At 49.6% G+C, this 136,103-nt stretch overlaps 8 protein-coding genes and 1 long non-coding RNA gene across 27 annotated transcripts in view; 6 read left to right on the top strand and 3 right to left on the bottom strand.

Annotated features, from left to right (window-relative positions):
* Positions 1-12,400, top strand: part of Nmt1 (N-myristoyltransferase 1) — a 32,476-nt gene extending 20,076 nt beyond the window's left edge. The window contains exons 5-11 of the mRNA XM_078040991.1: positions 1,076-1,224; positions 1,944-2,114; positions 3,323-3,431; positions 5,926-6,096; positions 6,614-6,781; positions 8,311-8,448; positions 9,148-12,400. Of these exons, the coding sequence (XP_077897117.1) occupies positions 1,076-1,224; positions 1,944-2,114; positions 3,323-3,431; positions 5,926-6,096; positions 6,614-6,781; positions 8,311-8,448; positions 9,148-9,168 (927 nt within the window). The 3' untranslated portion in view covers positions 9,169-12,400. The remainder of the gene's footprint in view (positions 1-1,075; positions 1,225-1,943; positions 2,115-3,322; positions 3,432-5,925; positions 6,097-6,613; positions 6,782-8,310; positions 8,449-9,147) is intronic.
* Positions 12,401-14,746: 2,346 nt separating this feature from the next.
* On the bottom strand, positions 14,747-34,265 carry Plcd3 (phospholipase C delta 3). 5 transcript variants are annotated; one of them, XM_078041956.1, is made up of 15 exons: positions 33,968-34,265; positions 23,320-23,481; positions 23,015-23,243; positions 22,471-22,600; positions 21,328-21,556; positions 20,847-21,048; positions 20,537-20,681; positions 19,445-19,597; positions 18,306-18,443; positions 18,044-18,221; positions 17,148-17,264; positions 16,379-16,545; positions 16,002-16,137; positions 15,738-15,887; positions 14,747-15,590 (listed from the first exon to the last, which is right to left on the bottom strand). In XM_078041956.1, the coding sequence occupies exons 1-15, from the start codon at positions 34,116-34,118 to the stop codon at positions 15,502-15,504; spliced, it is 2,376 nt and encodes a 791-aa protein (XP_077898082.1). In that variant the 5' UTR covers positions 34,119-34,265; the 3' UTR covers positions 14,747-15,501. The 5 variants fall into 5 exon arrangements, with proteins under 5 accessions (XP_077898082.1, XP_013215365.2, XP_005328195.2 ...); XM_013359911.4 differs by having other exon boundaries at positions 18,044-18,206; XM_005328138.5 differs by having other exon boundaries at positions 18,044-18,194.
* A 3-nt stretch (positions 34,266-34,268) lies between these two features.
* Positions 34,269-42,957, top strand: Acbd4 (acyl-CoA binding domain containing 4). Of its 4 annotated transcripts, XM_078041959.1 has the most exons (14): positions 34,269-34,394; positions 34,766-34,988; positions 35,733-35,808; positions 35,895-36,018; positions 36,163-36,287; positions 36,547-36,667; positions 36,752-36,836; positions 37,099-37,219; positions 37,467-37,553; positions 37,879-37,949; positions 38,039-38,114; positions 38,837-38,976; positions 39,130-39,226; positions 42,287-42,957. In XM_078041959.1, the coding sequence occupies exons 5-14, from the start codon at positions 36,200-36,202 to the stop codon at positions 42,430-42,432; spliced, it is 1,032 nt and encodes a 343-aa protein (XP_077898085.1). In that variant the 5' UTR covers positions 34,269-34,394; positions 34,766-34,988; positions 35,733-35,808; positions 35,895-36,018; positions 36,163-36,199; the 3' UTR covers positions 42,433-42,957. The 4 variants fall into 4 exon arrangements, with proteins under 4 accessions (XP_077898085.1, XP_077898087.1, XP_021584021.2 ...); XM_078041961.1 differs by lacking the exon at positions 39,130-39,226 and having other exon boundaries at positions 34,270-34,394; positions 42,290-42,643; XM_021728346.3 differs by lacking the exons at positions 34,269-34,394; positions 34,766-34,988; positions 35,733-35,808; positions 35,895-36,018 and having other exon boundaries at positions 36,196-36,330.
* Positions 42,958-47,195: 4,238 nt separating this feature from the next.
* On the top strand, positions 47,196-51,119 carry Hexim1 (HEXIM P-TEFb complex subunit 1). Its single transcript, XM_005328139.5, has one exon. The coding sequence runs from the start codon at positions 47,884-47,886 to the stop codon at positions 48,949-48,951; it is 1,068 nt and encodes a 355-aa protein (XP_005328196.1). The 5' UTR covers positions 47,196-47,883; the 3' UTR covers positions 48,952-51,119.
* An 8,949-nt stretch (positions 51,120-60,068) lies between these two features.
* Hexim2 (HEXIM P-TEFb complex subunit 2) lies at positions 60,069-65,040 on the top strand. 2 transcript variants are annotated; one of them, XM_013359903.4, is made up of 3 exons: positions 60,069-60,175; positions 60,972-61,081; positions 64,024-65,040. In XM_013359903.4, exons 2-3 carry the CDS (start codon positions 61,019-61,021, stop codon positions 64,819-64,821), a joined length of 861 nt encoding a protein of 286 aa, XP_013215357.2. In that variant the 5' UTR covers positions 60,069-60,175; positions 60,972-61,018; the 3' UTR covers positions 64,822-65,040. The 2 variants fall into 2 exon arrangements, with proteins under 2 accessions (XP_013215357.2, XP_005328197.2); XM_005328140.5 differs by having other exon boundaries at positions 60,111-60,267.
* Positions 65,041-66,934: 1,894 nt separating this feature from the next.
* LOC144376022 (uncharacterized) lies at positions 66,935-77,184 on the top strand. The gene is made up of 2 exons (XR_013436016.1): positions 66,935-67,446; positions 77,016-77,184. It is a non-coding gene; the product is annotated as an uncharacterized LOC144376022 (long non-coding RNA).
* A 14,583-nt stretch (positions 77,185-91,767) lies between these two features.
* Fmnl1 (formin like 1) lies at positions 91,768-116,017 on the top strand. 11 transcript variants are annotated; one of them, XM_078041946.1, is made up of 28 exons: positions 91,770-92,422; positions 100,675-100,758; positions 102,523-102,636; positions 103,176-103,249; positions 103,562-103,645; positions 103,880-104,107; positions 104,375-104,392; positions 105,874-105,982; positions 106,553-106,629; positions 106,837-106,930; positions 107,771-107,845; positions 108,118-108,228; positions 109,305-109,454; positions 109,996-110,097; positions 110,257-110,509; positions 110,739-111,035; positions 111,215-111,339; positions 111,940-112,142; positions 112,569-112,803; positions 112,940-113,008; positions 113,564-113,644; positions 113,718-113,847; positions 113,987-114,150; positions 114,413-114,514; positions 114,654-114,749; positions 114,987-115,107; positions 115,258-115,356; positions 115,574-116,017. In XM_078041946.1, exons 1-27 carry the CDS (start codon positions 92,294-92,296, stop codon positions 115,347-115,349), a joined length of 3,417 nt encoding a protein of 1,138 aa, XP_077898072.1. In that variant the 5' UTR covers positions 91,770-92,293; the 3' UTR covers positions 115,350-115,356; positions 115,574-116,017. The 11 variants fall into 11 exon arrangements, with proteins under 11 accessions (XP_077898073.1, XP_077898075.1, XP_077898070.1 ...); XM_078041955.1 differs by having other exon boundaries at positions 91,771-92,422; positions 103,979-104,107; XM_078041947.1 differs by lacking the exon at positions 115,258-115,356 and having other exon boundaries at positions 91,768-92,422; positions 114,999-115,107.
* On the bottom strand, positions 116,013-119,697 carry LOC101965544 (uncharacterized; the record flags this gene model as incomplete). Its single annotated transcript, XM_078040990.1, has 9 exons — positions 116,013-116,231; positions 116,615-116,776; positions 116,945-117,123; positions 117,315-117,435; positions 117,517-117,588; positions 118,044-118,187; positions 119,038-119,084; positions 119,198-119,422; positions 119,648-119,697. Coding segments are annotated over 9 exons (1,158 nt in total), but the record flags the coding sequence as incomplete, so codon positions are not given.
* Positions 119,698-125,034: 5,337 nt separating this feature from the next.
* Positions 125,035-129,255, bottom strand: Spata32 (spermatogenesis associated 32). The gene is made up of 5 exons (XM_078040989.1): positions 128,991-129,255; positions 128,097-128,151; positions 127,239-127,299; positions 126,053-126,972; positions 125,035-125,483 (listed from the first exon to the last, which is right to left on the bottom strand). The coding sequence occupies exons 1-5, from the start codon at positions 129,253-129,255 to the stop codon at positions 125,399-125,401; spliced, it is 1,386 nt and encodes a 461-aa protein (XP_077897115.1). The 3' UTR covers positions 125,035-125,398.
* Between the last annotated feature and the right edge of the window lie 6,848 nt (positions 129,256-136,103).

The following is a 136,103-nucleotide window of genomic DNA, read 5'->3' as shown; positions in this document are numbered from 1 at the left end:
TAAGGGCTTTCTTATGATTTTTTTTTCTTTTTTTAATTTATAAGCAATAGTAATTTATTTCTTGTGGTTCTAGAGGCCGAGAAGTCCAAGATCAAGGCATCAACATGTTTGATGTCTAGTGAAGGTCTGGTCTCTGTTCCAGAATCTCTTACAGTTCTCAAAGGCAAAGCAGAGAACAGAACAATCACAGTGCACCAGAGTTTTTATCCCTGCCAAGAACTAACTTTTGAGTGGCAAATTACTGTGTTCTTCTTAAGTTCCTGATTTCAAAGGAGACTTGCTTTCAGTGGAGCTTAGAATTGAAACCTAATTTAAGATTGAGGGCTGGGGTTGTAGCTCAGTGGTCAAGGCTTACCTCACACGTGTGAGGCATTGGGTTCAATCCTCAGCACCACATAAAAATAAAAATAAAGATATTGTGTCCATCTACAACTAAAAAAAAAAAATTGACTGGGTGAGGTAGATTTTTGTAGATGAAAAGATAATCTGCTGTATGATTACTTTAGGCAACAAGAGAAGGATGAATGAGACCTACTAAGATTTTTTTTTTTTTAAAGGAAGATCATTTTCTATCCAGTTTCTGAGCATGCTCAATTGTATAAAAATGGCTTTGCCTGGCTGAGCTGTCTACCTGGCTGACCATGTTCAATATCCAGGAAGATAAATGCATGAGGCTGAACTAGAGAGGGATTGCCTACAAGGGGAGACAAAGGAAAAATGAACAAGCCGAAAGAGGAGCAGAGCCCAGAGGGAAAGTGAGAGTTCTAGGGGTACCACAGTCAGCTCCCAACCATGACACTCACTGCCCTCTAAACTGAAGAGGCCAGTCCTCTGATTCAGGCTGTCATAATGAACACAAATCAGGCATGAAATCCTCAGTATGACAGCCCTGGATTGGATGACTTAAGGCCAAGTGGTTTGAGAGTGAGAAGTGGCTATGCCTTGATTCCGTTTGTGCCTTGGAAAGCTTGACCCTAAAAAGAATTGAGCTACTCATCTCTAGGGAGAAAGTAGCACCAGGGTAGAACCAAACATGCTGTGGAGCCCACATAGCCATCCAGCTTGCCACAGGTAGCACCACAGCCCTAGCTCTTCTCTCTTTTCCAGGGCTCTACGGCCACCTGGCTGGCTCCCCCAGTGGCACTGTGGGGTTCGAGTGGTCTCAAGTCGGAAACTGGTTGGGTTCATTAGCGCCATCCCAGCAAACATCCACATCTATGACACGTAAGCACCAGCACCCATCCCCACCCGACCCCACCCCTACCATCTTGGTCTGAGTAGGAGGAGGAGAGGGCTACAGTTCTCCCATAAGGGGGAGAATCTAGACACCTGGCATGGAAACTCATTATAGAAACCATGTGTTTTGCTCTGAGTTGTGGCTGGGTCCCTTATCTATGATTTGGGCTGGAAAGAGCCCACCTGCTCCTGCACTCCAGCAGTCAACATGGTGATTTACCTGAACTGCTTCAGAAGTAAACCAAAGCCAGCATGACCCACATTGAAGTGGTCTTTGGAGCCTTCCAACTCTACTTTTTCTGGCACTATCACAACCAGTCTTCTGACTCACAGAGTTGGAGGATTCTTGTGGGAATCAGAACCCTTGAGGTCCTAGAATAGCCTTGACTTCTCTGTGGGGTTCCCTGTGCTGCTTACCTGTGTGGTACAGGTGGAATTTTCAAGGCTGCTTTTGGGGATTCCAAGGAAAATGCTGGTGATGTCTTCTGATAGGGTGTTTGCTTGGCTCCCACTTTCCTTTGGAAGTGGAGTTTGTATAGAAACTGATGGAGTTGCGGGAGGGACCCCAGTACTAACCAAGTGAGGGTGGCCGCAGAATACACACCTGTGCTGAAGCTCCCTTCAGGTGTGGTTCCACATGCTTGAAAGAGTTGCCATGACTTTCCCCATTAAAAGCTTTGCTACCTACACTTCCCCTCCTCCTTCAGAGAGAAGAAGATGGTGGAGATCAACTTCCTGTGTGTCCATAAGAAGCTGCGCTCCAAGAGGGTGGCTCCAGTCCTGATCCGAGAGATAACCCGGCGGGTTCACCTTGAAGGCATTTTCCAAGCTGTTTATACTGCCGGGGTAGTGTTGCCAAAGCCTGTTGGCACCTGCAGGTAAAATTCTCTTCTTGCAAGATCCTAGAAATGTGGGTGCCCCAGCTCTAGTTGAGCTTTGTCAGATTCATTTCTGCTCCTTATGTGTTCCAGGAGTGTCTTGGAGCCCTAGTGTCTGATGTGATGGGGGTTGGGGAATACAGAGGAGTGAGAAGGGAGGTATAGGGATAGCAGACTGGAATGAAGAGTTAGCTATTCAGCTCCTGCTGGTTACTGCATTTAGAGATAAGGGGAGTCAGTCTGCTGGGAGTTTTTGTTCTTGTTTTGCAGTACTAGGATTGAGCCCAGGTGTGCTCTACCATTGAGCTATGTACCTCAGCACTTTTTCTCTTTTTATTTTGAGAGAGGTCTTGCTAAGTTGTTGAGGCTGGCCTTGAGCTTGGAATCTTCCTGCCTCAGCTTTCCAGGTCTCTGGAATTATAGGTGTGTCCCCTTTTCCTGGCCATATTTTTGTTTTTGTTTTGTTTTGTACCAAGAGTTGAACCTAGGGACACTTTACCGCTGAGCTACATCACCAGCCCTTTTTCTTTCTTTATTTTAAGATAGAGCCTTGCTAAATTTCTGAGGCTAACCTTGAACTTGTGATCCCTTTGTCTCAGCCTCTTGAGTCACTGGGATTACAGGTGTGTGCCCCCATGCCCAGCTTTCTTTTTGTTTTTAAGGAACAGGCCAAACCTGGATTTTTAAGGAAAATGTCCTAAAATTTTTTATTAGTTGGCTTAGTTTTGTTTTGAGTATTGTGTTAGCCAAAGAGAGCTTGTCTGATACCTTGCGATCCAAGGAGAACTCCGCCATAGAAAGTTCTTTGAAGTTAACAATGTCTGCCTAAAGAGCTAGAGAAGTGAAAATACCAGGTAAAGGTAGATGAGGAAAAAGGAAAAGGGCAAGCATGTGCCAATTTTCTGGGCATGACTATGAATCTTTCCCATTGACTTGATTCCAGGAATGAGGATTGCTCTCCCCAGACAACTGCTGTTACAAAGGAATGACTTTTTAAATTGAGAAAGAAAAATAGGGAGAAAGAAAAGCTAGGAGGAGCTATGGCCTTTCTGCATCCTCTTGGAGAGGCTGGAACCTGTGCTAGCCCAGCCCAAGAGGGGCCTGACTTGTCTCTCACGCCATCTGCTGGCCATCTGGAGGTCACCCTGCCACAGTTTTAATTGCACTGGCCAGAATCCCCTGAGGACAGGACATTTGTGTCCCCACAGGTACTGGCATCGGTCCCTAAACCCACGGAAGCTGATTGAAGTGAAGTTTTCCCACCTGAGCAGAAATATGACCATGCAGCGCACCATGAAGCTCTACCGACTGCCAGAGGCCAGTGGTACCCTGGGGTGGGCAGGGGCAGGAGAGCCTGGCCTTGGCAGGAAAGGAGCTGAGCTGGGGGGCAGCGGGGAGGGCTCTTCTTATCATAAAAGTGAGCCAGCCCATAGTCTTCAGATTTCCATTATTTCTGGGGTTTATCTTTTTGGTTTTTGTTTTTGCTGCTGGGGATTGAACCCAGGGGTGCTTTACCACTAATCCACATCCACAGATCTTTTTATTTTTTATTTTGAGATACGGTCTCACTAAGTTGCTTAGGGCCCACTAAGTTGCCCAGGCTGGCCTTGAACTTGTGATTTTCCTACCTCTGCCTTCTGAGTAGCTGGACTTAACAGGCATGTGCCTCTATGCCCAGCCTTAGCAAAGTTTTGTTTTAGTTTGATTTTCTCAGTCCTCCTGAGTCTGTGCCTGGATTGGCTTCTGTGCCATGTGCTGAAAGGCTTAGAGAACACCTATCCTGTATAATTTTAGCCTAAATGAAGCATAAATTGATCAGTCTACTTACCGATCCTTCATATTCATTGCACACATTCCAGATCCCAGCTCTTGAGTGTCCTTCCCTCTGCCAAATCAAGTAAAGGAGGGGTGATCTAAGCTTGAGGGAAACCCAGGATTTTTAATCCCAACACCCCGCCCATATTTGCCACTGAAGGACTGGGCAGCCTATTGCAAGTGAGTTTTCTATCCTGGGTCTGAATAGACCTGGTTTCCCAAAGAAACAAATGTTCCTGCCCTTCATTTGTGCCTGGCTTCAGGATCCTGAATTCTTGAAACGCCTTCTCAGAATGCTTCCAATCAGCTGTTAGTCTGCAAAAATTATTGAAAGCCTGTTTCTCAGAGTGCTGCCTACCTGAATTCATCAGCCACCAAATAGTATTGATCATCCTTTCATGGGATTAGTCCACCACTGGATTGGGGTCATTAGTGTCCCCTCTTGAGAGACCACAGTGGTGTAGTTAGACACTGCCAAAAACAGATTTGAGGGCCATGGTAGGTGTCTTCTCCCCCCATTATGGCCAGTGTGCCCTGTGTTCCTGGCAGGCAGAGAGCAGCCAGGAGAATGTCTGGATCTCCCCACTTCACTGCAAGAACCTAGTGTGCCTGTAATTTCGGCTCAGTGTGTGAGGTGTCACTGTGGGAGCTGCCATGTAGAATGAGGTCGTTAAGTGTTCCCTAGAGAGATCAGGGCTACAAGCAGTTTTGGAGAGCAGAGGCCCAGAACTGAACTTTTAAAAGCAACTCCTGTCCTGGGAAGCAGTTGTACTACACAGCAATAGGCATATCAACCATAATTCCACCAGTTTTCACTTTGGCTAGATCACATCTTTGTGTATCGAACCTCTGGGGATGGTCTGTCAGCTCCAATATTTGCTCCATAGGATAATGTGGTTTCCTTCCACTGAAGCATTTTTCAAGAAAAAGCATCTGTACAGTTGGGTGTGGTGGTGCATGCCTGTAATTCCAGTGACTCAGGAGGCTAAGGCAGGAGTATTGCAAGTTTGAGGTCAGCAGCTTAGCAAGGCCTTAAACAACTTAATGAGACCCTCTTTAAAAATAAAAATATGAAGGGCTGGGGATGTAGCTCAGTGGTAAAGCACCTCTGGGTTTAATCCCCAGTATCAAAACATTTTAAAAAACGATTTTTAAAGAAAAAGCATCTATAGGGTAGAATGATAGTTTGAGTTGAAAATCCTGGAGTTGGGTATTTTTTCTTCTGAGTTCATCTTGCAGCAGTGTCCTGCTTATATACTGCTGATGCTGTGGCCTCTGAGTGGCCAGACCAGGCTGGGCCCTAGGGTCTGTATGTGATGAGCTTTGTGTCTATAGAAGAGGGACAGTGAGGGTAGTAGGAAGATGGCAGCTGTGGTTCAGTGTGAGGAGGTATGGATGCTCAGAGGAGGGCTTCTTTGAGGCCCTGGAGCAGTACTGTCTTGTTCTAAGGGAGATAATGGAAGAGCCAGCCCCCAGCACATCCAGGGAGCCAACAGAGTTTCTCTCAATCATGTCAATTGTGGACATTTTGGGCTGCGTAGTTCCTTGTCATGAGGATTGTCTTGTTCAGTGTAGGATATTTAATGGCATCTCTGACTTCTAGCCCCTAGATGTCAGTAGCATCTCAGTCATGACAACCAGAAATGTCACCAGATATTGGGGGCAACATTGCCTCCTCTGAGAACTGCTGGGCTAGATGGACGGAAGGTCTAGCCAGAGGGGCCAGCTGGCCTGGAAGGTGGAAGACTTTATGGGAAGTTTGTCATATTAGGAGGACAGCCTGAGGCCATGTGGATGACATACTGATGCAACAGCCTCAGCCTGGATGGCAGCCAGGACAAGATGGGAAAGGGCCAGAAGATCCTAAAAGGGCAGGACTTGGACCTGAATAGAAAGACCCAGGGTGTAAGAGGAGTTGCTGAGAATGACCAAGGAGTCTCTCTTGAGGGGCTGGGAGACAGACACATCTGATACTATCTCTTCATCTTCCTTCCAGACTCCCAAGACAGCTGGGCTTCGACCAATGGAAAAAAAGGACATTCCAGTAGTGCACCAGCTCCTCACAAGGTACTTGAAGCAGTTTCACCTCACGCCAGTCATGAGTCAGGAGGAGGTGGAGCACTGGTTCTACCCCCAGGAGAATATCATTGACACTTTCGTGGTGGAGGTGAGTTGGAAGCGGTTCCTAGAGAGGCAGTCCCTTGAAGTAGCCAGGTAGGTTCCCAGGGCCCAGGTTTTGGCACCTGAGGCTTCTTGAACCTTCCATGTTTGGTTCCCTTGAAATACAGGGAATTGTAGGTTGTTGTTCCTACAACCACATCCACCCTGATGACAGAATAGCGCACCAAGCCCCTCTCGGTCAGTTAGAAGAGCCTCTGATTCCTTGCTTGTCCTGCTTAAAGTAGTGCAGTCTTGGGAATGTAGGCCACAAGAAGAGATCCCTGATGATGCCCAGCAGGCAAGGAGAGCCAGTAGTTTAGCCCACAGTCCAGCCTGGTTCTGTCCTCACGATCCCTCAGCCAAATGCTTCCTCTCAGGCATATCCTGTTCCATTTTCCACTCATTCAGCTAGAGGGGCAGGGCTGCCTGAAGGTAGTGTGCGTGTAATGGAGAACGTATTGTTTCTGGGCCACGGTGTCACTGTGCATGTATGACACTGCCTCTTTTTATTGTCTTCCCTTCAGAATGCAAATGGTGAGGTGACAGATTTCCTGAGTTTTTATACACTTCCCTCCACCATCATGAACCATCCAACCCACAAGAGTCTAAAAGCTGCGTATTCCTTCTACAACGTCCACACCCAGACCCCTCTTCTAGACCTCATGAGTGATGCCCTTGTTCTAGCCAAAATGGTGAGGAACAGACCAGAGGGTCTTTGGAGATCCTGGGGGGAGGGCAGTGAAACAGTGGTGAGCATAGCTCCCTGGAGCTTGCTACATCTGGGTTGGGAGGCTTTGAGCCCCTTCACCTTCCTCTTAAGTGGGGTGCTAGCAGTTTTCAAGCTCAAAATTCAAAATTAGGAGGGAATCAGATGTGTCTGAAATGGGGGCACTGAACTCCTGTGAGTTTCATTTTTGTAGCTGGTGCCAATAGCCAGCCTGCTTTGGGATAGTGGGATTCTTCTAGCTTTCCCAGTGTGGGAAGGGCAGAATAGGCTCCTCCTGAGCAGGTGATTGGAATAGCTGACTGGCGAGCATGAGTAATAGGTAGTCATTAGCTCTCAGTCTTGTGGTACCAGTGCCCTCCTGCACTGAGCCCAGCCCCTACACCAAGGGAGCTTCCAATCAGTGAAATTGGGGAATTGAGTCCTCACCAGCTTAAAGGAGCACTGAGGTATCATACGATCACTGTGTGTACCTGAGCCTAAGAGTCTGATAGCCAGAGAGTAAGGAAGCTGATACAAGCCAACTTCCCAGAGGAAGGGGCTCTGAGCTTGGTTTCCAGAGAGGACTGTGGAAATTACTGGAGTGTTTTCGGGGAGGCATAGCAGGAGAAGTGGCCTGGACACTGAGTATGCTGTGAATACTCAGAGGGACAACTGAATAGAGGCCATATTGAGGGTGCCATTAAGACTGTCTTGGAAAGCACACCTGGAGAGCCAGGCGCTAGCTACAGTTTGGATCTAACCCAAAAAACAGCCAGAGATTCTGACAGAATCCTATTCTGTGGCTATTTCTAGAACTTTTTTGGAGGTGAGGGGTGGGGAGGTACTGGGGATTAAACCCAGGGTGCTAAACCACTCAGCCATATCCCCAGCCCTTTTTATTTTTATTTTTATTTTGAGACAGGGCCTCACTAAGTTTCTGAGGCCGGCCTTGAACTTGGGATCCTCCTGCCTCAGCCTCCTGAGTGGCTGGCATTACAGGCAGGCTGTAATTTGCCTAGCTCTAGAACAGTTTTGTTTTTGTTTTTTAATATTTTTAGTTGTAGATGGATACAATACCTTTATTTTATTTATTTATTTATTTATTTATTTTTTAAAGAGAGAGTGAGAGAGGAGAGAGAGAGGGAGAGGGAGGGAGAGAGAGAATTTTTAATATTTATTTTTTTTTTAGTTCTTGGCGGATACAACATCTTTGTTGGTATGTGGTGCTGAGGATCGAACCCGGGCCGCACGCATGCTAGGCGAGCGCGCTACCGCTTGAGCCACATTCCCAGCCCTTTATTTTGTTTATTTAGTTGTTTTTTTGTTTGTTTGTTTGTTTTTTTAATGTGGTGCTGGGGGTTGAACCCAGTGCCTCATGCACACTAGGCAAGTGCTCTATCACTGAGTCACAACCCCAGCCCTCTAAAACAGTTTTGAGGCGACAGCAGAGTGGGTAGGAAAGTAGGCAGCCTTGCTCTGTCCTCACCTGTTCTCATTTCTCCTGTCACCCTGAAGAAAGGGTTCGATGTGTTCAATGCACTGGATCTCATGGAGAATAAAACGTTCCTGGAGAAACTCAAGTTTGGCATAGGGGATGGCAACCTGCAGTATTATCTCTACAATTGGAAGTGCCCCAGCATGGGGGCCGAGAAGGTATGTGTGGTGTAGCCACATGTGGATTGCCAATTAGGTAGCTAGTGCGTCCAGCAGGAACAGGCCCATAAATCTGAGATGTGGCATCGGTCAGGGTCCTTGTCAGCTAGATTTTGGGCCCTTGAAACATCTGTTCCTTCTGATAGCCATACCAGCAGGTCAGTGTTCCCCTCTCAGTGATTGGTGAGAATGGCAGGGGCCCAGGCCCCAGAGCCTCATTGGATCAGGAGGGTCATCTGTGGTGTCTCTCCCAGCCAGCTGGACCATCTGGCTGGCTGGGGCAGGGTGTTCTGCACAATCCAAGAAAACCATGAAAGTGGAGTTTCCCATGGAGGTTAGGGTCTGTTGATCGGCTGTCCTGTTCTGGGCTGCCACCCTTGCCCTTCCTTAGCCCTTTGTCCTCCAGTTCCTCTGGGAAGCTCAGGGGCATGGGTATGGTCAGCATTTACAAAAAACTGTCCTGTGAGCTAGAGGGAGCCTTTGGCCCAGTGTTCCTAAGGAAACCACATCACTGGAAGGATCTGATAGAAATGGAAGCCTGGTGCTGAGGCTGGGTGAGAGTCCTCGGCTTCGTGTGAGCACTCAAATGGCACAGGCCATGCTCTGTGGCCTCAATGGGCCAGAACTTTAGGACAGTGGGGAGGCAGGAGAGTCCTGGGCACTGTCAACTCAATTCTGCCTCTCCCTGTTGACTCCTAGGTCGGGCTGGTGTTACAGTAACCAGTCGCCAGTGAGATTCTGGACAAAGCCACTGAGAATTCAAACCAGGAAATGGAACCCTACCACTTGTTGGTCTAATTTTCACAAACGTGAGAATCCCTGGCAAAGGGAACAGAACTGAACCGGCTTTACCAAACCGCCAGTGAACTTGACAATTGTATTGCAATGGCATAGGCTGCGTGAAGTCACTTCTGGCCGTGTCTCTGGTCTCCCTGTTTTCCACTTAATCACATCCTCATGCAGCCGTGATCAAGGGAATGTAACTGCTGAAAACTAGCTTGCGATTGGCATATTATGGAGTTAACGGGTGAATAATAAAAGTATATATATATTATATATATATAAATATTTTAAATATCTTTCATGTTCCAAATGTGCGAGGATGTTTGGTCTCTAATGAAAAACTGAATCCAGTCATTCCTTAAAATTAGAACCCAGGGACAGTGGCAGACAGACATGTTGGCACAGTTTCTTCCTTCAGAGGCTTTTTTTGGGGGAGCAGGAAAAAGAGGATCTGGGGAACTTTATTCCATTTCCCTTTGGAATCAGCTACAGTGACTGACTGGCTTGAGCAGGGAGGGAAGGTGAAGGGACTCTGCCAGCTCTAGAGGACTCGTATGTCACAGGCTGGCAGGTGCAGCTGGGTGAAGCTGTGTTCTAATACTGAGCAGTGGGGACAATCATGAAAGCAGGTTTCATTCATTGAGTCCCTTCTTCCCTCCCCTTGACCTGCTCCCTGTAGGAGATCATCCTGTCAAGTATTTAAAAGAGCTCTTGTTGCCAGCCTTGCAGGGATGCATCCCCTGTGAGACTTTGCCTTTCTATGACTGGGGTGACTGGCAGTTTGAAGGGGACCTTAAACCTCCTTGTAGTGTCTGGGACTTGGTAGAGACCATATCAGTGCAAACCGTGCTTAGCTCATCTCAGAGAGCCAACAGTAAGCACCCTCCTGTCCCCAGGGTGGCTGGGCAGGGATGGCATGGGGCCAATACCCAGACTCCTTCAGCCACCAGCCCCTGGTCTGTGCCTTCTTCAGCCCACTAGCCATTTCTTGCTGTGTCTTTTTTAGGACACACAACCTACAGTGGCAGCAAGAGGTGGTGATTAGAGACAGATATTGGCCACAGAAATGGTTTCCATGTAGCCATTGTTTGAGTCTAATTTTCACTGATGCTATTTTGTGGATTTTTGTGGTGGTTGTGATAGATGCTGCCAGTTTCTCCAAAAGTGATCAAGCCCCTGGTCACATGGCTGTCCACGTAGACATTCTTCAGTGGTGTTGAGCCAAGTGGCCTGTGGAAGATTGGGCTCTGGAACCGTCAGCAGCCCACATCTAGTTTCCACATAAATTGCTCTAGGAAAAAGTCCTGAGTAGATAGCATAATGTGTGGCGGGGGGATTTCTTGCTGCTTTCACCTCTTGGCCTCTTGTAGGGAGCCTTAGCCAGGAGCCAGACTTAGCGTCAGTGCACAAACTGAAGCCATTCTGTAGGATAACAGGTTTGCTTCAAGCCATGGGTTTTTGTGTGGAACCTAATTCTGCAGAGTCTCCAAAACTGGAGGGAATTGTTTGCTGGGGATGGGAGCTGTACCACCGTGGGAGTGCCGTCTGCTCTCTGCAGACTACTGCTGCAGTTCCACTGTGGTGGATTTTTATCAGGTTTCTAGGGGCTCCCTTCTTCCCACTATCCTGTGCTGCAAACTGCAGGCACCAGCGAAAGTGGCTGACCTTTGACTCCTTGACTCCAAGATACCCAGACCAAAGAAGCTGCCATTCTTGGCGTGAAGCATACTGAATCTCACAGACAGGAGGAGTCAGAGAGGTGGAGGCTTGCCTTCCAGACTTGCAGACAGTAGACACAGTGCCCCAAGTACCAGAGCAGTTAACCCTGATCAGACCCCTCAGAAGTCAAAGAACAAAGTATTCAGGTCTTTCCTACCTAGAGGAGACTTAGAATGTTGGAAAGATGCCCTGTCTTAATCTTGATCAGTTCTGAGCCAAGTCACAGCTCAAGTTGCCCCTAAGATTTGGAGTACACAAATCTTGAGTGAGCTTTGCTTTTGTTGACCTGGTCATGGAAAGGGAATATTGAGTCCCCAGTGGCTGCTCTGGAAGAAACAGATCTCTTGGCAAAGACTCTAGCTTCTCCTTCCCCAAAACCAGGTCACTTGCTCCTGGGACTCGGCTGTTTTCCCCTGGTGGGGACCTGTCCAGGTCTGCAGGAGACAGCTCAGGGCTACTGTTGAGTTTCATTTCTGATTAAACTTAGACCCTGGGTTCTTCACTCAACCCCTTCTGGAATTTGAGGCCAGGGAGCATCATCATCAGAAGAGAGGGTTCAGGACCTCCTATAGGAGCCTTGGTGGCACCATGACTGACTTGAACCAAACAAGGGAAGAACAGCGCCTCCAAGCTGACCTGCTCAGGCAGCCATGTTGGAAAACCTCTCTGGGCCTGGCCACCACCTTCTGCCACCTAGTCCTCCTGGCTGCCATATTCTGAAGATGACCTTTATCTCCTGTCTCTGGATTGACTCTATTTGACCTTGGACTCCGACTCTGTAGGGAGAGAGCCGGATAGAAAGGAGGCCTTAACTCTGGATTGGGGCCTACATAAGGCTCATTTTCCCCACATGTGCCTGTTTCTGAAGATGCTGATGTCTGAAGGCTGGCCTACACCAAGCTACTCCAACACCCTTTTTTAATGGAAAATTTCAGGCCTTGCCTACAACTGACTGCCTACAACTTACTGGGTCTCTGAAGTCCAAAGGCAGATATCTCATGGTCTAGAATTCTTTCCCCAAAGATGACGAGCATTTAACTAACCTGAGGCCTTGGACAGTTTCATAGAACTGTGATCTAGGACTGTCAGGTCAGGGAAGGAGGCAGGAGTGTCTCTTGGAGGCAGCCTTCTTGAGGCCTGGCCTCCCTGCCCCAGAATCAGGGAGACTCAAGGCCTCACTTTTGCCTAGCAGTAAAGCAAAGGCAGGCCTACAAATAGACTATACCAGGGTGAGGCTATTTAGGACAGTTTCATTTAATTAAACTCAAAAACATTGGCTGGCAGGCAGGGCTGCATCTGGGAACAGAGAGGGCAAGCTTCACCTTTTTGTCTTGGTTTTTCTTGGGCTGTAGGGGGCATCCATTTCTGGGGTGGAGAGGAAATACCAAATGCATTGTTGTTCTGCTCAGTACATCTCACTTGTTTCTAATAAAGGAAGCAGCTGAATAAATCGATCTGCCCTCCTGGTATTCCTCTGGTCAGCAGGTGGCAGTAAAACAGATGAATCATGGGGCTGGGCTAGAGCAAGGGTGATAATAAAGGCCCCCAGGAACCATGATACTAGGCCAGGTTTGGAAGACCTTCTTCCAGCACATACTTGGCTCTTCTCACCACTAGAGAGGAACCAGGACAGAGCCAGGTTCTCCAGAGGAGTAACGGCATAAGAGCATCAAGCAGTTTGATAGTCAGAGTGGCTTCTCACAGGAGGATACAGGCACTACACCCTGCCAGAATGTCAGGATACCACATCCCCTCATGGGACACAAGCTGAGTGGCTCTATTGAGCTATGAGGGGCATGCCTCCCCAACTCTGGTGTTGCTAGGGATGAAACCCAGGACCTTACTCATGCTGGATAGGAGCTCTACCACTGAGCCCACCAGGGATGCTTTTTATTTTTATTTTTAAAATTTTTTTAAATCTTATTTTTTAGTTATCAGACACAGCATCATTGTTTGTATATGGTGCTGAGGATCAAACCCGGGTCGCACGCATGCCAGGCGAGCACGCTACCACTTGAGCCACATCCCCAGCCCCAGGGATGCTTTTTAAATGTGACATTGCTAGGACCCAAGAACTGCATTTAGAATTCCCCATCCCATCCCCCAGTTCTTTTCCTTTGGAGCTTTTCCATTCCCTCATCCCATGATCTTCTCCAGCTCCCCATGGCTGTTATCTCCAAGTTCTTTCCAGGGAACTGACATAAGAGCTGCCTAACCCTCGTTCCTATGCCCTTACCTTGTATCCCAGGCCTTGCCCATGACCAGGTCACTCTGTTTCTCCAATGCTCATCCCTTATTCCTGCCCTGAGCTTTGGCTAGAATACAGCCCTATGGATGGTCTCCAGGGACTTCCAAGAATAAAGTTGATTTCAGCCAGGCACGGTGGTGCATGCCTATAATCCCAGTGGCTCAGGAGGCTAAGTCAGGAGGATCATGAGTTCAAAGCCAGCCTCAGCAATGGTGATGCATTTAGCAACTCAGTGAGACCCTGTCTCTAAATAAGACACAAAATAGGCTGGGGATTTAGCCCAATGGTTGAATACCCCTGCCACCCAAAAAAAGAATAAAGCTGATTTCTTCTTTGTTTCCACCATTCATATTTGTTCAGTTCCTGTCACCTTCCTAGTCTTAGGGACTGGCCCTTTCAATGCGGTTTCCCAGCTCTGGGCTCTTGTCCTAGCTGTCAACCCTTCCTTTTGCAACACCAAACCAGAAACAAGAAGCAGGATGGGGGCTCAGCCCTGGGCCTGTGCATGCCAGGCCCTGAACAGAACTGTCCCTATAGACCAAACTAGATTTGGCGCCCTGGGTTGTAAGTTGGCCATCTGGTCTTCCTGACAGCTGTGTGCACCAGTCCCTGGGCTGCCTGGCCCATCCATTCTGGGCACCTTCAGATTCTGGTCATCCTCTTTCAGATACTCCAATTTATCAGAACCAAACTCCTCTCCTATTAAGAACCAGGAGCAGGCTGGGCATGGTGGCATACACCTGTAATCCCAGTGACTTGGAAGCTGAGGCAGGAAGATCACAAGTTCTAGGCCAGCCTCAGCAGTTAGGGAGGGCCTAAGCAACTTAGTGAAATCCTGTCTCAAAATGAAAAATAAAAAGGGCTGGGGATGTGGCCCAGTGGTAAAGTATGGAGGCACTCCCAGGGTTGAAGGGAGGTAGAGATTGGCCTAGCCTTGGGTTTTGGTTCCTATAGGCCTTGGGGCCAATTCAAGGCCTAGCCCAGCCCACCCTGTGGAAACCACCTTCCTGACTGCCCTTGTCCCGTACTGGTGATGTTGCCTGGTGGAAACTAAAATACCACAGCTCCATGGTCCCATAAACTCCTTCTTTTGACAGGCGTGAGCCCCAGGTTTTCTCTGGATCCTGACCTCCGGTATATTGCTTCCTCTCCCCGCATTGTTACAGAGGTGGCCTAGAGCGCTGCCACTTTCCACGCTTTCATTTGTGAGGCCGTTTGCCTGTTCTTGGGGTGTGCTCAACTGAGCGGATGGGTCCTGAACCCAGCTGAGCCTGGAAAGTGGGGTTCCCTCAGAGTACTGCCCTGTGCCCCATTTAAGGTCACTGGTATGTGGTAGGGGAGTGGGTGACCTTATGAATTAGTGTCTTCAGACAGATTTGTGATACTCGAAGCAGCTTTTAAGTCAAGCGCAGCGGTCAGAGCTATTTTGAGCCATGGCATCTCCCACAGCCACTCCAGGCTATCTTAGACAGTCCAAGCCCTGCTGGGGCTCGCTGCAGCCATCCCTCGGGGCCAGTGTTGTGGTTCAGAGGTGCTATGGCATGGGGGTGGTAAGGGAAACTTGCTTCTTTATTTTTCAAAACAGACACTCTCCCTGCCCTCTCCAAGGCTTTTTGTTTGTTTGTTTTTTAATAGTTTTTTAGTGGTCCTGAGGATTAAACCCAGGGCCTCGCACATGCTAGGCGAGCGCTCTCCACTGAGCTACAGCCCCAGCCCCTCTCCAGGGCTCTTCTGTGACAAGTTACAAACCTACTGCCAGGTTTCCCCAGGGCTCCACCTCAACACTCCCTTCTTGCTCCAGGAAGTGAAGCCAAGGGAGAAGCTCAGGTTGGAGAGCAGGAGGAGGCAGCCAGGAAAGCTTGGGGCCGGAGGGCTTTAGGGTAGGCTAATTCCTGGGGTGGGGGGACAGGGAGACAGCTCTGTGGGGTGGATGGCCCTGCCAGAGGTCAGAAGAGCTGAGGGCTTAAAGGTGTCCTGCTTCCCAAGTCTCCTGACAGCTATAGGCCTGCCTTCTTATAAGTCATGATGAGGATGTGGGCTGAGGACCAGAGGAGCTGGAGCCATCTCAAGACCCCAGGGTTGGAGCCCACTGATGTCAAGTGAGTGTCTTAAGGGCACAGATCCTCTGCTAGTGGCCCAGGAGGGGCCGGGTAGCCCTCAGCACCCAGTGAAGTCAGCAGCTGCTGAGCCGGCCAGGTGGGAGCGCTGGAGGGACTGTTGCTCCCACTAGTCCTCGTTCCGGGGGAAGAGAGGGCTCTGTGTAGACTGGTACCCGCAGAACCCTGGGGTGGTCCTTTAATCCTTCAGGAGCGCTGGATGCGGATGTGGACAAAAAGTGTGGCAGGGGACAGTGATGCCCCATCCTTGGAAAGCAGGTGGATGTGGCGGTACCCTGTAGGGACAGCAGCCAAGCATCAGATCCTTGGACCCAACTCCTGCCTGGTTCAGGGAGGGCCACATGGGGAAGTCAAGGGTCAAAGGTGAACAGGGCTTGAGGCTGGGACCCCATCCTGTTCCATCCCTACCAGCTTCCACCAACCTTGCTTCAGGCTGTTGAGAGGCAGTGTAAACTGGCCCACAAAGTCATTTGGGGAGGTGGTATCATAATCTTCTACCACAAACCGCACCAGCACCAGCTCTGGGGCCCGCAGCTGGAACTGCAGGATCTGGCCCCAGTGGGGATTGAAACCTAGGGCACAGGTGTAGTTGTCAGGGCCCAGTTGGCCCCAGGGCCTGCCCTGTGCCTTCCTCCTCTGCTGTTTGTGTCTGTCCCCTACTCCCACCCATGGGCCCACCTGCCCACCATTATTGAGCACATAGCTGGTCTCCTTCCGAGCACAGTCTGCGGGCACCCCATGGATCTCCACACGCACCAGGGGGTCCACAATGGAGCTGGGCTTCTCAGCATTCAGCTTGGGCAGCTGCTGGGCAGTTAGTACCTGGGGAAGGGAGGCAGGGAGCTTTGACCGGGCCCCTAATGGGGCCATGCCCACTCCTGCTCCCCTGCCAGGACAGGAAGCCTCTGGCCCTATCTACATGCAAGCCAACCAAGCCTGTGTGGACACAGACACTCAGGCCACTCTCACACCAGGCCGGCCCTGGCCTCCTGGTCTACTTCAGACTGGTGCCTCTCCAGAAAGAGCCCTGACCCGAGGCTGGATCTTGGTCCACGCTGCTGACCTGGACTGTTAGAGTAGTTCTGGGAGGTCCAGGGCATTCGGGGTCAAAGGTTGTGTCAGGTTGCCGTAGGCAGGCAGGTTTCAGGACATAGCCACACCGCCCATTGATGAGGAAGCGCCCTTCATTGAGGTCCATCTCATAACCTGGTGTCTGGAAGTTCAGGGCCACTGTGGACAAACAGGATTAAGCAGGGGCTTTTAGTGGCCCTCTCCTCACTGCCCAGTTTCAGGCGACTTGGCTAGAGAGGACACAGCTGTTTGCACAGAGGCCCAGCATCCTACTATCTGGTCAGAGATATCTGCCCCCACCATGACTTGCAGGAAGGGGGTCATAGTAGCAAGGGGACCCAATCCTACTGTCACCTGTACCTTCTCCCTGCTATCTCAAGTGTGGATGGTGGGGCTGGGCTGAGGTGCTAGAAAGGTCCCCACTCTCAGGGCTAGGCCTGGGTCAGAGCCAAAGCCTGAGAAGTCCTGGGGTTTCCATAACTAGCCCCAAAGGGACTATGCTACCCTCCTTTGGCAGGACTCGGTGTCCCCCAGAGCCTAACCCTGTCAGTCTTAACTTAGTAGGGCTGCCAGGTGTGTGTGCCCATACTTTTAAATTTCTAAAATTATAGAAACAGCTTTTAAAATAATTGTTGTTAACAGGATGCATATTTCTATCTTCTGGAAGGCTATGTGGCCCCTTCCCGCGGCTGCCCAGAGGCTACACCTACCTAATGGCATCTGCCTGCCCCACTCCTGTGGCCCCCGTGGCCCCTACTCACCCAGCTGACAGCCTGAGTTCCACATCTCCTGGGGGTTGTAGTTGGCCGAGTTCATCCGCAGACCCAGTGGATACACACGGGTCAGCTGGCGAGCATTGTGCCTGACAAAGCTGTTCCCTAGGGCAGAGTTTGGGCCAGGACTGTGACAGACTCTGGGGGTGTCCTTGCCCAGTGCCTGTAGCCTCCTGGAAACAGAGGCTGAACTCCCCCAATCCCAGCTTCCCACTCCCCTCTGACCTAGAGTGAGAGGGGACTCAGGAGGCTGCCAAAAGCCAAACAGAGGCAGGGACACAGCCTGGCACTACAGCCCCAACCCATAATTCCCACATTCCTGACTCCCTCGTGGAACACCTGGCCCCAGGCTGATCCCCTGCCACTCATCACTCATCCTGCCCACATCCTCCAGCCACACTCTGGGTTCCTGGAACCTTCCATAGGTCATGCCTCTGGGCCTACGTACAACCTGTTCCTCCTGTCTGGAAATTCCTTCCCCTCTTCCCCAGGCTGCTTCCTCCTCGCCCTTCAGGTGAGGTGTCTTCTCAAGCTTCACCTGCTCCCGAAAGACTTCTCTGATCTCACCCACTCGGGTCGGACTTCCCCAGCCCCCGTGATAGCCTGACTGATTACCCATCTATGTTTAGCTTACAACCGGGCTGTGAGCTCTGTGAAGGCAGACACAGGCCCTCTCCTGCTCGTGGCTCTCTCCTCCATCCACACCTAGCTCCACCTTGGGCCCTCATTCCCTGAATAGAGCCCCTCTCTGGGGTCCTGATCTCTTATGGCCCCCACAGTCTTTTCAATCTCTTCAGACCAATTTCAGGATACCCCCTGACCCTCCAGAGCCTGCAGGGTCCTACCACCCTCCTGCCGGGAAACACAGAATCTCCAGCTCCTACCTGCCTCCCGGATGAACTTCTTGGCCTTGCGCTCACTGAGGGAGCTGACCTGGTAGGGCTGGGGTGGTCCAGGGCCAGGGTTCAGGGTCCGCAGGCGGGTGGCCCAGCAGTACACAGCCAGGGCTGACAGCTCCGGGGAGATCTGCTTGGCCTGGGAGACCAGCTGCAGTGGGGGCCCCTGGTTGGAGCCCCCTAGTGCCACCTCCCTTCCCATCCCAACCTCAGCCCCTGCCAGTCCACTGGTCCACCCAGGATAGCTCACCTTCCTTCTCTGCTCTGCAACCTCCGCGGCTTCTTCCCCCTCCTCTTCCTCCTCCTCCCTGTCTGATAAAATTCGGCAGTCCTCCATGTGTGCAGCTGGTAGCTTCTTCCCCTTCACCAGGACCCGGCCTTTCAGCTTCTATAGAGGCCAATATGGACAGGTGAAGCCCTCCGGCCCCTCAGCAGCCAGTGGTCAGCCATTCAGCCACCACTGAGACTGATAGGGTTGGACACAGGAAGGAGACAGGTGAGCGATGTGGCTAATAGGAAAAAATAAGGAATAACCTACGAGGCCATCAATAGGTACAGCTAATAGAGTGCCTCCCTCCATCAGAATACCACACAGCAGCAGATACAAACAGGACAGCTCAGGCCTGAAAGGGAAGGGATCCTCTTCGAAACGGATCTTTCAAGAAAGAAGTGAGCAGAACGTGTAATGACATGAGCCTTTTTGTGTAACATTTAAAAGAGAAGTTATGTACATAGGTGTGTATGCACATGAATATTCTGGAAGGATTGTGGAATAGAATGGGGTGAGCCTGAGTAGAAGATGACCCATTTTTTCATTGTATACCCTTTGTATAGTTTGGTTTTTCTTTTACCCTATGTATGTTATTTTCATACTAATAACAAAATCAAATCTCACCCACACACAAAGGTGAGTCAGCATTCCTACATATTTGGCACTGGGAGGAAGAAAAGAATCTGTCAGAAGCTTAAAGGTTACGGGTCTTAAGAGAGCAGATCAGATGCTCTGGGGCTTGGGGGAAGGGAGGAAGGCCTCTGGCCAGAGGGCTGAGGAGGCGCTTAAGGTCCAGGGAAGGGCGGGGGACGCTGGGCTGGAATTCTGAGCAGGTGGCGCTTGGTGAGTGCAGCTGGCTGGGACTCTGTGGGCAGGGCAGCACCCGGTGAGGAGGGCTCTGAGTAAGGTAAGGGGATGGGTTGTGTCTAATCCGACAAGGAGAGCTAGAGGGCAGCACAGGGACAGATGAGTGGCAGGTATCAGGTGACCCGAGAAACAGGGAAAGGTTAAAGCAAAAGTGAGGGTTCCTGAACCAGAGAGGTGACATGAGCAGGGCTGGGTGGTGGACACCAGTCAGACCCTCCTCCCTCCCAGGCTGGGGGTTCTGGGAGCTTCACCTCTGGCGACGGCAGCTCCTCAGGATTCTGGGAGTCTAACGCCTGTATCACCAGCATGTCTCCCAGGATGGTTCGAAGGTGGCGAGCCATGGCAGCCTGCTGCTCCAACCCGCAGTGATTCTCAAGGGACAGGATGACAGGGTATGGGGACAACTGGGGAGCAAGAAGGGCAGCTGCTTAGAGCCACTGACTCTCCCTCAGTCACTCCCTTTCCTCTACATCTGGCCCCCAACTCCTTTAGGACAGGAAGGCAAAGGCAGAGCTCTGGAGATCCCATTTAGAGAGATCAAGTCCATGGGAAGTGGGACACAAGGGGCCAGTATGTATCAGCAGACCAGTTAGATCTGGGCCTCGGGGAAGGGGTGGACAGTCTGGGACACTGAGGGCAACTGCAGGAATGGAGTTCTTTTATAAATGCTCTGTGTGTCCATGACATTTACTGTGTCAACTATATTGCAATGTCCCACCATTATTTAATAGAACTATATAACTTGACTTTTTTTTTTTTTTTTGGTACTGAGGCTTGATCCCAGGGGTGCTCCACCCCTGAGCATGTCCCCAGCCCTGAGGAAAACCTTGAGGGTAGGAAAGAGAATATATCTTGGAGTTGCAATACTATGTAGATGCTCCTCTGAGATTCTCCCATGGCTTACTCTTTGGAAGTCATGAATAAAATTCTCTTTCCTACCCTCAAGGTTTTCTTTTTCTTTTTTGGTACCGGGGATTGAACCTAGGGGTATTTAACCCCTGAGCCACATCCCCAACCCTTTTTAATTTTTTTTTTCTTTGAGAAAGAGTCTTACTAAGTTGCTGAAGCTGGCCTCAAACTGGCAATTCTCCTGTCTCATCTACCCTAGTTGCTGACCCCAAGGTTTCTTCTGGAAATTTCGTGATGTTAATACATGCGTTAACCGTGAAGGTAGGAGGAGGGAGCACTGAGTCCAGCTTTATTCTTTCCCATTGACCAGTTTTCCCAGCAGCACTTGGTGAATGAGTGGCTCTCTAGACAGGGACTAAGGATAGCTGGTGTATGAATGGGGTGAGGGTCACTGGGAAGGCTCTGGGGCTGGGTATGGGGTCCTAAGAGCTCACCACGAAGGCATGGTCACGTACGGCTTGGATCACATCTCGGAAGAGGATCTTGGAGGTGAGTGTGTGGCCATGGTAGATGATAGGCTCCCCTCCTGGGCCTTCCCAACAGTCCAGTTCCACACAGCGGCATCCCTGGGCAAAGGCCCTGGACAGACACATGGATGGGCAAGGTGTTGTGTGGATGCCATAGAGCCAGGCCACGGTCAGGCCGAGCCAGGGAGGTCCCTGAAAGCCCAGCATAGGGGTTGAGCCCCATATCCCTCCCTAAGCTGGGCTCCCAAATGTGTTGACCCCACCCCAGCTGCAGTACCTAACATAGGCCTCCGTGCTGCTGAGCCCCCCAATCTGAGAGTCAGTCAGATAAGTATTGTGAGAGGAGGAGATGAAATAGTGGGCAAGAGGCTGGCCCATATCCTGGAACACACACGTGTGAGCCGTGTCCAGGGCAGCCCCCTCAGGTGACAGCAGGTACATCATAAAGCCATCCAGTGTCATCAGCTCATGCTTCTTGGCTACAGAAAAGGGCAGGAAAGAGCATTAGGCCACAGGGGCTCCCGTGTCCAGGCCCAAATACCCCTGTAATAACAACTAGAGCACCTACTGACTAGACTGCAGACACATGCCATTTAGTCTTCCACCACAACCTGTGAGGCAGACACATTATAATGCCAAGATACTGATGTGCAGTCTGAGTCTGCGAGTCAAGGTAACCTGCCCGACATGGCAGAGCCCCTTGGCTGGGAACCCAGAGCGGTCAGGGAGCGAGACTGGGCTGAGCTCCCCAAACCCACCTGTTTCATTGAGTTCATAGGTCTGGATGAGCTGCTGGGCACGGGCCAGGGTGGCGCCATCCTCACCCTGATCCTCCAGGAACTCCAGTAGCTCAGGAGCACTCAGCACACAGTCCTCGCCTGAGTATCGACTGAAGATCTCCTCCAACTCCGGGCGCTTCAGCAGCCGCCGCAGGAACTCCTCAATTTCAGCTCCCTCCAGACGCTCATTGTTGGAATGGTCACACTCCTGGAGAGCCGGGGATGGGAAGATACTCAACAGAAGCCACATGGAAGGAGGACTTGATCCCACTGTCCCACACCAAGACCCATCTCAGCTGCGAAGGCAATGACCCCCATTCCACAGGTGAAGAAACTAAGAGCAAGGCTCTGGTCATAGCCAGGGAACTGCAGAGTAGCAGGGTCTTGGGTTCAATGTCTCTCCCCAAAATGTGGGAGGAAAAATAATGATCCTGGGGCAGGGCTCAGCCCTGGTGCCACAGGGCCCCTCCAGGTGCACATACAACCATAACCATTACCACACTCACACACTCACACTTGGGGAGTGTGCAATAAGTGAAAATTCGCAGAGTAGTCCAGGTGCAGTGTTGGGCTGTGGATAGGTGCCACAGGCTCTCTTATCTTCTAGAGTCACAGTTTGGTCACAGCCCCTACACAGGTGTCTGCTGTGTGCCCTGACCACTTCCACACATGGAGAGCTACCCCAGTGTGCCCTGAGACTGTGTTCCCACACAGGCACGTGTGGAGGGGCCACACATGCCTCAGTGCAGGGTCCTACATGGAGGAGGGTGTGTGCGCCCAGGTGTCTGCAAACCAACTCCCGCCTGTGCTCCTTCGCCTTAGCCACACATGGTTACAGGTACAAAGGCGCCCTGCAGGCTGAGACATGAAAGCAGCTTTGCTGCTCACTTCAGAGGGCTAGGGCAGTGCCACCCAACCCTGGGCTCTGCCTGAGGATGAGAAAAGTTCTGGTTCACCACTCCTAGTCCCATCCTGGCCCAGTGGCCAGGGGGAGGGGAAAGAGTAACTAGGCCCAGATGTTGCTTTTCTGCAGGGAGAGCAGACTCCCTATAAAAAAGCCATAGTGGGAAGGAGTGCTGGGACCAGCAGAGTGGTGGCAGAGCCAGAGGGGCCAGGGTTCACCTTGAAGAGGCGGTAGGCATACATGTCATTCATGTCCACGTTGACCATCCTGAGGAGGCTCTTGATTTCCTTGAAGCTCATCTTACTATCCTGATTCGAGTCTGCCCGGTGCAGGTAGGAGTAGATCCAGGTGTGGGTGCTCAGGAAATAGCAGCAACAGGCTGGGTCCGACCCCGTCCCCACCCCAGTGGCAGGCAACTGACCCATAACTCACCACCACCTGGGTCTGGGGGCTCTGGGGTACAGACTTGACTTTCTAGCCAGCCTGTGGACTCCCTGGTCTCTGTCACAATGTGTTCTGCATGGGACTGGGCTCCCCAAACCAGAAGGTGTCTCCACCTTTAAAAGATCCTTCATCCTCGCTGAGGAGGGGCACTGCCTTCCTCCTTGGTGGCAACTCAGGCCAGGCCAGGCCAGGGTGAGTGTCCCCACTCAGTTCCAAAGACTAGAGGCCCTATCTCAGACCTAAAGGCAGGACCATGGCTTCCTTGGGGACTGGGGCTCCCTAAGGGACCGGTCCTCCCTCCCAGCACCAGCAGGATATTGGTCAAGCCGTTCGCGCTGGCTCATAGCATCGAGGCGAGCGCGCAGCTTGGCCAGGCCACGCACCCAGCGCTGGGCCTCCTCGGCGGTGGGTGCCGCCAGGTCCAGGTTCTTGCGGCGACCCTTGAAGGAGATGGTGAGGCAGCATGCAGGTGCGAAGGCGCCCCCGTAGCGCCGCAGGCCCTCGGACTGGTGCCCCTCGCGGACAGCCTCAATGTGCTGCACGAAGACTGTAGGCAGGCGGGGTCAGGTGGTGCCCGAGACCGTCCCCGCCTCCCACCCGGTGCCACCCCCTAGCCTGCTCACAGATGTGCTGCGAAGGTGCATGAGGGATGCGCCTCTGGAACCACACGCTCAGGCCGTCCTCCTGCAGCCGGTACAGCCGCTCCTCGTGCCACGTGCGTGAGCGGATCTTGCAGAGCCGGGAGCCCCGCAGCATGGCGCGCACGTCCTCGTCCTCTGTCAGGCCTGCAGGAAGGGACCTGGAACATTGGACCCAGCCAGGCAGCGTGCCGGCCAGAAGCTCCCACCTGCCCTCCCCAGCTGGTCCGCTGTGCCTTCCTTCCCTCTCTCCGAGCCCTGTCAGTGAGCTTCCCTGCCCCTCTTCTCATTCTAACAAGTCGCCAGCCATCACTGCACTTGGCTTTTGGCTTTGAGGCCCCAAACACCGCCCATCATCCTCCCTTCTGAGCAGGGGCCTCCGCAATCCCTGAGCACATGACAACCTTCAGGCAGGGCCTGGCACTCAGGCCTCACTAAAGGTCACCCTTTTTGCTACTACTTATATATCTATCTATATATATTTTAGTTGTAGATAGACACAACATGTTTACTTTTTTTTAATTTATTTTTATATGGTGCTGAGGATTGAACCCAGTGCCTCACACATGCCAGGCAAGGACTCTACCACTGAGCCACAACCCCAGCCCCTTTGCTACTACTCTATCAAAGCCTTCAAGCCCAGAATCTGCCACCAGTAGCAAGTTCCTTGATGTGAAACCAGTGGCCATCAGGAAAATAGTCTATCTAATCTAAATCTCTCTTGCTACAACCCAAGCTTCTCACTTTTGCCTTCCCAAGACAAGGGAGGATAGCAGAGGCCATCTGTCACCAGAGACACAGACCAACAACCCCAGAACCATCCCTGCCTGGCGGATCTCCAGGTACCAGGGAACCACTGCACTACACTGTCCTTCTGCTCTGCCCTCTTCTTCCTCTCACTGCCGCAGCCACCCTGGGCAGTGAGAGGTGGTAGAAGAGCAGGATTTAAATTCAGGGCTCTGGGGCAGGAGGTCCCAATTCTGTTACCTTCCGGTTACCCAGCCCTGGTGGCATTAACCTGTGACTGCTCTAAGCCTCGTGTTCTCCACTTATAAAATGGGAACCACAATAATACCTATTGCAAAATCCAAAATTTAGTAAAAAAAAATCCAAAACTCAGGGCTCTACGCCCCTGAACACACTGCCTGGCCCTGTGACGCCGGCTCTGAACCCTCTCTGCATAAGTCCGAAACCAAAGGGTTATGAGCCAGAGGACAATAGGACAAGTGGGAACCAAGCCACAGGAGAGTCCACACCCTGTGGAGGGAGGGGGACAGCCAGGAGGGATGAGGGCCCAGAGTTTCCAGAGAATAGGAATCTGGACCTGGATGTGAAGCCTCCACATTTTTTAATGTTGGCAACCAAATCAGATTGGAAAAACAAAAAACCAAAACCGCTGTGAGCCAAACAAAACTCCACATGCCTCTCTGCCTCCTTTTTTTTTGTAAGAAAAAATAACCCAGGATTGAACCCAGGGCCTCACACATGCTAGCAAGCACTGCACCACTTAGCCACGTACCCGGCTCTTCTTTTCAATTTTATTTTGAGACAGGATCTCGCTAAGTTGTTCAGTCTAGCCTCAAATTTGTGATTCTCCTGCTTCAGCCTCCTAAGCATGCACTGGCCACTGTGCCCGGCTCCTTCTTTTAATAAGCTCCAGTTGCAAACTCTGACCTAAGGAATCAGTCTTGGCACAGTGGCACATGCTTGTAATCCCAGCCACTAGGGAAGCTGAGGCAGGAGGATTGTAAGTTCAAGGCCAGCTTCAGCAATTTAGCAAGACCCAGTCTCAAAATAATAAAGAAGGGAGTTGTAGCTCCTGGATTCAATCTCCAGTACCAAAAAAAAAAAAAAGTATAAATCTAATCTAAATCTCTTTGGAGATTTGCATCATCTCTTGGACTGTTTGTGGGATCCTTTTTCTTTCTCTTACTAGTAGCTGAGTTCTTCAAGGAAAGGCTCAGTCCCTCACCTCCTCCAGGAAGGCTTCTTTGATTTGTCCTCAAATGGCAGTTCTCCCTTCCTAACCAAGAGTACCTTTTCCTTTAATTAACCATTAAAAAACCCTATATTATAATTTCAGGGAAATTTATCAGGCCTGAGGGCAGAATGAGGTCTTATTTCCTCCCCAAAGCATTAGTTTATAGAAAGGCCCACAGTTGGGGGCTAATTGCGCTCTATCCCAGTCCTGCCCAGTCTTTCCTGAGCTCAAGGCAGAGGCTTGACAGGGTTTCTGAGCATTAGCTGAGCATGGAATCACCTGGGGGTGCAGAGACGCTGATGCAGCAGGTGTGGGGTACAGCTTGGGCATCTGTATTTAAAATTCTTACCTTATGCCTTTGAGGGTCACAGAGAAGCAGGATCTCAGGGGCAGGAGAAACCTGCCCTTCTTGTACCCAAGAAAGGGTACCTGCTGGGGCCAGCCTGGGGCCCTCACAGCTCGAAGAGATTTCTTGGGCACTTGACTTTGACCCTCTGGGTCAGCACCCACTTGCCCGCCCCCTGGTCAGGAAGGAGAGGTGGAACCCTCCTCCTCTTTCCATTCAAGAGCCAGACACCCCTGCGCTGCAGGCTTCCCACCACACTCAGGCCACCTCTGAATTCTCTCCTGAGAAACATCAGGGGGAGCAGGTCAGGGGAACCTGCAGTGCCACTGTGGGTGGCCCACTCCACCCCCCCAGCCCTGGGAAAGGCTCTGCAGCAAGGCCACCTCCCCTAACAGGCCGGAAATGGAGGTGAGTCACTCAGCTTCTGTTTTGTCCAGAGCTTTCTGCAAACAGGCCACAAAGACAGGCAGCCTGCATGCCAGATGCCCCCTGGCAGGTTTTCACATGGAGGGGGCTGCTACTCCGTGCCTTTGCCCCCAGCTCCCTTGGAGCCTGCTGAGTAGAGAAGAGGGGTAACATTCCAGGCTGCCCACCCAAGTGGCACTGGCCTCTGAATCACATGGTCCCCAAACCTCTCTAACTACACATTAGGTGTGTAGCCAAAGGAAAAGTCGAACAAAATGAGGATCAACACAGGCTGGGCCTGGGGCTGAGTCCTGAGGCTGGGAGCCTTCTAAACCATGGGCAGTGAGGCTGTCCAGGAGCAAGGGCGGGGCCAGCAGACACAAGAGGCAAGGTCAGCAGGAGGGCCTGGCTCGCTCTCTACTTAGCCACCCAGGAAAACATCTGTAGGTCCGTCCAGGCCCCAATTCACAGATGTTGCCCCAATCTCATTCTTGTGGGCCCTGAACAGGTGCATAAGCCCCCCACCTCCTCTGTCTGTGGGTTTTCTATCTGACCTGAGGCCAGTCCCAAGGCCACTCTTCAAAGAAATGAAATAATAGCAGGAAAAAGGAGGGTGAATAGCCAGAGAGTGGGGACAGCCCAACTGTCCATCCCAGATGAATGGATAAGCACAAGGTGGCAATATGCACACAACACGGTGTCGCTCAGCCTTAGGAAGCCTTAGGAAATCTGACACATGCTGCAATTCAGATGAACCCCCAAAACACAATGCCACATGAAAAAAGCCAGGCGCAAAATGATAAGCAGTGGGTGATTCCACTTATTTGAGGCTCTCAGAAGAGGCAAATTCATAGACAGAAAGTAGTTTAGAGGTTGCCAGGAGCTGAGGGAGGAAAGAAGGTGGGGGTTACTGCTTAATTATTACAAAGTTTCTATTTGGGGCTGTTTTGGAAATAGGTAATAGTGGTGGTTGCACCTATTAGAATTAATGCCTGTGAATTGGCCACATAAAAATGGTTAGAATGGTCAAGTTTATGTTATATCTATTTTATCAGTTGTTGTTGTTGTTGTTTTTTAAGCTGAGGATTGACCCAGGGTGCTTTACCACTAAGCTACATCTGCGGTCCTTTTTATTTTTATTTGTGGTACCAGGGATTGAATCCAGGAGCACTTAACTACTGAGCCACATCCCCAGCCCTTTCAATTTTTTGAGACAGGGTTTTGCTAAGTTGCTGAGGCTAGCTTCGAACTTGTGATCCTCTTGCCTGGGATTACAGGTGTGCACCACAGTGCCCAGCACTTTACCCCTACTTTAAACATTTAATAATATACCAGAAACCACTGTATACTTTACTTGTGTGTGTGTGTGTATGTGTGTGGTTGGTTGTGTGTGGTGCTAGGGACTGAACCCAGGGCCTTGTGCATGGGAGGCAAGCACTCTACCAACTGAGCTATATCCCCAGCCCCACTGCATACTTTAAATGTATGCATAATGTGGTATATGAATTAATCCTGGGGAGAAGGAACTGGGACTGAACCCGGGGTGCTCTACCCCTGAGCTTCATCTCCAGCCCTTTTAATTTTTTAAGATTTTTTTTTAAGAGAGAGAGAGTGAGAGAGAGAATTTTTTAATATTTATTTTTTAGTTCTCAGCGGACACAACATCTTTGTTGGTATGTGGTGCTAAGGATCAAACCTGGGCCACACGCATGCCAGGCGAGCGCGCTACCGCTTGAGCCACATCCCAGCCCCTAATTTTTTATGATTTTGAGACAGGGTCTTGCAAAGTTTCTGTGGCTGGCCTCAAACTTTCCATCATCCCACCACAGTTTCCAGAGTCACTAGGATTATAGGTGTGTGTGACTGTGTCCAGCTCACCGTGGCTAAAGGTCCAAGGAATGTTACCCATTACGGTTACTGCTATGTGTGAGGCATTGTTTCATCCATGATTTCAATGATGAAGACTGATTTAGTTTTTGCTGTAAGGTTTGGGCTTTGTCTCTCCCCCCTCTCTTTCTCTCTCATTTTTTGTGTGTGGTGCTAGGGACTGAATTCTAGCACATGCTAGGCAAGCACTTGACCACTGAGCTACACTCAAGTCCATTTCGTTGTTATTTTTTGGAAGGGTACTGGGGATTGCACTCAGTGGCACTCAACAACTGAGCCGCATCCCCAGCCCTTTTTTGTATTTGATTTAGAGACCAGGTCTCACTGAGTTGCTTAGTGCCTTGCCATTGCTGAGGCTGGCTTTGAACTCATGTCCCTCCTGCCTCAGCATCCTGAGCTGGTAGGAAATCAGGAGTGTGCCATGTGCCTGGCTCATTTTATTTCTTTATTTTGAGAAAGGATCTCACCAAGTTGCTGAGGCTGACTGTGAACTTGTGATCTTTCTGCCTCAGTCTCCCAAATCACTGGGATTATAGGTTTGCCCACTGCATCCAGCATGCATTAATATCTTAATAATAAAAGTTGCTAACCTGGTGCAGTGGCACATGCCTGTAATCCCAGCAATTGAGGAGGCTGAGGCAGGAAGATCGAAAGTTGGAGGCCAGCCGGGCTTGGGGGCATATGATTTCAATCTTAATGCCTTGGGAGGCTGAGGCAGGAGGATTGAGTTCAAAGCCAGCCTCAGCAACAGAAAGGCGCTAAGCAATTGTATCTAAATAAAATACAAAATAGGGCTGGAATGTGGCCCTGAGTTCAATCTCTCCTACAAAAAAAAAAAAAAAAAGAGAGAGAGAGAGAGAGACAGAGAGAAAGAAAGTAAGTTAGAGGCCAGCTTCACAATTTAGTGAGACCCTGTCTCAAAATAAAATGAAAAACAGGGCTGGGGATGTAGTTCAGAGGTAGAGTGCTTCTGGGTTAAATCTCTTGTACCAAAAAAGAAAATTAACAAACAAATAATAACAAAAGCTGCTAAAGAGGCAAAGAACATCTAGCCAACCCCTCTGTGGTCACCAGTGGGTGAATGGTAGAGTCTGATCAATCTGGGAGTTGGAAGAATCTAATCCCAAATGAGAAAAGGCACAGGGCACTCAGTTTAGGGCCTGGCCCATAGTAGGTGCAAATAATAACAAAGACAGGACCAGGACCGGGGGCAGGCTCTGGAGGTGAGTGGTGCCCCAGGAAGGAAGAAGCAGCTGCCTTCCTCATACCCGGGGGCTCCATACGGGTCCATTTCTGGACAGGATGAGGTTCCTCCCACCCACTGAGCCCCAGGGGCTCAGATACCTTCCCTGAGCCCACTGCTCAGCTCGGCCCCAGAGAAGCCCATGGCCTAGCATTTCTAACTTTGGCCTTCACCAGGCCCTATGATCTGGGGTCTCTGTAGTTCGCCTCGGTGGCCAGAGCCAACAGCCAGAGCCAACAGCCAGAGACTGCCTCAATAACCAGGGCAGTCTTAGGAGAGCCACTGAAGCTCAGAGAGGGCAAGCTGTGCACTTGAAAATATTGCAGGTCATCTAAGGCCAGGGTGGGTGCAGAGGTGGCCGTGTAGGGTGCTGGCAGGCCAGCATAGGTCTGGGGAAGTAGCAGGGGCATTGTGTTGTTCTGGGTGTGTAATAGGGGTGGTATGCAGAGGGCAGGGTGTGTAAGGAGGGGTTGGTCTCCTGTCAGGGTCTGTGCAAATAGGGGTGTGTGTATGGGGGAAATGTTGGGGAGGGAAATAGGCAGTGTGTGTGTGAGAGCCAGTGCATACTCAGGAAGGGTGCCCAGGGCTCCTGCAGGAATTCGAGACATGCAGGGAACAGAGTTTGTGCCAAGGCCAAGGGCAGGAAATGAGCAGCGTTTCCTAGTGCCCGGCCCCAGGAAATGCTGGGAGAGGACAAGCAGAAGGACAGGTTCCCAAACACCTTCCCACCTTGGCCCCTTAGTCAGCAGGCAGTCCTTGCACAGTGGGTCCCCCTCACTCCAGCTGGCAGCCACACCCAGGCTGGAGGCAGGGAACACCCGTGTCCACAGCATTCTTGGAAGAATAAACAAAGGCAGGAAGGGTGGGTGGTGCGCCCCCTGACCATGCCAGGTACATGGAGGTAGCAGCACCTTCCCGGTGGGGCCAGAAGAGGCATGAAGCCTGTTGGTGACAGAGGTGAGACTGGGGGCAGGGAAAAGGTGAGGGGGCCACAGGACATGAGAAAGCCAACCCATGCTTAGGATGTCCCTGTTTAGCCTGGAGGGCTACCCAGCCCTCTCCACCACCAAGCCAGCACCTGCCAGGGATGGGGGTCACTGTGGAGACCCCCACTTGCCAACCCCACCAATGACAGTCCCACTCACCCTGCAGGAGACGTCCTAGATGGGCCATCGGGAGAGCCCAGGGGTGGGTGCAGGCATGGAGAGGACAGAACAGGATTGTGCCTACTCAGTCCTCTGCCTGCTGGGAGGATTAGGGGTCAGGGCGGAGCATCAGGGCACAGGCGCAGACAGGGCTCTGGGGAGCTGGGACTGCTGGATAAAACTCAGGGCAGCAGTTAAATGTGAATTTCAGGAAAACGACGAATGCTTTTTTAGTATAAGCATGTCCCATAGGGCTGGGGTGTAGCTCAGTGGTAGAGCACTTGCCTAGCATGTGTGAGGCCCTGGTTGCACCCTCAGCACCACAAAGGAAAACAAAAACAAAAACAAAAAACCTAGCAGGACCTCTGGAGGTTGGCCGGCCACCTTGGAGAGAGCAGCAGCAGGCCCCCGCCAGGTGGAAGCTTCTCTTTCAATTGTCTTAGGAGCCTGGACCGGGGTTCAAATCTCTCAGCTACACCCAGCTTTGAACCTGGGTGAGTTATAGAACCTCTCTGAGCCTCAGCTTCCTTATTTGTAAAAGGAGGCTCTGGGTACCGCCTACCTCATGTGATTATGAGCAAAGGTGATTAATACTCCAGGAGCACCTGGTGTTAATTAATATTTGTTCATTTGATAACAGAGAGCACCATGGTACCCAGGCTGGGGCACAGGCAGACGCTCTTAACTGCGCAGTCTTGGGTGGGGGCTTCACCCCTTCCCATTTCAAGTTTCTCACTTGTCACCAGGAAGCGCACTTTCCCACAGGGATGTCAGAGGACTAAGTGGGATCACCAGCAGGGGGTTCCCTGGGCTGTCTTCCCACCTCTGCATATTCCTGGCCAAGCCAGGGCTCAGCCCTGGGCTGGGGATGCTCCCATTGGGGAGGAGGGGAGTCCTCCCTGGTTAGCTTCATTCTCCCTTGTGTGGTCCAAAGAAATGTTCTTTCCCTTGGGTCCCTCTGAACCGCTCCCTGCCCTAGTTCCCTGACCTGATCTGAAGTAAGATCAGTTGTCTTAGCCTAAGGGGTGTGGTGAAGGCCCTGGAAGAGCAGGGTGTAGGCTCTTCTTGGGAGGGGCAGAGGCTCTGGTGGTAGTGGAAGCTACTTGTGTGGTAGGCCTAGGCCTTGGTCCCCCATGGCCTGAAGCACTAAGCCCCAGGACACCTGGGTCTTGTCTCCACCCTGTCCTTGGGCTCAGTGGGGTTTGATAAGGGCTGTCCCTACAGACCTACATTCCTCTCAGGGATCACTCAGCAGTCACTCAGCAGGATGAACCAGTGTGAGAGGGAGGGTGGCCAAGATGACATTCCAATTCTCAACATAGTTCCTGACAGTGTCACCCTTGTGAGGTGCCCAGAGCGCCTGGGCAGCCTTACTCAGATGTTGGGTGCCGAGTTAGGCTAATAATTATGCATCCACGGGCTGGGGATGTGGCTCAAGCGGTAGCACGCTCGCCTGGCATGCGTGCGGCCCAGGTTAGATTCTCAGCACCACATACCAACAAAGATGTTGTGTTCGCCAATAACTAAAAAATAAATATTAAAATTCTCTCTTTCTCTCTCTCCCTCTCTCACTCTCTCTTTAAAAAAATATATATATAAAAAAAAAATCATGCATCCACTAGCATCCAAGCTCCCCAGTTGGCAAGTCTCTGTCAACCACTGCTGCAGCCATGGCCAGCACCTGGCCTACTGATGGACAGAGGCAGCCAGGTGTGCAGTGGCCTCAACTATATTTTCCCTTGGCATCCATACCCCCATCAGGGGCTGACTCCACTTCTTTGGCTCCTTGATAGCCCTTGGAGGGCACACTGGCACATGCCTGTAATCCCAGTGGCTCAGGAGGTTGAGGCAGGAGGATCACAAGTTCAAAGCCAGCCTCAGCAACTTAGCATGGTCCTGAGTAATTTGGTGAGACCCTGTCTCTAAATAAGATATCAAAAGAGCTGGAGATGTGGTTCAGTGGTTAAGCACCCCTGGGTTCAATCCCTGGTACCAAAACCAACCAAACAAACAAATAAAAACCTTGGCTGTCTTGGCAGTGGATCCCCTTACCATGGCCATGCCTTATCCCCAAATAACACTGCTTCTTAGCCCAGAGAATGGTACCACCTAACCAGAGACGCCTTCCAGACGGCGCATCACAGAGCCCCCTTGTCTACCCACACCCCTGCACTAGCCCAAGTCTGAGCTCCGACACCTTTCCCCAGCTACTCCTCCGCCATCCTCCTATGGGTCCCCTTGTTCCGCTCTGGCTTTCTCTACCCACTGCCATATAACTCCTGCTCGAGAACTTTCTGGGGTTCCTACTGCCTTCCGAATAGGGTCTATAACTCTACAGGGAGAAGTTGTGAATAGCCCCCCCCACCTGCTTCTCCCTTTTCCATTCCAATCGCCCTCCAGCTTTGGGGTGTAGCAGGGCCCTCACTGGCTCCCTGACATTACATTTACCCCACTCCTTTCTGGGTCTCATTCTTACTTCCACTATCTGACCTGTTTGCTGATGTGCTCAGCTCTCTAGGGACAGAGCACACAATAAATGCTGGACACGTGCATTATTGATGGGAGCGTAGGGCAGGTCTTGGCAAATAAAGCACAGTGTTCAGATCATAGTCTGTGCCCAATAAATTCAGGTGGAATGAGTGAGAGAAGGGCGCAGTGGTGGAGGGAAGGCAAGGTTGGTAACTGGGACATCTGAATTCTGCCTGAAGATTGGCCCCGGTGTTTCTGGGCAGCCCTGTTTTTCTGCCCTGTCTTTCCCTAGTTCTATGCCTGATCCCTCTGTCACCAACTGCTACCAATGGCAGTTCTCTAGTAAGGTACTTTACTTTTATAAAATGCTCTCATCTATTCCTCCATTATTATTCAAAGCCCTCACCCCAATAAGTCTCACTTCACCCATACTCTGAGGGTGCCAGTGGTGTGCTGGAGCACAGCCTGGGTGCCCTTCATTCACTATGTGATCCCAAATTCCTTGACCTCTCTGAGTCAGTTTCCTCACCTGTGAGGTGAGGATTACACCTCCTACCTCTCCGGAAGGTGCCCAGGATTGTATGATTGCATGTGTAAGTCACCCTGTGTCTGGCTGTTTCTGAGACATGCTTAATATGCCAGTTACATTCCTTCCGAGCTAGTGACTTCCCTTAAGTCTGAGCTGGGAACTTGGGCTTTCTGACAGCCCTGCCAGTACTGTGTCGCTGGAGTTGGAGTTCTCTTGGGAGGCCACTCTCTTTCAATGAACCGGCCTCAGATATCTCATCCTTCCCAAGGGCCGCCAAGAACCTTGGATGTCCTGGGAACCCATAGAAGAGAGCCGGGTGAAGGACACTCCAAGCCTTTATCTCCCCCTCCACTTCCCTGTCCCCTGGAACCCCATCCTCGTCCCAGGCCCAAATTCACACTCTGGTGACACGCCCCGCGGGCGCCTCCTGGTGGCGCGGACATCCTGGATGCCTGGCTCTGCCAGGGAACCTCGGGTGACCCCAGGTGCGACCCCCAGTTGAGACGGAGCATGCAATCTTCACCATTGCTTCCCAGCCCCATGCCGCCTGGGAATCCCAGAAGTGACTGCCCGGAACATCCCGCTCCTCCCGGAGCCCCCCCCTGAACTCCCGCTGCGTGTCACTGACCCATCTTTTTCAGCGCCCGCAGACCGGGCCTCTTGGTGCCGCCGTCCGGAGACGCTGGCGAGGGCTGGAGCGTGAGGGGCGCGGAGACCTGTGCAGGCACCGGAGGCTCCTCAGGCAGGCGGCGGCACCTCCTCCAGTAGCCGCACAGCATGGCGTGGTGGGGCCGGGGCCGGGCCCGGGGTCTGCGCTTGGGGACACACCAGCGGCGACACCGCTCGTGCCCGGCCCCGGCTCTCTGCGCGGTCCCGAGCCAAGAAACTTAGCGGCGCCGGGAGAGTCGGGAGGAGGAGACCTTGGGAGGAGGGAAAGAGGGAGGGACAAGGTGGCGGGGCAGGGGCGGAGCGAGGACTGCGCAGGGGAGGCGCGAGCCGGCCGCGGGACCCCAGGCCCGGAGCTGTGCGGTCCCCCCGAGTCTCCGCGTTTGGTCGTGAGTCCCCTCCCCTTTCCCGTGCGATCTTCGGATCTCCGCCCCATCCGTGGTCAGAGCCTACATGGCGGGGGGGGGGGCACTAGAGGGGCGAGGGCTGTCCTCCCGCACAAACACCCTCTCCTTTCCGGGGACCCTTGACTCCAAGAGGACGCAGGAACCCATCCCGCCCTCTCTCATCGGTTCCACCAGGAGGACTCGGGAGGGAGCCAGGCAAGGGACCGGTCTCTGCGAGGACTGTCCTCGGTTAAGGGTCTTCGGGCCGGGAAACCCCGCAGAACTCGAGAACCGAGCGGAGCGGCGCGGCAGAGCGAACCCGAAGGGCGGGGACAGGGAGGCCTTGGCAGTGACATCACTGAATTAACCTCCAGGTGCCGGGCCAGTGCAGACCCTCAGTGGTGGAAGTCCCGAAACTGACTGATCTGGAGAGTGAGGAAGCACCAAGTCGAGAAATTGGGAACTGGTTCTGGGGTTCGAAGCTTGAACGGGTTGACACCCCAGCCTGGGGCTCCGTGGTCCGCCTCACGCTGTGTGAGTGTCCTTGACACCAACTCGTGGGCAACGTCCACGTGCAGATTCTGGTGGCCGTGTCAGGTGTGTGCTTATAAGCGAGAAGGGTGGGATGTCCTGATGGCTGCGTTGTCCGCAGCAGGTGTCCTGGGTCAGGGCAGAGCCAGGCACAAACCCGCCACTGGGCAGTTGCCCACCGCAGGGCCTCCCACACAGAAAACCGCTGTTTTCGGGACCTAGATCTGCCACCTATTGTTCCCCATTCTCAGATATTTTCAATCCAGAGATTTTGCATACTGACTTGAGTCCCCACCCCTGTGGAGCCTTGAATTTTCTTTCTGAATATCAAGTCTTCACTTTTGTACTTTTTGATCTTTGGAGCCCTTCTTCCAAGAGTACCATCCTCGTAATTCTCTTGGGTCACTCTCAAATCTTCCAAAATTCAGCTCCGATGTCTCTCCTCCAGAACTCGTGGCTCAAAACAAGACTCTATTTCTCATTCCCCAGCGCCCAAGTATCCGAAAATCTGAGTTGGACGACTCCTATAGCAGGGTGGGCAAAAACCAGCGGGAGTCAATTTCCACGAGGGGGCGCAATGACCCCACGACTATTCACTATGTCCACAGGGGGGCGCCGCAGCTCGCCTCTGGCTGTCGGGTTTGGGAGTCCAACACGTAGATTATCCCCGCCTGATTGGTACAAGCACCACCACGCTATTTACATAATCTTGAAAGGGCCGTTCTGAGTGGTTAGTGTATAGAAACTGAATGTGAAACGGTGCCTCTCATTGGCTTGAATTTACCCTCTTGCGGTGCGTTCCCATCCCAGCCAGACTGCACCCCGAGGTCAGTCGGAAGCCTACACTTAGTGGCGAGAGAGGTGTCCCGGCATTGGGAGTCGCGGGGTGAGTGCCGGGCCGGGCTATGGGGGCCCCTGGTCCGAGGCTGTTCGCCCTGCCCTGATCCTTCGTTCGCTCATTCGCCTGTCCAGGAGCTGGAGATGTGCACCTAGAAAAGCGCATCTGGGACATGTCAGTTCTGGAACCCTTGGCACCTGGTTCTCCACTCACTTATTGAGGTCCTCACCACATCGACCCCACCCCTACTGCCTTGAGGTAGGGAAAATGAGCCTGCTCAGCCGCAATTTCTGACTTCACAGCTCTCTCTCAGGCCTCTAAAGACCCTAGTTACGCTCCTCTGGGAATGGATCCGTGGCTCCTGGATCTTGAGGCTTGCTCACACCGAGGGTCTTCTTGCAGAGTCGCCCCAAAGTAGGGCCCCAGGGCTTGGAGAAGCATGGGCACCAAGAATGAAAGCCCAGAGCCAGACTACCAGAAACAGTTCCAGGCTGCGGTCAGCGTCATTCAGAACCTTCCTAAGAATGGTGAGGCTGCGGGGACCAGCGCTTTGGGGTTCAGGATGCTGGGGTAAGACTCTAAGAAATTAGTGAGGAAGATCCTTGCAGTGTTTTCACACAAGTTCCTACCTGGACTATCCTGATGTTCCCCGCTACTTCCTGTCCTTGTCCAGATGGATGGGACCCCTCACCATCTCTGCCCTCTCCAGGGGTGTTCCCCCTTTCCCTCTATTCTCTTGGAGCTGGAGGTGATGTTGTGTTCTCCACTTCCCAATCCTGTACCCAGGTTCTTACCGCCCGTCCTACGAAGAGATGCTGCGATTCTATAGCTACTACAAGCAAGCTACCATGGGGCCCTGCCTGGTCCCAAGGCCTGGATTCTGGGACCCCATTGGACGATATAAGTGGTGAGCTCCTCACCTGCCCAGCAACTTCAGTTCAGCTGTTAACCAGCCTTTTCACAGCCCTCTACCCCTCCCCGCACCCTCCAGGGATGCCTGGAACAGCCTGGGCAAGATGAGCAGGGAGGAGGCCATGTCCGCCTACATCACTGAGATGAAACTGGTGGCACAGAAGGTATGAAGGGCTATGGCTCTGTCCCCAAGCTTCCAGATCGGTGGCCTGCCCCTCACCCTTCTGGTGCTGATCTCCATCATGTCTCCTACACATTGATACCAACTTGGGAATCACCACCTTCCTGTTGTCCCTGTGTCTTACAGGGTGCAAGGTAGAAGTGTATGCCAGTGCATAGTAAGGGGGAAGGGGCCCACTGAAAGAGGACAGAGGGAGCAGAGGTGGGAAGGGCCAACTCTTCTCCATGAGAGCCCCTCCCCCACAGGTAATCGACACCGTGCCACTGGGCGAGGTGGCAGAGGATATGTTTGGTTACTTCGAGCCCCTGTACCAGGTGATCCCAGACATGCCGAGGCCCCCAGAAAGCTTCCTGAGAAGGGTCACAGGTCAGATCCCGAGCATGGGAGCTCCAAAAGTTCAAGTGAACTGTCTTAGGTCTAGGCTAAGGGGGCTGGGAAGGGAGGTGCTGGACACCGAGGGCCCCAGTTGATGTCCCTGTAAGGACCCCAGCCAGTGCCCTTGATGGACTGGGTGTCCAGCAGTGTTCCTAGCTAATGGGGCTGAGGGACTTGATGTCACTTAAGCGGTACCAGCCTTTCCCCAGCCCCATCTCCGGATATTGTGTCCTAACAGGCTGGAAAGTGCAGGTGCTGAATGGTGATGATGGGGCTGTCCCAGGACCTCCCTGCCATCTCAAGCAGCCAGCACCCCCATACTCAGGTTAGTGCTTGGGCAGGAGGCACAAAGGACTAAACCCAGCCTGGTGGTGGCCACCTCTAGGAGGGGTGGAGGAGAGCAGGCTGGGAGGCATGCCATGCTGTGACCTTCATGGCTCTTGCCCATGGACACTGAGCCCCCCTACATTTCCAAAGGCCAGGGGACAGGCTCTGGGATGCCTGTTCCAGGGGCTCACTCCTGGGGTCTTAAGTGCCTGCTGTGGCGGGACTCCTGGTATCTTCTGAATGGGTGTCTCTGCCCAGCTCTGCACCCCTCCCTTCCCTCCAGGGCCTTCCTCTTGGCAATAACCCTACCTCCCCTTACCCAGAGTCCCAGCCACCCAGAGACCTGGACTTGGAGGTTTTCTGTGATTCCCTGGAGCAGCTAGAACCTGAGTTGGTGAGACTACCCTCCATTCCCTCCCCTTCCCCACCCACTGTGCCCTGGTTCTCCACTTCCACCCCTGGATCTGTGACTCATCTCAGCAGGTTTGGGCAGAACAGAGGGGAGCAGCTGGAGGAGAGCCTGACACCAGAAACAGTCTTGAGCCCCCTGGAGAGGAAGGTGAGCTCCTGCTGTCCTTTCACCCCCTCTGCCCTTCCCCAGGGTTCTGGGGCCCCAGGCCTTCCCTTGGCTTCACTCTTAGGGCAAAGGTAAAAGTCTAGAGCTGGTCCTGGGGACAGCAGCCTCTGCCCAGCAAAAGTTGCCAAACAGCCACAGACGCCTGCCTGGGTGGACAACCCCCTGCCCTGCCTCCTCACCAGCAGGCCACCCAAGAGTCTATACCCTCAGCAGGTCGCTGAGAAAGGACAGCTCTGTCACTGCCAGCTTCATGGCTTTGGGAAGTCACCAAAATTTTCTGAAATTCTCTTTTGGAAATCTCAAAAGACGATGAATTCTGCCCTATTCCCTTTCAGAATTTCCTGTGTGCCAAATCCCCAAAGGAGCATGTCCATAAATATTTCCTTTATTTCACTGAGCAAGCTGCCTTGAGGGCTAGAGGAGCGCTCTACTACTGAGCCACTCCCCCAAGTCCTTCTAACTTTCAGATGACAAAATGAAACTCCTCAAAGTTAAAGATTTACCCATATTCTTCCAGCTAATCAGTGGAAATTGTGGGATTCAATCCTTTCACCCGCCACAGCCCAGTACTCAGCCCTGTGGATGAGGACATTACAAGAGGCACACTTGGGACTAAGCATTCAGCTCTACTTAGACACTTTCCCAAACCTGCCCAAGTCTGCACCATAGCTGAGTCCCCTTCCCTGTGTCTCTGTGCTTTGCAGAAGGGTTGGGGGTCACCCTGCTGGGGCCCCAGGAGTTGGATACATGGCTGGTGGGGACAGTTCGGGCACTGCAGGAGAACATGCTGGATGTCCAGGGGAGGCTGCAGAGCCTGGAAAGCAAGCCCCAGCCCCCTGAGCAGGTGAGGTCCCTCTCCCTTATTTAAGAATTGGGACGAGATTGGTACTGAACTTTGTCTCTGCTCTGGGCTCCTCATCAAGCCATTTCTGTCATTGTCACCATGCCTCCATCTGCCCACAGCTCTGTGCAAAGAATGCTGTGGCTTCTGTTGCAGGCAGGGAGGTCAGGGGGTCTAAAGTACTTCTATCCTGGAGGGAGAGTGGGAAGAGGACCCTTCCCTGCTTATCCACCTCTGCCTGAAAGAAACCCAGGTGAGGCTAATACCAAGAATTAGGAGGACCACGAGGTATCTGAGCTTTGCAGTGGGGCTGAGGTCCCTGTTGCCCCTCAGCCAAAACTCTAATTCTCAGATTTAGGGTTTACCCCCAAACAGTTCATTCAGTCCTGCATCCTCCATCCAGCTCAGCCATGTTGAGTAAATGACTGCTAACATTTCTGGAGCCCCAGCAGCCAATATCTGCATTCTGTCAATGAATCCATATGGTGAGCCCATGAAATAGGTTTTCTTTTCATCTCCCTTTTACACATGGAGAAACTAAGGCTCTGAGAGGTTGAGTAACTTGTCTGAGGGCACAGAGCCTCAATGAGATGCACAAAGGTGCTTCTGCAGTGCTCAGTGTCCAGCAAGGCCTCCTCCAGTGCAGTCCATTGTTATTACAGTTATTATTAACATTTAGGATGGAGTTGGGCATAGCCTCAAGTTGGTCTCCCCTTTTATGCTGGTACCCAGCATTCTGAATGGTCTGGTTGTTTTATTTTTATTTTTGGAGGGATGTGTTGGGGATTGAAAACCCAGTAGGTATTTTTTGTTGTTGTTGTTGTTTTTTTGGTTTTTAACCACAGAGATATGTCCCCCAAATTTTCTTTTTTTCCCCTTGAGACAGGGTTTCCTCCCTAAGTTGCTTAGGGCCATGTTGAGTTGCTGAGGCTGGCCTTGAACTTGATATCCTCTTGCCTCAGCCTCCTAAATCTCTGGGATTACAGGTATGCACCACCAGGCCCAGGTATGCATGGTCTGTTCTTGAGAAGCCTGGGGTGGCTAGAGCAGAAGAGGGTTGGCTGCATGTGGGGACTCTGGGGTGACCCCTAACCCACTGAGCATGGTGGGTGTGAGCCATTACAACAGGGATTTCAACATCCCTTCTTAATGGCTGACTTTCAGAACCACCCCTCCCCCCACAGGGCATTCTTTCTTTTCTTTTACTTTTCTACTTTTTGCCAATTTAAAATGCCAAGGATTTTAGAGTAGATTATAGACATCATGATGTTTCACCTCAAAATACTTGGATTTACATCTCTCAAAAACATTCTACTACCTTGCCAAAACATTTTATCACACACAACTAATTCCTTAACTCATCAAATACCGCATTCAAATTCAGAGTTCTCCAGTTGTCCTAAAACTGCTTTTTCCAGCTGCTCTTTGCTCAGTCCAGGACTATAACCTGCACCCAGTTCTTCTGTCTTTTAAGTGATTATATTATTCTTATTCTTATTATTTGGGGGCGGGTACTGAGGATTGAACCCAGGGCTTTGAGCATGGTAGAAAAGCGCTCTGCTGCTAAGCATCTCTATTCTAAGTGTCCTTTAATCTAGACCAGTGCATTCCCATGCTACTGGCTTGCTGATCAGGCTTGGGAAGGAAATGTATCCTCTATACGAGGTGTTTCCTGTGAACTGGATATTAGAAATAAGAAACTGAGTTAGGGTCAGGTTAAAGATTTTGGACCAGAGGTGATGTTCTTCACATCAGAGGACATTTGATACCTGGATGTTTACTACTAGAGATTCTAGCAAGGTCTGCTGGCATAAAAGAAGGGGTGAAGATCTCACTCCACCTATGTAAAGTCAAGTTTTCCACTTGAATCCAGGAAATATCTGGTTCCTCAGCATTTGCCACACAGTTTTTGTCAACAATTGATTATCTTTGCCTGAATCAATTATTTAATTAGTGATTGCAAAATAATTGATTTTAAAATTCTATTCCTGTAACTTTTATTAGATGAAAAATTTCTGTAGGGTTTCCCTGTTTATCTTGGGTTTTCTTGAAATACAATCCCTTATGGAAAAGCAGATTAAGTTCTTAATTCTTTCTTCTTATTGTTTGTGCATATGACACCTGGCATAGAACCCAAGACCTTATTATTATTTGGTGGGGGGGGTACTAAGGATTGAAAAGGCTTTAAGCATGCTAAGCAGGCACTCTGCCACTGAGCTGTAACCTCCAGCCCTTAATTATCTATTTTTAAAGTAAGGAGTTGACTTAAAAGTAGTCTCCTCAATGGTGATAAACTTCTAGCTTTTCTTATTTGAATTTTTTTTACAGTACTGGAGAGTGAACCCAGGGCACCCCTCTACTACTGAGCTACACGCCAGTCCTTTTTATTTTGATACAGGGTCTCACTAAATTGCTGAGACTGGACTCAAACTTTCAATCCTCCTACCTCAGCCTCCAAGTCACAAGTGTGTGATTCCCCATCCCAGTTAGTTTTCTCTTTTGATTATGGACTCCTGATTTTTAAAGACTCAGTATCCCAATCAAGTGTAATGATCATTCTTTTTGATGCCCAGATTGTCTCCAGTCTGGCAGTGGAGATCCTTGCAAGCCAGGTCTTACCTTCTTAGAACATGACCTCCTTCATTTTTAGAAGCTACCTGGCTTTCTGGTACAAGAGACCCCACACACTCCCCACCAGCTCCTTTCACTGTCCCAGTCCTGGAATCTGCCACTTCTCCAAGGAGCTCTGGCTCTTTCTAGAAGATGATTTTAAATTATTTATTTATTTATTTATTTATTTATGTGCTGGGGATTGAACCCAGGGGCGCTTTACCACTGAGCTACATCCCCAGCCCTTTTGAGACAGATCTTTTAAAATTTCTTGGGGCTTGGCTAAGTTGCTGAGGCTGGCCTCGAACTTGCTGCTGCCTCAGCCTCCAGTAGCTAGGATTACAGGTGTGCACCACAGGCCCGGCTGGAAGAGAACATTTACAAACTAACATCAGGTCCTTGTTTAAAATATGTGGCACATCCTTTACAATACAGGGTTTTCTGGTCCTAATAACAGGGTCATTGCAGTGTGGCCCAGAGGAGCCAGTCCCTCCCTCCAGCCTGTTCTGGCATCTGGGCCTGGAAGATGTGGGAGGAAGTTGGATCTCAAGGAGTCAGGGACACTGCCAGCTAGTGGTTCAGACTTGGGGGTAAGATCTTCCCAATCTTGGGGAGGCAGGATTCTCTGTGAGTTCTGGAAGCAGGTTCCTAAGGAGGGCTGTGCTGAGCCTAGGATGGCCTCTGACTCCTTCCCTCTTGACAGCAGAGGCCCAGGCCCAGGGCTCGGCCTTGGCCTCTCAGGCTCTCGGCTCCCACGCTGCTCTTCCTCCTCCTGTGGCCCTTCGTCGTCCAGTGGCTGTTCCGGCAGTTTCGGATCCAGAAGAGGTGACTTCAGCAAGGGGCCTCTAGTCAACCCAGAGGGCTTTGAACTCCTGTCCTGCTGTGCCCTGAGTCTCCCACGTTTTAGGAGAAAAGCATTAGCAATCCCCTCCCATCCGCGTTTGCCTTGGCACCCCCTTACCCAATAGGGGCCCGATAAGACCCCACCCTTCCCAGCAGGTCACACAGACTCTCCTTCCACCCACCTCACGCTGTCCTGGAAGGCTGCAGACTAGGTGCTCATCCCCACATTTTCGGGTGGCTGTGAGCAGAGCGGGGCTGCCAGGTCTCAGCCCCTCCGGCCCCACCCTCAGGGTCACTTGACTCCAGGCTTCTCCCAGAGGCGGCTCAGCTCTTGGGCAAGTTGGGACTTGGGCCAGGCCCTGGAAGACGGATTGGCTGGGAGGTGGAGGAGTGCGCAGGCCCGGGGAGGGCGGGGAGCGCCGATCTTGCTTGCTTCCCTGTACAGCCGCCCGACACACCGCTCAGGACGTCTTCACAGAAGATTCTTTTACGAATGAATGTTTCACTAAATAAAATAAAACCTCAATCTTCTGCAGTCTGGGACCCCACGAAGGGAGCGGGAAGGGGCTCGGTGCGCGAGGCACAGGTCCCCGGCAGGCTCCTCCTCCAGTGCCCCGTGGACCACCCAGAGGCCCGCGGCTAGTTTCTGAATGAGGACTGTTTTCCCTCCTCCCCGGGCAAACCGAGGGAAAACAGGCCCCCGGCGGGCGGCCGCGCCCTGGCTCCCAGCGCCCTGCCTTCCCGCCCGTCCAGGCACAAGGGGCTGGTAGGGCCGGTCCTGGCAGAGCAAGGGGGCGGGGTGTGACAAGGAGGGCCCGAGTTTGGGGCCCTGTCTGAAGGGGAGAGCGGCGGCTTCTCGCTCTGCCCGCGGCCCTCTCCTCAACATACCTCCCATCTTCCAAGAGAACTTTCTGGAAGGCCAATGTCCAGCGGGAGCCCCGCCCCTGTTCTCCGCTGAATGCCGGGACGGGGACAAGACCTATTAAGGTAGGCCTAGCTCCTGCTTAGACCTTAGGGACCGCTTGGCTTCTGAACTTTTGTAACTTTTTTTTTACTAAGCCTCCCTCTGGTCCGTGCCTGCCCGGTCTTCCCTGCTGGGCCTCCCTGGCTCCAGCTACCAGCCCGTATTTGATCTCGACCTGGCCACTCCAAGTGCCTCCTGGTGCCTGGACAGGGTTCAGAGTCATGGAGGACTGTAGCAGCATTGACCTCCAGCAGCTGCCACCACTTGGGTCCCAGGACCTTTCTGTTCTTGAGTAAGAAGCAATCTTGAAGGCCCTTGGCTAGAGTCCCTTAGACTTCTGAGCTCCCTCAGCCCCTGTCCACTGCCCCAAGCTTGGCCATCATTTGCCCCACTGGAAGCCACTGTCACTCTTTGGCCTCCATTGATAAAGATGAACAGCAGCAGGGCAGCTGGAGAAAGACTAAACTGGTGATGGGTTGCAGGGAGGATGCAGTCCTCCCCTTGCATGCTGCCTCTGTGAACCTGGGCAAGATTCTTAACTGCTCTGAGCCTGGGTTTCCTTGTTTGTGAAACAGGAATGATCCCTTCATCAAAAGGCAAGGCTGAGTTTAACAGTGGGGTTTAACAATGATTGACCAGATAAAATGTCTGACAAAGGAATGGAATTCAGTCAATATTGAGGTGCCTGGCCCCTTGTTTCATAGCAGAATTTCACACTGTATGAGTCTGATCACCTCTCCCCCAGTACGACAAATGAGACCTTATAGCTGAACCATCTAGGAAACTGAGGCTAGGTTCAGCCTCAATTCTCTGAAGCCTAAAAATATAGTAAAAGTTTGAAGGGCTTTTGACTCTCCTAGTGAAATTCTCTACCAAGACCCTTCCTTCTGGATTCTTGGTCTATAAGAGCCTCCTAAGGGATAGATAAATTCAGGCCGGGAACGGTGGGGCAAGCCCGTAATCCCAGCGGCTGAGACAGGAGGATTATGAGTTCAAAGCCAGCCTCAGTAGAAGCAAGGCCCTAAGCAACTCAGTGAGACCCTGTCTCTAAATAAAGTACAAAATAGGGCTGGGATGTGGTTCAGTGGTCAAATGCCCTTGAGTTCAATCCCTGGTACCAAAAAAAAAAAAAAAAAAGAAAGAAAGAAAAATTCAGAGGAGGGAAGGCTTTTCAGATAGACTTGATTTACTTGAAGCCCACACAAAGCTGGGGTGGTAATTTCCAAAACACCTGGAAACGTCCCAGAGTCACTTCTGCTTCTTTTTCTTTGGAGGCAGTCTGCACTGAACATGCCCATTACTACCGCCCTACCAACCACTTCATGCTCCTAGACAATACTCTGCTTCTCATAGGAGGCCTACTCCTCATAAAACGCCCTTCTGGCCAGGGGTGGGGGCACAGGCCCATAGTTCCAACTACTCAGGAGGTTGAAGGAGAATGGCTTAAGCCCAGAAGTTCCAGACCAGTCTTGGAAACAGCGAGATCCCCTCTCAAAAAATAATAATAAAAAGTGAAATCGTGGGCTGGGGATGTGGCTCAAGCGGTAGCGCGCTTGCCTGGCATGCGTGCGACCCGGGTTCGATCCTCAGCACCACATACCGACAAAGATGTTGTGTCCGCCGAAAACTAAGAAATAAATTAAAAAAAAAAAAAAATGAAATCGTTCGGGCTGGGAATATGGCTCAAGTAGTAGCGCGCTTGCCTGGCATGCATGAGGCACTGGGTTCGATCCTCAGCAGCACATAAAAATAATGATATTGTGTCCACCTAAAAGCTAAAAAAAAAAAAAAAAAATACTGGGGGGGGGAAAAAAAAGTAAAAAGTCTCTTCCTGCCACTTTGCACGAAAATTCTTCATCTTAAGAGCCAACTCACAAACAGCTTGGCTCACAAGCCTTTATGGGGATTTTCTTTACTTACCATTTTGGTTCACTGTGGTTTGGTGGCAGTCCATGAACAACCTGAAGCAAGTATGACATTTTATTAATCTTTGTGCCCTCTTAACTACCAAATGATGAAATAAGGGTTTGCATTAGGTGAAGGCTATTGGAAATAAAAGGAACTCAAACTAAAGTTCTTGAGGAACAAAAGGTGTGTGTGGGGAGGGAGTTCTGTTTCTGACAGAAAGAAAAACGGCATGGGGGTCACTTTAGCCAGAACTGCCACTTAGCTGTCAGGTGATCTTGGACAAGTCACTTAATTTCCACAATTTTTAAAAGATTTCTTTAAAATGGAAACAATAATTCCTGCCCTGCCTACCTCACTGGGCTATGATGAGATCAAACGGTTCAGTGCCTAAAAGAACCTCATCCAATCTACATCATTTGGAATGTAAGGAATTGCTATTATGGAATAAGAAGGGGTCACTGGGTGGGTGGCCTGGGGGAAAGTGGCGATTATGCCAAAGTGATTAACGTGGAGGGCTCTCCCGGATCTTTGGACAGAGTTTTGCGTCAGGGAGAATGCTTCTCACTGGAGAATCCCCCCACCCGACCCCCGCGGCCACGAATCTACCCCCACAGTCCTGGATCCTCATTTCAGGGCAAGGCTCTCCTCCTCATTAGGGAAGCCTCTGGCCCTGCTTCCCTACCTCCCTCCCTCCTTCTCGTTCAGCACCCACTGAGAAGAGAGGACCTTTGTGGATGACACCCCCCTTCTCTTCTAGAAACGCAAGACTGTTTATTTAAACTCATTCATTTCGAACCCCTTCTCAAGAATGATGCTCATTAGATGACCCAGCTTCCCCTGACCTAGCTGAGGAAATGTTTTAGGTCTCGGAAGTGAAGAGACCAAATCAGCCCCAGGAGGCCATTTTCTTCGACAGGAGCCGAGATCCGAGGGCGAGTCCTTCACCCCCACCCAGCGCTTTAGATCCGGCCCCGGGAGAGGCTCGGTCGCCGATCTCCATTTTGCATTGGCCCCTGGGGCGAAGACGGATCTCAGAGACCAGGCAGGGGTTGGAACTCGGCCACCTTCACCCAAGGGTTCCCGAGGTAGTCAGGGATCGACGTCACCCGGGACTCGAACCCGCTCTCTTCTCTCCGAGGCCTCGTCAGAGGCTGCTTCACGAGAGGGCGGTCATACTGTCTCTTTAAGGCGGCACTTTTTTATTCTTCATTTGTTTACTTCTTCATGCGCTTTTACGTTTTTTTTTTTTTTTTTTTTTTACAAAAACATGTTGACTATATCCTTCCGCAAATGTCCGGCCCAGGCACCAACAACCCACCTTTAAGCCATTGCTGTAGTTTTATGAATCGAGAGTTTGTAGTTGTGGCCAGCATCTTTCTTTACAGGATTTCTCCTCTTTTACACTTTAGGGACTACTTTTTAGGGATAAACCATTTTTTACTTTAATTAACAAATGTTTATCATTGTCGGAACCCTTCCGCTGATAACAGAATACGATAGTAGTCTTTAAAACGCATCTTTTCATAAAAATATTCTGTGTGGGCTCCCAAAGACCATGGAATCTTCTTGTATTCCTGAAGCAGAATGGTATGGTCCAGAACCCGCCCCATGTCCTCTGCGATTGGCCTTCCTTCCTTGGTGAGACAAGCGACTCTTGACCAATGGTCACTCGGGTTTCTCTAGCAAGGGCTAAGCGATGGAAGGAGGCGGCCTGGGAGACGCCTCCTGCGTGATCTGGGATTGGCTACGTCGCACGGCGCGCGAGGATGGCGGGCCTGAAAGATGGAAACTACGACTCCCGGCATTCAGTGATGGGTACTCCGTTACGCATGCGCTTGGGGGGGACGAACAGACTTCTATATAAAAGGGGCGCAGAGGGCTGGGAGGCAGCAGTTGGAAGTTGGCAGGTGGAAAGGCAGGTTGGGAGGGGAAGTCGGGGAAGGAGGCGGAAGAGGAGCTGTCTGAAAGGGGAGGAGGGAGGGAGGAAAAGAGGAGGAGGCGGAGGAGAATTGAGCTGAGCAGAGCATCGAGCCAAAGGGGAGATGAGTTTGTCTGTCCTCGGCTAAGGCTCCGGCCGGGCCTAGGGAACTGGGAGCTCGGGCTGGAGCGACACCCGTGGAAGTGGGAGGAGGTGGCTCTGGGACTTTAACCCCTTGTGGGCTCTGCGGCAGGGGATTTAACCCTTTGTGGATTCGGCCCCTCGGAGAAAGCGTCATCGGGTAGTTTTAACCCCTTCGGGGCTGAACTTAACCCGTTGGACTTTATCTCATCTTCTTGCCCAACTCCTCGATCGTGGGGGCATTCGGCGGGGAGGTTTGAAGCCCACCCAGTCCGCACGTTACGTACTGTTCCTGGGGCTGCACCCCTCGGACCCGCTAGCTGGCCGCGCTGTGGGCGCTTAACCCTTTACTGACTTGAGCTCCCAAGTTGGGATTGGAGTTTGCTGACAGAAGGACTGGCTAAAGGCGTCACTGCAGAAAATACAGACCGAAGAGAACTGTTGGACATATTTTAAAAGAAAAGATAAACCTTTTTTTCCCTTAAGGACTTACAAAATTCCTCAAACTTCGCGGACTCTTCTAGTCATGGCCGAACCACTCTTGTCAGAATATCAACACCAGCCTCAAACTAGCAACTGTACAGGTGCTGCTGTTGTCCACGAAGAACGGAACCCTGAGAGCCCCCCAGGCGCGGAGGAGCGGGTGCCCGCGGAGGACGGTAGGTGGCAATCGAGAGCGTCCCCCCAGTCGGGTGGCCGGCCTGGGCCAGAGAGGGAAGGGAGTCTGGAGCCCCATCCTCCTCCCCTGCAGACCCAGGCCTGTCCAGAATCAAGCTTCCTGGAAGTGGGCGAGAAGGGCCAAAATGGGGACGACATGTCCGCTGGCGGTGTCTCCTCACCGGCGGGAGGAGAACCGACGTCCGAGGCGCTTGCCCAGCCGTGTCATGACAACGAGGCCAACAAGTTGGGGGCTTCTGCCGTTGGGGGAGAGGAGGCGTGGGGACAACAGCAGAGACAGCTAGGCAAGAAGAAACATAGGAGACGCCCCTCCAAGAAAAAGCGGCATTGGAAACCGTACTACAAGCTGACCTGGGAAGAGAAGAAAAAGTTCGATGAGAAGCAGAGTCTGCGAGCTTCCAGGATTCGAGCTGAGATGTTCGCCAAGGGCCAGCCGGTCGCGCCCTATAATACCACGCAGTTCCTTATGGATGACCACGACCAGGAGGAGCCAGATCTCAAAACCGGGCTCTACCCCAAACGAACCGCCGCCAAATCCGACGACACTAGCGATGAGGACTTTATGGAAGAAGCCGGTGAAGAGGACGGGGGTAGCGACGGGATGGGAGGGGATGGCAGCGAGTTTCTGCAGCGGGACTTCTCGGAGACGTACGAGCGGTACCATGCGGAGAGCCTGCAGAATATGAGTAAGCAGGAGCTCATCAAAGAGTACCTGGAGCTGGAGAAGTGCCTCTCGCGCATGGAGGACGAGAACAACCGGCTGCGGCTGGAAAGCAAGCGGCTGGGTGACGACGCTCGTGTGCGGGAGCTGGAGCTGGAGCTGGACCGACTGCGCGCCGAGAACCTCCAGCTGCTGAACGAGAATGAACTGCACCGGCAGCAGGAGCGTGCGCCACTTTCCAAGTTTGGAGACTAGACTGAAACTTGCGGGGAGGGGGGCTAAGGGGACTTTTTACAGTGCTGGAATGTAACATTATATACATGTGTATATAAGACAGCGGACCTTTTTATGACACATAATCAGAAGAGAAAATCCCCCCGGCTTTGGTTGGTTTGGTAAATTTAGCTATGATGTAGCTTGCGTGCTTTCTCCTGTTCTTTAATTATGTGAAACTGAAGAGTTGCTTTTCTTGTTTTCCTCTTTAGAAGGATTTTTTTTTTTAATGTGTAAGTAATTTGACCAAGTTATAATGCATTTTTCTGTTTAAAAAAATCCCCTCCTTAAGCGGAGCTACAAGATGGCCAAATCTGAGAACCATTAAATTCATTCTAGTTATAATAAATTTAATATTTGTAAATGTAACATAGTTTCAGTGTGATTTCTAGACCTAACTCTTGATTTATGACTACATTTTTGAGGAGAGATGATGAAATAGTCATTGTCAGTTTGAAAAAAAAAAATGGGAGAATTTTTTTTTATTTGTGACCCCCCCCAATAATGAATAGGTTTTAGTATGCTTCAATATACAGTTCAGCCAAAATATAAATATTTGATTATCTTAAATACTTAAAGTGTGCTTGCTTTCTAGTGCCTTGGTTTTCTTTCATGATGTTGGAGAAATGTGTTTTGGAGAGTGCACAGAAGCTACAGTCAGAAGCTTAATTTTAATTCTGCTTCTTGATGGCCATTCAAGTCTACTAACATAATTTGGCAGTTTGTTAGGACAGACAACTAACAGCCTTCATTCCTACAAGTTGGTTTCTAGTAATTCTTCCCTCCCTACCTGCCTCCCCACCCCCATAGGGCAAGAAGTTCCTGGATGCTTGGATGAGGCTCTTAGTAAACCTTGCTTTCTTAGTACAAGCAGTGATTAGATTAGGTAAATTTATGGGACAGCTATTTCTTTCAGTACTGGGGTCTGAACCCCATGGCACTTTACAACTGATCTACATTCCCAACCCTTTTGATTCTCTGAGACAGGGTCTCTGTAATGTGCTGAGGCTGGCCTCACATTTCCAATCCTCCTGCCCTTAGCCACTTTAGTAGCTGGAATTATAGGCCTATAACATGGTGCTTGGTGGTGGCAGGTGGCTCTTTATGCTGAGATGTTTGAAGGTAGGGAATATTAAACTTACCAAGGACTTACCCTAATTGTCCAATACCTAAGTGCTTACACCAAAAAAAAAAAAAAAAAGTTGTCCCCCCTTCCATGAGGGTTGAACTAAGTTAGAAATGCACATCACTGTAAATCCAATGTAAAGCAGTGAAGTGGTGCATGGTTGTAATCCCAGCTACCTGGGGAGGGGGAGGTAGGAAGATCACCACAAGCATGAGGCCAGCCTTGGCAGCCTAGCAAGACATTGTCTCCAAAAAATAAAAAGGCATGGGGATTGAACTCAGTGGTAAAGTACCCCTGGGTTCAATCTCCAATATAAAAAGAAAAACTTCTAGTTAGATGAGGTTCTTGGATGCTGAAGGAAGAACCCTGCATGTTTCTTATACAGCAACTATTCTGTTCTGTCTCCTTAACTGTGCTTACAGCTGCTTTTGTTCTTGAGTAGCTCTGCTCTTAAAAAATGCAGGGTGGCCCTGAGAACTAATTCTTGTCCCAAAAATAGTAAAAAATTAAATGACTATTCTTTCCTGTCACCATGGTTTACCCAGTCCTCATTCACTTGTCCTGTTTCCCAAGGAAACTTGTTTAAATCATTAGCACAGGGGTTCCTTAACTTGGGGCCTTATAAACCACAGGGGGCCTTTGGGTCCCTGAACCCACAAAATTATATGTAGTCTTGTGTCATATGCACATTTTTTTCTGGGAATGGAGTTAAGAGTCATGAGATGTCAAACTCCTTGAAGGTTAAGAACCTCTGTAGGAAAAGGAGAAGAAACCCCTCCCTTTGGGAAGCCAGCATTTGAAATAGCAATAGTGGAGGTGGTGGGAACTTCAAGAATGCACCTTCTGATGCATAAGTAGTATATACAAATCAATAAATCAAGGGGAATTATGCCAGTAGGATGAAATGAGGGCCTTCAAAACTGGACTGCGCTCATCCTGTTCTGGTAGGCGGTTCACTGGAGACAATGTATTATCCATGTTTTTCCTTGGCCTAAAGATTACATTAAATGTCTATTTTGAAATAGTTTTCTTCGTGTTTTTAATTTTTCGTCTACTATGACATCATGCAGCAGCACAAGAAAAAATGTTTGGTGGAAAGGGGGCAGCAACAGTGCCCTCTGGCTTTACTGTGCAGAGCCATGCCTCATTTTGACTGCACTACAGGATGCAGCAGTGATAATCTCTGATTTTAGATCCTCTTCTTATGGAGGATTTAATTAGAAAGAACCTATTTCCCCTACCATTAGAAACATGAAATTTCCAAAATCAATCTTGGAAAGACTACTAATGTGTTTATTATCAGAAAAAAAAAGTGTTCTACTTTTAGGAGACAAGTCCAGTCAAAAAATATACAAATATTTAGCTCTAAGTAACTCTCAAATTTGATTTGAGTTATGCAACTTTCTCGGAATCTTGCTTTCAAAGGCACTTGCATTTCCCTATACTTATTGCATTTATGTTCTTAGAATGAAGTTTATGCAAAACATGTTTTCTATTAATACTTTCTACATTCAGACACTTGGCTAATCTACTGCTCTCCCAACAAAGAGGCCAAGTTGCCTATAGTAACCGGGTTGTGATGACAAATGATCCCCTAGCCAACTATGAGCCTTTCACTAAAGTCCTTTGCAAAACATTTTAACTGAGCCGTTCAAAAGAATGGGCTTACAAATTAAGACATTTCAGTTTCTTGCCTTTCTCATATTGGGACCTAGGTAACCAACCAGGGAAAATGGCTTCCCAAACTGACAAACTAGTTGGACAGAACTTTATCCTCCCTTGATTTTTTTCTTGGGCTAGCCTATAACAGAGGTCATTAGGAGACAAGGTCCTTCAGATTTCAATTTTGAGGGAGAGGACTAGGGAGTTCCATATTGGTTTAGTTCTGAAAAAAGGACTAGGTCAGCCTGGCATGGTGATGCAAGCCTGTAATGGGAGAAATAGGAGGCTGACACAGGATCACAATTTTAAGGCCAGTCTCTGCAACTTAGTGAGACCCTTAGCAATGTAGGAAGACTCTCTCACAAAGGGCTGGAGATGTGGCTCAATGGTAGAGCACCCTTGGGTTCAATCCCCAGTGCTGAAGGAAAAAACAAGGGAGTATATCTAAAAATAGGAAGCAAAAGACTAGGTATAACTAGGAATTAGACAACCAGGGTCCTAGTCATATCTTTGATATGAACTAACAGTGAAATCCTAGACACATCTCAAATTCTAAGCCTCCTTATTATCAACAAAACAGAAGTAAGCATTGCCATGCCTACTTCATATAATTGTAAGGATTTAAAGAGCACAAAAGATACAGTCAGGGGGCTAGGGCTGTAGCTCAGCAGTACAGTGCTCGCCTAGCACATGCAAGGCCCTGTGTTCGATCCTCAGCAACACATAAAAATAAATAAATACAATAAAGTATTGTGTCCATCTACAACTTAAACATAAATATTAAAAAATAAAAAAGACAGTCAGACACAGTGGTGCAGGAGTGTAATCCCAGTGATTCAGGAGTTTGAGGCAAGAGGATCAAAAGTTCAAAGTCAGCCTCAGCAATTTATTGAGACCCTGCCTGAAAATATAAAATGGGCTGAGAATGTGGCTTAGTGGTTGAATACACCTGGGTTCAATCCCCAGTACTAAAAACAAAAACAAAATTAAGATACAGCCGGATGCGCTGGCACATGCCTGTAATCCTAGCATTTTGAGGCTGAGGCAGGAGGATTCTGAGTTCAAAGCCAGACTCAGAAAAAGCTAGGCACTAAGCAATTCAGTGAGACTCTCTCTCTAAATAAAATACAAAACAGGGCTGGGGATAAGGCTCAGTGGTTGAGTGCCCCAGAGTTCAATCCCCTATACCCCCAATCCAAAAAAACCAAAAACCAAAAAAACAGGTATACAGGGCTGGGTATATTTGGGTATATGGGACAATGATGGAGTACATGCATGATGTCCTGACGGAGGTGTGGGGAGCGGAGGTACTACTGGCATGATTATTGATTCTGTTTAATCATTTTGCTTAAACTTCCTGAGCAGATGCCCAACAATTTGATTAGTGTTTCAACTTTTAGGGGGGGAATACTTGAGCTTGAACCCAGGGGTGCTTAACCACTGGGTTATACCCCAGTCCTTTTTATTTTTGAGACAAATGTCTGACTAAGTTGCTTAGGATCTCACTAAACTGCTGAGGTTGGCTTCAAACTTGTGATCCTCCTGTCTCAGTCTCCCAAATTGCTGCAATTACAAGCAAGTGCTACTGTGCAGGCCAGTGTTTCAATGTTTGCTTCACCAAGAATAAAATAAAAATCCTCTTCTTGGGAAATGTAAATAAATACAATTTATCCTAATGATTTTAAAAGTTAGAACTCAGTAAAAAAGTTAGATCAAAGAGGGACTCCATAGAATTAAAAACAAAATCCAAAACTGAATAGTCTACCTTCAGAAACTCAAAGGCTGACTGTATTTAATCAAACATTAGATAGTGTCGTGAGTGTTCCCTGGCCATTTATACTCCTAATAGTTGGTGAAAATATTCACAACAGTGTGGTGAAAAGTAGGCTATAATTAAGACATTACTTGCATCTATCTACCTTAAATACTCTTGAGTTCATGGGGCTTTATTATTTTTCTGGGGGGGGAGTAACTTTTTCACATTTACACAGGCAAGATCATGAGAATATAAACTTCACTGACTTTTTCATACAAAGAATAAATGGTGTTATAAATAAAAATGTTTATTTTAATTTGTATTTTTTTTTATTTTAGTTCTACCACTGACTGAGCTAAATCCCCAGTCAGAAAAGCAATTTTAAAACAAGAAAAATGTCAAAATTTGGATCCTGAACATCATCAGAGTTGCTGACTGAAGGGTAATAACAGTCATTCTTTGCAATTGGAACAAAATATATAATCTAGCAGGCAAAGATTGAATCTTTGGCCAACTTTTGCCAATTGTCTTTGAATACTGGAAACCTTACCCTTATGGTTCTTGAAAAAACAAAATGTTGGGCTTAGGCAGATCAATAACTCAGCCGTTACCATCTTCTCAAGTAAATTTTTTCTTGGTTTTACTTAGAGGAGTTCAATTATGACAAATGATAAAATAACATGGGTAACAGGAGGAATAATCCTAGTGGTTCATTAATAAACCATTGCACGCCAACAAAATTCAAATGGTTGAGCTACTACAGTAAATCGTCAACTCATTTGAAATACCTAGTGTGGTTGTTCCCTCAAAATAACATCAAGAGCAACTACACTGGGCCTAATTTTTTTTCAAGTAGAGCAAGAATTCAGAAGAAATTATAAACTCTTATCTAAAGCTGTATTCTTTTAATCACAACCACTGACTTTGTGTGAAGTGTTAAAAGTCCTGGATCAGCTGGACGAAGTGGCAAAATCCTGTAATCCCAGCAGCTGGGGAGGCTGAAGCAGGAGGATAGCAAGTTCAAAGCCAGCCTCAGCTACAGCAAGGCACTAAGCAACTCTGTGAGACCTGTCTCCAAATAAAATACAAAATAGGGCTGGGGGTGTGGCTCAGTGGTTGAGTGCCCCAGAGTCCAATTCCCAGTACCAAAAAAAAAAAAAGTCCTGGATCTCCCCTGGGCACAGTGGTGCCTGACTGTAATCCCAGCACCTCAGGAAACTGAAGCAGGACTGCAAGTTCAAGGCCAGTCTCAGCAATTTAGTGAGGCTCTAACCAATTTAGGGAGACCCTGTCTCAAAACAAAAAAAAAAATTTAAAAAGGGCCAGGGATGTAGTTCAGTGGTAAAATGCCCCTGGGTTCAATCCCTAGCCCTAGCAGCACCAGCACCACTCCCGTCCCCGCTCCCCAACTAAATCCCAGTCTCTAGGGAACAAAGGTACATTCCAAAAGAAAACTATGAAAACAAATCTTGAGTGCTCTATACATAAGAATTTGGGAAAACTACAGCAAAATCTCTCAGTTAAGGCTAGAGCTTGTTCTTGCCTTCAAAGAGTAAGAGGAAGACATTAATTTGGGGTTCTGAAACTTGATATTTAAAAAAAAAATTTTTTTTTTTTTGGACACTGGGGATTGAATCCAGACCTCTGATCTATTATTAAGCTATATCCCCAGGTCTTTAACACAAGATCTTGCCAAGCTGCTGAAGCTAGCCTCAAACTTGCAATCCTCCTGCCTCAGCCTCTCAAGTAGCTGGGATTTCAGGTGTGCACCACTGCACCCAGCTAAACATAATTCTAAATACCTGAATAACCCCAGCACAACTTTCCAGTAAAGCAAAACATCAAAATTAGGTATGGAAGAAATATCTAATAGGTCAGTTTCATCTTCCTCTCTAGTTGTTACTCTACACTGCACATTTTAAGCTCTTTTTAGTTGTGGATGGACACAATACCTTTTTTTTTTTTTTTTTTTAATGTGGTGCTGAGGATTGAACCCAGTGCCTCACATATGCTAGGCAAGCTCTCTACCACTGAGGTACAACCTTAGCCCACTGCACAACATCATAACATTTTTCTCCAGCACATGACAGGCAAGTATTCTTACCACTGTGCTGCATTCCCAGTCCTTTTTGACACAGGGTCTCCCTATGTTGCCAAGGCTGGCAGCTCATACATTTCCTTTTACTTGGATGGCTAGTCTTTTCTGGAAAGCCATGGTCATACTTGGGAAGACAGGCTTCCCAACTTTTTTTTTTTAATTTTTTTTTTGTAGTTGTAGATGGATGAATGCTTTTGTTTTTTTTTATGTGGTGCTGAGGATCGAACCCAGTGCCTCACACATGCTAGGCAAGCGCTTTGCCACTGAGCCCCAGACCCAGACGCCTTTTCTGTTGTTTTGGCAGCACTGGGGACTGAACCCAGGGCCTCAAGCATGCCAGGAAACAACTCTATCACTGACATGTATCCTAAATTTTTTTTTTTTTTGGTGGTACCAGGGATTAAACCCAGGGGTGCTTAACTAGTGAGCCACATCCCTAGTCCTTTTTTGTATTTTATTTAGATAGGGTCTCACTGAATTATTTAAGGCCTCGTTAAATTGCTGAGGCTGGCTTAAACTCCTGATCCTCCTGCCTCAGCCTCCAGAGCCGCTGGGATTACAGGCATGTGTCACTGCACCCAGCTTGCATCCTAAAAACTTTTTGAGAAGTTGGGAGGTAGCCTGACATCATTTTCAAATTAGGAAACTGAGGCATACAGGCTTGTAGAAACTCATTTGTAAGGGGAGAGCTGAGGAGGAAGTTGAAGGTCTGGTTGGACATTGGATGAACAGGCTCAACAAATGACTGGCCTCATCATCAGGATTTGGCCTCTAGCCAAGCCAACCAATCAGTGGTAGTGTGTACAGAAATAGAACTTTTTAAGTTCCTAACCTCCAAGCATAGGCCTGTGTTTTTGTGCAGTAGGTTACCAGGGGGCCATTAATAAACTCTTTTGTTTGTTTGAGAAGGCAGTCTCACTATGGTGCCCAGGCTGGGCTTAAACTTGCACTCCTACCTTGGCCTCCCAAGTAACTAAGCACAAGAATGCACCACCATGCTTGGCTAATAAACTGGTTTTATTCCCAACTTTTTTACAAAGGAATGGAAAAGCTTCTAAGTCAACCTTTAAAATGGTTAACTTTTATTTATAAATAACAAATTTCTGTACCTGATGCAGTATCACCACTTAGCATCCAAAGGTTTAACTAGAATGCTTCACAATGGAGGATGAATCACAAGAGGCTGATCCTCCTCCAATAAATTCTTGAGAAAAGAACTACAAAAATAACCCTTTCAGCTCCTATGACTATTTGATTCCAACTTAGTAAACTTACTCATCTTCTCTTGATCAGTGTATAGTTGAATGTGCCCAAAATCAAACTATAGGATGAATCAAGTGTACTGACGTTTCAGTTAGGAATTAAGTGGTTCAAATTTTGGATTAAGGACCCAGTCAAGTCAGGTATGGTGGTATACATCTGTAATCCTAGTTATTCTGGAGGCTGAGGTGGGAGGATCCCAAATTGAGGCCACCCTGGGCCACTGAAAAGACTGTCTCAAAATAAAAAGGACTGGTGAGTAGTTCAGTGGTAAGGCACCTCTGGGTTCAATCCCAAATACTGAGGGGTGGGGGGAATACTTCTCAAGGGTGAATCTATTTTTGCAGTCCAGTTTTAAGATTTCTCTGAGGGGCTGGGGATGTGGCTCAAGCGGTAGCGCGCTTGCCTGGCATGCGTGCGGCCCGGGTTCGATTCTCAGCACCAAATACAAAGATGTTGTGTCCGCCAATAACTAAAAAATAAATATTAAAATTCTCTCTTTAAAAAAAAAAAAAAAGATTTCTCTGAGAAGCCAGGTGCAATGGTATCCACCTGTATTCCAACAGCACAGGGTGCTGAGGTAAGAGGATCACAAATTCAAAGCCAGCCTCGGTAATTTAGCAGTTTTTTTTTTTTTTTCTTTTTTTGGTATCAGGGATTGAACCCAGGGGCACTTAACCACTGCACTACATTCCCAGCCCTTTTTTATATTTTGTTTAGAAACAGGGTCTCCCTGAATTGCTTAGGGCCTCACTAAATTGCTGAGGCTGGCTTTGAACTTGAGATCCTCCTGCCTCAGCCTCCTAAGAGCTGCCAGATTACAGGCATGCGCCACCATGCCCAGCAATTTAGCAAAGTCTTAAAACAGATAAGCTGGACCCTGTCTCAAAACAAAAAATAAAATGATATGGAGATGTAACTCATTGGTAAAGCATACCTGGGTTCAAACCCCAGTACCAAAAAAAGAAAAAAAAAATCTCTGAGAACATCTGAGGAGTGGAGGAAGAAAAGAGTTAAAGCTATGAAACTGCCACTCCTATGACTTAAGGAAAACTACTAATAGGAGCAGCAGCACTCCAATTCTGAAGAAATTTTCAGGGTTCTTGGTTTTTGCTATTAAAGTCAAAGGCTTAGGAACAATTTAACCATCTGTAACTAGTAATGATAATTCATCACAAGGTACCTACAGAGGCAAAGTTCCCTGGCCAGTCACCCGCCTACTTCAGAGCCTACTTAGGCATTATTTCAAGTGACATTTTAGTGACAAACTATGATTTAGAGATATCCCTGAGTCACAAATCTCTCTGAAATTTAGCTCTCAAGCAGTAGGAAATAAGATGGTTTTATCTGGCTGCACTTGGTATAGCACAGGCCTCTGATCCCAGTGCCTCAGGCTGCTAAGGCAGAAGAATCACAAGTTCTAAGCCAGCCTGGCAACTTAGTGAGATCCTGTCTCAAAATAATATAAAAAGGCTGGGGATGTTGCTTAGTAGTAGAGCAACTCTGGGTTTAGTCCCCAGTACTATCCACCCCCCCACACACACAAAAAGAAGTTTAATTCAATACAACCCCACATCAAACTTTTTCAGTCTTTAAGAAGCTGATACAGCTATAATTTAGGGTTGAGTTTATTCATTCAAAACAGGTTTCCCACACCTCCTAAATGCCAACTATTTAAGTAGATCAAAATTGCCATTCCTACTTTTGTGGTTTTCAGATCTACAGGAGATTCTCTCTTAACAATGCATTAGTGGCATGCAAAATATTCCCCCATTTTGTTTAGTCTGTGAAACAAAATTCTTTAAACTGGAAAGATCTTGTAGTCTTACAGAGATTACATTGGAATTAGTTCTTTTTTCCCTTTAGGAGAGCAGCCATTCCTTCACAAGTTACAGCTCGGATTTCAAAACGTAAACAGATGTTTTTTAAGCATCTCAAAAGGGCCATTCCATTTTTATTCTGGGCCATGGTGATTCTGAATTATTGTGTGTTCCAACCCCGTAAAGGGTTGATCCTCATCCTTTTGGTGTAAACTTTCAAGAGAAGTGGGACAGCACACTTTAGGAGTTTCCAAAAGTGGCTGGCGACGTGTAAGGCCAGGTCATTCCGAGAACCCGGGCTGGATGGGAGAAAACTTGAGGGCAAGAGTGCTCAGAGATCCCCAAGCACTGAGGCTGCAGGTTTTCTTCCCACTGTCCCCCGCCCCATCTAGATGTCTCAAGGGAATTGATGGTTGCTACAATACTTAGAGGACAGTTCCTTTTCGCAGCCCGGGAGGCGGGGTGGCTTTGGTGTATGGGGTGGGGGTGGGGTGCGGAAAGGTGCTCCGGACTCAGCCCTCGAAGCCTTCGGCAGACTACCTCATTTGGGGCACAGGGGACCAGAGCGGCAACCTCCGCCCTTCCCCTTGGCGCCAGTGCCTGAAATCTGGCGTCTCCCCTACTTAGACGAAGTGGGGGTCCCGCTAAGCTGGGCCCCGCCACCATGCCCAGGCCGAGTGGGGGTGGGGAGAGGCATTGGCTGAAATCGGTCTCGAGACCAGCGCCCCAGTGGGAGGACAGCAAAGGGTTGGCGTCTCCCCAGCCTCTGTCCTGTTGGGGTCTCGGGAAACACGCGATAATCAGCCAAGAATCCCGCCCTACGTGAGCGGCGAAGCTGCGGGGCTGCCGGGACAGTTTGAGGGCCGGGCTCGGCGGGAGAGACTCCAACCTTCACCCTCCCCGGCCCCTGGTCCCACTCCCCGCCATCTCCCGACGCCGCCACTTCAGACAGCCCACTCGGCCCGGCCTCTCCCCGCGCCCGGACCACCCCCCATGGGGTGCTCTCACTGCGCAGCGAGTCCCTCCGCTGCCTCCTCCCAGCCCAAAATGGCGGCGGCGGCCACCGAGCTTCTCGTCGCCTTCCTCAAGGGCCTGGGATCCCTCCGCGCGCGTAGCCCCTCCCCCCTCAGCCGGATCTATTTTCTGCCCCGTAAAGATTAACGCCATCAATGAACTCTTTAATTGAGTTCGGGATGGGTGGATCCGGTTGTGCTTCCGCCCCGCTAATCGTTGAAGAAAGTGAAATTATTGGCAGATCATTTGACCAATCAAAGAAGACAGCGGAGAGCGCGGGACGCCACCCGCGCAAGGGTAGATGGGTTTTAGAGTTCCGGGTGTGGTTGTTGACGTGACAGGACCTTGGGTTGCATTTCCAGTCTGGAAGAACTACAATCCCCAGCAGGCCTTGCGCTTCAAGGCTGTCCCCTCCCCTCAACCTTAGTGCCTGAGCAGCTTGGTCAGAACTGCTGCAACTGCAGCAAGAGGTAGGGCTGAGGCGTTGGGAATTTCACAGACAGGCGGTCGCACAGAAAGACACACAGAGGTAGTCGTGTGCATAGCTCTTGACAGCAAATAGGTCAGTTCCACCTTTGCAAAAAACCTCCCTTCCATGGTTATTTCCCCTTTTCCAAGAAATCCATCCTTAACCCAGTTGGGTTTTCCCTCCCAGCTGCATGTAGTGCGAAGACTTCTCTTTTCCTCTTCCTCTCTTTCCCGTCCTGAGGAGAAGGAGGGAAGCAGGCCAGGCCCTGTAGACAAAAAGGCCTCAGCTCAGGCTCTCCGGGGTCCCAGTCTTGGTTGCAGAGACTTTGCCTTCTGGATCCCTGCCTGGGGAGGAGGTGGAGTCGGGACTGCAGTGGAGACTCAGGGCTCCAAGAGCTTGCACCCCGTTTTCTTGGAGCCACAAACCCACCTCGTTCCCAGTCCTTCCGGGCAGTCACGTTTTTGGCAGAGAGCAAAATTTAGTCTTACGTTTCCTAGCTGCCAACCCAGGCCTCAGTGACTTACATGAAAAGGCAGCGTAGGACATTAGCCCTGGCCCGGGACCTTGTGGAACAGGGCTAGGAAGATAGCCCCTTAAACCCATTTGGCCCCACTCTGGCTGGAGGTGTGAAAACCAGGACATGAAGGCAGGCTTTAGGGCCTTCGTTTAAAAATAATGGTGGGCAAGCCTGGTGCTACAAAATGGCTGCCGCTGCCCGGACAAACAATTCCTGGGCAGCCAGATTCTTCCTGAGAATTTTCCTTCAGGACTTAGGTTTCTGTTGTTGTTCAAAGCAGGTGTGACTAGTTAAAGGCATCTGCTGAAAGACTGGGAGAAGAAAAAGATGGCCACTCTGAATCAGACCAACTGTAATACCAAGTCACCAGCAGCCCTGGAGGAGGCCAAGGTAAGCGCCCACCCTCCAAGTCACTTGGGACCTGCCTTCTGGGATCCTAGCTTCTTGTCTCAGATGTGTTGATAGATTTGAAAAACCTGTTTTTTAAATGAGTCTCTTATCCCTGGGTGATAGGTTAGGTGCTAAATTTGTGTTGTCTCACGAACTCCTAGAAGCCCTTCAACGTAGGAATTATTTCCAATTTACAGGAGCTAAGGTTCTGAGAGCTGAAATACCTTTTCCAGAATCATGCTACTGACAAGCAGCAGATCCAGGGTTTAAACTTAGGACCTCTGACTGCAGGTCCTTGCCTTGATCTCAAGGACAAATAACTTGGTTGAATATTTGCCTTTTGGCCAGGCTAAGACCCAAGTCTACAGCAGGAAAAAGTATGGGGTTCAAATTTTGCAATGGAGTTTAGGGGTTAGGATTGTTTCGTTTCCTCTTCCTTGGATTAGGCTATAATCCAAGGAAGAGGAAACAGACTGATATCAGGCCCTCAGAGAATACCTTCTGGGCTGGCAGCAGGAGCCCAAACCCTCCTGGCTAATGCTTTTTCACTACCCTTCTGTACCCATTCTCTCCTGGCCCACTGTTTCCTATAGATCAGAGATTTGGGGGTCAGAGAAGCTTCCAACTTATCCTGCATAACCACTTTCAGTATTTCTTGGATTTGTTGAATTTGGAATTTCTGGTATGTCAGGGCTACCAGGTTCAGAGAGGGCAAATGACTCACTCAGGTCACACAGCTTATCTCTGATATTGATAATGGTAGTAGAGGGATAAGCCTTCAGGAGGGAGGCAACATGTGGGGCTTGGTGGCAGAGCTGGCTTGGGTTGGGGGAAGGATTACCAGGGGACATTTATTGAGGGCTGGGAGCAGGTGAATGATTATGACACAAACAAGCCAACCTGCTACAGAGTTCTCTGTGGCCTTGCCTCTTGTGGGTGGGGCAGCAATTCTGTTTTAGTTGGCCCAATCCCCTGGTGGTTGAGGCCTGTCATTCATGATGGGTGATCTCCCTGTAGGTAAAGTAACACAACACACACACATACACACTCTTATTCAAACATACCTCCTTTCCCCTGAAATTCTCCCTAAGGTCTCAGCAATACAAATGAACAGTCCTAGTTCTCCAGGGCTGCCAATACCACATCCCTCAAAACACTTCCTACACTTGTAGGGACCCATGCTCAGAATCATGTTGTGTTTTATAAAACAAGATGCCAATTGTTGTGTTTATTATTAGAAATCCCTCAAACCACAAACTTAGAGCAATTTATCCCCATCCCCCACACTCAGTACTCCCAAGCTCACCACAACATAGATAAGCAGATGCCCTGAGCACACATATGCTCTCTTGACAGATCCTTTCCACCTCTTGCAAGTTCTGGAACTCTGCAGAAAGGAGTTGACCCTTCCTTTCTTTGGTTAGGACCTCTTTCTGCCACTCACACAGAAGAGTGATATAGCCAGGCATGGTGACACACACCTATAATCCCAGCAGCTCGGGAGACCGAGGCAAAAGGATAGCAAATTCAAAGCCAGCCTCAGCAACTTATTGAGACCCTGTCTCAAAATAAAAAAGGGCTGGGGACTTGGTTCAGTTGTTGAGCATCCCTGGGTTCAGTTTCTGGGACCAAAAAAAAAAAATAAAAGAGTGATACAACTCTGCCTGAGATAAACACACTCCATCTTATTTACCTTAGAAAAATAGAGTCTCATTTTCCAACATCTTTTGGATCCCTTATAAGCTTTAAGCACTTTTTTTTTTTTAAGAGAGAATTTTTTTAATATTTTTTTTTTTTTTTTGGCGAACACAACATCTTTGTTTGTATGTGGTGCTGAGGATTGAACCCGGGTCGCATGCATGCCAGGCAAGCGTGCTACCGCTTGAGCCACATCCCCAGCCCTGGCTTTAAGCACTTAATAAAAAATTTTTTGTGGGGAGGGTTACTGGGGATTGAACTCAGGGGCACTCAACCACCGAACCACATACCCAGCCCTATTATTTTATATATTATTTAGAGATAGCATTTCATTGAGTTGCTTAGCACCTCAGTGTTGCTGAGGCTGGCTTTGAATTCACGATCCTCCTGCTTCAGCCTCCCAAGCCACTGGGATTACAGGCGCATGCCTGGCTCATTTAACAAATATTTCTTGAGCACTTGCCCTGTTTCATGCATTGGGTAAAGAGGTGAACTGAATAGACAAGACACATTCTCAGGGGAAAGAAGGCCAATGATAAATGATAACACGCTAAATGCTTTGTGGGATGTTAAGTGCATGATGTGATACAAAGTCACTGGGGAGGGGCTGCCTTCGGTATGGTGGACAGGGAAGGCCTCCCTGAGTAGGGAGCACTGGAACTGAGCCCTAAAGGATGAGAAAGAGTTGACCATGCAAAGAGCTGGAAGCAGGATTGGCTTTATGATTTGTGGGGTCCCTTGTTCACAGGTTATTAAGGACTTCAAGACAGGGATAATAGCATCAAGCTAAGCATGGGGGTTTTCTGAATGTGGGCCTCTGTGCAAGCACGTAGGTTGTGTTCCCACAAAGCCTGCTCCATTTGAAAGACATGCTTTTTGGAAAGAGGGAAAAGCAAGTTGGGTTTCTGATCAAGCAAGTGCCTCAGGGGCCATCTTCTATCCCAGGTTGCTCCCTCTCCTCCATTCATTCAGACAGTATTTGTGGAACTCCTACTCTGTGTCAGATATTGTTCTAGGCATTGAAATGATGAGATAATACTCAGGTAAAATGCTGCTCTTCCGGTGAGTTTACTTGGGGACGGTTGGGGCACAGACAGTAGACAGGTAAATGATTGCAGAAGGGTGAGGGAATATAGAATGACCAGGTGAGTTGTGCGGGGCTTCAGGCTGGGTGGTCAGGGGAGGGTTCCATGGCCAAGGATAAGCTGCTTGTGATCCAACTTCCCTCCCCACTTTCTCTTTAGACCTCTGGTGATTCGGGGAGCCCCCAAACACCCACTAAGTCTCTTGACTGTGGCAGTTCCCCGTCCCTGACACCACGAAAAAAGAGCCATTCAGAGGATGAAGATCTTGCCCAGGCTGCCGGTGGCCTGAGCTGGAACTGTGGTGGACCCCAAACCCAGAGCCCAGGGGGTTGCTCAGTAGAGGCCGTGCTGGGCCGGAAGAAGCACCGGAGGAGGCCATCCAAGCGCAAGCGGCACTGGAGGCCCTACCTGGAGCTGAGCTGGGCGGAGAAGCAGCAGCGTGATGAGAGGCAGAGCCAGAGGGCCTCCAGGGTCCGCGAGGAGATGTTTGCCAAAGGCCAGCCTGTGGCGCCCTACAACACCACCCAGTTTCTCATGAATGACCGAGACCCCGAGGAGCCCAACCTTGAAGTGCCACCCTATGGGGCGTCCCACCCAGGTTCCAGCGGGGACAGTGAGGCAGGGGACAGTGACGGGCAGGGCCAAGATCATGGCGAGTTCCAGCAGAGGGACTTCTCTGAGGCCTATGAGCGCTATCACACTGAGAGCCTGCAGGGCCGCAGCAAGCAGGAGCTGGTAAGAGACTACCTGGACCTGGAGCGGAGGCTCACGCAGGCCGAGGAGGAGACGCGGAGGCTGCAGCAGCTGCAGGGGCGCATGGGCCAGCAGCCCTGTCGCCAGGTGGAGGAGCTGGCCGCCGAGGTAGAGAGGCTCCGCACTGAGAACCAGCGGCTTCGGCAGGAGAAGGAGATGTGGAACCAAGGGGGCAGCCGCCGCCATGAGGAGCCAGGCACCTAGGGGTGCCCCCCAGCCAGGTGGACCTTGTCCTGATTCTCAGCCACTCAGGCCAGCTGGGTCTCAAAGAGACAGGTGGCAAATGAAAAGCACTCTTGAAATCACCGTGCCCCCTGAGAACAGCTGAAACAGGTTCAGACTTCCACCTTTTTTGTCATTTCCACAATTGGTTCTTTGATGTCATCTTACTTTTTACAAAAAAATTAAATGGTTTTGCTGAGACCCAATGGGAGTGGCTAGGATTTATTTCACTACAGCTCTTCTTTTTTTTTTTTTTTTTTTTTTTTTTTTTTAAAGTTTTTTTTTTTTTTTTTTTTTTTTTTTTAAAGAGAGAGTGAGAGAGGGGGACAGAGAGAGAGAGAGAGAATTTTAACATTTATTTATTTTTTCTTAGTTCTTGGCGGACACAACATCTTTGTTGGTATGTGGTGCTGCTGAGGATCGAACCCGGGCCGCACGCATGCTAGGCGAGCGCGCTACCGCTTGAGCCACATCCCCAGCCCCTCACTACAGCTCTTCTGACATCAAAACACTTTCATCTCAAGGGCTAAGGGCACAGTGGCGCAGGCCTGTAATCCCAGTGGCTGGGGAGGCTGAGAAAGGAGGAATGTGAGTACAAAGCCAGCCTTAGTAACTCAGTGAGACCCTGTCTCTAAGTAACATACAAAACAGGGCTGGGGATTTAGCTCAGTGGTCAAGTGCCCTTGAGTTCAATCCCTGATACCCACCCCGCCAAAAAAAAAAAAAAAAACTTCCATCTCAAAGAGGTTCCAGTCCTCTCCCCCTTTCCCCCAAGCCTGGGAGGACAGTGGACCCCTAGATAGGATCCTGTCAAGGTCTCCAGGATGCCTGAATTCTGTGCCCTGTGTCCTGGAGCTATCTCTGTGTGTTAAGGGTTTATAGGTGAGAGGGAGCTCAGGCAGGAGCCCCCAGATTCCACCCGAACCTGTTACTCCCAGATGCCATGAAGAGAAGGAGCTGGGCTTTTAGAGAAGGTCCAAGCCCAGAGTTCCTTCAGGGTTTACTCCCTGTGTTTTCTCCATAGTTTAGAGGACTTGGCCAGACAAGATCCAGGTACTTGTGCCTCCTTGTCCTTGACAGCCCCTCCTCCCAGCAGAGGGTTGGACTGAGGTTAGTCATCATGTTTTTGTCTCCTTAACTCCTGGAAAGACATTAGTAAAGAAGTAAGCACTCCAGGGAAGGATCCCCCTGTTGGGAATTAAAGGAAAGTGGCAGAGGGGACAGTGCCTTAGCAGAGCTGCTCCACCTTTCACCCCTGGTGCCCCTGGTACTTTGTGTGCATCCTGCTCCTTGGTCTAATCACGTGTGTGATCGGTTTCCTCTGAAGTGCAAGCCTTTTGCCTGGGCAGAGAGAATTCGGATGGCCCCAGCTTGCCAGCCATCATTGGGCTCTGAAATGAGCCAATTCCCCTCTCACTGAGACCCACCCTCCTGCAGATACCCTGTCTGTTCCATCACCCTCTGAGTGTCCTTGCTGGCTGGCACCAGGTGTCTGGCTCGCAACACAGATTAACTTCAGTGGTGTTGGGGGAAGTGAGCTCACCAGTGAGCCCATGTTTTCTCAGCCACCAGCCCTGGGAGGAGTGGAGGCCAGGCCAACCCAGCCTGGCTTCCCTTATAGGTGCTCATCAAACCAGCCACACTGGGCAAGAGAAGGGCTCAGGCCTGGGAACTGCCAGGGATGGAAATGTTGACGAATCCTGTATGTTGCCAGGACAACTTTTATTTCTGCCCTGCCACACCCAGGCCTGGCTAGCACCTTCTAACTTCTAGGACAAAGCAAGATGAAAACATTTGAGGAAGGAACAGGTTTCAGGAGAAGGCAAAATCCCATCCTAGGGCATCTGCCCCTGGAACCCTGGCCCAGGGCTTTCATCTCTGTCCCTTTGTTCCCTAGGTAGTGTCAGAACAACAGGGAATGGCAGGCTTGGTGGCACATGCCTGTAATCCAAAGATTCAGGAGACAGGCAGGAGGATGGCAAATTCAAAGCCAGCCTCAGCAACTTAGCAAGTCCTCTCTCAAAAATCTAAAAAAAAAAAAAAAAAAATTGTTAAAAAAAAGGCTGGGAATGTAGCTCGATGGTTAAATGCCCCTAGGTTTAATCTCTAGTATCAAAAGAGAAAGGGCAATAAGGATGATTGTCTCCATTTTGCAGATGGAAAACCCAAGACTCAGAGAGGAAGTGGCTTTCTAGACTCCAGAGAAGCCAGCCAGAGGCCTGCCTTACCATAGGGTGCTAGCCTGGGACCCCAGGCCTCCAGCCTCCAGCCTCCAGCTGCTACATTCCTCAGAACAGAGCCTGGAGCCTGAGGGAGGGGGAGGGCAGGAGGAAGATTGTTTACCCTGCAGGAGGCTGTGTTTGCTACTAGGAGGGCAGCAGATTCCAGAGGGCTGCTGGAGTGTGGGGGTGGAATGTAGGCCTCATGTGGGAGAAGGTGTTGGGGCTCTGTGGGGAGCTGGGTGGGCTGTTGGGTCCATGGGCAGCTGAGAAGTCTGGCCCTTCTTGGCCCAGGAGCTGAGGAGCCTGGAGAGGGAAGACTGCCATCTTTCCCCTACACACACAAACACAAAATGGCTGAAGGTCTCTTGGCCAGAGCAACACCAAGGTGAGTTAATTTTCACAAGGCTGGTGGGGACAGGGTGCGAAAGCAAAGAGTATGTTAGCTGTGATATCTCAAATAAAGCCTTTTTCGGTGTCCTTTATAAATCTGTCTCGTTTAACTGAAATGACTGAGTCAGCGAACAGTGTCCACTTCAGCCCCTGCCCCAATCTGGTCCCCTGACTTCAGGGCTTCAACCTTAAGGTGAAGGGTGTGGGTGGTGATCATGGGGACTCAGTACCAGGGACAGCCCGGTCACCTGTAGGTGGGGGCCAGGTGCAAGTCCCTTCTGGACTCTCCCTGTTTTCCCTTCCTGCCTATCCCACTGCAATGACCAAAGCTCCAGTTACCACAGACATCTCCTCATAAACACGCCCTCAGCTAGGGAGGGTGGGTTTGACCCCCCAGCCCCAGGCCTTTGCCCAGCAAGTGCTCACTGACTTCCTTCCCTCAGCCCCTTTACTGTCTAGGATCCTCTTGGTCGCTTGGGCCAGGGGCCTAGAGAGCAATTACTTCACAGGAGTGATTGCTAAAGCTTTCCACCACCACTGCCTGGCTGGCCTAGGATGCCCCTTTTTTTCCCCATCAGGGACTTCCCAACCCCAGGTAAAAACTCCTATGCCCAGGGGACAGCCCCTACCTGCAATGGGATTAAGGAAGAAGAGTGGTGGAGTGGGCAGAGATAGTGCAATGGGTCAGGAGGAAGCTGCCAGGAAGCGGGGAAGGGCATCTAAGGTGAAGTAACTCAGTTGTGGGGACAGTGTGGCCAGGTACCATTGCCCCTACTGGAAGCAATGAGGATGGCACTGGCCCTTTAAGTGGGGGTGCCAGTCAGTGCCCTCCCCCGCCAACCCAATTCATAGGCACACTGAGCATGTGCAGGAGCTGTGCAAGTGGGGAGAGAGGAGGAGGTTGGGGGGGATAGATTCCGGAGGGAACTTCCCACCCCTTACTTCCTGTAGCTGCCCCCACTCTCCTTCCTGGGTCTGACAAAGGAGCCCATGGTGCTCCCCCAACCTCTTCCCCCTGGGAGTGCTGAACCACCAAGGGCGTTGGGCAGGCCCCCTTGCCCTGGGAAGTCTCCCTACTGCCTGGAGGCCCCATGGGCTCAGCCCAGGGCTAACCTCACTTCTCTAGTGTGGGCGGTGGCTGATCTTCCTGCAACTTAACGTGTTCAATTTCATTCCATTAGTGCCAGGGTTTTTAAAAGTATCCTGGGTTGCCGCTCTGAAAATTAAACACAGTGGGAAGGGTGAGGTCCCTGCCCCCATGCTCCAGCAGCTTCCAGTCAGAGAGGAAGCAAGCAGCTCGGCTGCTAACACCCTTGGCCTTCCAGATTCCCTCTTGGGCTCTCTCTCTTTCCCCTAAAGCCCAGAGGCCCCCAGTCCACCTATCAAAGGCTGCTTTGTTCCCTGCAGCGGGGAACCTCCTCTTCAAACCTTTCCCCTATCTCTAGCTTGCCTGTTTCTGCAGTGTCCCCAACCCCAGACCTCAGCTCCTCAGATACCTTCCCTAGCCCCTCTTCTCCTTCTTAGGTATGAGCTACAGGTATTATCATCTCTTTAAAGTAGATGTGAAACTCATACTATGAAATTTACCCTTCAAGAGAGCAATTCAGTGGCATTTAGTACATTTGCTATGTGTGTACCCCACTTGATAACCTAGTTCTACATCAATCCAAAAGGAAACCCCAAATGCATTAAGCAGTTATTTCGCATTCTCTCCCTTCCCCAACCTGAGCACCACCCATCTGCTTTTTGCCCCTGTGAGTTTACTCACTCTGGATGTATTCCAGAATATACCCAGTCAAGAGGGAAAGACTCAGAGCCTATACTAGAAAACCATGGTCTCCTTGAGGGTGCTACTGTGGAGAGAACACTGGGCCAGGAGTCCTGAGACTAGTGACTCATCTGAGTTCTTCTCTGATTCAGGGTTCCCTGTGTTCATTTGTTCAAAGCGGGTCAGGGGCTTCGGGCCAGTCCAGGATCCTGGGACCCCCAGGCTATGCTGCCTGGCAGGAAAAACATTCTCCCCTTTTACCCTCCTTGCTCCTCCTGGCAGGCCCAGGCAGTGAAGGTGGCCCCAGGGGACAGTGTGATTCATACTGTGAGGTCTGGGGTCAGACCCAGGAGATGAAGAAACTTCAGCTCAGAGAGGTTGAGAAATTTGCCCAAGGCCACACAACTGCTGACCTGGGAGCCGGTTAGGTCTGATTGTAGTCTGAGCTCTTGACCACTGTACTTGGGTCTTCAAAGAGATAAAGCAAGTTAAGGGCTTAGCTAAGTGCCAGCTGTGTGGGAGTTGCTCTCAAATGGAAGCAGCCATAAATTTTACTACTTTCAGGGCATTGCATAATCATGAATAGCTCATTCCAAGGTGGTTCTTGGGAGTTCTTCTCAGTCCCTCTTTCCCTTATCTTTTGAGGAGAGTTTCCTCTTTGCCTCCTTTACTGGCCTCCCTAGGGTGGCAGCTTTTGTGGGGCTGGACGGGGCTTCCTGGACTCTGAGGCCTGTGAGCAAGTAGGGATGGGAATCATGGTTCCCCTCCCCTCCAAAGGAGGAGGAGATGTTGCTCTGTCCCTCACCCACTTCTCCAGGGTTGAACATCCACCCCAGCCCCTAAACAGAAAGTCCTTTGTGGAAACACAGAAGGGAGGGGCCTTGCCTGACAAGGGGATAGGCTGAGCAGCTGGCCCCCAGTTGGCCACTGTGTCCCAGCTGCCTGTAGCACGGACATTCCAGAGACCACCTGCTCCAGAGACCCTCTCTGGATCCCATCCAAGAAGGAATACCCCAGACCAGCCCTCAAGGCTCCTGCTGTCTGAAAGCCTCAGGGCAACTAGGGTGGCCCCCCCTTTCCTGTTCCCTCTTACCCCAAGGGCTCCAAGAGGATGTTTCCAAGGAGATTAAGTTGTGGGAGGAAATTGAGATCCCTCTGGGCCTCCAGAGCCTGCCTCTACTACAGCCCTGCCTTCCACAAAAAAGAAAGGGATGAGCTGCCTTCTCCCTGGTCTCCTCTTCTATACCTAGTTCTTACTCCTTCCAGCTTCCTCCTGGTGACTCCTTAAGTCCCCACCCCCTGGCCTCCAGGCAGCCCTTCAGTGACTCCTTTGCACCAGGGGAAAGACCCAGACAGACTCCTTCAGTCTCGACTGGAACCAAGCCCTGTGGTTGCCTGGCCAGCCAGATCCCACTCTAAGGATCACTGGGGCCCCAGGCACCACTGTCCTTTCTGGCTAGACCTCCATTCCTTTGTTTGTCCATGGCAGTCAGCTATTTTCCCTGTGGGCCTCTGAGAAAAGGTCTCTTTTTTTTCCTCTGGGCCCCTGGCCCAACTGTCCTCACTTGTAATTCACATTAGCTATGTCTGTAGCCACAGGCGGCACCTCCAGCGGTCTCCCAGGCCCCCTTCTGAATGACCTTGACTTCCCACCCCACTTGGGCAGTGCACCCAAGCTGCCTTTCCTCCCTCCTTTCCTGGGTTGCAGATTCTAGAAAACTTTTTGTAAAAAAATTATTTTAATATTTCCAAATGGTTATGCATTTCTATTATGGTCCGAACAATATTGAAAAATTATTTTCACCATGATTTGAAATTCCTATTTTATCCTAAATTACCTTCACATCTGTGTGCTTCATATTCTATGTCAGTTCTCTTTCTCCTTTATTTTTCTGTTTATTTTGCAGTGCTGGGAAAGGAACCTAGGGCCTTGCATGGGGTAGGCAAGTGCTCTACCTGTGAGCCAAACTCCCAGCCACTCTTTCTCATTTATCGATGGACCAATTCCATTTTAAAAGTTGTTATAGCTGGCCACAGTGGTGCATGCCTGAATCCCAGCAGCTCAGGAGGCTGAGACAGGAGGAACACAAATTTGAGGTCAGTCTTATCAATTTAGCTAGCTTTAAGCATCTTTCTAAGATCCTATAACAAAATAAAACACAAAATGGCAGGTGATGTAGCTCAGTGGTAAAGTTGGGTTAAATCCCCAATGCCAAAATAAATAAAGAAAAGTTATAATCAACTGGGTGTGATGGTTCATACCTTTAATCCCAGTTACTCAGGAAACTAAAGCAAGGGGATCACAAATTTCAGGCCAGCCTCAGCAATTTAGTGAGACCCTCTTTCAAAATAAAATTTAAAAGAAAGGCTGGAGATGTGGCTTAGTGGTAGAGCAGCCCTGGGTTTATTACCAGTACTGCCAAAAAGTAAAAAATAAATCAAAAAATGTTATTATATCTGCATAGTATGCTTTTTTTTTTTTAGAGAGAGAGAGAGAGAGAGAGAGAATTTTTTAATATTTATTTTTTTAGTTTTTGGTGGACACAACATCTTTGTTTGTATGTGGTGCTGAGGATCGAACCCAGGCCGCACTCGTGCCAGGCGAGCACGCTACCGCTTGAGTCACATCCCCAGCCCTGCATAGTATGCTTTATTATCTGATAACTCCATTCCCTTTTATTAATCTTTTACTGAAGATTCCTAGATATTCTTAGATTGTTAATTTTTTCCATGCATTTAAAAGTTGTACTTGTCCAGATCTCCACTCAAAGCATGTATTTATAGATCTATATATAAAGATAGATAGACAGACATGCAGTTATAGATATCTTGGAAAGAGGCAGGCAAAATACTCCTTTAGGCTGAATTATATATCTTTCTAAATCTAAATCTATGACACTCTCTTGTATTCCTTTTCATTATAAAATGTACATAACATAATATTGTGCCATTTAACCATTTTTAATAATCATCATCTTTTTTTTTTTAATAGGTCTGGGAATCAAACCCAGGTCCTCATGCATGCCAGGCAAGTGCCCTACCACTGCACCACATCCCCAGCCCTCATCTTAATCATTTTAAGCATACAGTTCAGACATTAAATACATGCACATTGTTGTGAAACCATCACCACCCTCCATCTCCAGAACTCTTCATCTTCTCAAACTAAGGCTCTGTACACGTTAAACAATAACTCCCTACTTCCCACCCCCAGTCCCTGGCAACCACCACTTGGCTCTTCTAGAAGACTTTCTACATGACTGCTTCCCTGCTGCCTCCTCTTGCAGAACTCCTATGTTTAATAAATCACTACTACTTTTTTTTGGTACTGGGGATTGAACCCAGGGGGCTTAACCACTGAGCCACATCCCCAGCTCTTTTTATATTTTATTTAGAGATAAGGCCTCACTAAGTTACTGAGGCTGGCTTTGAACTCGAAATCCTCCTGCCTCAGCCTCCTGAGCTGCTGGGATTATAGACATGTGCCACCGCACCTGGCAATAAATCACTACTTCTCAATCTGACTGCCCATTGGGAAATTTTCCTGCAAGAGTCACGTGGGAAAGTTTTATTTCTTATTTTCAGTACTGGGGGATTGAATCTAGGGGTTCTTAACCACTGAGCCATATCCCAGCCCTTTTTATTTTTTATTTTGAGACAGGGTCTTATTAAGTTGCTTAGGGCTTCCCTGAATTGCTGAGGCTGACTTTGAACTTGTGATCCTCCTCCCTCAGCTTCCCTATTTGCTGAGATTACTGGCATGTACCACTACACCTGGCTCCAGCCCTTTTTATTTTGAGACAGGGTTTCCCTAAATTGCCAAGGATGGCCTTGAACTTGCCATCCTTTCTGCCTGAAGCCTCCTGAATTGCTGGAATTACAGACATGTGCTACTGCATCCAGCAAATTGGGAGAGGTTTTTAAAAAGTTCCAGTGCTTAAGCTGGGCATTGTGGTGCATGCCTCTAATCCCAGTGGATCAGGAGGCTGAGACAGGAGGATTGTGAATTCAAAGCCAGCTTCAACAATTTAGTGAGGCTCTGTCTCTAAACAAAATATAAAAAGGGGCTGGAGATTGGCTCAGTGGTAGAGCACCCCTGGATTCAATCCCTGGTAGGTACAAAAAAAAAAAAAAAAAAAAAAAAAAAGAAGAAGAAGAAAAGAAAAGAAAAAAGAAATTCTAATTTAATTGTTCTAGAGGATATCCCAGGCATTGGGTTTGTACTAGGGACTAAACCCAAGGCCTTGCATGTGCTAAGCAAATGCTCTACCACTGACCTACATCCCAAACATTTTTTTAATTTTATTTTGAGACAGAGTATCAAACCTGAAACCACCCTCTTGAATTTAGCGATTACCTTTTTATTTTTTTCTTTTGGTACTAGAAATTGAATTACTCTCTGTGGCCTTTAACTTGTGAGCCTCTTTCCTCAGCCTCCTTGGTTGCTGGTTTTACCTGTGAGCCATACCTGACTTTTAAATGCTTTTAAATGCTAATCCTCATTTATGAAGCACCCTGAAGGGTTCAAGGTAGTTTCATTCAAGTGAATTTCTTTGGGTACAGTGGTCAGATTCCTATTTCACAGATGGGGAGGCCGAGTTTTGGGGAACTGAATTGACTTGTGTGGAGTCACATGATTATTAAGTCATAACACAAGTAATAACAATATCCAATACTTATTAGATGCCAACCAGTGCAAATTTTACACACTTCATCTCCTTTATTCCCTATGAGCATTTTGTAGGTTAAAGAATTTGAAGTAAGTTGCCCAGTGTCATGGGGCTAATAAAAGATCACATCAAGTCTTGAACCTGGGCAGTCTGACTCCAGTGCCCATCTCTTCACCACCCCAATACACTACAGTGACTTACGACAGCCTTGGGTCTCCTTTTTTTTTTTTTGTATCTTTTATTTACATTTTTCTATTTTTTTTTGCTTCTGTATCTTTTTTTATTGTTTTTTCACAACATTACAAAGCTCTTGACATATCATATTTCATACATTAGATTGAAGTGGGTTAATGAACTCCCAATTTTTACCCCAAATGCAGATTGCAGAATCACGTCGGTTACACATCCACAATTTTACATAATGCCCTATTAGTAATTGTTGTATTCTGCTACCTTTCCTATCCCCTACTATCCCCCCTCCCCTTGGGTCTCCTTTAATACCATCTGCTTTGCACCAGCAAGTCAAGTCCCATTGCTCAGTGTACCTTCCACATCTAGCAGAGGGTCATGCCTATCTCTTTTCTTTCTTTCTTTTCTCCTTCTCTCCCTTCTTCCTTCCTTCTTTCTTTCCTTTCTTCCTTCCTTGTGCTGGGGATCAAACCCCGGGCTTTGTGCATGCTAAATATATATATGCATATTAATTTATATTACTTGAATATTCAAATATTCATGTGTGTGTGTGTGTGTGTGTGTGTGTGTGTGTATGTGTAGGCATATATAGGCACTAGAAATTGAACCCAGTGGAGTGCTACACTGAGCTACATCTCCAGTCCTTTTTATTTTTTTATTTTGAGATAAGGTCTCACTAAATTGCCCAGACTTCAAGCTTTGGATCCTCCTGCCTCAGCCTCCTGAGTTGCTGGGATTATAGGCATGTGCCGCCCTTCCTGGGTCAAATATTTGTCATAAACTATTTGAACTATAAAACAGACACCCGTGTACCCACTTCCTGATAAGAGGCAACATGGCCGTGTTTGTTCCTGAAGCGTTACTCTCCTCCTTCAGTAGCCCCACCCTAGAGGTAACTGGCACCCTAGTATAATAACAATCACTTCCATGCATTTATAGAAACAGAAAGTTACTTTTTGGCTGACAATCAGGGATAGTCTTGTCAAGGTGTTAGAAAGACAAAGCATAGCAAGAAGTGGGGATCAAAGTAAAGGGAGAGCTTGAAGGGAGTCTCTTTTGAAATATGTTAGGTGAGATGTTTCAGATAAGAGAAAGGTATACGTAGAATAGTAAAACGGAGAGCCTACTTGGGAACTCAAACATGAAAAATGGATTTTCTTCCCCAGCTGCATCATTCCAGATGAACCACCCTCCTGAATTTGGGATTTACCTTTTTATTTTTTTCTTTTGGTACTTGAAATTGAATCCAGGGGCGTGCTTTACCACTGAGTCATGCTCCTTTAAAACTTTTTAAAATTTTGAGATAGGGTCTCACTAAATTGCCAAGGCTGGCCTCAAACTTGCAATCTTCCTGCCTCAACCTTCTAAGCTACTGGGGTTATAGGCATGTAGCACCCTGCCAGGTGGGGCTTATCATTTTTAGCTGGATCTTGGGGGAGGAGCAGGGATTTGTCAGAGAAGAGATGGCGTTACTCACAGAGAGCACAGTAGGACAAAGACCCAGAGCAATGACCTGGGGAGGCAGGTGTTGGGCATGTGGGAAGCAAGGTACCTATGGGGGTGGAGCTTTGGGTAAGTTTGGGGAGTATTATGGTTTGAATGTGTCGCCAAAGTTCAAAGGTTGGAAACAACTCCCATGTGACAGTATTGGGAGGTGGGGGCCTAATAAGATGTGATAAGGTCATGGACATTCAAAATGAATGAATTGGCCTGGGGATGTGGCTCAAGCGGTAGCGCGCTCGCCTGGCATGCATGTGGCCCGGGTTTGATCCTCAGCACCACATACCAACAAAGATGTTGTGTCCGCTGAAAACTGAAAAATAAATATTGAAATTCTCTCTCTGTCTCTCTCTCTCTCTAAAAAAAAAAAATGAATTAATCCACTAATCCATCAAATTTGAATGGGAAAAGTTATAAAGGGACTATATCCTTGATTAAAAGGATGAGTTCTGCCCCCTTCCTCTGGTTCAATCCCAGTATCATCTCTTGCCCCTGTGCCTTCTGTTTTCTGACATAGATGACAATAGCATGCAGATGTGGGTCTCTTGATCTGGAATTCCTCAGCCTCCAGAACTGGAAGATAATACATTTCTTTTCCTTTTAGCCTGTGGTATTTTGTTATAGCCATACCAGATGGACTATGATATGGAGGTAGATAAGCATCCAGTCCACCCTCCTCTGGGGTCTGACTCGTATTTCCCTCCATCATTGACCAAATCCTAATGATTTGTTAGCTTGACTGAGATCCTGAGGGTAGAGAACCTTTTAGTCACCTCAATGACTAGCACAAACAGGCTTTTATTAAGTATTAGATTGATAAATAAGTGAATGAATGTTTGTTTCATTGATTTCAACCTTCCTGGTGGGGGCTGCTGGTGGCAAGAAGATGGGCCCAACAGAAAGTCTGCATGAGAATGTTCTGAGGGGAATCAGACACAATAGCACCTGTGTCTTCATCAGTGTTGCCCAGTTAAGATCTTGCCTTGGTACGTATCAGGGAGGGAGAGAAATCGGCTGTGCAGACAGATGTGCCACGTTGCAGGGATGCAATGACCAGATGGGCTTCTCAGGGGTTCTGCCACTGGTAGCATCATTCACAACTCTTCAAACTGTTATTGGCTCTGATTGAAGTTAAGCAAATAATCAGTCTCTCACAGAAGTAAGACCTCCTTAAAAACACTCCTCAAAGCCCACAGATCCCCTTCAGTGTGCTCATTAGGTGGGAGCTGAGTACACTGCACAGGCCCCTCCTTTGCATTCCTAGAAGCCCCCTCAAGGCTGGACATGCTTCGGTAAGTTCTGAGCTGCAAAAAGTGCTTTTCTCAGAGGCTGCATCCCACAGGGGCCTAATAAACAGATAAAATGCATCTGCAATTAGTGGCATCTCTGCTCTCAAAGACTTAATTCTCTAGAGGCTGTTCATTTATTCTCTTGCAGCATTCAAATCTGCACCACAACCTGTTTGGACCAGACCTTGGCTTAGAGAACCCTCACTTCTGTCCAATGGAGAGGACAGTGCAATAATGTAGAAGAGACAAAAGAATCCAGCTGCGTGTATTGTATAGACAAATCTTAAAAGCTTTCAATAAAAAGGGAGTTGTTAAAAGATTTTGGAAGTATTGACTTATAGAAATTTGGGCCACTCGATTCTGAATTTGCAGGGTTCCTATTAATGAAATCATTTTGTTCTGTTTTTGTGCTCTTTAATTCAGTAATTCTGTAATTCTGCTCAGGTACAGAGAGTGCGGAGTCAGGTTGTAACCTCCACTATCCCTTCTCCCCCTATTTGCGGCAGGGTGCCAAATACCCTGGACTTGGGATTTGGCGTGGGAAGACTGGCATTGAACTCTGGTTCCAATGGTTTACTGGTCCAGTGATCAAGTGGTCTTTCATTCACCAAATGTTTGTTGGATGCCAGGTACTGGGTAGGTAGGTGTTAGACAAAAATAAATAAAACACAATTTCCTCCCTTCTCTGTTTTGTTGTCTTTTTTTCCCTTTGTACTGGAGATTGAACTCAAGGACACTTAACCACTGAGCCACATCCCCAGCCCTTTTTATATTTCATTTAGAGACACTGAGTTGTTTAGGGACTTGCTAAATCACTGAGGCTGGCTTTGATTTGCCGAGGCTCACAATCCTCCTGTCTCAGTCTCTCAAGCCACTGGGATTACAGGCATGAGCCATCTCACCCGGCTGTTTACTTTACTTTTTAATATTTATTTTTTAGTTATAGTTGGACACATAACTTTATTTTATTTATTTATATGTGGTGCTGAGGATTGAACCCAGGGCCTTGCACGTGCTAGGCGAGTCCTTTACCACTGAGCCACGACTCTAGCCCCTCTTTCTTAACTTTTAAACACTGAGTTCTTTTAATTATGAACTATCTTAATTGGACAAATAAAGAATATTCAGAATAATAGAGTGAACACCCATGAATGAATCATTAGTCAGGTGTGGTGGCACAGGCCTGTAATCCCAGCTACATGGGAGGTTGATACAGGTATGTATTCCAAGTTCCAAGCCAGCCTGGGCAATTTAACAAGACCCTGTTTCAAAATAAAAAGGGCTGGGGATGTGGTTCAGTTGAAAAGTGTCCCTGGGTTCAATCCCAGTACCAAAATAAAAATAAAAACAAACAAAAATCCCAAACAGCTTAAGAAATAAAGCTAGAAAAACATTTGAAGTCTCCTGGGCATATCTCAGTCTCCTCTCTCTCACTAAAAGAAAAACCTATTCTGCATTTGGTATTTATCACCCCCCCCATGCCTTTTCTTTTTAGCTTTCTTTCTCTCTCTCTCTTTTAAAGCATCCTTTATGCAAATAATTTGGGGACATGCCATGAGTCACTTTAGTGTTTCAGGTACAAATTCTTTATTAATTTATTTTTTTATGTGGTGCTGAGGATCAAACCCAGTACCTCACTCTTTCGAGGTAAGTGCTCAACCACTGAGTCACAACCCCAGCCCCTTTTGGTAGGGGGGATTCAACCCAGAGAGCTTTACCCTAGCCCTTGTCATTTTTATTTTATTTTATTTTATTTATTTATTTTTAGTTCTCGGTGGACACAACATCTTTGTTGGTATGTGGTGCTGAGGATCGAACCCGGGCCGCCGCACGCATGCCAGGCGAGCGCGCTACCGCTTGAGCCACATCCCCAGCCCCTTGTCATTTTTTAAATTTAAATTTTTATCTTTGCTTCCATTCGTTTTTCTTTTTTTTTTTTTTTTAATTTTGAGACAGGATTTCCCTAAATTGCTGAGGATATTTTGGAACTCGTGTCCCTCTTGCCTTGGCTTCCCAAGACACTGGAATTGCTGGAGTGTGCCACCTTATCCAGCTCCTCTTTTCTATTACCTAAGTGTGTATGTAATCTTTTTTTTTTTTTTTTTTTTTAAAGAGAGAGTGAGAGAGGAGGGAGAGAGAGATAGAGAGAGAATTTTTTTTTTAATATTTATTTTTTAGTTCTCGGCAGACACAACATCTTTGTTGGTATGTGGTGCTGAGGATCGAACCCGGGCCGCACGCATGCCAGGCGAGCGCGCTACCGCTTGAGCCACATCCCCAGCCACCGTGTGTATGTAATCTTACACAATATGCAGTGCTAGGCTGTTAGGCACTGTTAAAATTTGTCCATGAACTAGGTATGGTGGCATGTGTCTGTAATCCCAGCAATGAGGAGAAAGATTGAGGCAGGAAGATTACAAGTTTGAGACCAGCCTGGGCAATTTAGTGAGACTCTGCCTCAGAATAAAGGACTGGGTGTGTAGCTGCCTAGCAGTGCCTGCCTAGCAGTGACTGCCTAGCATGTGCAAGGCCCTGGGTTCAATCCTTAGTATTGAAACAAAAAAAGTAGACTCATATAGTTTTTTTGTTTTGGTTTTTTAGTATTAAGGATTTAACACAGGGCTTCACTCATGCTAGACAAGTGCTCTGTAACTGAGCTACATCCCCAGTGCTCCCAGTCCTTTTTATTTATTTTATCTATCATCTGTCTATCTATTTTTGGTACTGGCGATTGAACCCAGGTGCTGAAGAACCACTGAGCTACATCCTCAGACCTTTTTAAAAATTTTCAGACTGGGTCTCACTAAGTTACCCAGGATGTCTTCCAACTTGCAATCCTCCTGCCTCAGCCTCCCAAGTAGCTAAGGTTCATTTTTTAGTGAGAAAAGGAGCTGGGGTGTTGCTTAGTGGTAGAGACTCTCTGAGTTCAATCTCCAGTACCAAAAAAAAAAAAAAAAATAAGTCTAAACACTTTCTATGCATCTCTTGTTTTACCCTCTTGAGAGCTCCATGAAAAAAGTGTTGCTCCTTAACACTGTTGTATAGATGAGAAATTGAGGAAGTTGAGGAACTTTTCTTTCCTTCTTCCTTCCTCTTGTTCTTTCTTCTTCTTCTTTTTTCCTGTTTTTTGGTGTGTGCTGAGGTTTGAACCCAGGACCTCTCCGATGTTAAAACATGCTTTCCCACTGAGCTAGACCTCCAACCCCTAAGGAACTTCTGAAAGGCCACATAGTAAGGGCTAGTGCACAGCCCCAAGGTTTACTGTCCCAAGCCAGTCACTATGGTCTGAGGTCCAGCCTGGTAGAATGGGGTTACCATTAGGACAAATTTTTGGAGGCTGGTAAGACCTGGTAACTGGGATTTATCAAGTGAGGAGACCTGAAGAGGAAAGAGGTGAACCCTGATGGGTTGGTTGGGAGAAGTCACAGAGAAGCATTGGATTAAGCTGGCTCTTTGGACAAGTCATCTTAGAGTATGGTACCTGTCTCTGATGGTCCTAATTAGGATTTAAGGTGCTTGCTTGAATTAGGTAAAGCTCCTAACACCTCGCACAGCGCTAAAGTTCAGTGAAAGATTGTTGAAGGAGTTAATGAACATATTAGACCTCCTTGGAGCCAGGCTCCTTTTACCTTGAGTCTGGGTAGACCAGCAGAGAACTGAAATAAATGGTCACTTCACATCCCAGGTAGGAAAGACTCCTCCACTCCCAGCCCACAGGACTGCAGAAGACCTGTGAGGGCAACTCCTTCCCAGATGGAGAAGAAATAATAATATCACAAGACATTATCAAATCCCTTCCCTAACCCAGCACCCTGCACCCCTTTCCCAGCTCTACCCTGCATCCAGCAGAAGGAGCTGGAGTTCAGAATCTACAATTCCCAGAGAAAAGGCCCAGGCAGGCGTGGGATGGGCTGAGGAGGTGTGTTTGTTTTGATCACGCTGCTCAGGAAGAGGAGGAGGATGTGGAGGAGGAGGGAGAGAGGGGGTTGGGGTGGAGGAAAGGGGAGGATTAATTTGCTACGTAGACTCTAAGGCCAAGGACTGCAGCTTGTCCCTGAGTACCTCCCCTCCTCCACTTGGCATCATCGGAAGGGTTGCCTTGGGGCACCCGTGGTGGGGCGGGAGTATGGGGAAGCTGAAACCCTGGAAGCGGGAGGGCAGAGTGGGGCAAAGATGAGCGAGGCCATTCACAGTCCCTGGTGGGCTGGGTTCTGGAAGAAAACCCCTGAGCTGACCAGCTCCCAGTGCCAAGCTGAGCCTCAGCCAGGTTCAGCGAGAGCTGGCTCAACAGCGGCACCTGCCGGTCGGGGTCCTCCCTGCGGGGCGGGGCGGGGCGGGGCTCCCCCACCGCTCTGGGGTCCTGCAGATGAGTCACTCCTGGTCAGGGTCTGCTGTCTCCCTAAAGCTGTCAAATAAAAAAAAGTCTCGGGTTGATGAATGTCCCGAAGCTGTGGGCCCTTGCCCTTCCGCTCACCACTTGTGCCCTTAATTCCACCCTGTTCATCCAGGACTCTGACCAACGGAAAGGCCCACCCTGGGCCAGCTCCCTGCTAGCACTAGGGGAAAAGAGCAGAATAGAAATCCCTAACTTTTAGAAGGCTCCTGGTGTGGAAATTTTTGTGGTTGCATTAAAAAAAAAATTATTTGGAAATAATTTCAGGCTTACAAAAGAGTTTCAAGAAGATACGAAGATTCTCTATGTGTTTTACCTGGATTCACCAGTTGTTAAAATTTTGTGCACTTTCTTTTCATGTATAAAATATATACTTTTGCCGGGCATGGTGGCACACGCCTGCAATTCCAGCAACTCGGAAGGCTGAGGCAGGAAGATCCCGAGTTCAAAGCCAGCCTTAGCAATTTAGCAAGGCACTAAGCAACACAGTGAAACCCTGTATCTAATAAAATACAAAATAGAGCTAGGGATGTGACTCAGTAGTCGGGTGCCCCTGAGTTCAATCCCTGGTACACTCCCCCCCCCCAAAATATATATAATTTTATATGTATATTAAAATGTATGTGTTGGGTGTAGGCGTGGCTCAGTGATACAGAGTGTGATTAGCATGCTTAAGGTCCTAGGTTGGATCCCACACAAATACATACATATGTATATATTACTTTCTGAACTGAGAGTAAGTGGCAGCTGTCATGCACCTTGGCCCACAAATACTTCAATGGACATTTACTTCCTAAATATAGGATATTCTTTTGCATCACCATAGTTGACTTTCTCCTTCAGGAAATTAATTCATTAATTAAGGTCCTGTTTAATTTTTTTTTTTTTTTGAGATAGGGTCTGGCTAAGTCACCTAGGTTGGCCTCAATCTTGTGATGCTCCTGCTTCAGACTTCTAAGTTGCTGGAATTATAGGTGTGTGCTACTGAGACTAGCAGGAAATTTAATATTGATGACTAATCTGTCCACACTCCAGTGTTATCCACTAATTCAATAATGATCCTTTAGAATATTTTCCTTTTAGTATAGGATACAGACCATGATCAAACACTGCATATGTCTCTTTATGCTTCTTTTTTTGGGGTGGTGGGGTACTAGGGATTGAACTCAACCACTGAGCCACATCCCCAGCCCCATTTTGTATTTTATTTAGAGACAGGGTCTCACTGAGTTGCTTAGCACCTCGACATTGCTGAGGCTGGCTTTGAACCTGAGATCCTCCTGTCTCAGCCTCCTGAGCTGCTGGGATTACAGGCATGTGCCACTTCGCCTGGCCTCTTTATGCTTCCTTAATCTGGAGCAATTCTTATCTTTCATGATATTTTTTTCAAAGAGCTCCTCCTCTTTTGATATATATATATATATATATATATATATACCAGAGATTGAACCCAGGGATTGAACTCAGGGGCACTTGACCACTAAGCCACATCCCCAGCCCTATTTTGTATTTTATTTAGACACAGGGTCTCACTGAGTTGCTTTGCCCCTTGCTTTTGCCGAGACTGGCTTTGAACTTGCGATCCTCCTGCCCCAGCCTCTGGAGCTGCTGGGATTATAGGCATGCACCACCCTTTGGGCCTGGCCTCAAAATTTTAGTCCTCCTTCCTTAGCTTCTGTTGTCACTGGGATTACAGGCCTGCCCCACCACACCTGGCTCCCCTTTTGCTTTTAATTAAACATTCCTCATTTTGGTTTTGTCTGGTGTTTCTTTAATCATAGATTCAGACTATGAACCCCTGATGAGAATACAAACCCTATTCGTGGGATGATTTTTTTCCCACTTCAGGGGTTCACAAAACTCCTGAGCCTCTGAGGATTAAGCCTCAAATTGTCTGTCAAAAATTAAATTTTCAGGGCTGGGGTGGTAGCTCAGTGGTAAAGCGCTTGCTTAGCACATGTGAGATATTGGGTTTGATCCTCAGCACCACATAAAAATAAATAAATAAAATAAAGGTGTCCATCTACAACTAAAAAAAAAAAAATTAGATTTTCAAAACAGGTTAACAGCATTAATTCCGTGAGTTTTCTCTCTGCTGATGGCCAACTTAGGCTCTGTCTCTCTTTCCCCCCTTCTTTCCATGCTGAAATCCAGCAGCTGCTGTTGAGAGCACTCTTTTTGAAGGCCTCTAGGGACACCCTAATTCCCAGTTCCAGAGTCCTTAACCTCTTGACCTCCTCCAGGATATGGCTAGCTGCCACCTCCCTGGAATCTCTGGAGGCCAAGTTTGGCTTTGCCAGTCTCCGCCCATCGCCTTCGTCAACAAATGATGCAGTGAGGAGCTGGCTGCCCTGGGAGTCACAGAGGTAGCCAGCTGTGGAGTTGCTCCTGCAGGAGGTGCTTGTCAGGATTTCTTTAGGTCCTGGTCTTTTTTGCGCATTCCCTGAACCCCAGTGAAAACATCCTGTCATTTTCTGTTCTGGTTCACATCCCTGGGGAGAGCTCAGCCTTCTAGTAGCTTCAACATCCGCTCTCTTGTTCAACGCCCAGGAGGGCAGCCCTGCATCTCCACCCTCCTGCTTGGACTGACCCCCTGGATGCCCCTCAGAGTCCATGAATCTAAAGTGGAGGTGTTTACTTCTTTTCAGTCTGTTCTGCCTCCTTTATTCTTGTCCTGTGGTGACCTCACCATCTCTCCAGCACCTGAGCTAGTTCTTTTCATGAAAGCCAAGTCTTCACCATGGAAGCTCTCTCTCCCTTCCTTCCCCTCTGCTGCTTCTTCCTGGTCTGTGGTTAAAAATGCATTCTGCATCTGATCCTCAAGTCTTCCTTCTTCTTCACTGAAGCCACAATCAGATGTGGCTGACCATGTTCCTCCCACCACACCTGACTCTGTCAGCCACCCAGCTCAAGTCTCACAACCCTTAGTATGTCCTTCCAAACCTTGAGAGTTGGGCCTGTGGATCCTTCCAGATCCCTCCTCTTCTCTTGAGCACCATAGCCCTTACTCCAAACTTGTGGTATTTCTCTCAACAGATGATTGCTGCATACTGTCTGAAACTGACATTTTCTTTCCTTTATCTAACCTCTGCTGCTACTCCATCAAAAGCTCAAATGTCACTCTCTGTGCAGCCTTCCCAACTTCTCAGGCTATTCTGCTTTTACACCTGGGCAAGAGGGGTCCCACTCTTGGCTCCTCCAGCTGTGTCCCTCCCCTCTGGGTGAGCAGGTCCCTAGGAGCCCTGCCTCCCTTCTAGACCAGCACTGACCAGTGGAATTTTCTTCAATGAGGAAGTGTTTACCATCTGCACTGTGCAATGTGGTAGCCACTAACCACATATGCCTGTTGAGCACATGAAGTGTGACTCAATGTGATTGAAGAACTGAATTAAAAAATTTTTTTCCACCCTGGCACTGGGGATATTGCTAAGTGGTACAGCAATTGCCTATCATGTACACGGCCCTGAGTTCAAGCTCCAGGATCAAGAAAACACACAAAATTATTTCCTTTTGAGTAGTTAAAATTTCATTAACCAGGTGTGGCTAGTGGCTACCATATTGGATTGCACAGGGCTAGGAGATCTTCTGCCCCTGGGACTTAGCATTCCCTGCCCAAAGGTCCCAAGTTTGCTCAGGGGCTGCCTAGGCCTCATCCCAGCTCTTCTAAGGGCAGAGCACATGGAAAGTGTGCAGAGCCCCCAGCAGAGAAGATGTCAAGGGTGCTGTTGGTGAAATATGGAGATGGATATGCAGTGGAGGTATCTACATGTGTGGGTGGCGGGAGCCTTCATAATGCAGGACAGAGCTAGGTGTGGGGAGGGAAAGTGGGGGCTCTCTCTAAACAGTCATATTCCAGTGCAGAGCTGTGTTTCTAGAATTTTTATGGGAACTTGGCTTTCCTGTAGAAAGTATATATGCCAGGGTAAGAATGTAGAATTCATTTTATTTAGCTGTGTTGGTTTGATTTATAACTTTAAATATTTATTTTTATTTAGGCATGTATTTTTGTGGTGCCACTAAGCGACATCCCCAGCCCCTTGTATTTATTATTTTGAGACAGGTCTTGCCAAATGACCCAGGCTGACCTTAAACTATGACCCTCCTACCTCAGTCTCCCAAGTAGCTGGGATTACAGACTGGGATTGCGGGCATGCACCACTGCTCCTGGCAACTTATAAATATTTAGATGGACAGTAAGTGGGTTTCAATTGACTTATTGCCCTAAACTCACACATGCCGGGAGTCCTCTAAGATTAGCATTCCTTCCTCAGTGGTCCCGGGACACACAGACCTTCCTTCAGCACTCCCCCTCTAGGTTGGGAGCTCTTCCTGAGTCTAATTCTTCCACATTCCTCCTGTACTTGTCTCTGATCTGCCATCTTCTTGATTTTTGGAAAAGTCACTTCATCTCATTGAGCCCCCGGTCTTCTCATCTGTGCATAATGGAGCTGTCATAGTCAGTTTTGGATAGCTATAACAGAATACCTGAGACTAGGTAATTTATAAAGAAATGAACTTTATTTTTTATAGTTCTGAGAAATGCAAGCCTGATGATCTATAGCTGTTGAAGGCCCTCTTTCTGCCTCCTAACAGGGTGGAAAGCATCTTGTGTAGGGGTGTGCCCAAGGGAGCTGAACTTACCCTTTTATCAGGAACTCCCTTCCAGAACACCATGAGTCCATTACTGAGTTCTCTGCCCTAACCACCTCTTAAAGGGCCCATTCCTAATGTTGCATTGAGGATTACATTTCCCAACATGGGATCTTTGGGGGACACATTCAAACCAGAACAGGGGCTAATAATACCAATCCAGGCACATTACCATGAGAATCAAACCGAACAAGACACTTCTAGGGACTCCACACCCAGTGTTCAGCAGGTCTGCCATAAATGTTCCTTCCACCAGCATTCATTAAAAACCTGCCGTGCTCGGTGCAGTGGCACATGCCTGTAATCCAAGTGAGTTGGGAGACTGAGGCAGGAGGATCACAAGTTTGAAGCCAGCTTAGGACTCAGTAAGGCCCAAGGTAACTTAGCAAGACCCTGTCTCAAACAAAAACAAAAACAACTAGGGCTAGGGATGGGGTTCAACAGTTAAGTGCCCTTGGGTTCAATCCTTGGTACAAGAAAAATAAAATAAAAACACTTACTGCCTACCAGGTGCAAGGGTCTGCTACCCACTCTAAGTGACCCCTAGCCATGAGAATGACCTTGGATATCTAAGCAGCTCCCTCAGCCCACCCACTCTGCTCAGCCTGGCAGTCCTGGGCTAAATTGGAAATTGACAATCTAAAAAAAGATAACTCCATGCATTTTTTTTTTTTTTAGAATTTTAATATTTATTTTTTAGTTTTCGGTGGACACAACATCTTTGTTTGTATGTGGTGCTGAGGATCGAACCCGGGCCGCACGCATGCCAGGCGATCACGCTACCATTTGAGCCACATCCCCAGCCCCAACTCCATGCATTTGAAAATGTCAAAATGCACTTCTAAGTAATTCTTGGGTTGAAAAATTCCTAATAAAAATTAGAAAATATCTAGAGCAGAATATTAAAATTACTCTGCATATGAGCTGAGGTTAGTAGTAGAACACCTGCCTAGCATGCAGGAGGCCCTGGGTTCCAACCCCAGCACCTAAAAAAAAAAAAAAAAAAAAAATACTATGCATAAAGTCCTTTGCACCCAGAGCACTAAAAGTGGAAGTGAGGATGATAAAGATGAAGCAATAGTCTGGGAGTGGGGTTATCTGTAGGACAAACTTGCCAGATGGCTGAGGCTGAATGGGGAGGGGTAAAGACCAAAGGAAATGCATCTGGGGGTAACAATGATTTGGGGATGGGGGGATCCAAGGATGAAGCACAAACAACCCCATTAGTTGGTGGTTTTTCTAATTCCATTTCTCTGATGAGGGCTACTGAGATTGCTAATGGCGATCATTTAAGTCCCCCATTGAAGTGGCAGAGCCAGGATTTAAATCCAGATTGGCCCTCTTGATTTTTATGCTGCCCCTGAAAGTTCAGCAGAGGGAGGCAGGAGAAACTCTTTGGTTAACACCAAATTAACCTTAGATTAAGAGTTTTAGTCTCTGAAATAGTCTGCCAGAGGCATGCATGTGGTCACCTTTCTCACTCTGGAGTATCTGGCTGAGTTGAGGGCTTTGGAGCACAGCTGTCACCTTCATTGATCTATCGATCCATCCAGAGCCCTGCCAAAATGCATTCCTATATCTTTCATTCAATATTTAGCAAACACTTTTTTTTTTTTTTTTTTACAGTACTGGAAGCTGAACCCAGGGCCTCCCCTGTAATAGGAAAGTACCCTATCACTGAGCTACATTCCTGGTCCTTTTTCAATTTTATTTATTTATTTCTGTTTTATGTTTTTTTTTAAATTATTTTTTTAGTTGTAGTTGGACACAATACCTTTATTTTACTTATTTATTTTTATGTGGGTTCGAACCCAGGGCCTCACACGTGATAGGCAAGCGCTCTATAGTTGAGCCACAACCTCAGCCCTTAAATTTTATTTTGAGACAGTGTCTCACTAAGTTATTAGGCTATCCCTGCACTTGTGATCCTCCTGCTTCAACCTCCTGAATAGCTTGGATTAAAGGTGTGCACCACACATGTGGCCTTAAGCAAATACTTCTAGAGACTGTCCTAGAAATTCAGGGATTGAAGAGACACAGTTCTTACCTTGGAGAAACCCATAGTCCAAAGAGACAGGTCATGTAACCTGGACTTTCAAAGAGGCCTCACCTAAGATCAAAGGCCTATTATTATCCCGTTTGGGAGGGTGTGGGTAATCTTGTTCATTGAAGGGGATACAAATTGGTGTAAACTTTTAGATGGCAATTCTGTGACTGCCTATCAAAAATTTAAGAACACTTGACCTTTGATCCAGCAATGTCATATTTATACATTTATCTTATAGTTATACACATAAGTTTTTTTTTTTTTTTAAACTGGGGATTGAACCCAGGGGCACTTAATCACTGAGCCACATCCCCAGCCCTTTTTATATTTTATTTAGAGACAGGGTCTTGCTGTGTTGCTGAGGCTGGTTTTGAACTTGTGATCCTCCTGCCTAAGCCTCCCAAACCTCTGAGATTACAAGCAGGCACCACTGCTCCCAGTCAGATATACACATAAGTGCAAACAAATATATATATATACACCAAAATGTTTCCTGCAGGCAGCACTGTTTCTACCAGCAGGGGAATAGTAAAATAAGTTATGACAGATTCCTGTGATGGAGGACTATGTACAGGCAGGTACAATACAGTAAGTAAAAATAGCAAGGTGCTGCATGGTGTGAAGTGTGTGCTACTATTTCTGTCAACACCCCCCCCCCCAACACACACGTGACTTGTATGTCCCCAAAGTATCTCTGGAAAGATACATTAGCACTGTTATCTTTTAATTTTTTTAAGTAGAGGCACTTACAGAATAATAGTGAAGGGAAGAAGGGAGGTGACTCTCAGGGAAATCTGCTAGTCACCTGAGCTTTGAGTGTCTCCAGCAATTGCACAATCCCTCCATCAGGTGTAACAAAATGAAAAGTCACCCCTGCCTGATTTCACTCATTGCGGAAAGTCTTGACCTGTTTTGGCTGTCATACCAACTGTTCCCAGAAGGAGGCAGCACAGACCCACCAAAGCATTGGTTGCAAACTTGACTATCAAGCTTCCCCTGTAGGATTTTCTCCTCTGTGGACCATGATTGGAGAGTTACCTTCTGCCCAGCCAAGCACATTTATTTATTTTATTTTTATTTTTTTAATATTTATTTTTTAGTTTTCGGCGGACACAACATCTTTGTTTTTTGGGTGTGGTGCTGAGGATCGAACCCAGTCCGCATGCATGCCAGGCAAGCCTGCTACCGCTTGAGCTACATCCCCAGCCCCAATAAAGAATAGTCTTTTTTTTTTTTTTGGTGTTACTGGGGATTGAACCGAGGGTCTTGTGCATAGGCAGCAAGCATTCTACAACTGAACTACATCCCCAGCCCCCAACCAAGCACATTTAATAGGTTAAAACTGTTATATTTTCTCTTTTATTATTATTATTATTATTTGGTAACTCCTGGTTCTGATCAACATGAGAGAGAAAGACTCAGGCTTGCTGGAATGATAATTTTCGTTTTTTTTTTTTTTGTTTTTTTTTTTTTAGAGAATTTTTTAAAATTTTTACTTCTTAGTTCTCGGCGGACACAACATCTTTGCTGGTATGTGGTGCTGAGGATCGAACCCGGGCCGCACGCATGCCAGGCGAGCGCGCTACCGCTGAGCCACATCCCCAGCCCTGGAATGATAATTTTCAGCATAAGGGGTTTTACTTAATCTAGCCTTATTTTTTTTTTTTTTTTAATCTAGCCTTATTTTTGCCAGGCTTTGGGTAACAGATGGTAAGTAATGACCTGAGAACCCCAGGGATTGAAGACCTAGACTGGCGGTGGTGCACTACGGTCTTTCTGGGTTCTCAGCTGTAGGGCACACTCATGTATCTTCTCTGCCTTCCTCAAAGAGGTAGTTCTTTTTTTAATATTTATTTTTCAAGGGCTGGGGATGTGGCTCAAGCGGTAGCGCGCTCGCCTGGCATGCGTGCGGCCCGGGTTCGATCCTCAGCACCACATACCAACAAAGATGTTGTGTCCACCGAGAACTAAAAAATAAATATTAAAAATTCTCTACTCTCTCTTTAAAAAAATATTTATTTTTCAATTATAGTTGGACACAATAATTTTATCTATTATTTATTTATTTATTTATATGTGGTGCTGAGGATCGAACCCAGGGCCTCCCACGTGCTAGGCAAGCGCTCTACCGCTGAGCCTCAAAGAAGTAGTTCTGGGCAAGAGGAAGCATGGGCACCTCAACCCACAGACTGCCTTGAAGTAGTCATTCTCCCAGATACCTGTGGAGTCTGTCCCTTGCTAGGCTGTGAGCGGTAGGGACTCTTCTTTTTGGTCACAGAATCCCAAGGATCCTAAACACAGTACTGGGCTGGGCACACAGTTGGTACTATGGAAAATTTGTTGATGAGTTGAAATGGCCACTGAGGAAATAGGAGCTAAATTCTTAAAAAAAAAAAAAAAAAAAAAAGAAGAGGAAAAAAGAGAAGTCCTTAATCTCAAGGGCAAGGCCTCAAGGGTAAGGTTTATCATCTGTTTCAGAATGGAAGAGATGGCAACCGGCAAGCAATGGGTCACCTTCCCAGCAGGCTCAAGGCCAATATTGCTTGTGACCCACCTTGGGGGTCCCTGGCTAGGACATGACAACTCAACAACCTGGGGTGCTGGTCACCTTGGCTGAAGAAAGGCTTAAATTAGGTCAGTGTGGGAGAAGGGATCAGCTCATCCCAGGGTCTTCCTCAAGATTTGATGATTTCCCAGTTCCTGATGAAACTCTTGTCAGTGGTTTGAGGGCAGAAGGAGGAGGAAACTATTAAGGAAGGGATCACATATAGCACTGGCCTTGCCTGGAGAAAGTTCAGGGCTCATTCAGTGGGCACTCCCTCTCCAAACCCTGGTCGTGTAGGGTGGGGCCAATGGGGAGCTCCACAAATTAAATGGGAACAGAGAGAAGCAATTGAAAGAGTCTTAGTTTCATGCTGGAGATTGAGCCCCAGTCCTGAGGGTCCACCCCTTCATATTCTCCCATCCTAGATGAGAGGATCAGTGGGGGACCAGGGCAGCAACCCCAAGACAGGGTAGATTTTGGAGGTGGATAGGGAGGAGGCCTGTTTCAGCCCTTTCTTTGCTGTGTGTCCTTGGAAGAGTCACTAACCATTCTAAAACGAGGACATCAATACATACCTTTGATAGGATGAATGTGAAGAGCTTGGAAGTATTTCTGAAATTAGCAGACATCAGAGATTATTATTCTCAAAGTGGAGAGGCCATCCTAGATTCTTGGTGGTGACAGCGACAAGATATTTTCCCCCTCCTCTGCGGTGCCTGCTCTTTTTCCAGCCTGGCAGCTGTCTTAATCCTCCATTCCTCAACACCCTGCTTTTCCTTGGCACTGTCTTGGTGGTCCCCAGTTTCTCCAGCCTGTTCTTTTCCATGGATTCCCCCGTTCTAAAACCCCTGGGGATGCCCGCACAGACACACAGTAGAAGTGGGACAGGTGATGAGGGTCTCCGCTGCTGTGGTCGGTGTCCCCACCGTTTGGGGGCTTCTCTTTGCAGATGGTTCCCTCTGGTCCTCAGCTCATATCTAGACTAATAGAGGAGGATAGATACAGAGGTGGGGGGCCTGGAAGGGGGTTTCCACCTTCTCTGTTGGGGACCCAAGAGGGGAGCGCAACCCTCGCTCCCAACGTCGCATCACCACAGATCCCCAATCCGCGCTCGCATTTGTTGACACCGTTCCACTCGGTGGTCTACCCTCTCCAGCTCCAGGCCACGATCCCCCTCACCCAGCCAGGGCCAATCCCCCACGCTCCCGGCGAGCCGAGCGATGCGGTTCTAGGACCCGGAGGCGCCACCGAGCGCGCCGCCGCCTCGGCCTCGCCTTGGTTGCCTGCGGCTTCGGCAGGTGAAGCGACGCCCGCCGCCGCCTCCACGGCAGGTGAAGCGGCCGGCAGCCCCCTCCCTGCCGCGTCATGGCTGTGGAGGACCCCCGGCCGGCGCCCGGTTCCCGCCCCCTCCCTCCAGCCCGCCCCCCTGGGGCTGGGTGCGCGGCGGTGGCGGCGGACTGCGGTTTGCGCGCACCGGGAGCGACAGCAGAAGTTCGAAAATCGCCGAGGGGGGAGCCCGCGCCGCAGCTTCCTGCCCCCGGCCCAGCCCTCTGGCCCTGGCGGCCTGCAGCCTGACTTCCTCCCCCCACCCTGCAGCTCGCCGCCGCGCTCCCTCGGACGGGGCCACCCCGATGGGACGCCGCGCCCCGACCCCTGTGCGCCGCTGAGCCAAGCGCCCGCGTCGCCGCGAGCTGCTGACCCTCGCCACCTGGGCTGGGAGCCCCGTCCCGGTCCCCTGGAAAGCTGGATTTCCGAGGCTGGAGGCGCCTAGCCGGCTGGGTGGGGACCACCATGGGCAACGCGGCTGGCAGCGCCGAACAGCCCGCGGGCCCTGCCGCGCCGTCCCCGAAGCAGCCGGCCGCCCCCAAGCAGCCGATGCCCGCGGCCGGGGAGCTGGAGGAGAGGTTCAACCGGGTCCTGGTGAGTGTGACCCGCTACGCGCAGGGCGCGGGCGAGGGGCGGCAGGGGCTCGCCACGCGTCCCCGCCCCCGGGGGTTCAGGTGCCGCTTGGAGATCCCCCGCCCAGCGGCTGCCCCCTCCAGGGATGGCAGTGACAGTGGCTTCTTTCAGAGTGACTTAGCACTCCCCCCAAAACTTTCTTCTGCATTCGCCAGTCTCTCTCCCTAGACAACCCTCATGCTCCCCGATCTAAAGGTCCTTAAAATGTCCTGTGAGGAAGATGGGAGCGCAGCGCAAGGGGCCCCCAGGCACTCCCTTCCCCACTGCTCGCAGGCCCAGCCACTGGGTGCGGGTCTCCAGCATTTGCCCTTCTGTGTCTCCGGGTCAAAGATGGAAGGGGTTACAATTTAACCTTCTGGAAGCCGCTGACCTAGAGCAAGTGTTTGGTGTGTTCGGGTGCCCGGGCTGCTGAGTGGGTTGTCAGATCATGCAGAGGGGGGTGTCTGTATTTCTCACGTTCCCCGTATGCCTGGGCAGGTCTCCGGCATCCCCTCCTAGCTACTGAAAGGAGTACATTAGGAAGGGCGGGGTCAGGATGGGTTGGCCACTGACTTGGGGTGGAGCAAAAGTCAGAAGCCCCCTTCCACTGTCACCTGCCTGGGGAATTGGTGTGGGGACGCTGGAGTCTAGCCCACTGCGGAGGGACTCATCAACTCAGGCTGAGCCTGGAGAGGTCAAAATATGTTTGGTGCTGTGGGGACTCCATAGAAGTCAGGGGTCTTTAAGACTGGTGGGCAGAAGTAGGGAGAGGGCAGGGCCACTTGTTCTCACTTCCCCTTCCATACCTCAGCCCTCTTCTCTGCTCCTTTCTCTAATTGCCTGGTGGCCTGTCTGCTGTCAACTGTCCCTTGCTGGATACTTTGTGACAGGAGAATAAGATTGGGCTGTTTCCCAGAGGCACTTCCCAGTCTGGGCAGGCTGGCACTGCAGGTCTGAGGGTGGGGGCTCAAGGCAGGCACAAGGAGCAGAGTAGTGCTGGCTCAGTGCTTGTCCCCACCCTGTCCTAGACATTATTCCTCTCTCTGTCTAGTCATTAAGCCCTACTTGCTAGATCATCTGCAGGGCTAGATCCCTCCTAAGGGTTCCTGAGAGTCACATGCTGCCCCTCCCAGGAGAAGGTTAGGAGGGATCTGGAGGAACTCTGGGGGTGGGGTTCGGTCTATCCTTGTGAAGGAGCCTTGCTTGAAGGGGAAGGGGAGGGACTTTGATGGACACCTCACACCACACTAACCCCAGACTTTCCCCATCTCTCCACCTGTCCCTACTTCCCACCTCCACAGAACAAGGCAAAGCTAAACTGAGCTGAGCAGATGGGGGAGGGGCACATGGAGACACAGTCTCTGGATCCATCAGTGGTGGATCCCTGAACTCCCACTCTGAACTCCCCAGATGGTGGGGCAATGTGTGTCTGTAGGTGGGGGTGGGGCAGGCTTCTTCAGGCCTGAGGTCCAGGCTCCAGGCTGCTCTCTGTTATTCACACTAATGGGGGGAGGAGCCATGGGAGTGAATAATTCAGACCAATGGAAAACCCAAAAGTCAAGTGGTGATGTTCTGATGTAGGTATAGGACTTGATTGCCCTGCTTAGATTTGTGACTGCAATTGACTGCTTGAGCCTGACATAAAATGTCACTGCACACACCCCCACCCCCACCTTGGCCCCCTGCTCTCCTGCCAGTACCAGGGTATGGAAGTAGGGAGGCCCAGTGATCTCAAAGGGTATCCTGGCGAAGAAAGAGTTGGTGCTGGGGAGAAATCTAAGGCAGCAGCACTCATTGGGGGCCCCACTCCTCCCTGACCCCCAGAACCCCAGTGTGTTTACACCATCTTCTTGGGGTGGGACAACCCATGCCTTGTCCTGTTGTGGGCAGAATGAACCCAACCTCAGGTCACTTGGCTAAGAACCTGGTTCTTCTTACTTTCTGTGAACTGGGGCATGAACTCCACCCTGGGGTGACAGCCTTGATCTCTGCCTGTGCTGCCCAGGGTAGAGGCTTTGGGTGAACCCATGGGTCTGGCATTGGTTGTTTCAAGTGGTTCCCATCTGACCACCACCCCTGGGACCAGAGCTGAGTCCTGTTGCTAGTTGATGTTCATGGGAAGAAACTTAGATGACTGGGGGCCACCACCCTCAGGGATCCTCCAATCTTGATGGGAGAAGGTACCTTACCTTGGCTCTAGTCACCTGGCCTCAGGGAACCTCTTTCTTTTGCTTCAGCTTGGCCCCTTCTCTGTTCCTGGTGGTTAATAGGATCCCAGCACCCCTAACTTTTCCTTCTCTCTTACTGGTGAGGCTCCTAGATGACAGGTACTCTCACCAAGGCCCAGAGCCAGGCAGAGGGTACAAGCAGGCTTTTTCCTATGCAAGGGTGAACAGAGGGGCACAACCTTTCCAAGAAGTCTGTGTGAGAGAAGACTGCCCCTGCTTAAAATGCTGATGGGGAGAGAGCGGGTTGAGCCAGGGTTTCTGGCTGCTGCCTTAGCAACCGTGGAGGAGCGATGGCTGCCCAGCCACATGGGCCTGCTGCGATGGTGGGAACACCAGCCAGCCAGGCTCCGAGCTCTCGCCTCTCCTACGCCCAAGCCCAAGGCTGGGTGTCTTCCAGCCCTCGTGCCTTCTCCTTTGAGGCAAGTAGGGTGACAGATCTGGATGACAAGGCATCCTTTACAGGCCTGCCAGAGTGGCATGTGTACAGGACACCCCTGATCTGTCTGGGCAGAGAGGAGCCTGTGGCCTTGGGGTAAAGGGATAAGGGAAGGAGCCTGGGATGATGTCCCAAGGCTGAGAGTGATGCTGGCATCCAAGAGGGGACTGAGCCATTGAAGAGGAATTTGCCCCATGAGGGCCTATCACCTGGGGTGCTCAGACTGGTGTCCAGGGACATGGTCACTTGATCAGGTAGTGTGGGGCACTGAGCCCAGCTGCAGGCAGGGCAAGGTTCCTTGGAGTCCTGCCACCAGGATGGGCCCTTTTCCCTGTGGGCTGGTGGTGAGGAGCAGGCGTGTATGTCTCTAGTCTGACTGAGGTGTGCATCCTTGGCCAGTTCCCTCCAGCGGGTGGGCAGAGGAAGTTTGAGGGCATGTAGCTCAGACCCTGTGCTTCCCACCTCTGGGGTGTCTTCCACAGAAGATCTTAATGAGGTGTGGCCCTGTGGTCAGATTTTGGGCTGGGCAGAGACTGTGGGTGACATTCCCAGGCAGGGCTGGCATATGCTGACCCTGGAAACCCAGGGATGTGGTGGGCATGATTCACAGTGACATCTGGAGCCGTTGGCAAAGAGCTGGGTGAGATGGGCAGGAACAGGTGAGGCTGTTCTTGGTACCACCTCTGCATTTTTTTTTTCCCTTTGGGAATACAGAATTCTAGAAGTCGACTTAGATATTCCTGCCTTTGAGGGAGCAGGGTTTACTCAGGAGAAAGGCAGGGAAGGTTTCTGGGTACTGGGGTCATGAAGTTTAAGGGCTGAATTCTTTCTTTACTCCTCACTAAGCTGCGTGACCTTGGACAAGTTACTTAATTTCCCTAAGCTTCAGTTTTCCTTATGTGTGTAAAAAGACAATGTTAAAGGTTTCTGCCCACCTGCTAGGATTTTTGAGGAGATTCAATCAAGTGCTCAGCACCACGCCTGGCATGGAGCAAGTGTTAATAACTGCTCTTCACTGTGCGGAAGTGAAGCTGGCCTGGTCCTCTCCACCTTGGGGCCCTTCTCCGTGAAGGAGCCTAGACCCTGATTTCCCCTTTCCCGTCTCCCTCACCAAGTGCACCCACAGGTGTCAGGTGTTCCCTAGGAGCCCCCCCCAGATCTCTAGCCATCACAGGCCAGGCTGCCTCCCTGCCATTATGCAGGTCAGCAACGGCAAGGCCCATACTGAAAACTGCCTGGTGGCCGGAAACCACGAGAGGGAGGCCACCTCTCCTGGAGGGTGGGGCAGCGGTGGGGCTAACGGTAGAAGTGTGCACAGGAGGAGGGGGTGGGGAGGCCTCCACTTCCCCTGACAGAGGGCGTGCTGAGGGGGGGGGTTCCCCAGTGAGTAAGAGCACAGTGTGGGTAACAACAGGAAGTGCAGAGCGCTGGGTGGCAGGAAGTGCTGCTGGCTGTTCCTGGTTCCTCAGATGGGGGGACTGGGGCCATGTTGTCTTCAGAAGACCCCTCGGGGCCAGGATCCACACTTCTCATTGTCCCCACGGCCCTTTTTTCCTAAGGAAACCAAGTCTCTTAACCAGCCTGTCTTCTAGAGGTCACCTTGAACAAACCATTGAGCTTCTCCGTGCCTCAGTTTCCCATTTGTAAAATGGGGATGCTAATGGGGTCTGCTTTGCAGCTTGTTGCTGAGGTCTAAATGAGTTAATAGATGTAAAGCACCTAAGATGGCACCTGGCCCAGAGGAAGTGTTTCAGGAGTATTATTATTGTCACCACCATCATCGCTATTGTTATTCTTCTGCCAGCCTGGGTCATGTGGGCAGGGCCGAGTGTCCTGGTTCTCATGCTCCTTGCCTTTTACCTGCCCTGGGTACCCTTGAGCTCAGGTGGGGGAAGCTGTTAGCTTTTGGGGTTCTTAGCACCTAATTCAGGGCAGATCACCCATGGCCTCTCTAAGCCTAGAATTCTTTTTTTTGGGGGGGGGGATGTACTGGAGATTGTACTCAGAGGCATTCAACAACTGAGCCACATCCCCAGCCCTCTTTTTTGTAATTTATTTAGAGACAGGGTCTCACTGAGTTGCTTAGCACCTCACCATTGCTGAGGCTGGATTTGAATTCACGATCTTCCTGTCTCAGCCTCCTGAGCTGCTGGAATCACAGGCGTGCGCCACCACACCCTGCTAAGCCTAAGAGTCTTGTAAGAGTTCCAGAAATTCTATACTGGGATTTTAAGGAGTAGATGCTATTGATTGTTTCTGCAGATGCTTCCAGAGCTTTGAAGCCAAAATAGATAGGGACTGGGAACTGGGGACAGGCCCAGATTCTGGGCCCTCTGGGCTGAGGAACCCCTGTGGAGCTGGCCTGACACTGGGATTGGTAGGTGTCCAAGTTCAGGGGCATCTTGGGGTTTAAAGGGCAGAGGTACTAGGAGGCTCTTGGGTTGGGATGCAGACTCCGCTCAAATTGAAAGCGAAACTGTAGGGTGTGGTCAGTGTCCAGATGTGGCCCGAGCCCTTCAGTCTCCTGGGACAATGCTTTAGAAGTCAATACTCGTGGGGCGGTGTCTGGGGTGGGAGGCTCCAAGCATGAGCCTGCAGGGGCTGGTCTTGGGTGAGCAGAGAGTGGGGTAGCTCTCTGGTAGGTGGTAGGGACATGGAGGGAGGACAGTGGTTCCCACACAGTCTCAGAGCAAGATTCAGCTTCTTTTCTTGATCAAAAGAAAAGAAGAAATAAGTCCCATCTCCCTCGTCATCAGGTCCAGGGCACTGGGAAAGGGGCCTGAGGACCAGTTCATGTTTGACCTTGCCCCTTGGAGACACGCCTGTCTCATCTGTATGTTTCCACAAACTTCTATTCACCCTATTATGCCCTACCTTGGGGTCCCCTGTGGACTCCCCCAACCAACCCTATGTCCCTACATCTGCAAGATTCCTCTTCCCCATACTGGGTCGCTGAAGAACATTATTATGTTGAACCAGAACTTGGCACTCAGCAGTCCCAGGAGCTCTGTGTGGTGGGAGTATGCTCATTTTACGGAGGCAGGAGCCGAGGCTCAAGGAGACCAAGAAGCTGTAGGGTTGGTTTTCTGGAACGAAGCTCCACTTGCTCCACACCACAGTTGCCCCTCTTCTGTCCTCCTCTCAGGTGCCCCTCACACACACACCTGGACTGCCTATCCCTTCCTGTCCTACTCGAGCAACTTCAGCTTTCTTCTTGTCCCCCCAGCCTCCATCCACAATGCTGCCTCCTTTGCTTAGGGCCCAGGTCTGGGGCTCTGATCCTGTTTTCAAGGTGGCCTCACCTCACCCTAAGTGAGTGGCATCTGCTGGCCCCTCTCCCACTCCCTGGGTACTCGTCTCTTCGGTGGGCACTGTCACAGGCGGGGAGCAGCTGCTAATTAGTGCTCAGCGCTGTCAGAGCTATTTCTGATTTCTGAGCCTAATTTTAGCACGTCTGGCAGGCTGGCACGTGGGCCTGGGGCCTGAGGACGGCCAGGTGGGGAGGGAGCAAAGGGGCGCCCTGCCTTCCACCAAAGTGGGGACAGGTGTGCCAGGCCCCAGCAGAGACCTCCCCTCCCCAGTAATAACCCTGGGCTGCCCTTGGGGAGGAGACCAGCACTGTGGCTTAGTCTTCTTGGCTCCCCTCTTACTGGCATTCTGACCTTGGGCCGGTCACTCCACTAATCTGTGCTCGTACCTGTGAGATGGGCATGATGGTACCAACAGTGGTAGAGAAGATAGAAGGCCGTTGGCAACATTCTGGGTGCTGAGTGGTACCTGGCACTATACACACTCAGTCGAAGCTGGCTACTGTGACTGTTGGAGTTGAGATTATGACTGGACCTGCCATTGTGCCATTCCAGAGCCAAACAGGTCTCAAGGGCAGGTGAGGCCCAAGAAGTCCCATGTCAGGAAGTGGTCATCCCTTCTGAGGCTCAGATGCTGGTGCTCAGCCACCTACCCCTGCATTTCCCTCTTCTGTGCCACTGCTCCAGGGTCCTGGCATTGCTTGTCACCTCCTGCTTCCTCCTCTCCCCTCAGCCATGAGGCAAGGCATCTCAGCTCCGCCCTGCCCTTTGTCTCTGTGGGGTGGATGTGGCTTAGAGAGAGACAGAGCAAGGATGGCCTGGTCACCCTCCCCCCCAGGTCTTCCAGCTTGAAAGCCCCTTCCGCAGGGGTCTGGACACAGCAGGAGCTGTTTTAGGCCCTGGCCTGATGGCAGGGAGGACAGAAGTTGGGACTATGGCGGACTCCTCAATCCAGGCTCACTTTAGCAGTGGGGGACAGAGATGACGTACCCCACTTCCAGCTGGCTGGGAGTCTAGTGGGTGGGCAGTTTCACCTCTCAAGTGAGGCCTTGGCCGGAAAGGTTAGGCAACTGGGACTGAGAACACCCAGCTTCCTGTTATCTGAGGATGACTCAAGGCAGTGATTTTTTGGGGTGAAGTCTAGCCAGAGCCCTAGACTTAGGCCCAGCGTTCAAGAGAGGAAGCTGGCTGAGGAGCCTTGGGTGGGTGTGGTCCCTGCTCTGCTCCAGCTGTAGCCTCTCCTCAGAACCCTGTGACTGAGAGTGTGTAGCCTAAACCACAGAGCCGGGGACAGGAGCCCTACAGACTCTGGCCGGGGCTCCCGGGGGGCTCCCACATCACCAGTGGAGACCCTGGCTGAACTGGAAATTCCGCGAGGGCAAGAACTGTCTGACGCACAGGCTGTCAATAAACCTGGGGTTTTCCCTGTTGAGGTGAACTGGCCCTGTCTTCTGAGTCTATTAGGGAGACTCACCATGTCCTGGGGTCCAGGGAGGCCCTGCGGCTGGCAACACTGGGTTGACTCCACAGCCCTGGGCTGGGCTCTACGCTTGCCCTGTGGTGACAGAAAAACTGTGGCTAAGGAAGAGGACCCACACAGAGTTCTGCTGACCTTTCTTAGCTCCTGAGGGGAGTCCCAGCTGGGCCACCAGCATCACAGGCCTAGTGTACTAGCTGTTCCGCCCAGTTCCTGTGACTGAGTGACCTTCCCTGTTCAAATCCCCCCACCTCTGCATCCGTGATGCACCTGCCGGGAACTCCAAGCTTGGATGACATGGCTGCCCTCAGCTCTCTTCCTTCTTGGAGGGGAAGAGGGAGATACAGAGAAGGATGAGGCTTTTGAGTGCCCTGGGCCTAGGCTTTGCTCAGATCCACAGGCCACACCTAAGCGTGGTTGGAGATGGCTCCCCTGTTAGCTTCCCACCTGGATGGGAGGAGAGATGGGGAAACTAGAGCCCAGACGTGTCTGAGGTTCAGCGAGTGCATGCATCTGCCTCATGCTAATTTTTTTTTAGGGAGCTGAGGTGAGGGGATGACAGAGCCCAGGCAGACCTGGATTCAAATAATGGGTCCCTTTTGGGTTGTTGGGCCCGAAGGTGCTGTGTTCTCTGGGCATTGGTTTTCTCACTGGATAACATTGTTTATCTCCCAGGTGAGAGGATGACATATCTTCTAGTGGGTTCCCTGAGAATACCATATCCTCCCCTTCCCTATCATTGTGGGGCCATAGGCTCAGGGTCTTATTTTTTCCCCCCTCCTCAGAACTGTATGAACTTACCCCCGGACAAGGTCCAGCTGCTGAGCCAGTATGACAACGAGAAGAAGTGGGAGCTCATCTGTGACCAGGTGGGTGTCAGGTTGGCTCTGTTACCCATCTGTCCTGGCATTGGGGCATCCTGTCTTGACCAGGCTGATGCTGGTAAGTGGCGGGTACTACCACACTGCCCATGGGGCAAAGCCCATACCTAGAGGCTGGGTTGGCATCTGGGTAGGGTGCTGGGGGTCTCTCTTGGACTCTGAGTTCCCCTCCCTTTGACACCAGTCTCCTTAGAGACCTTGTGAGTCATGAGCAAGAGCTGATAGGAGCTGGGCCGGTTCACTGTCCTGCTGAGCTTCCTAAACAGCCTCCCTCCCCCTCGCTCTTTTCTTCTTCTTCTTCTTCTTCTTTTTTTTTTTTTTAAATTGGCACTGGGGATTGAACCCAGAGGCGCTTACCCACTGAGCCACATCCCCAGTTTTTTTTTTTTTTTTTTGAATTTTATTTAGAGACAGAGTGTCTCTGAGTTGTTTAGGGCCTCACTCAGTTGCTGAGGCTGGCTTTGAACTCGCAATCCTCCTGCCTCAGCTTCCTGAGCCACTGGAATTACAGGTGTGAGCCACCAAGCCCGGCCTTGAGCAGCCTCCCTTGATCCTTCCCACCTGCTTGGGCTGGAGAAGGGAGGTGTCCACCTGGGTCCTACATCTTCATTGAGCCCATTAGAGGGGGCAGGAAGGGACAGGACTCCCTGTCCTTCTGTTCCTTCATATTCAGAGGAGATATAGTCAAGGAGCCACCACAGCCAGCCAGTTTCGACCTGGGTCCCTCAGAGCTTGGTCCAGGCCCTGGGCTTGCCACCCTCACAGCCCACTGGGCTGCTGTGGACGAGGAGGACCCCTCCTAGTTCTGGGCGGGGCGGGGCTTGGCTGCTAGGGGTCCTATAAGGTGGAGGCAGGAGCAACGTTCCAGCGGAGGCTGTGGAGGCTGGGCGTGGGGAGCTGGGGAGCCAGCGCCTCCCCGGGGGCCCACAGAGCCTCCCTCTAATGGACTGGGATGAAATGAGTTGGCCAGGCATCCATCTAGGGCAAGGCTGGGCTGTGGCAGAGGGCGGAGGCCTCTAGAGGCTGTGGAGCTGTGAGTGTGTGTGTGGGTGTGTGTGTGGGTGTGTGTGTGTGTGTGGAGGTGTGGGGGGGCTGAAGGAGTCCTGCTGAAAAGGCTGGGCCTGGCATCTCAGAGGTAGAGACTCAAAGGCTGGAGAAGTAGAGGGTTATGGGGGGTGGCTGGGCACATCCAAGGGGTCTGAGATGGGAGGGATGGGAGCCCTTGCGGGTGGGGGTCTCTGCATGGTCCCTCTGTGGGAGTCTCCCTGCTGTCCCAGGGATAGGGTGGCTGAGTTAGGAGTTGCTTTGTGTAACACAGAAGAGGAGCCCCCACAAGGGCACCTACCAACACAGGGGGACAGGAGTCCTGGGGGAGAGGCCTCAGCCTGCCAGGGTCCCCCTATCACACCCTGTCTGTACTCCCAGCTCTCGTCCAGGGAGGGCAGGGAAGGTGCCGCCTACTGTTCAGGCTGAATCCCCCCTAGCGCTGGGCCTACCCTAGGATGGACCCTTTACATTCTACCCATGGAAACCAGTGGGTGGAAGAGGACTGTGGCCTGGGGAGGCCACAGCAGGAGGGGCAGGCCAGGCCTGGGGCTAGATGGTTTGGGTTTGTGCCATTGGTCCTTCAGAGACATCTTAAGACAGTCTGAGCCCCAGGATAGAGCAGAGGATGGGACACTGGGATGAGAACAGGTCATTGGCCCCGGGGCAGCTCTGACTGGCTCCCTGTGCCCCCATCCATCTCCTCAGGAGCGGTTTCAAGTCAAGAACCCCCCTGCCGCTTACATCCAGAAGCTGAAGAGTTACCTGGATACCGGTGGGGTCAGCAGAAAGGTAGCAGCTGATTGGATGTCCAACCTGGGGGTATATGTCTCCCCTTTTATTCTCTCCTTCCCCCTTGTACCTTCTAGGCTCTGGGCAGCTGGCACAGCCATGTGAATCAACTTGTCTGTGGGTTCGTGTCAGTGTCAGTGTGTGTGTGTGTGTGTGTGTGTGTGTGTGTGTGTGTACCCCATGTGTCCATGCATGGGTGTGTGCATACCCTATGTCTATGTCCCCAGGGTGGTGTGTGGGATGTGCATGCTTAAATGAGTATGTGCCCTGTGTGCTTATATAGGAATGTGTGTGTGTCTATGGGGAGGTGTGTGTGTGTGTCTGTGTATGTGCATTCTGCGTCTGTGTATGTAGCTTGTGTGCACCCTGTGCGTCTATGCATGGGGAGTGCATGCATCCTGTGAGTGTTTATTCTGCTGGGCAGGTGTGTGGAGGTGGTGGGGGAGGCAGAGCGTGAAAGGCCCTGTGTTGGGGGTGGGGAGGGTGGGCATGCTGGCCGCTGCCTCAGGGCTTGATGGCCTGTGGGAAACTGTGCTCCACCCACCACACTCCTTGTTCTTGGCTCTCAGTTCAAGAGGCGAGTTCAGGAGTCCACACAGGTTCTGCGGGAGCTGGAGACCTCCCTAAGGACAAACCACATTGGGTGAGCAAGGGCCTAGGTCCCCTAGGGTCTAGGAGGGCTTCCTCTGACTCCTTCGTAGGCTATGCCTGTAGACCACCTCCTAGTGGGTGTCCAGCCACTCCTCCTTTGCTCCTGCCCATCCTCAGTCGGCAGCTTGGTGCCTGGCTGGACCATGGCCCTGCCTGAGCCCCCAGTACCCCCTGGCATCACTGGGTCTCCTGAGGTTGGATGTGTTGGTGTCTTCCTGGGGAAAGGCCATCCAAGGGCTGTGCTTGTTGTACAACTCGAGCAGGACACTTCCTGGATGGGACTCAGGGAGCCTGTGCCCTACAGGTGGGTGCAGGAGTTTCTCAATGAGGAAAACCGTGGCCTGGATGTGCTCCTGGAATACCTGGCCTTTGCCCAGTGCTCTGTCACGTAAGCCCCCAACCCCACCCTCATGCCACTCTTCGGAGCCTTGATCCATGTGTCCCTCAGCCTCAGCCCACACCTCTGGCCAGTTCCAGTCAGCATAGTTGGAGCCCCCTGGGACCCAGTACTTGGCCCTGCACACCCCTTCCTGAAGGCATGCCCATTCAAGGAGGGATGTCCCCTCACTTCTTGCTGTGCTCAGCCCAGGGCCAAGAACACAGCCTCCTGCTCTTGTCCCAGTTTTTCCTGCAGATCTGGCCCACCTGGCAGTTTCCTCCATCCCCTTCTTAAGTGTCCCCTGCAGTGCTGGCCTCCAAGCCCCTTGCATCGTATCTCCAGGTATGACATGGAAAGCACAGATAACGGCGCCTCCAACTCAGAGAAGAGCAAACCCCTGGAGCAGTCTGTGGAAGATCTTAGCAAGGGGCCACCCTCATCAGTGCCCAAAAGTCGCCACTTGACCGTCAAGTATGTGGTTCCTAAGACAGGGTGGCAGGAGAATGAAGAAGTCACCCCCATGCTGTCACATCTAGACATCTCTATACATGGCCCTGGGGGCTGGGGAGGGGTAACCAAGCATGGGGGACCAGAGTCAGGGCCTCACATAGCACTCAGGACACTAATATGTTAAGGGATGAGCACCTGGGTGGGTCTGGGATGAGGAGGGGCCTTCTGGGGTGGTAGGACCTCTCTTGTACCCATCTAATCCCCTGTTTTCTCCTATGCGGCCTCCAGGTGCCCCCCTTCTCCCCGGTACGTAGCCACCTGGGGGCCGGTGCTTGCCTGGCCAGCTCCCTGGGGGGTGGGTGGGTTGGATGGGGCATTCAGCTGACATCCTTGGGTTCAGCTACTGTGGTAGGTCTCCTTATCTAAATATAGGGCATCCAGCTGGGAGGTGGGAGGAGGAAGGAAATGACCTTGGAGCATCTTGTGGAACCCAGCTTCCAACTTTGGGTTTAGGGAACCAACTGCATATTAACCCCCAAACTCTCACAATATTTCTCTGTTCATTCATTCCCTTACTCGTTCAACAAACATTTTAAAGCACTTACTATGTATTAGGTATGTGGCAGGTACCCATATGTCAGATCACCCTCCTTTGGGGGTTCCATAATTTAGTGGGGAACAATTCAGTGTGACAGGTTGTCACAGAGATGTGGCAACTTTAAGAAGGGAGGTGGCGGGCTGGGGATGTGGCTCAAGTAGTAGCGCGCTGGCCTGGCATGCGTGGGGCGCTGGGTTCGATCCTCAGCACCCCATAAAAGTAAAAAAGATGTTGTGTCCACCGAAAACTAAAAATAAATTAAAAAAAAAAAAAAAAAAAGAAGGGAGGTGGCCACGACCTGGGGCATGAGCAGGGCTACTCAGAAGGGATGATGCTGGAACTATGTCTTAAAGATGGACAGAGGCTGTATAGGCAACAACAGGGGCAAGGAAGGGCAGTCCAGGGGGGAGGAACAGCAAAGACTTAAGCATATTTGTGTCATGACGTAAACGGGTGATGTAGCAAGCAGAGGCGAGGACTTGGGAGGAGGTGGGGCCTCTTAGTGTTGCTGGAAATGTGATAGAATTACCAAGAGGACTGACGTGGAAGTCTCCGTTGGCAGTTCTACAAAAATGAAAACATCACACTTTTTTTTTTTTTTTGGCCAAGAATAATTGAGCACGCACGCACATGTAGTCCTTACTAGGTGCCAAGAGCTGTTCCGAGCTCTTTTCATAGTCCCAGCAACCCTGTCAAGAAGGTGCTATTATTGCCATACCTATTTTACAACTGAGGAAAGTGGGGTACAGGGAGATTAAGTAACTTGCCTAGTACGTGGTGACCTGGAATGTTCTTGAACCACAGCATTCTGCATTCACAATCTGCCTCTCAAGATGGAGATGAGCCCAAGTGGCTACGAGCGCCACCTTGTGGAAAGTCTTCTCATGGCTTCTTCCAAGCCGAATCTGTCTGGCCCCTCTCTCAGTTCTCTCCACCCCAAACACAGCAACTCTTCTTAGTGCTAAGTCCTTGTAAGGGTCTTTGCTTCCTCGACCCACCCTCCCTGCCTGAGGACTGAGGAGGCCCACCTGCCCTCAGTTGGGCTCTTTGGATAGGTAGATGGGAGGCAGTGGCTTAAGGTTCCAAATATGCCCTCTCTTACTCCAGCGATCATCTTATTGGTGGTGGTGGGGGGAGCAGGAAGTTGGGTCTCAGAGCTCTGACCTGTTGTCTTCTGCACCCCACCCAGGATGACCCCTGCCCACAGCAGGAAGGCCTTACGGAATTCCCGTATCGTCAGCCAGAAGGATGATGTCCACGTCTGTATCATGTGCCTGCGCGCCATCATGAACTACCAGGTTGGCTGGTGGCCATGGGACTAGGGGAGCTGGGGAGAGGGGGCTGTCTTCACTGGGGATTGTGCAAATTGCTGATATTTGGAGACCAAATGTCCTTCTCCCTGCTCCCCCCCCCCGCCCCAGCAGGGAACCCTGGGGATCTGGGCTGGTAGGGGATCTTGAGGCTGATGAATCTTGAGGGGATGCCCACATTTTTGCTCCCCCCTTGTCAGATCCCCTTGAGTGCTCCTGGGTGTGGCTGAGGCAAGGACGTGCCTCACCTGGGGGCCAAGCGGAACTGAATAGCAAGGTCCATGGGGAGAGCATTTGGCCGTGTTTGGAGGAACCTGCGGGTGAAGCTTGTCTCTCTTATTTTCTCAGCCCTTAAGGACTCAGCATGTCCAAGGTGGCTGACACTGGCTTTGGAAAAGACAAATTAAAAGAGGGACAGTTTTAGGATCTGGCTGCTGCTGAGGAGATGTGGTCAGATAAGAAAAAAAAAATAACTTTCTAAGCTGAGGGCATTAGAGATCAGAAAGGCACGGCATCAAATATGTAGGAGGTGCTGACGGACCTCTCTTCTCTCCCCAGTCTGGCTTTAGCCTTGTTATGAACCACCCGGCCTGTGTGAATGAGATTGCTCTGAGTCTCAACAATAAGAACCCCCGGTAAGGTTCACGTCCCTAATCTGTCTCCACATGTAGACTCTTCTACTTAACCCCTTGCCTACTCTGTCCCCCAGTTCTCAGGACTGCTGCCCAGACTCATCCTACCTCTGCCGTCAGTGCCCCTGTCCTCCTCTAGCCAGGGCCATGCCCACCCTGGCTATGGGCACTGCTGGTTCCTGAGGGACAACTTGTCCACTCTTTGCCCAGAACCAAGGCCCTGGTGCTGGAGCTGCTTGCGGCTGTGTGCCTGGTGCGGGGAGGACATGATATCATCCTTGCAGCCTTTGACAATTTCAAGGAGGTACCGGAGTCCCCATCCAAACACATACTTGCCCCTGGGGCTAGTAGTTGTAACCTCTGATGGGAGCAGCTGAGGATATTGGGTAGGCATTTGGGGAACCCAGAGGATAAGGAAGTTCTGCAAGGAAGGTACAGAATCAGGTGGGGGCACTGGCTGACTGGGACAGGGACAACTATAGGGATCTGCTAAGCCTCTGATTCTCAGGCTTGCCAGGTCCGAACTGGACTTGATTCTGACATCTTGGGGTTGCGCACTCTGGCTAATAGGCTTGCTAGAGTGGTTGTGTGGGAATATGGTGCATGAGCTGGATGTGTTCCTTCATTCCTTAATGAATGTTTACTGAGGACCTATTATGAGCCAGGCAGGAATGGGACCCTGGGATATATCAGTAAGCAAGAGAAACAAAAAAGCAGAGAAGACATATAATAAACAATGTAATAAATAAGGAAATTACATAGTGTGTTAGGAAATGACAAGTGTTGTAGGGAAAAAGAGACACTGGCTTGGGGGAGAACTGGCTGCAGGGTGGTCAGGGAGCCTCATTGAGAAGGTAAGACTTGAGCAAAGCTGTGAGAGAGGTGAGGGTGGGTGTGGTCATTGTTGAGGCAGTTGGAACAGCACGTGCAAAGGCCTTGAGGCGGGAGTGTGCCCACGTGCAGAGTAAGTGTACAAGAGGGCTCTGGGAGGGGACTGAGCGAGAGTGGAGTTTGCAGCAGAAGACTGACATGGCTTAGCTTAGATATATCTGATGAGGACCTTGTAGCCGTACAAGGGTGACAGCCAGGATGGCTTAGGAGAGGTGTTACTGGGTTCTCAGTGAGCACCATTCCCCCTACCCAGGTATGTGGGGAACAGCACCGCTTTGAAAAGCTCATGGATTATTTCCGGAATGAGGACAGCAATATCGACTTCATGGTGAGCTTAGGAGGCTGGCTGGGGCCCAGGCCAGGCCCTGTTGGGTTCAGGGAGTGGCTGGGCTCTGGGTTCTGCCCCAGTAAAGCATGAGGGCTGACTGGCCAGTGGGGAAGGAGTGGGTGTTGGGGGGAGAGGGCTAGATTGGGGACATAGAGGTGACAACACTGTGTTAGTGGAGTAAATACTATGGAGAGGTAGGGAGACTTGGGGATAAATGGAGGTTGAGCACCCCCTACTTAGAGGATCACAGACTTGCTCTCCTGGACCCCCAGGTGGCCTGCATGCAATTCATCAACATTGTGGTACACTCGGTGGAGAATATGAACTTCCGTGTCTTCTTGCAATATGAGTTCACTCATCTGGGTCTGGACTTGTACTTGGAGGTGAGCACTGCACTCCTTCCCCTTCCCCCGACATAACCATCAACCAACACAGATTTTGGCCAGCTGGTTGGCAGATCTGGGTTCAGATCCTGGCTCTGCTACTTCCTAGTCATGTGATCTTGGATAGATCTGTTCCTCTCTCTGAGTTCCTCTCTCTCAGTTTTCCCATCTGTCAAACAAGAAAATCATAGAAGTAATAATGACTCTAATGTGTAGAACAATGCCCAACACAGGATAGGCACTCAGTCCAGCAGCTTTTGTGGCAGGCACTGGAATACACTCCAGTGGCCCTGGGTCTGATTCTGGGAGTACCAGCTCAGATAGCCACTCTCACTCTAGGACATAATAGGGAGCCCACAGATATTAGGCAGGAAGGTCTGGGTCCTGGGAAGGTGGGCAGGGGTCTTGGGGCTTCTTGGCCCAGCCTAAGCAGAGAAACTGCAGCTTCTGCCCAGATTCCTTTTAGAAGGTTGGCTGGAGCAGTAGGGCCTCTGGGATTGGATTTTTGAAAGCCAAGATTGACAAAGGTGAAAAGCAGTCTCAATTTATATGTATGTACAGTGGAATATATTCAGCCATAACAAAGAGACATAGTACTGACAGGTTACATGGACAAGCCTTAAAAACATCACCTTAAGTAAATGAAGCTAGACACAAAAGGCTACATATGTGATTCTTTATATGAAATGTCCAGAATGTATAAATCCATAGAAATAGGAAGTAAATGAATGAAAAAAAAAAAAAGATAGTAAGTAAATGAATGGTTTCCAGGGGGTAGGGAGGAGGGAATAGGAGTGACTAATGGGGTATAGGATTTTTTTTTTGGGGGGGGGAAATGTGATGAAAATGTTCTGAAATTAGATAGTGATGATGACAACCTTGTGAACGTACTAAAAACTCTTGAAGCATATACTTTCAGATGGTGAATTTTATCGCATGTGAATTATATCTCAATAAAAAAATAAAGAAAAAGGCAGGCTAGGGTTCAGGCCCCTTCCTCTGGGTCCCAGTAATGGTGAATGGTCAGAAAGACCCCCGGAATTAGGCCTCACCCTGCTCATTCCATCTGGGGACAGAGGCTTCGGCTTACGGAGAGTGACAAGCTGCAGGTGCAGATTCAGGCATATCTGGACAACATTTTTGATGTGGGTTCGCTGTTGGAGGACACTGAGACCAAGAATGCTGTGCTGGAGCACATGGAGGAGCTGCAGGAGCAAGTGGCACTGGTGAGAGCTGGTCCTGAACCCAGCCCAGCGCGTAATAAGCCCTCTGAACACTTATGTCTCAGGGTCCTAGGGCCTGAAGGCATAATAAGGTACTGAAGGGCAAGCACTGTTCTGGATGTGAATTGGAGGTGGCTGTCCTTCTAGCCCCTGAGTTTGGCCTGAATCCAATTCCTGAGTCCTTTGGGTGTCTTTCTCAATGAGTATTCAGCGAGCTCCTGCACCGTGTGGGATTTATGTGAAAGGCAGGCGCCACCTCCACAGATGCTCAGACCCCAAGCTTTGACTTGGAGGAACTGGGTGCCCGGGGTCCCTCCTAGCTCAGTCTCCTCCTTCCCACCCACCTTTCTCATCGGTGGTCCTTAGTTTCCCCTCCTCTTACTGAGGTTCAAGTACCAGGCTCGGCCCACCCTTGGCACGCGGGGCTGAGCGGATCTGGGAGCCTCCCCCAGCTCCAGGCAGGCTTGCCTGATGCCGCCCCCTCACCGGCGGTGCCAGTGCTGCCTGGCCGCGGGTGGTAGCTCACCATGTGCCGGTGCTACAGCTGACAGAGCGGCTTCGGGACGCAGAGAACGACTCCATGGCCAAGATTGCTGAACTGGAAAAGCAGCTAAGCCAGGCCCGCAAGGAACTGGAGACCCTGAGGGTGAGGCTGGGGTTTGGACTGGGGTGGGCTCCTAAGAATAGGCTGGCTGGGGTTTCTGGGCTTGACAGCTCCTCCCTAACCCTGGGAAAGGATGGAGACTTTGTGCCACGGAGCCTGGAGCCTGCCGGTGGGCACTGATTCCTTCCCTGGGGCTTGCAGGAACGCTTCAGCGAGTCAACCCCCATGGGCATCTCCAGACGTCCCCCGGAGCCTGAGAAAGTGCCTCCTCCCGCCCCGGCACGGCCCTCCGCCCTGGAGCTGAAGGTCGAGGAATTGGAGGAAAAGGGGTTAATCCGAATCCTGCGGGGGCCCGGGGATGCCGTCTCCATTGAGATCGTCCCAGTCACTGTGGCAACCCCAAGCGGCAGTGATGCTCCTACTCCGGCGTTGCCCAGCTGCTCCCCCAGCCCAGGTGCGCGGGAGCTTCAAGCTGGGGTGGGGTGCGGTGGGGGCGGGGGATCAGGGCCTGGAAGGGGAACCTGGGGCCAGGTCTGGCACTCAAGAGTCAGCTGAGGGCGGTCTGGGTTGTGGGTGTGGCTCAGATAGGCGCAGGTAAGTCACAGGGCAGGGAGGCGGACCTGAAACCACCTAAGCCACGAAGTTGACTCGCTCCTCCCCCGCCCCGCCCTCGCTGGCTTCAGATCTCCCACCTGCAGCAGAGCTGGCTCCTGGAGCAGCACCGCCCGCGCCACCACCCCCACCGCCTGGCCCCCAGTTCCAACAGGAAGCCCCTCCCTCGACGCCCCCACCGGCCCCGCCCCTCCCGGGTAGCCCAGAGCCCCCGCCTGCACCACCGTTGCCAGGAGACTTACCGCCCCCACCCCCACCGCCTCCGCCGCCACCTCTCGGCACTGACGGACCAGTGCCACCGCCGCCCCCACCGCCGCCCGGAGGTCCCCCTGATGCCCTTGGAGGGCCTGGCCCAGAGACGAGCTTAGGTGAGTGGAGTGGACCCCCTCGAGCCCAGGGCTTGGGGGAGATGAGTAGAGCCCCAGCCTCAGTGTCCTCCAGGACCCTCTGTCCAGGGGCTTCCTACTGCCTCCTGCTGCCCTGTCAGGCCTTGCTGGGCTGGTTGCCTCTAGCGCCCCCAGTGCTCACCACTCCCTCCCGGCCCCAGGAGTGAAGGCCAAGAAACCCATCCAGACCAAGTTCCGGATGCCACTCTTGAACTGGGTGGCCCTGAAACCCAGCCAGATTACAGGCACCGTGTTCACAGAGCTCAACGATGAGAAAGTGCTACAAGTGAGTGCACCTGTCTTGCTCCTAGTGTGGGCATCGAAGAGGTGGGGGCTTGCCAGGATCATGGGGGTGGTCATCTCCACCCAGTTTTACAGAAGTGGAGATGGGCAGAGCATTAAGCTACACTGCCTTGGTGCATTGGTCTAGTAGGCAGTGGTATACTGACCTCCCTGGAGTCTTTACCCTCCTTTCCTATAGAGGGGCATATCCCTCTCCTTTCAGGCCCTTTTCCTGCCACTTCTTCACAACCAGGACCTTAGCCCTCTTGATTCCACTTTCAGTTTTCCAAAAGGGATGTGTTCCATTGCTTCTGAGCCACTGATCATTCTGTACCCTTTGCCCTTCCCTTTTCCCTGATGACCAGTTCACTCCTTTCTTAATGGTCCAAGGCTGGGTCTTCTAGGCTGGGTGGTTCTCTTCTTCCTCAGTGTTCCTTGTGCTTCTCCTGTATCACGGCCTATGTTCTATTTGGGTTATTGCTTTGTCTCTCTGCTGATAGCCTATCAGAGCTGAACCAGTGGTTCTATCCTTGAACACAGTGCTCACTCGGAGTGTGCCAGACCTTGGCCCCAACCAGCCCCACCTTCTCCCCCTGTACCCTAGGAGCTGGACATGAGTGACTTTGAGGAACAGTTCAAGACTAAGTCTCAAGGCCCCAGTCTGGACATCAGTGCTCTCAAGGGCAAGGCAGCTCACAAGGCCCCCAGTAAAGCAACACTCATTGAGGCCAACCGGGCCAAAAACCTGGCCATCACTCTGCGCAAGGGCAATCTGGGGGCCGACCGCATCTGCCAGGCTATTGAGACGTGAGTACCCTGCTCTGGGCTTTTGGCAGCTCAGCCCCTCTTCTAGGCTGGGATCTTCAGGCAGAGCCTAGTAAGAGCCCCTGCTGGGGGACAGAGCCTATAAGCTTCATTGGAACCGTGGACAGGGAACTGTATTTCCATTTTTAGGTTAAGAAAACTGAGTCCAGGCCTAGATTGGGACATCCCACTCCCTTCTTGCCTCTTTGGCAGAGAGATTTATAGTAGGGCTTCTGCCATTGATGAATGATGGGGACCTGGGCTCCCAAACTCCCATTTTCTCGAAACTCCTACTTCTTGTTCTCTGAAGCTGTCAGCAAATAGTAAATATTTAAGTTCATTTATTCAACCAAAGGAGGGAATGTAGTCTTGTTCTCTGGGCTGGTGGATATGGGGTTTAAACGGCTGGCTCCTCTGCTCATCCATCAGGTATGACCTGCAGGCTCTCGGCCTGGACTTCTTGGAGCTTTTGACCCGCTTTCTGCCCACGGAGTATGAGCGCAGCCTCATTGCCCGCTTTGAGCGGGAGCAGCGTCCCTTGGAGGAGCTGTCGGAAGAGGACCGCTTCATGCTACGCTTTAGCCGCATCCCACGCCTGCCGGAGCGCATGTCCACGCTCACCTTCCTGGGCAACTTCCCGGATACGGCCCAGCTGCTCATGCCGGTGTGGGCGGGGCGGGCAGGGCAGTGTGGCCTGGGCTTTGGGTGGGGGGAGGCATCTCTCAGCCCAGGCTTCATCTGGGAGACCTGAGCCTCTTGATGAGGGTGCCTCCAACTTACCTCCCCTGTCTCACCTCCAGCAACTGAATGCCATCATTGCAGCCTCAATGTCCATCAAGTCCTCTGACAAACTCCGGCAGATCCTAGAGGTGAGAGCCCAGGGCAAGGGGCCCAGAGGCTGGGCCCATCCTGGCCTCTTCTAAGCAGTGTGAGAAGGCCCCACCTACATAGTGTACAACAAAGATAATGTTCCCACTTCTCATGTACATGCTTTGAAAGACAAAACTAGATCTGGGTGAGGATTGGTGACAGCAGCCATGCCTTTAACAGGGTATCTGAGACCCTGCCAGAGGGGTCAGCCCCTCTGGGTATTGCTGTGTGAGCAGCAGTGGACCATCCCAGGAGGGGACCAGTAGTAATGGTTGGCAAAAGGGTGACAACCCCTAGGAGGGGAAAGTGGCTGCCAATTTTGGGTTGGACCAGCAAAGGGCAAAATTGGATATGTTCATGGGTTAACCATGCACACATGTGAAACGTGCATACACACAAGTATGTGTGTCATGGAGAGAGAGTTCCATTCAGAAGTGTGGTAGGCTGTGTGTGTGCAGGCTCACTTTTCGTCACCTTTTTTCTTGTGTAATGTTTACTTAAGGGGCTTCCCCAGCCCTGGTACCCTATTGAGTCTCTTCCCCTGCCTCTCCCAGATCGTCCTGGCCTTTGGCAACTACATGAACAGCAGCAAGCGTGGGGCAGCCTATGGTTTCCGGCTCCAGAGTCTGGATGTGGTGAGGTGGGGGGCCTGGCATGGGGGCTGGGGGCTGGCTGGTGGCCTGTGGCTTACAACAGGTCTTTGCTCAGCTGTTGGAGATGAAGTCGACTGACCGAAAGCAGACACTGCTGCACTACCTGGTGAAGGTCATTGCTGAGAAGTACCCACAGCTCACAGGCTTCCACAGTGACTTGCACTTCCTGGACAAGGCAGGCTCAGGTATAGAGCAGCCAGGGCCCTGAGCAGGCAGGAGTTCAGGCCGGAGGCCACTGGGAAGCAAGGGGACTGCAAGATGTAACTGGGTAGGAGTGCTGCCTCTCAGATTCCTTGAGTTCACGCTGCCCTGCCTTCCACCCAGTGTCCCTGGACAGTGTCCTGGGGGATGTGCGCTCCCTGCAACGAGGCCTGGAGTTGACACAGAGGGAGTTTGTGCGGCAGGATGACTGCTTGGTGCTTAAGGAGTTCCTCAGGGCCAACTCTCCCACCATGGACAAGCTACTGGCAGACAGCAAGACTGCTCAGGTGGGCTGGGGCTGGCCTGATCTGGAGCCAGGGAAGTTGGGTTGGGGAAATGAAGGAGTCCTTGCCATTGGATCACTAGGTGGGGGTGTATAGCCCAGGTCTGGAGGGGTGTGGCCACAGCTGGGACCCTTTGGGGATGAAGCAGAAGTGAAGGGCCACCTGCCTGGAGGAACAGATGAAGTAGCCAATGTCCTGAGGAGGTACAGAGTGGCATCAGGCTCTGAGGAGCCCATGCTAACAGGGCGATGGGCTGTGCCAACAGGAGGCCTATGAGTCTGTGGTGGAGTACTTCGGAGAAAACCCCAAGACCACATCCCCCTCCATGTTCTTTTCCCTCTTCAGCCGTTTCATCAAGGCGTATAAGGTACATATGTGTGGTGGTGGGCTGGGAGCCCTGAAGCCTTTCTGCATGGGCAGTGGGAAGGGCAGAGGCTGCTTCTCTCTTGGGTGGGACAGGGTAGGAGTAAGGACTGCCCTCACTGAGAATTGCCTTTGTCTCTCAGAAAGCTGAGCAAGAGGTGGAACAATGGAAGAAGGAAGCAGCTGCCCAGGAGGCAGGTGCCGACACCCCAGGCAGGGGGGAACCCCCAGCACCTAAGGTATGCAGCTGCTGCTGAGCCTGGTTCTGGGATGCAGGGATGCAAGGTATCCTCACACTCTCTGGCCCCATCCCCATCCCCATTGTTAGGGACAGACCCTTTTCAAAGACAGTGCCCTAGGAGTCAGGGATCGGAGTGGGATCCTTTTGTTCCAGTCACCTGTCCTTGCTGTGAGGCACTAGAATTGAGTGGGGTGGAGGGATCCTGGAATTGGAGCTATATATACATCTCCTTCAGTCTCCACCCAAGGCCCGTAGACAACAGATGGACCTCATATCTGAGCTGAAACGGAAGCAGCAGAAGGAGCCACTCATCTATGAGAGTGACCGTGATGGGGCCATTGAAGACATTATCACAGGTGAGGGCTTGGCCAGGCACCTGTTCTGTCCTTCTAAGCTGTTCTTTGGCTGGACCTGGACCAGGGGTCTGGCTGCCTTACTGCCTCTTGCTACCTTTTCTGTTTTTCTTTCCTTTTTCCTTTCTCTACCCCCTACCCCTTCACCCTCAGTGCTCAAGACAGTGCCCTTCACCGCCCGCACTGGCAAGCGGACATCCCGGCTCCTCTGTGAGGCCAGCCTGGGAGAGGAGATGCCCCTCTAGCCCCCAGGTACCTGTCACATCGCTGCTGACAGTTCTGGGACCCTTCTGTGCTAGTGCATGGCTGGAATGTATTGCAGGGCAGATGGGAGGTCTGGCAAATGTAAACAGTGCCCCTTCCCCTAAACACACAACCTGGGTTCTCAGAAGGCTGAGCATGTACCCTGGAGCTTGGTCCCAGCTCTGGGCAGACTCCTGAAGGGCTAACTATCTCCTTTGGTTGCCAGATCTACGGAACCAGCCTTACATCCGCGCAGACACAGGCCGTCGCAGTGGTCGTAGGCGCCCTCCAGGACCCCCCCTGCAGGTCACCTCTGACCTTTCGCTGTAGCCTATTTCTGCAGGTGTATTCTGTAGGGGGTGCGGTTGTGGACAGGCTGGGGCTCAAGGAAGGTGGGCCTCTGGGCAGCCCCTCCTCCTGCTGCCTGGCACCTTGGCCCTCCTTAAAGGGGCCAGCACAGCCTCCTCCTGTTGGAGGCAGAATCGCCTGGTCTCAATCCTCAAATGCTGCTTGCAGCACCCCTCCCCCAATAGCCATACTTAGCCTGAGCGGAAGCCTGGCCTGTAACTTATAAAGTGCACCTTGCCCTCCCCCATGAACTCCCACCCCCAAAGACTCTCCTTGGACCATATTTTTATACAAGATTAATAAAGATGTTTGCAAAAAATCAGTGTCCGTTCGGTGCCCACTCCCATTTCACAGAGCCGGTTTCGCTCAGCAAACGCTTTACTTGTACAAGCTCTTCACAGCTTGTTTCTGCAAAGAGGCTGGTGAAGGGGAGAAGGGTTGCTTCTGCACTAGAGTCGCAGGGGACAGAGCCCGCTTTGAGAGGCCTATTTGCTCCAGCGACTCGTCCACGTACCCTGCGGGAGGGCGGAGGGAGCACGTGGAGGGTGTAGCCGGCAGTTCGGAGATGTGGAGGGTGTAGCCAGCAGCTCGGAGATGCGGAGACTCGCCGGATTAGCACCTCCTAGGTCCGCCTTGCTGCTGCCCCCCACTTCCGCTGGGGCCTCCTACCTGGATACCTCGCCCCCTTTTCCTTTGCGGGTCCTACTTTAGTCACGCCTCCCTCTGCGCCTGCGCCTACTCCGTCCCCGTTTCTTTCGGTGTGCTCCCACTCTTCGCCTGCCGCCCGCCAGTCCCGCCGCCGCCGCATCTGCTTTCCCGCCTCCGCCCCATCTGCCCTGTCCTGATTCTCCCCGGCCCGCCCGCCCTTCTCCGGCGGAGCCCCTGGTCTGCATCGCCAGCCCAGCGCGCCTGCTCTCACCTGGGCTGAGCGGTCCCAGGTTGGGCAGGAGCTTGGAGCGGCCGGGCTGGTGGGGCTTGGGAAGGCGGATGTCGGGGGGGCCGGGGATTCGGCTCCGCGTCCTGCATTCTGGCCGCATCCGCCCGGCCAGTTTGGGTATCTGAGAGTAGGGGTTGCGCGCACCTGGGGCAGGCGCCCGGCAGGAGAAGGAGGAGGGGATAGTGGTGCCGGGAGTGGGTCCTCGGAGGCCAGAGGTGGTGGCGGGGACTGTGTGTGACCGGAAGAGTCCCCTCTCCAGTGGCCCCCAGCCCTGCGCCTCTGGCCCCCGGCCTCTACCCCCTGAGCGCGCACTCGGTTTGCACAGTGTGTGCAGCGAGCGCGCTAGCTCCGTGTTGGAGAGGCCGCTGACGCGCGCCGCCTGACAGAAGAAGTTGAGGCCAGCGTGGGCGCGCGACGGCCGGCCCTGGCCGCGGGCCCGACCCCTACAGCCCGGGCTCAACTGCAGAGCCCTCTGCTTCTTGAAGTAGTAGCTTGAAGGAGAGAAGTGGGGTATCCGTTTTAGACAGTGCCTCCTTCGTCCCCTCCATCTCACAGGCTCCGAAACTCAAGGAGAACAGTAAGCCACTTGTCTTTGTCTGGGGTGGCTTGGGGCCCAGGAAAAGGGCCCAGAGTTCAGGGCTCCTATCTTTGGGGCTTGGGATCTAGGGACGGTTGTGCCCACCTCATCACCTCCTGTGCGGACTTGGAGGGCACAAAGCCCTGGCTAAGCAGTTTGAACAGGATCTCTATGAACAGGGTCTTTAGGCTCTTGGAGTCACAGATCCGACGGTTTCTCACTTGCCCTGGGGACAGCAAAAATGAGTGTGAGGAGAGGCCTCCTCCCCAGGCCAGGCCCACTCCTGCCACACCAGTCTTGTGCTCACGCATGCATTGAGCCACATAATGGTTGTCAGTGAGGACACCCAGGAAGTCTTTGAAGCTTACGATTCCATCACCTGGAACGAGAGAGAAGGATGATGCAATGGGTGCCTGCCCCTGAAGAAGGCTTGCCCTGTATACACAGACTCAGGGTTCCCATGTGTGTGGTTCACCTTGCTGTCTGCCTCTCCCTGCCTGCCCTTCCAGGATGTTTCAAATTGTTCATCTGAAGCCCAAAAGGTACACACATAGCATGAAAGTTGCCCTGTGCAATGTGGATATCCAACTGGGTCCACAGAGAAGCTAAAGGTAGACCCTAATTTGAGTAGGGGAGAAATAGCCCTTGAGTTGGGGCAGCCACATGTCAGGATAAGAATTAAATCAGCAGCAATGTTTAAAGGCCATGAGATAATGATGATGAGGACTCTTTTCCCAGGAGAGGGAACTTTAAAGTACAACTAGGGAGGAATGTTGTGGACAGGAGACTACCTGGAGGTGGGAGAGTGCAAGAGGGCAGAGATGGGACACCCACCATCCAAGTCTGCCAGCCGAAGAGCCTCACACATCTCCTGAGGGCCCAGTTGGATACCCACATTGCGCAGGGCAATTTTCATGCTGCGCATGTCCACGGTTCCTGTTGGGCTGCAGCTGAACAGTTTGAAGATATCCTGGAAGGCTGAGGGTAGAGGGGAGCAGGCAGCAAGGTGAACAGCACACATAGGAACCCTGAGCCCTAAGATCTGCCTATTGCAGCTAAGGTGGAACATCTGATGCCTTAGGTTACCTCAGCCCCCTGGACATATATAACTTTTAATACAAATAACAGTAGTGGCAGCTTTGTATTGGCACTTTAGTGCCCATTCAGTCTTAAAATTCAAACATGAGTCTTGGACATGTTTATATGAAAAGCATTCAAAACTCATGTTCAAGGTCATACCTGGTAGTCTGACTAACTATGATGCCCTGGAACCCTGCTGGGGCCCTGTATATCGCAGGCACTGAAAAGTGTTGATGTAGAAAATTATTCTGCTCTGAAAGGCCCCTGCCAACACCAGGATATATCTTTGAGGAACACCTGGGAAGTGATTCTTTCTACTCTTGCACTCCCCACTCATAGCCTAGATCCTAGGCAACAGGGGAACTCATTCTTTTTTTCACCCTGTCTCCTTCTTTCCCTCTTCCCTTCTTCCTTTCTATCTTGCCTATCTGTCCATTTGTTCAGCCAATGTATCCATCCAAATACCATCATTTCCTATCCAACACTCCATCCAGTTTTCCTTCCTATGCATGCGCGCCCGCGCGCGCGCGCGCACACACACACACACACACACACACACACCAGGCACATCAGTGAATTTCAGTTTGTAGAGATGAACAAATTTATATTGGCATGGAGGGAAGGTTATAAATACTGGCTTCTTGCAAGGTTTACAGATACTGACTCCAGCTTCAGGGCAGAAAACCTCTCATAGTTCTGCCCTAAGCACCCCTAATTTCCCTCCCTACTCCCAGCCTAGGACTCTCACCTGTCAGCTGCCGGGGTGTCAGGGGCAGGAGATTCTCATCTGTCATGCTGCCCCAGGGGGAAGAGGTTGGTCAGGTCTTGGCACCTGCTGCAGAGAGATGCCAGGGCCAGGCAGGCCTTACCCAAACCCAGTGCCCCCGGTCTGGCTTCCCCACCCTCACCTCTGAGATCTGGCATCTGCTCCTGACCAAGCTGGGTGGGCAGCCACAGGGCTCTTGAATTCTTTTGCCCTCTGTGTAGTCTGCTCAGTCTTTGTGACTATGGCTTCTGGTGGCTCTGTCTGGGTCATTTGGGCAGTGTGCAGCTGACACCTCCCTTTCTGCACCCTGCTGGACTGCTCCTCACCTCGATCTTGTGTGAGCAGCCTTCGAGGCTTCTGTGGAGGCCTTAGAGGCATGGAGAAGACAAAGCAGAGGGGCTCAGGCCACTGGAATATGTTGACTCCAGGGGATCTGGGACCAGGCCTGTGGGTGTGTGCAGGTCTACCTCCTCCCATGAGGTACCCATAACCCTCCCTCCAAGAGGTTCTGAGGGCAGGGCTATGCAGTGATACTCCCCCCACCACCTCTGGTGAGGGAGGAGGACCCTCCTCCAACCCTGATCACCTGTACCTTTTCTGTGTGGGTGGGGATCTCTTGGTCTTCTGCCTTCTTCTGCCTGAAAGGCAGAGTCACAGGCTCTGAGGCTGCTCCAGTGCCCCAAACCTATAGCCCCCAGGCTGCCTTTGTGGTGGATTTTGTCTTTGGCGGGAGATACACTCTCTCTCTCACCAGAGATCTGCTTCTCCCTGTTGATCACCTGCTGCTTTATTCTTCTGAGTTTTTGCCTCCCTTAAGACACCCGAACTTGTGACTCCACTCTGGATATTAAGTCAGAATGACAGAGGCCCAGAGAAGTAGGTCCCAGGGGCCCAAAGCCAAGAACTGAGAGGGTGAGGGTCCAGCCCAATATAGACCTGTTTGCCATATTAAAAAAAATTCCATGAAACCTTAATAAATTTAAAAGAATAAGAATTATATAATGTCTGCTTTTGGGTCATAATGGAATTAAAATAGAAATCAATAATAGAAAGATAGCTGGGATGCCAGGCTTGGTGGTACATGCTGGTGATCCCAGATCCAGCTATTCAGGAGGCTGGGGCAGGACTACAAATTTGAGGACAGCCTGGGCATCTTTTTTTTTTTTAATATTTATTTTTTAGTGGACACAATCTCTTTTTTTTTCATGTTCTCAAAAATCTTTAATGACAGAGTTCATGTATAAATAGACGAGTTGGGTGGAAACCATCTGTAACAGGGTAAGCGCACACAGATGTGACACAGCAGCCTCTTGGGATCCAGGGTGCTACCTATGAGAAGGGGTTCCGCATCATCCTCCACAGGTGTAAATGGAGGCAAGATGGGCAAGCAGTGAGTGGACACAATATCTTTATTTTTCATTTATGTGGTGCTGAGGATCAAACCCAGTGCCTCATGCATGCTAGGCGAGCACTCTACCACTGAGCCACACCCCCAAACCCATGGACATCTTAAAAAAAAAAAAAAAAAAAAGGCTGGAGATGCAGCTGGTTGAAAACTTGGCTACCCTGCAGGGGTCCTGGGTTCATCCTCTAGTACTGGGAAGTGAGGGAAAGATAGCTGGGAGATCCCCAACTTAGTGATTAAATAACACACTTCTAATTAATACACGGGTCAAACAAAAATCTCAAGAGAGGTTAAACATATTTGAAACTAAATGAAAATAAAAATACAGTTCATTCAAAATTTGTGGGCTATAGCAAAAGCAATGCTAAGAGGGAAGTTTATAGAATTAAAATGATTATTTTAGAAAAGGAGGAATATCTAAAATCAATAAGCATCTATCTTAAGAAACTAGAAAAAGAAGAGCAAATTAAATCCAAGGTAAGTAAAGATAATACAAATTGAAAACTGGAAATCATTACAGAAGATCACCTAAATCAAAAGCTGGTTCTTTGAAAAGATCAGTAAGATCAATTAGGCTCCAGCCAGGGTAACAGAAAGAAGAGGGAGGGAGGGAGAGAGAAATGATGCAAATTATTAATAGTAGAATGAAAGAGAGAACATCATTCTAGATATAATGGACATTCAAAGGATTAAAAAAAGGAATATTATGGATGACTCTATGCCTCTACATTTGATAATCTAGATGAAATGGACAATTCATTGAAAAACGCAATCTGCCAAAAATAACACATGGAGAAATAGAATATATCTATTAAAGAAGATGAATCAATAATTAACAACCTTCTGGTCTGAGGATGTACCTCAGTGGTAGAGTGCTTGCCTGGCATGCATGAGTCACTAGGTTTGATCTTTAGCACCACATAAAAATAAACAAAGGCATTCTTTCCACCTACAACTACCAAAAAAAAAAAAAAAAAAAAAAGGTTAACAACCTTCCAAAACAAAGAGCACCATGCCTGATAGGTTTACTGTGAATTCTATCAAATATTTAAGGAAGAAATTATATCAATCCTTTCTCTCTTTTTCTGTTAGTATGGCTAGAGCTAATTGATTTTATTGATCTTTTTCAAAGAACTAGATTTTTATTTTGATGATTTTCTCTATTGATTTCCTGTTTTTGATTTTGTTGATTTTTGCTTTTATTTTTATGTTTATTCTACTTGAATAAAAAATATACATCACAACCAAATGGGATCTATTACAGGAATGCAACATTTGAGACTTAGTTATTGTAATCCATCACATCAATAGGTTAAAGAAGAAAAATCACATGATCATATAAATACCTGCAGAAAAGTGACAAAATTCCTACCCATTCATAACAAAAACTCGAGAAATAGCGAATTTTCAACTTGATAAAGAACATTTACAAAAAAATCTATAGCGAGTGTGGTGGTGTTTGCCTGTAGTCCCAGAAACTCGGGAGGCTGGGCTGGGGATGTGGTAGCGTGCTCCCCTAGCATACATGAGGCACTGGGTTCAATTCTCAGCACCATATAAAAATAAAGATATTGTGTCCACCTAAAACTAAAAAATAAATATAAAAAAACAACAACTCTGGAGGTTGAGGTAGGAGGATCATGAATTAAAAGTCAGCCTCAGACATTTAGCAAGACCTTATCTCAAAATAAAAAATAAAAAGGGCTGGGTATGTGACTCAGTGGTTAAGCATCCCTGAGTTCAATGCCTGGTACCAAAAAAAAAAAAAAAAAAAGAATAAATAAATTAATTAATAATAAAGAGTCCAGGTTAAGTCAGGTTTAATGGCGCATGCCTGTAATCTCAGTGCCTCCAGAGACTGAAGCAGGAAGATCTCAAGTTCAAAGCCAGCCTCAGCAATTTAGTGAGGCCTTAAGCAATTTAGTGAGACCCCATCTCAAGATAAAAAATATAAATAAAAAGGGCTGGAGATGTGACTCAGTGGTTAAGCACCCCTGGGTTCAATCTCCCACACCAAAAAAAAAAAAAAAAAAAAGTCTATAGCTAGGAGGCTGGGGACATAGCTCAGTAGTAGGAGCACTTGCCTGGAATGTGCAATACCTAGTACTGAAAAAATAAATTAAAAAAAAAAATCCACAGCTAACATTATACCTAGCAGGGAGAATCACAAAGCTTTCCTGCGAAGATCCAGAAGATGTCCCCTTTAATCCCTCTAATTGCTGTTTTTTTTTATTTTATTTTTAATTATTGATGGACCTTTATTTATTTATTTGTATGCGGTGCTGAGATTTTGATTTTGATCAGTGCTTCACACGTTAGGTAATTGCTTTACCACTGAGTCACAATCCCGGCCTTCTAATTGCTGTTTTTAATATTGTACTGGAAGTCCTAGATAATGCAGTATGACAAGAAAAGGAAATAAAAGGTATACAGATTGGGAAGAAATAAAGCTATCTTTGTTTGCTAATGACATGACTGTCATCCACCTACAATAAAATGAATCTAGACACAAAATTTACATCCTTCTCGAAAAGCAACTCAAAATAGATCATAGAACTAAGTGTAAAACACAGAACTCTAAAACTCCTAGAAGGCAACCCAGGAGAACACCTATCTGAGTGTGGGTATGGCAATGACTCTTTTTTGATGCAATAACAAAAATGTGACCTGTAAAAGAAATAATTGATAAGCTGGACTTCATTAAAAATTAAAAATTTCTGCTCTACAAAAGACAACATCAAGAGAATGAGAAGACAAACGGGAATGGGAGAAATTATTTGCAAACACTGTAACTCTCAAAACTCAATAATAATCAACTACCCAGTTAAAAAACCGGCAAAAGATTTGAGCAGACACCTCCCAAAGAAGATACACAAATGAGTGTAGGACATGTTCAACACCATATATTGTTAGGGAGATACCACATACGTCACACCTATTAGAATGCCTAAATTCAAAATACGGGCACCACCAAATACTGGTGAAGATGTGGAGCATCAGGAATGCTCATTTGTTGCTGGTGGGAGTGCAAAATGGAATAATCACTTTGAAAGACAGTTTGGTGGTTTCTTACAAAAAAGAACAAATCCATACCACATATACGGTAAAGCAATCATCTTCTTTGGTATTTACCCAAATGATCTGAAAACTTAAGTCCACACACAAACCTGCATGCAGATGTTTATAGCAGCTTTATTCCTAATTGCTAAGCTTTGGAAGCAACCAGGATGTAGGTGAATGGATAAGTAAACTGATATATCCAGACAGTGGAACATTGTTCAGTGCTAAAAAAGAAGTGGAGTATCAAACCATGAAAAGACACGGAAGAAACAAATGCATATTATTAAGTGAAAGAAGGCAGTTTGAAAGGCTATGTATGTTATCCAACTCATTCTGGAAGAAGCAAAATTAGACAGTGAAAGGATCAGCGGTTGTCTGGGAATGGAAGAAGGGAGGGATGAATAGGCTGAGTACATTAGAAACTGTTCTGAACTCTCCCTTGATAGATACTTGTCAATATACATTGGTCAAAGACCTTAGAAGGTACAACACCAAGAGTGAACCTTCAAGTAAACTATGGACTTTGGGTGATGATGATTTGTTGATGTAGGTTCATTTTTGTGACAAATGTACCCTTGGTGCAGGATGTCAATAGAGGGGGAGGTTGTGTGGGGTGAGTGGATAATATATGGGATCCCTGTACTTCAGGCTCAATTTTGCAGTACCCCTAAAAACTGCTGTAAAAATAAAATTTGTTTTTCAAAAAACAAAAATCAAAATACTCCAGAAAGATGAGTCCTGAGAGCCTAATAACAATTTGGGTCTAGCTTCACCTGGGACACTTTACCTTTTCATCATTGCTTGGTCCCTTCTTCCAGCCTCTGGCCCCCTTCTCCTTCTGGCTGCACCCATTCTCAGCTACTCCCTTCTTCTAAATCTGTCTCCCTGGACTCCTCCCTCCTCCCTCCTCAACACCTGCCAGGCTCTTGATGATGTGCAAAGCTGGGCTTTCCCTTGGCAGAGGGCCTGACATCCAGAGCGGGGGGGTCAGAGGCTGATCAGGGCTCAGGGTGCCCCTCCTCTCTCCCGAAGACTTCCCTCTCCACACCCATGTCCACCCCTAACTCCAATTCCCTTCCTTCCTTTGCATCCATCTTGCCTCTGCCAGAAGCTTCCATGCATTGCTCACCCCCCCACCCCTGGGCCTCCAAAGCCTGACCCCAGACACGGGGAACTTTGGGCATTTGTGTGCATGTTTTGTACATGTGAAAGTCACAGGATGTGTGTGCATGGACATCCGAGTGGCTTATTCTGTGTGTGCATGGATGTGCAGTGTGAGTGCTAGGCTATGGTGTGTGCATTTCTGGGTTGCATATGGGTATGCATCGTTACCGTGGGCTCTCCTTACATTTGAGGGACCTCCAGCTCAATGCTGTGGTCCCCTGGAGGACCAGTCTCTTGCTTCCTTCAAGCCCCCAGGCACCATCCCTTTTCCATGCAGGTCTTCCCCGAGGAAAGACCGGAAGAACTCCCTCCACACTCCCTTTCTCCCTGCCCAGTCCCACCCCCCAGGGGTTAACCCCCCTCAGATGATCCCAATGTGCCCCTGGCTTCAGGCCTAAGAATCGGAATCCTCAGAGAGGACTCTGAAGCCTCCTGAAGTCAGATAAGTCTTTCCAGGTGGCCTTGAAGTCTGGCTAAGGGGAGTGAAGTGGAACTATCCCTGGGGAGTGACCAGGGTGAGATGGATGGCCAGGAACAGGATGACGGAGCCCTCAGGGAGTTGGTGGGGCTGGGGACAACTAAAAATATGGGGGTGTCATCCCTAAAAAATTGAGACTAGGCTATGGCAGCCAGGTGAGCTCATTGGTCCAGGAGCATTTGCACAAAAAGTCTGAGCGAGGGATCAGCACTGGAGGCTTTACTGGTTTTGTCTAGTCATTTCTCTGGGGTGGAAGGGGATGACAGCTTAAAATGGATTTTCAGGAATAATGGATTCCCTTTCTTGGTTCCCGGCACCGAGCTGCAACACAAAAAAGAGAGTGTCACTGGGGTCCCAGAGAGACGGTGACAAAGGAGGGGCAGGCCCAGGACCTGTCCAAGGGAGGAGGTCCTGGGGTCAGGGGCCTTCTGCTGCATGTGGCTGTGCAGCTGATGTTCTGGTCTGTGTCCCTCCATTACCAGAGGCAAGGACCACTACACAGCCTTGTCCCCTCACTGTCCCTCCACACAGTGTCCTTGCCCAGGGCTCCAGACAGCACTCTCTGCAGGGCAGACACCAGCAGAGTAGTTCCACTTTCTAATACCGCATTGACCCTTCCCACTTTGAACCCAGATCCCCGCTCTAGACTGGGAGAGCTCACCCTCCATGGTCCCCAAGCCTCCTTCGGCCCTGGCCTTGGCACTTCACCTCAGTCCACCGGAACTTCGTTTTCAGTAGCCTTTATGAGGTCACTGAGGTTGAGGCCTCACTGAGCTGCAAGTGGCCCTGCTCAGCCCCCCCATTCCGCTGTTCTTTACCCCTGCCCAGCTGGGCAAGCAATGAGGCCCCACAGTTGTGGCCCTTAGGGGAGTTGTACCCAGTCTACTCACTCTTCCTTGCATTCCTGCAGTGTGGCGGGGATGTCCTGTGTCGAAAGGAACTTCACTTCCCCCTCAATGGTGGCTCTCTTGATCCCAGGTTTGAAGTCTAGGTAAGAAGGGAATTTCTGTTTTTCCTGTTCTGGAACTTTCTCTGGCTCCTTGGCTTTGGGTGGATTCTGAGGCTGCAGAGGCTCTGTATAAGGTTTCACAGGCTCTTTAGAAGGTGCCGCAGACTTCCGGGATGGAGCTTTGATCATTTGTTCTAAACTGGGCAACTCCATGTCGTTGGAGGCTACGGCCAAGGAAGATGCGAAATTGATCAGCTCTTCCAGGCCGATGGATGGCGGGAGGCTGGAGGTTGACAGACAAGGGCTTGATATTGGCTGGGAGGTTGTGACTTGGCGAAATGTCACGGCCCTGGAGATCTGGAGCATATTCTCAGGGCACAGTGTGTTTTTGGGGTTGGACTCCTGCTTTGGGTGGCTGGGGGTCTTCTCTGTGTCTCTTTCTTTGGACTGCCTATTTATTGCCTGTTGCAGGCTGTGCTCTGATGCTTGGATGAGCTTATTTGCCCAGAAGAGGTGCTTGGAAGTCTGTACGCGGATGGAGCGTTGCTCAGGGCCTGTCAGTTCTTTCCTTGGGACACTCTGGAGGCTGGAGTTGGAGCCTATCGACCAACCCGAGAAGGTCTTTGGTATCTCCTCTGTGTAGGGATGGAGGGTCTCTATTGTGTAATATTGCTGCTCAGTGTGTTCGCAGCCAAAATCCAGAGAGCTCATCTCCCAATAGGGGTCATTGTGTGACTTAGCTTCAGGCCCCCTCTCTGGGATGTCTACATCTGAGTTGTCTTCCAGATCTGGGACTGAGTCCAGGTGCGAATCCACATTTGCTCTGGGCCGAGGCTCTTGCTCTAGCAATTCGTCCTCCACCTGAAAGATTTCAACTAAAAGCTAAGGAGGCAAAGCTGGGTGTCCCTGCCTGCAAGGTCCTTCCTGGCACCAAAGACCTGCCTGGGGCAGGAGACAGTGTGGGTGGGTGATGGGGGTGGGGGGTGTGTGAGCTGCCACACCAGTCTGGTACTAAGGTCCCAGAACTGTCAAGGATAAGGGTTGGTGGGGATTTAGGAAAGGTGGGCCTCAAAGACTCTGCCCCTTGCCTACCAACTCCCCATATGGGGGGACCTTGTCACTCTCACCTCTAGGTCTTCTTCCTCTTCTGCTAATCGGGGATGGGGCCGTGGGGAGTTGAAGTCATCCCTAAGACAAAAGAAGTCAGAGTGGGTGATAGGGATCCTCGAGGTTGGCTCAGGGGAAAAGGGATCTCTGAGACTCTCAAGGCCTCTTGTCTTATACAGGGGCTGGTAAGATGACCTCACTAACTGACCCACTCCTCAGTGTCCCCGCTCCCACAAAGAGCATGATATTCTTAAGTTCCAGTGAGTTTAGAAAATTCCTAGGAGGTTTGCCAACTCATCTGTCATCCCCACAGTGGGATTGGGTGAGTTGGAGGAGACACAGGGAATCTTCATTTTTATGGAGCATCACAGGTGAGCCCACATAGCTTGCTTTGAGAACCAAAGCTCAGAAAAAGGGCTTCCTACCGAGCGGAAAGCCCAAAGCAATGTCCACCCACCTGCCCATTCCCAGCTTTGCAGGTCTGGAGACCGGAGATGTGTGTGGATGGGAAGTTTCTCTCTGTTGCTCTTGACCCTTGCCCTCCGTGCTTGGCTATTGTTATCCCTGATTCTTCCTTAGGCACCTGCCCACCCCCCTCCTGACAGCTCTGTCCTGAACAGGCAAGGCCTCTCTCGGTAGTCAGCCCCTATCCATATCCCCGCTGTGCCCCATCACCCTCAGCCTTCCTCCAGTGTCAGGGACTGAAGGCAGAGAGAGAAGAGGAATGGTAGACACCCCCACCTCCAGACTTTTGGCCTGGATACTGATCTTGGGAAGACTTTAGAAATGGGCAAAACGGAGGGAAATTCTAGGTGTGGTGGTGGGGGGGCACATGGATTCAGGGGCAAGGGTAGGAGGGGGGGGAGACTGGTTCTCACGGTATCTCCACGATGTCCACTGCCCCCTTGCCACAGCAGGGAAATCCATTAGCACCTGGCAGGGAGAAGGAGATCAGGGTGGGGAGCTGCAGGGTGAGGGACAGTCCTTGAGGGATCCTGGAGTCAGGGCTAGTGGTGCTGTCCAGCCGCCTCCCCCTCCCCACTGCCTCACCTCAGCCTGCCTGCCATCCCCTCTTCCAGCTCATCCCTCCTCTCTGTCCCCTTGCCACATCACCAGTCCTGTCCTCCATATCAGCTTGCCTCCACTCGTCATCCTAGCCCCGCCTATCCCACCTCCATCACCCCAGCCACAAGATCGAGAGTCTTCCCTTCCGCTGACGTAGCGCTTCCTCTGCCCCAGTGCGGTCATCTCACTGTGCCAAATATTAGAGGGGCTCATTTGCCTCTGGTTCCACAGCTGGACTTGAACAAAGTCTTAAGAAACTCTCTCTCCCTGCCCACATTGCTGTCCTCTACAGGAGCCTGTAACTGTAGGGGCCACCACGCCCCAGTTGGACCTTCCTCTTCTCCCTCTATTTCTGCTCCTCTGCTGCTTGCTGTCCTCCCCCAGCCCATCCATCCCCACCCAGGCCAGTACCCTAACTTCAGGGGCTTGATCTGAGGCAATGCCAGCACCTCCCTCACTGGTGATTTGTGAGTTAGGATCACCCTCTGCAGAGGAGGCTGAGTGACTCCCAGGACTGGTCCCCATACCAGGCCCCTCCCTGGAGGCTGTATCTTCTAGTGCAGAGGCTGCTCTTTATCTTCCCCTGGGGTGATGACACCCGGTTGTCCCATTCTCTGCTCCCCAGGGTAGAGGATAAGAGTTCATGGCAGAGTGATTCGGGAGTGACGGGGGCAATCGTGCATCAGGCACAGCGGGTCCCCATGAACCTGGGCTGGGGCAGGAAGTGACAGTCGTGGTTCTGGCTAAGAAGAACATGAGAATCTTCTTGGAGATGTAGACTGGAGGGCAGTGGTCCTTGCAGGTCTGATCCAGGGGTTGGTTTGGGATCTCTGTGCTTCCGCCTGGGCCTGGAGATCTTGTAGTAACTGAGTGGTAAGGCTTTGAGGGTATCTCCATGGGCAGGACCCCAACGGCCAGTTCTACCTCCTTGACCACAGCTCCCCTGGCTTCCTCCACAATCTGCTGCTCCATCTCCAGCTCCCCCTGGCCCAAGCCTGGCTCCTCTGCAGCCTCTGAGTGGACAGCCTTCCTTCACTTGCTTTACAGTTTCCCTGGGCAATTTGACCAACACCCACAGCCTCAACCCTTCCATAAGTAGCAACTAGGTATGGACAAGGGGGAAATGATTATGGAGTGTGGGGGCTGGAAAAAAGTCTGAGGTTGACTCCACTTGAGACCTCTGTGCCTGACTTAGGGATGTTCTATTGAGGATTCAAGTATCAGCCTATGGTCTATAAAATAATTCCAATTTCCAATTGTTGCCAGTGTACAGAAATACATTAAAACTGGGTACAGACAGGAGTCTCCCAAGTTTGAGGACAGCTTTAGCAACTTAGCAAGGCCCTAAGTAACTTAACAAGACCCTGTCTCAAAATAAAAAATAAAAAGGGCTGGTAATGTGGCTTAGTGGTGAAGTGATTCTGGATTCAATCCCTAGTACAAAAAAAAAAAAAAAAAGTTGTTTTTTTTTTTTTCCACAAGGTATATTGGTGACTAATTTTCCTTTCTTATATTAGATATTAGAATGATATTTGATATTAGAGTGATTCTGGCCTCATAAAATGCCTTGGAAGTATTTGCTCTTTGGTCTTCTGGAAGAGTTTGTGCAAATAATTGGTATTATTTCTTCCCTAATGTTGGTAGCATTCACAAGTAAAGCTTATGAACTTGGGCCTGGAGCTTCCTTACAGGATGATTGTGATTACATGTTTTAAAAGCTACATGCAGTGTGTTTTGCCTATGTTTTCTTTTCATTGTGGTAAAATATGTCTAATAGTGTGTGTGTATGGGTGTATGCTGGGGACTGAACAAAGCCCCAGTGCATGCTAAGTGCATCCTATACACCCCCTTATTTTAACCATTTATATAGTCAAGGTCCATCAGGTGCGTACATACTATTGTGCAACCATTGGCACCATCCATCTCCAGAATATCTGTTTCTTTTTTTCTTATGATACTGAGAATTTAACCCAGGGGAGCTCTACTACTGAGCTACAACACCAGCTTTTCTTATTTTGAGACAGGGTCCTGCTAGGTTGCTGAGGCTGGCCTCAGACTTTCTATCCTCTTGCCTCAGCCTCACAAGTCCCTGGGATTATGACATGTGCCACTGTGCATGACTGTTTCTTCTTGAGTGAGCCTCCAAAATTTTTGTCTTGTAAGGAATTGGCCCATTTTATCTAAGTTGTCAATTTCATTTGCATGAGTTATCCATTGCACATAGGTAGAATCTGTAATGATATCATCCCTTTCATTTCAGATAACTTTGGTTCTCTTTCTTCTTGGCTGGGGATTTATTAATTTTGTGGATCCCAAAGGACCATCTTTTGGTTTCACTGGTTTCTTCTGTTTTCTGCTTTTTTTGTTTTCATTGATTGTCACTTAGCTCTTTATTCTTTTGCTTACTTTGGGCTTCATTTGCCCCAATCCCCTTTGTGAGACAAAAACTGACATACAGATTTGAGGACTTTCCTCTTTTCTAACATTGGAGTTTATTGCTGTAACTTTAGCTGCATGCCACAATTCTTGGTGTTATATGTTCATTTTTGTTCAGTTCATAATACTTTCTAATTTCCAATTTGATTCTTTCCTTGACACATGAGTTATTCAGAAGTGTACTTACTATTTTTCAAATATTTGAGTGTTTTCCAGTTATCTTTTTGCTATTGGTTTTTATTTTAATTTTATTGTGGCCAGAGAACATAACAAATATGACTTGAATCCTTTTAAATTTATTAAATTTTTTAATAGCCCAGAATATGATCTTTGTTGTAAACTTAGTGTATATTTGGCTATTGTTGGGTGGAATATTCTATAAATGTCAATTAGGTCATGTTTGTAGGTAGTATTGTTCAAGTCTTCTATATCTTTGTTGACTTTGTGTCTACTCTCTCTATTAATTTTTTAATATATATACACATGTACACATACATGTATATATATTTATATACATATTTATTTATTTGTCGATGAATCTAAAACTTTATTTTATTTATTTATTTTTATGTGGTGCTGAGGATTGAACCCAGGGCCTCACACATGCTAGGCAAGTGCTCTACCACTGAGCCATAACCCCAGCCCTCTATCAATTTTTGAAATTTTTTAACTATAATTGTGGATTTGTTTCTTTCTCTTGGCAGTTGTATTTTTTTTTCTCTCTTTATTTTGAAGCTCTAATATTAGGTACATAAACATTTAGTATAGTTATTCCCCCACTTTTTTTTTTCCCCCAGTGATGCCGAGGATTGACCTCAGGGTATTGCACGTGCTAAGCACATGCTTCACCACTATGCTGACACCCAGTCTGCTTCTGGGGCTTAAATCTATTGTCTATTATTAAATCTATTGCTTTTGTTCTCTTTTCCTTTTTTATGTCTTCTTTTTTTATATGCAGAACAGATTTTATAATTTTCTTAAAATTTTTTTTTTAGTTGTAGGTGGACACAATACCTTTATTTTTTATTTATTCATATGTGGTGCTAAGGATCGAACTCGGCACCTTACATGCACTAGGTGTGCACTCTACTGCTAAGTCACAATTCCAGTTCCAGATTTTATAATTTTCTATCTTTGATATAAAATGTGTAGGTCTACATGTATCTTGTTGTTGTTTTAATTTTTTTTTTTTGGAACTGGGGATTGAACTCAGGGGCACTCAACCTCTGGGCCACATCCCCAGCCCTATTTTCTATTTTATTTAGAGACAAGGTCTCACTAAATTGCTTGGTGCCTTGCTTTTGCTGAGGTGGCTTTGAATTCCTCCTGCCTCAGTCTCCCGAGCTTTCTTTTGTAGCATATATTTTCAATTCCATTTTATCTTTCCTGTTGACTTTTTTTTTTCTGTAGACTTTTATGAGCTACAACTGTGTTACTTTAGGATTTATAATATACATATTTAATTTATCCTAGGTTCAAAGGGTAGTATGCTGCTCTACAAATCTTCAACACACCTTCATTTCCTCTTAGCCTGGTATTTAATATTTTAAATATTAAAAAAATGACAGTAGTATAAATTTGTTTGCAATGAGTAAGCACACGAGGGGGACCCACAAGCACATCAGAGGGTCCATTATGTCTTTAGAATGTGGATAGCGGAGGATTGGCACCTGATGAAGAGGTGGAGTCAGAAGTAACTCCAGCTGAGGAGAAAGAGCAAGTAGGAGGAGGATGAGCCCACCTGTCCAGGTGAGTCCCAGGGGGGCCAACTCAGAGAAACTAGACAGGACAGAGCCATGGGCTGAATGTGCTCCTTCCCCACTGTAAGTGCTGTACCCGTGGCAGCCACATGACCACCACCAGGAAGGACTTCCACATTCTGGCAGGCAGTGGTCCCCACTGATGTGTTTGGTTCCTGCCTGGTCATCTTAAAGTGCTATCTGCCAGGAAGTAGGTCCTAGAGTCACAAGGGTCTCCATCAGCTTTTTAATTATTCTACTCTTGAACATGGACAACCAAGTATTACCAAACACATGTCAGTAGCAGATCAAGAGAAAAGATGATCCTAGAGTACCAGAGGTAATCTGAGAAACAGAAAGAGCTCAAAGAGCAACTAAACATTTTTTAGAGATTCAAGAATGAGTGACTCTATTTAATACATTTTACATCAAAAATAAGAACAAGATGTTACGAAAATTATAGAGGGAAATAGCTTTGGCAAATAGGTTTAGAAAATTAAAACAGAGAATATCCCCAGAGGTGGAATCAAAATGTAAGATAACATGAAAGAAAAGGATCATAGGAGATCCATTTCTGAATTCTAGAAAGGAGATCAAGAATAGAGAACACGGCTGGGGACGTAGCTCAGTGGTAGAGGGCTTACTTAGTGTGCTCGAGGCCCTGGGTTCATTCCCCAATAGCCCCCAAAGTAAAACACAACAACAAACAATAGCAAACACAAGAGAAGAAAAATCAAAATCTCCCTAAGCCCAAGAATAAAATTGAAGGAAGCCCTAGTTTAAAAGAGTTCACTGAATGCCAACTTGACAGATGTCAAAACATCCTTGCTGTGAAAGTACATTACATCAGTAACAAACAACTCCTAAGTGCTTCTAAAGAGGAAAACCCAGTAACCTACAAACAGAGGAAACTCATACTGATAGCAGACTTATCAACAGTGGTTTTATTGTAACTAACTTGCCTTTAAATTCGGAGGAAAATGAATTTTATATCCAGCCAAACTGTCATTTCAGATAAAAAAAAAAAACCCAGAAAATTTACTTTCTCTTTTTTAGGAAATTATTTGAATATGTATTAAAGCAAAATGAATATGTACAACAAGAAAGTCTAGAAGGAAATAACATGTCCATCCCAGCAAAGTAGCCAAGTCCCAGATATCTACTGGATAGAGGCCAACAATCAGTTCAGATTGGTGCAGCAAACAGAGAGTTCTAGATAGTAGATCTGAAAAAGAAAACCTGACCGAATAGTTGACCAGACATGGCAGTTGAGGGGAAACTAACACTATGATAAAACCAAAGGGTATAAGAAAAAGGCAATACGAACTTCCAGGAAAAACAAAGAGCTGGGTAAGAAAGAAAAGGTAGGGGCTGGGCTATAGCTTGTTTAGCACATGTGAGGCCGTGGGTTTAATCCTCAGTACCACATACAAATGAATAAATTGAATAAAGGTATTAAAAAAAAAAAGAAAGAAAAGGTAATCATGATAGCTTTTTCCCCTGGTTTTTGCAATGAAAAGAAGTTAGTTACAATAAAACAATCTTGTTCATTAACTTTCAATTTTTAGACTCAATATCTAGAAAATATTTGGCAAACGTGACTGTGGTTATGGGACAATGATATTGTCTCAATATTCAGACTCCAAAAGTGCAGGTTAGAGTTTTGGGGAGATAGAAGGCAGAGAGAAAAGCTAAAGAGAACGAAGGAGCTCTAAAAATTTCTTACCTTGTGGAATATCAAAAGATACTGTCTTGGGCTGGGGATGTGGCTCAAGCCGTAATGCGCTTATCTGGCATGTGTGGGGTGCTGGGTTCAATCCTCAGCACCACATACAAATAAAATAAAGATGTTGTGTCCACCGAAAAATAAAAAAATAAAAAAATTCTCTCTCTCTCTCTCTTTCTCTTTCTCTCTAAGAAAAATACTGTCTAAAGTTTACAAAAATAATAATATGAGTATATTCAGTTTATAGGAATCAGCAGATCTAAAGCAATTGATGTTGGGAAGACTGGGAGGCTGCCTGGTACCTTTACATCAGCAAAGAACTGATAAGTGAAGAAGGAGCTTGTGAACTTGCAGAGATAAAAAGGTAATCAGGCAGAAAAATGGTTCAAATGGAACAACTGCAGTGGCTTCCAGGAGTTGACCTGAGGATGTAGAGATCCTTGTTTTTCGTCACTGAATAAGCTCTTCAGTACCCTGATAAAGTTGATAAAGTTGAAAGAATATGTTGAGTTGCCTGCTCTAGGCCAGGCATGTACTGGGGGCTGAGGATACATTGATGAGCAAGTCCTTGTGCCCAGGTTGCTTTCAAGCCTGTGAAACACAGTAGACGCTCCCATCTGATTCTTATTTACATTTCACCCAAACTCCAGTCATTTGTGTCTGACCTCAGATTCATTGTTCCTGACCTCAAATTCACTGCATCCAAGACATTGCCCACAGGAGAGGGTGCTGTCTTCTCCCTCTGCCATCCTGATATCTTAATTGTGATGACTGGAGGGCTCTTCATCATGCCAGGTTAGAGGCTGCTTCTCTAGTCGCCCCAGGTCCATCCCTGCAGACAGACCTCTATCTGAGCACATGGTCTCCTGCTCACACTCCTTGGCAGGATGTGCAGGTTGCTCACTTGGAGTCTCTTCCCCTCAGCATGGAGCCTGGCACAAGGTAGATGCTCAGCAAACGTCTTTGCAAAAAAAATCCAAATTCTTCATCCCTCTTCCTCTGCCAAACCTGCAGTTGATCCTGCTTTTCTTGTCTCAAGTTCACACGCTGCAAGGCCAGACTTCGTGTGGCCAGTGCTATTCTGCATGCCCGACACACCCTCTTTCTTTTCCAGGCTTTCCTCTCTTGATAACTCCCTTTTCCTCTCCTGATTCATCCTTTGCCCGAATTTAGAAACCTCTGTCACCTGTGACTCCCCCACACTTCTGTAGCTCCTGACCTTCTTTTTCCATCTCCACTGTTTCTCTCCTTGCCTCCCAATGCCACAGCCAACACAAGCCTAGCACTGACTTCCTGCTGGTGCTTGAGCTGAGTGCTTTGCACACGTTGACTTCACAGTTTCCTTATGCACGGTGCTTATGACTGTCCTCTCAGAGATGAGAAAGCTCCCATGAGGTTGCACAGCGATAAAGAACAGCACATAACCTGAAAGCAAGCCTTGCTGGCTACGAACCCTGGGATGATTCTCATCGTGCTATTTGAAATCTCTTCAAGCCTTTAGTGGAAACACTGCAACCATGTTCTCCTTCAATCTGATCTTCTCACTGATCCCTGAGAGTCAGCTACATAACACCTGCCTCCAGTCACACCAGACTCCACTGTGGCCTCAGAGAGCTTGTGTGGTCTGACCTCTGCCTTCTTTTTTTTTTTTTTTTCTTCTTTTAATTTTTTGGCATCCTGCTTCCTGTCCCTTGCCTCAAGGTCAAGTTAACCCAGGGTATGGCAGGCTCTTTTGTGCCCCAGTGCTTTTGCACATGCTATTATATTTGGAAAACCCTCTCCCAGAAAAATCTTAAACATGCCTGAAAGCCCAACTCTACGCAGTGTCATCTTCTCTGACAAACCAAGCTGTCCCACCTACATCTCAACTTTGTTGAGTCAATCCACTTTTCAGGGCCTGGCATAAGAGTCTTGGAAGG

Source organism: Ictidomys tridecemlineatus, chromosome 3, assembly GCF_052094955.1.
Source record: "Ictidomys tridecemlineatus isolate mIctTri1 chromosome 3, mIctTri1.hap1, whole genome shotgun sequence".
Classification (NCBI taxonomy): Eukaryota; Metazoa; Chordata; class Mammalia; order Rodentia; family Sciuridae; genus Ictidomys; species Ictidomys tridecemlineatus.
This window is presented reverse-complemented; position numbering and strand designations above follow the sequence as displayed.

Excerpts from the sequence above, each read along its gene's own strand:
- Plcd3 (XM_078041956.1), bottom strand. The coding sequence starts at position 34,118 with ATGCTGTGCGGCTACTGGAGGAGGTGCCGCCGCCTGCCTGAGGAGCCT. Across the intron at positions 21,557-22,470 it reads ATGCCTACCGCCTCTTCAAG|GAGTGTGACCATTCCAACAA; the intron begins GTGAACCCTGGC and ends CCGGCTCTCCAG. Across the intron at positions 21,049-21,327 it reads CTATGAACTCAATGAAACAG|CCAAGAAGCATGAGCTGATG; the intron begins GTGGGTTTGGGG and ends CCTTTTCTGTAG.
- Acbd4 (XM_021728345.3), top strand. The coding sequence starts at position 36,213 with ATGAAAGCCCAGAGCCAGACTACCAGAAACAGTTCCAGGCTGCGGTCA. Across the intron at positions 36,837-37,098 it reads TGAAACTGGTGGCACAGAAG|GTAATCGACACCGTGCCACT; the intron begins GTATGAAGGGCT and ends CCTCCCCCACAG. Across the intron at positions 38,115-38,836 it reads TGAGCCCCCTGGAGAGGAAG|AAGGGTTGGGGGTCACCCTG; the intron begins GTGAGCTCCTGC and ends TGTGCTTTGCAG.
- Hexim1 (XM_005328139.5), top strand. The coding sequence starts at position 47,884 with ATGGCCGAACCACTCTTGTCAGAATATCAACACCAGCCTCAAACTAGC.
- Hexim2 (XM_013359903.4), top strand. The coding sequence starts at position 61,019 with ATGGCCACTCTGAATCAGACCAACTGTAATACCAAGTCACCAGCAGCC. Across the intron at positions 61,082-64,023 it reads CAGCCCTGGAGGAGGCCAAG|ACCTCTGGTGATTCGGGGAG; the intron begins GTAAGCGCCCAC and ends CTTTCTCTTTAG.
- Fmnl1 (XM_078041944.1), top strand. The coding sequence starts at position 92,294 with ATGGGCAACGCGGCTGGCAGCGCCGAACAGCCCGCGGGCCCTGCCGCG. Across the intron at positions 110,510-110,738 it reads CAGCTGCTCCCCCAGCCCAG|ATCTCCCACCTGCAGCAGAG; the intron begins GTGCGCGGGAGC and ends CGCTGGCTTCAG. Across the intron at positions 115,108-115,573 it reads CATTGAAGACATTATCACAG|ATCTACGGAACCAGCCTTAC; the intron begins GTGAGGGCTTGG and ends TTTGGTTGCCAG.
- Spata32 (XM_078040989.1), bottom strand. The coding sequence starts at position 129,255 with ATGGAGCAGCAGATTGTGGAGGAAGCCAGGGGAGCTGTGGTCAAGGAG. Across the intron at positions 127,300-128,096 it reads GTGGACATCGTGGAGATACC|GGATGACTTCAACTCCCCAC; the intron begins GTGAGAACCAGT and ends CTTTTGTCTTAG. Across the intron at positions 126,973-127,238 it reads AAGAGGAAGAAGACCTAGAG|GTGGAGGACGAATTGCTAGA; the intron begins GTGAGAGTGACA and ends GAAATCTTTCAG.